Source organism: Bos javanicus, chromosome 29 (assembly GCF_032452875.1).
Source record: "Bos javanicus breed banteng chromosome 29, ARS-OSU_banteng_1.0, whole genome shotgun sequence".
Lineage (NCBI taxonomy): Eukaryota > Metazoa > Chordata > Mammalia > Artiodactyla > Bovidae > Bos > Bos javanicus.
This window is the reverse complement of record NC_083896.1, coordinates 24,891,039-25,035,217: the sequence shown is the minus strand read 5'-3', so window position 1 is coordinate 25,035,217 and position 144,179 is coordinate 24,891,039. Positions and strand designations below refer to the sequence as shown.

The window sequence follows — 144,179 nt, the reverse complement described above, 5'->3', positions numbered from 1 at the left end:
ATGGACAGAGGAGCCTGGAGGGCTACAGTCCATGGGATCACAAAGATTTGGACATGACTGAGATCAGCCCTGGGATTTCTTTGGAAGGAATGGTGCTAAAGCTGAAACTCCAATACTTTGGCCACCTCATGTGAAGACTTGACTCACTGGAAAAGACTCTGATGCTGGGAGGGATTGGGCAGAAGGAGAAGGGGACGACAGAGGATGAGATGGCTGGATGGCATCACTGACTCGATGGACGTGAGTCTGAGTGAACTCCGGGAGTTGGTGATGGACAGGGAGGCCTGGTGTGCTGCGATTCATGGGGTGGCAAAGAGTCGGACACGAATGAGCGACTGAACTGAACTGAACTGAACTGAGCGACTATCACTTTCACTTTTACTCACAATGGCCACCAGGGGGCAGCAAAGCCCAAGCAATGCCAATTCTCCATTGGAATGGAGCTGCCTTTGCAAAAAAATTTTTTTTAAAGAATCTATTTTTTTTAATTATTCATTTATTTATTTGGCTGCATTAGGCCTTAGCTACAGCACATAGGATCTTTGTTGTGTCGGGTGGATCTTTTGCCGTGGCTCACAGACTCTCTAGTTGTGGCATCTGGGCTTAGAAGTTGCAGAGCATTGGCTCAGTTGCACTGCAGCAAAATTTTCTCTCCCTCCTTCCTCCTGCCCTCTCCCTCTCTCATTAAAAAAAAAAAAAAAAGAAACCACTGGATATTATCCTCAGAAAATTGAGTAGTATTTTCCCTGTATCCTATGCTTGGAGGATGAAGCTGCATTCCCTATAAAGAGAACAAGAAAAGAAATTATTGTGTGTTAGACACCTTATTAAGCCAAGTAATTTGCCTTCATGTGGCCTAACAATTGTGTGACTTGGTATCATCATCCCCACTCTATAGAATGTTTTAAGGGACTTGTGCAAAGTCTCACTAATAAGGATCTGAACTCACAGGCAGCCAGATTCCAGAGCTTAGCGTCCCTCCTACACCACAAGGCACCCTCCCCCTGCAGCTGCTGGGACGCTCACATCCATAATCTCATTGGTGTCCACCCCAGTCCCGCATATTAGGCCGAGAAGGCCCTGTTGCACTCAGAGGAGGAAACTGCAGCTCAGAGAGGGGAGGGAAATTGTCCCAGAACAAATCCTGAGCTAATGGTGCCACGGGAACAAGAACCCAGGTGTCCTGGCCTCCTTTCCTGAGCAATTGGGGAACAAATCAGGCACACGAGCTCTGGAGTTGGATAGAATAGGTTTAAATCCCAGCTGCCCTGTTTGTAAACCGTAACCCTGAGGAAGCTGTTACTCCCTGAGCCTCAGTTTGCACATCTGTAAAATAAACATGAAATACCCACCTGTAGATGCTGTGTCCTATCCCAGCATCCATCTTCCTCCCCTTCCTAACTACACCCTGATACTGCGAAAGCATCTACCCCTCCCCCCACAAGGTCATGTGACTCAAGGAGCCTGACTCCCATCCCATGGTGGGGGTCATGGTCTAACGTAAAGACCCTGGTCCATTTCCTAAGGCATGGGTCAGAAATAGACCTAGGATGCAGTTTGTGGGAAAGTCTTTGGGGGAAGGGGTCACTTATGAGAGAGTTTCTTATTTCTTAAGAGAGATCCTCAGGGGAGAAACGCTTCCTCTTCCTCTGACTATTGTCATGTCTGAAAGGTGACCCCCCAACCTGGTGTAGTCATCTTATGCCCCGCCCCGAGGATGAAGCAGTGTAGAGGGGAGCAGAGCTGAGACAGAACCAGGTCCTGTGGTCCAGCCACTGACTCATCCATGGCAGGAGTCCCCCATCTCTCTGGACGCCCAGTTAAATGAGATAATCCATGGAGTCCGAGGAATCCAGGTTTCTGTAAGTAGACACTGGGAGGAGGCCTGACAGAGGCTTGAGGGAGGTCCACCCGCTGTGACGAGTCCTGTAAACCGCCGAGTGCAGCGCCTGGTGGCTGCCAGCACTAAACCGATGGGAGCTGCTTCTCCGCTGGGGGTTGCTTGCCCACCGTGGGACAACACCACCAAATACTCTGTGCGGTGTGGAGTGCTGGCCAAGACCCTGTGCCCCGCATTGGCCTCCCTGGGTCTAAACTCCAGTTCTGGCACTTACATCAGAGGTGTGTGACCTTGGGCCAGTCATTTAATACTTCAGTGCCTCAGTTTCCCCACCTGTGACATGGAAATGACAGTAATGGTACCTGCTTCTTAGGGTTACTGCAAAGGTGAATGAGCTGAGATCTGTGAGGCTCCCAGAAGTGTGTGACACTGTCGTAAGTGCTCAAATGTTAGCTGCTATCGTCATCGCTGTTCTGAAAAGGTTACCAAGATCTTGGCAGGCTGGAATTTATTTTGACCTCCTGCCTAGTGATGATGAATGTAGTTTATGATAGCTCAGTTGGTAAAGAATCCACTTGCAATGCAGAAGACCCTGGTTCGATTCCTGGGTCAGGAAGATCGGCTGGAGAAGGGATAGGCTACCCACTCCAGTATTTTTGGGCTTCCCTTGTGGCTCAGCTGGTAAAGAATCTGGCAGCAAAGCGGGAGACCTGGGTTCAATCCCTGGGTTGGGTTGGGAAGATCCTCCGGAGAAGGGATAGGGTACCCAGTCCAATATTCTTGCCTAGAGAATTCCATGGACTGTATAGTCCTGCTGCTGCTGCTGCTAAGTTGCTTCAGTTGTGTCCGACTCTGTGTGACCCCATAGACGGCAGCCCACCAGGCTCCCCCATCCCTGGGATTCTCCAGGCAAGAACACTGGAGTGGGTTGCCATTTCCTTCTCCAATGCGTGAAAGTGAAAAGTGAAAGGGAAGTCGCTCAGTCGTGTCCGACTCTTAGTGACCCCATGGACTGCAGCCCACCAGGCTCCTCCATCCATGGGATTTTCCAGGCAAGAGTGCTGGAATGGGATGCCATTGCCTTCTCTGAGTCAGACGTGACTGAGTGACTTTCACCTTCACCTGTGATGGCAGTGCTTCTAGTCACCAGAAGAGGGACCCCTTCCGAGGTCCAAGAAAGATTTTTTTTATTTAAACTTTTTATTTTGTATTGGAGTACAGCTGATTAGTTCTCCCCTGGTAGCTCAGTCGGTAAAGAGTCTGCCTGCAATGCAGGAGACCAGCGTTCGATCCCCGGGTCAGGAAGATCCCTGGAGAAGGAAATGGCTACCCACTCCAGTACTCTTGCCTGGAAAATCCTATGGACAGAGGAGCCTGGCGGGCTACAGTCCATGGGGTCACAAGAATCGGACACAACTGAGCAACTAAACCACCACCGTAGACGATTAACAACGCTGTGATAGTTCAGGTGAACAGCGAAGGGATTCAGCCACACATGTGTACGAGTGAGCTCTTAGCAATGAATTGTCGCAGGAGATGCGTACTGGCAAAGCGAAAGACTTTATTGGGAAGGGGTGCCAGGGTGGAGACCTAGGGTGAAGGAACCAAGGAGACCTGCTCTGCCATGTAGCTCGCTGTCGTATGATTCACGGTGATGGGGTTAGCTTTCTGGGTTGTCTCTGGCCATTCATCTTGCCTGTGCCATATTTGGTGCCATTCATCTTGCCTATGCCATATTTGGTCTGACTCAGGTCCTTTTTGGTGGCATATGCATCTCTCAGTCGCCATGGATTCCAGCATGAGGGTTTCTAGGAGGTTGGTAGGACATATTACGGGCTGGAGTCTCCTCCCTCCTTTTGGCCCCTCCTAAATTCTCCACCTAGTGTGTTCTTTATCTGGACCTCCTGTTATGAGACAACTCACGTGAGGTGTTATTATCATGCATGGCCAGGATGGGCAATTTCAGCTACTGGTTCCCTAACTCTAGGAGACCTGGGTTCCAGTTCAGACACTGCCACAAACTTGCTGTGTGACCTTTATAGAAACATTTCCATCTTTGGGCTCAGTATGGTCAGATATGTAAGAGAGGGACCACACCCTTGAGAGCTCTTCAACTGCTGACCTCTTCCATTGCTCCCCTGGCATGTCTTTGCTCTGTGTCCAGATGTGAGTGGGCCCTAGACCCCCTCAGGTACCAGGATGGTGAAGGAACTTGGCAGGTGTCTGTGGGTTAGGATCCTTCCTCCTGCTCCTGTTAGGAGCTGACTGCGGAAGTCCTGGGGCCACAGGGAAGTGCAGTCTGTTTTAACGCAGCTGTCATCTTGAAATTCTTCCTGAATTTTGAACAAAGGCCCCTGGCCTTCCATGCCGCCCTGGGCCTCGCTGATGATGGAGTGGCCTGCTTTAGGTTCATGTGCCTGAGCCCTGAGTCCACTCGCTGAGCTGGGTGTGGGGTTAACCAGCCATGCCGACTGAGAGTGGGGAAAACTGGCTTGGCAGAGGCAAATAGACATGCTCTAACCAAGAGGAGGGGCTGATGCCTCATGGGCAGTTAGACAGGTGCCCACATCAGTATGCAAGTGGGAAAGGTGCAAGGAGGGGTGGAAACTCTGTGCCAGTCTAGTGCCTCCTTACCTTGAAGCTCCACAGTGGGTGCATTTTTGTGGAGAGCATCACACAACCGTGTTAGTGATACTCAACCCTTTCCCATGCCAGGCACTGTGCTATTTCCCATTTCATCCTCGCCGCGACCCCATGACATGAGTTTATTAACCCAGTGCTAATGATAAGTATTATCAAGTTAATACTAAAGTTAACTAACATAAGTTAATAGTAAATATTAGTCACTTAATGTTAAGAGGCATTGTCTCTTCATCCCAACAGGACAACCAGCTAAGGAGTGCCACCCACAAGCCCGTGATGGGCACAGTGGGGTGAGAGGCTTCCTGTGTGTTCCCGGCATCCTCTGCTCCCACCCTGCATGGTCCCCATCACTCCACTGCAATGGCCGGTTACCTGAGTCTCCTCTGCAGATGGTGAGCTGAAGGTGTACTGGACAACCATGGGGTTCTGGGACCGGGCACAGAACTTGGCTCCTGTCAGTAAAGGCGATAGGGACAGAGAATAAAGAAAGATAGAAGGAAATGCAGATGTTTAAAGGACTCCGCGTCAGGCAGAAAAATGAGAAGGAAATGGGGAGGAAATTGAGAGAGAAGGAAGCCAGGTGCAAGGAAGTTCAGAAGGTAAACTCCATAGGTGTGCTCAGGAGATAAAGTTACATCAGCAAAAGGATAGAAAAACGGCTTACAAATGGTGACCAGCAGAAGCAAGCAGTCTTAACAGTGCATCAGACTGATAATAGAACTTCGTATAATTTAGTGGAATATAATCTTGTATTGACTTGTAGGCGTGCTGATGGTTGTGATATTGATATTTGCATTCCAATACTGTTTTGTGAGCAATGCATGTAGGTTAAAGCAAATATATTGTGTGCGATAACAATCATTCTCACATATTGTGAGAGAAGAGAGATTAAAAACATGCAGTAGGGAACCCTGTGCTGCTGTAGATTATCAATATGATTTCTCTGTCTCTCTCTCCCTCCCCTGAAAGGGCAGAGAAGCAATGATATTACAGTACAAAGCAACACATTAAGCCACCAGGTCTTGATATCTAAATACCATTTCCCATTTAAAAAAATAATCCTGAGCTTCTTGGAGCAGTGGCTGATTCCAGGTATGGGGCAGAAAAATTACAAGGTGAGCCTGGAAGTTGGTTGTCCCAGAAAGCACGGAGGCGCTCAAGAGCTACTGGAGACATATCTGAGGGTCACAGAGGCCAGCTTAAAGGGACTCCCAGTGGCTGAGTCTGAGCATCAAAAAAACCCAATGATACTGATGCATCATAACATAATTTAATAAGACAAACATCCCTGGATCCATGGAGATAGCCAAAGGTTAAAAGTGCTGCCACTCAGAGGTGTAGTGTTCAGCCTCAGGCCTCCTTCTGTTGCCAAGAAGGCATAAAGAGACCACCAGGAAGAATCTGGGGAAACAAAGGTTAGGAACAGTTCTACATACATAATATTGTGAAGTAAAGACTCCAATACTTTGGTGACCTGATACAAAGAGCCAACTCATTGGAAAAGACCCTGACGCTGGGAAAGATTGAAGGCAGGAGGAGAAGGGGGCAGCAGAGGATGAGATGGTTGGATGGCATCACCAACTCAATGGACAAGAATTGGAGCAAACTCCAGGAGACAGTAAAGGATAGGGAAGCCTGGTGTGCTGCAGTCCATGGGGTGGCAAAGAGTTGGACACAACTTAGCGACTGAATAATAACAACAGCAGCAAAGAGACTTCATGGTGAAAGTGAAGTGAAGAGAAAATCCCTGACTCTTTGCCACCCCATAGACGATATAGTCCACGGACTTCTCCAGGCCAGAATGCTGGAGTGGGTAGCCTTTCCCTTCTCCAGGGGATCTTCCCAACCCAGGGATTGAACCCAGGTCTCCCACATTTCAAGCAGATTCTTTACCAGCTGAGCCACAAGGAAAGCCCGCTTCAGGGCGAGAGAGGAGGCATTTGCTCACCTGTGTTTTAAATGGGAATTGCACTAAAGTTCCAGATTTCCTGCTTCCCCCAGGCAATCTGACCCTCATTCCCGCATGGAAACAATCAGCTGGAAAGAGCAGCAGACTTTGGGATGGGCTCTGCGTCCTGCGGCTCACCAGTGCTGGGCCCCTTCTCTTTGTGTCGCCTGCCTGGTCCCCGAAGTCATCAGTAGTTATGACCGGTACTTAAAACTGCGCCTCTGAGAGTTAGAGTCTGCGTTAGGAGTCAGAGTCCAACCACCCTCCCCACATCATGCAGCTACCTCCTCTTTAGCCCCCATTCTGGGGAGAAGGAAATTATCACATGAAACAGGGGGAGAAGTAGATTGAACTGGAGTGAGACCACTCCCTAGGCATAAAGAGTAGGATTTTCCAAAACAATTCAGTGGAAGGCTTCCTGATTAATATATGAAGAGGGAGGCTTTTTTGGGGTGGGGAGGGGCGGGGAGGCTCTTTTGAAGGGAGGCCAAATATAATGATGGGACGGAATTGAGGGATAGGGTTAGGAAGCAGGTGAAGGGTTTAAGTTCTTAAATGCTGCAGAAGACATTGGTGGTTGTGCACCCAATAATTATCCTACTCTTCTTCTGACTCACAGAACCCCAACTTCATTCAGGCAACAATGTACCCCACCACAGAAAGTGAACCATGATTCAGTTCAGTTCAGTTCAGTCGCTCAGTCGTGTCCGACTCTTTGTGACCCCATGGACTGCAGCATGGCAGGCTTCCCTGTCCATCACCAACTCCCAGAGCTTACTCAAACTCATGTCCACTGAGTCGCTGATGCCATCCAGCCATCTCATCCTCTGTCATCCTCTTCTCCTCCTGTCCTCAATTTTTCCCAGCATCAGGGTCTTTTCAAATGAGTCAGTTCTTCACGTCACAAGGCCAAAGTATTGGAGTTTCAGCTTCAGCATCAGCCCTTCCAATGAATATTCAGGACTGATTTCCTTTAGGATGGACTGGTTGGATCTCCTTGCAGTCCAAGGGACTCTCAAGAGTCTTCTCCAGCACCACAGTTCAAAAGCCAAAACGGCAGCTCCTTTGTTAGTGATGGGTTTGGGCATGGACCTGGATCCAGTTCTGTCCAATAAGACAGAATATGTGGATGCTGTCATGTGAAGAGGTGATAATTGGAAATACAACAGGCATCTTGCCACCATTGGGGAAAAAAACCCAAAAACTCAAAAGCCAACGTGCTAAGGAAGGTTGAATAAAAGGATGAAAAGAGCATGATATTGATGATGTGTTGATGGACAAACCATCTCTAGGCTGCCCTTTATCCTGTTCCCATGGACTAGGGGAAACATTATGTTTGGTGTACAGCTACTGTTGTCTCTTTAATGGTTCCAGGCTTCAAAAAGCATGGTGGGGGTAGAGAATCTACAGACAAGGCAATGAGGAAAGCGTGGCCTGGTCCATGGAGAAGTGGCAGCATCCTGTTGAGGAGAGGGACACAAGAATCCTAAGTGATGATGAGCAACAGAGATAAGAGGTCACCCTTAGGATTGCTGGAAGGAGTTGAGTCATTATAGCTCCAGGAAACACTGCCAAGCAGACAACTTGAAAAGAATTTAAGAGGAAAACCTCTTCTTTCTCAGTGGGAGATGACCTTGAAATGAGAGAGGGAAGCTGATGATTCAAGGTGGTAAGAAAGTATAAAGTTATTAGCATGCAATGCTCTACCTATGGAGCATGATAAGCCATGCCAGAGAACCTATGTTTCAGGCATGATCACCTGATGAAGAAATATGCTGCTGCTGCTAAGTCATTTCAGTCATGTCCGACTCTGTGTGACCCCATAGACAGCAGCAAGAACACTGGAGTGGGTTTCCATTTCTCCAATGCATGAAAGTGAAAAGTGATATTGAAGTCCCTCAGTCGTGTCCGACCCTTAGCGACCCCATGGACTGCAGCCCACCAGGCTCCTCCGTCCATGGGATTTTCCAGGCAAGAGCACTGGAGTGGGTTGCCATTGCCTTCTCCAATGCATGAAAGTGAAAAGTGAAAGGGAAGTCGCTCAGTCATGTCCGACCCTTAGCGACCCCATGGACTGCAGCCCACCAGGCTCCTCCATCCACGTGATTTTCCAGGCAAGGACACTGGAGTGGGTTCCCATTTCTCCAATGCATGAAAGTGAAAAGTGATATTGAAGTCGCTCAGTCGTGTCCGACCCTCAGCGACCCCATGGACTGCAGCCCACCAGGCTCCTCCGTCCATGGGATTTTCCAGGCAAGAGTACTGGAGTGGGGTGCCATTGCCTTCTCCAGGAGGAAACATGATGTTTGATCAAAGGCTGTTTTGGTCAAAAGCTCACATCCTAGATGAGCTACTTGATGACTTGTTTGTGTTGTCACTACCAGAGGTGGTATAAACTAGTAAAGGTTGAGAGTATGGCTTCTGGAACAAGACTCTTTAGGTTTGAAACTTTGCTCTGTCACTTGCTGGTTGTACGACCTCCGAGCCTCAGTTTTATCCAAGCAAGAATACCAGAATGGGTTGCCATTTCCTCCTCTAGGAGATCTTCCTGACCCAGGGATCGAACCCACATCTCTTACATCTCCTGCATTGGTAGGCAGATTCTTTACTGCTAGTACCACCTGGGAAGCCCATCAGTAAGTGTAAAATTAAGTTTATTATAGAATCTACCTTATAATGTTGTTATTAGGAATAACTTAGGCAATAAATAGGTTATTTGTAGACTAGTACCTAGTAAGCAGATTTTAAATGTTATTACTCTGTCTACCTGTAACCTTGACCTTAAATAAGAGAAGTCCACCTTCATATCCCAGTTTCTGCCGCTAGACTGGAATCCAAAGCAGTGTGCCCATCTTTGCTTTATCAAAACTCACTCCCTCTTTGTCCCCACTCCCCCTCTGTGGGAAATCACATTTTCCCTAATACCCCCTCGCTCCTTGGCCCCATTCAGCATGTATCCCTGAGTTCACCCCAAGGTTCATTCACCCAGAGAAGGCTTCACCACCTAGATTACTCCTGGTCCTTGTCTTTTACCTGAACTCCAGAAGCGCCTGTTGTCAGAGCCCTGTCCTGCCTGCCTGCTTGCCAACTTGCTCAGTGGCTGCCATGTCACATCACAAAGACTGTGAGCCCCGGCATGGGGTGCCAGGCATGGGAACATGTTCCGTGTCCTCCTCTGCATCCTCCCCCACCACACACACACCTGATCTGTGCCCATCAGAGCCTGCTAGATGTGTGACTAACATCATTCAATCATGTACCTCCCTCTCATCTTCACTCCCACCCCAACTCTAGTCCTAATCACCAAACTCTTTTTCCCTTTTTTTGGGGGGTGGGGGTGGGGGTTGTGCAATGCAGCTTGCTGCAGTGGAAGCACAGAGTCCTAACCACTGACCTGCATGGGAATTCCCTCCTTCTCTCCTTATGTATCTTTTGTCAACCCAGAAACATACTCCAGAATCTGCAGACTTAAAAAACAAAGGAAAAGGCAAACCGAGAACCTCCCTTAACAACACATCCCTTTTCCAACAGCTGTTCCATTGCTCTACTTTTTTCTATAGCCAACCTGATCGAAAAACTTGACTATTCTTGTCTCCTGGGACTTTCAGACTTTTTGATCATGACCCATAGTAAGAAACACAATTTACAAAGCAACCCCTGTCCTTTACACACACAGAGTGTGTAAGCACATACACTCACACAATCACCCACACTCACACACATGTACTAGGACACATACAGTCACACAAACACACATATGAAATAGAAACAAACATTTCATAAAATATTATTCATGGAAAATACACTGAGACTTTCCATTCCATTCAATGCTATGTTATGCCATTTCAATTAAAAAAAAAAAACAACTAACTGCTATAGACTGACTGTGTCCCACCACCCTACCTGCTGCCACCAAATCCATATATGAGACTTGGTCCCCATGGTGATGATATGTGGAGGTGGAGCCTTGGAAAGGTGATGAGGTCATGAGAGTGGAGCCCTCATGAATGGGATTAGTGCCTTTATAGCAGAGGCTTGAGAGAGCTCCTTCACTACTTCCTCCAGGTGCAGAAGGCATCCTCTCCATTTGAGAAGATGACTGTATACCTGGAGGTGATCCTCACAAGACACTAACGCTGCCAGCACCTTCATCTCAGACGTCCAGCCTCCAGAACTGTGAGAAATAACTGCTGTTGTTTATAAGCCACCCAGTCAATGGCATTTTTGTTGTAACAGCCTAAACAGACTAGTGAAAGTGAAGTCGCTCAGTCGTGTCCGCCTCTTTGCGACCCGTGGATAGCAGCCCACCAAACTCCTCCGTCCATGGGATTCTCCAGGCAAGAATACTGGAGTGGGTTGCCATTTCCTTCTCCAGACTAAGACACTGCCTAAACTGTTGCTCCACTTCCTTTCTCCTATTAACACTGTGACATTGAGAAACGTTTAAATATATTTAAGGTCAAAGGACAGTACAATCAACTTTGTGGTTACAACTGAGAATTTACAAATATTAACACTGCTATGTGTCCTTCGGACTTAAAAACATGTCCCCTACACTGCCTCCACCCAGCTCCCCTTTCTCTTGCTCCCTCTTCGGAAGCAGAAATTGAGCTTGTATTCTGGCTGTGTTCTTAAACTTCTACTAAATCTATGTGCATCTACAAAAAGATATATTTTTCTAAGTATTTGAAATTTTTGTACGTCACATTTAAGTTTTGGGTTTTCAATTCACGTCACTTTTTGCATAAGATGTGAGCTCAGGATGGAAAGTGTATAGGATTTTGGACACAGTTGTCCCAACATCCTTCATCAAAGTACATACTCTCTCTCCATTGAATGAAATGCCTTCTGTATCAAACAGCAAGGTTTTGTGTATTGGCTCTGTTTCAGGGGCATTTCTTCTTTAATTCACTTCCATCTAGCTTACATCACCATCTCTTGACTAAAAGCAGTCTTCTCAGGGTCCCTGATTTATGTCTAGTGAAATTGTTTCTATTTTCATCTTAACTGCCCTTTCAGAAGTTTCAGGAGAATTGGCATCCTCATACTTCTTTGATTCTAGGACAACCTACTTCTCCTGGTTTTCCTCCTGCCAAGAGGGCTGCCCCCTTTCCATCTCCTTTGCGGGTGCCTTCTGCTCTACCCAGTCCCAGCACTCCTCCTTCTGCAACCCCTCTTTGGTTCAAAAACAAAAGAACACAAATATGTTTCCAAAGTAGAGAAATGAAGCCAGGCATAACCAAAAGAGGAACATAACACATCCCTTTTTATTACCCATCACCTAATTCCCTACAGGCTTTCCTTGTGGCTCAGCTGGTAAAGAATTGGCCTGCAATGCAGGAGACCTGGGTTTGATCCCTGGGTTGAGAAGATCCCCTAGAGACGGGAAAAGTTACCCACTCCAGTATTTTGGCCTGGAGAATTCCATGTCCATGGGGTTGCAAAGACACAGATACAACTGAGCCACTTTCACTTTCACTTTCTGCTTCCCCTCAGAGGTACGTGGACTATTTATTGGTGGGGGGGAGTGCAGAGCATGTGAGTTGCCCACACGCCCTCCCCCCATCCACTCTCCCCTTCATCTTCTGTAATCTAACTGCTCAGAAGTTAGATTAGGAAACATAAAGCATTGACCAGCTTCAACTGGTTTTGCTTCCTTAAAAATAGGTTGTTGATTAATCAGACCTGGAGTCACTTCGGAGCTAGCACTGCGCATGTGCAAGATGGGACCGCCCCCCCCACCCCCCGCCCCCCCCCCCCCCCTACCCCGCCCAGGTCTCCAGGATGATTCCAGAATCAAGAATCTTCTCTCTAGGGAACTCAAAGAATAGAAATGTTGCCACCCGAGTTCTTGAGGAAGCAAGAAGTCCTTCCAATATAAAAAAAAAAAAGTCCTGCTTCGAAGCAGTACAAGTAGCTCTGTTACCATAGGTGGACTGATTCCAGACTAGCCAGTCAGCTTCCAAGTTCAAAATTCACCTAACCCTGGATAGGGCAGACAGCTTTGATCCCGGCCTCCTGTCTCCTTGTCAGTCGACCCCCTAATCAAGCATTTTCTTTTCTCAAAAGCCAGTGCCATGGTATTGGCAATGGCAACCCACTCCAGTACTCTTGCCTGGAAAATCCCATGGACGAAGGAGCCTGGTGGGCTGCAGTCCATGGGGTCGCTAAGAGTCGGACACGACTGAGCGACTTCACTCTCTCATGGTATTGGCTTCTATGCGTGTTAGGCAGCAAGCCCTTGCTAGGTAACATTTCCCTCCCACACAGCTGTCTGCAGCTGTGTGACTGAGTTCTGGCTTGAGATGGAGAAGTGGAATTGGTGTGTGCAACTGCAGAGATACTCCCTCAAAGAAAAAGACCGACTCTTCTCCTGTTTGCTCCTTTCTGCAGTTTGGTTGCCAGAACAGCCGCTTTGTTGTTCATGTCCGCTTTGGTGTTGTGACATGTTGTTCGTGTCACTCAGTCATGTCCTACTCTTTGCGACCCCATGGACTGCAGCACACCAGGCTTCCCTGTCCTTCACCATCTCCTGGAGCTTGCTCAAACTCATGTCCATTGAGTTGGTGATGCCATCCAGCCATCTCCTCCTCTGTTGTTCCCCTTCTCTGCTGCTGCTGCTAAGTCACGTCAGTCGTGTCCGACTCCGTGCGACTCCATAGACGGCAGCCTACCAGGCTCCTGTCCCTGGGATTCTCCAGGCAAGAACACTGGAGTGGGTTGCCATTTCCTTCTCCAATGCATGAAAGTGAAAAGTAAAAGTGAAGTCGCTCAGTCGTGTCCAACTCTTCCCAAGCCCATAAACTGCTCCCCTTCTCTGCCTGCCTTCAATCTTTCCTGGCATCAGGGCCTTTTCTAATGAGCTGACTTTTTGCATCAGGTGGTCAAAGTATTGGAGCTTCAGCTTCAGCATCAGTCCTTTCAATGAATATTCAGGACTGATTTCCTTTAGGATGGACTGGTTTGGTCTCCTTGCAGTCCAAGGAACTCTCAAGAGTCTTCTCCAGCACCACAGTTCAAAAGCATCAGTTCTTTGCCTGGGACCCTCCAATATGGGGGAGTGCTTTCCCACAGGAAGTAACCGTGTGATGCCAGCTGGCAGTCCTTCAATTCAACTCAATGCTGATGCTCTTCACATGCAGATATGTCAGCTGCCAGGAGCAAGTCTCAGCCCCACAAGACTTCAGGTGCCAATTGCAAGTGCAGGTCTTCAGCTGTGTTTCTGACCAAGCAGCTGTAAATCAGAGGTCCCCATCTCGCCCACCTTGATTTCCATTGATTGCTAGCGTGGATCACAGAACTTAGGAAACCAGTTTGCTTATTAGAGTGTGTGTGTGCTCATTTGTGTCTGACTCTGCAACCTCACGGACTGTAGCCCTTCAGGCTCCTCTGTCCATGGAATTTTCCAGGCAAGAATACTGAAACAGATTGCCATTTCCTACTCCAGGAGATCTTCCCTACTCAGGGATCAAACCTAAGTCTTATGCATAGGTAGGCCGATTCTTTACCACTGCACCACTTGGGAAGCCCCACTTACTAGGTTATTGACTTACTACAAAAGAATACAACTCAGGAACAGCCAAATGGAAGAGATACACGGACTAAGGTATGTAAAAAGGAGTGTGGATCTTCTAGGCTTTTTGCCAGCCTAGGAACTTTCCGAACCCCTTCCTTTTGGGCTTTTATGCAGGCTTTGTTATGTAAGTTGATTGATTAAATCATTGGCTATTGGTGATTGAACTCAATCTCCAGCCCTTCTCCCCTCCCCAAAGGTGGGAGTGGGACTTAAAGCTCCTACCTTTTAATCGCCGTGGTTGGTTCCTGTGGTCCCATTCTTAGGTATTTTCCAGAAGTCACCTTATTAACATAAACTCGGATGTGGTTGAAAGGTGTTTGTTATAGATATCAAGACACTCTCTTACCACTTAGGAGATTGTGAGGGTTTTAGGAACTCTGTGTCAGAAAGGGGGACAAAGACCAAATATATATTTCTTATTATAAGTCATTATATCAGAGACCCTAAGACAGAGAAGGCCTGAGATGCTGTTCCAACCCCAAAGAACTTGTATACAGGAGAGGAATATGCATACTGTTGATGAGTAGTTTCAAGGGATTAGATCTGGTCAGCAGAGTCCCTGCAAAACTATGGATGGAGGTTCATAACATTGTACAGGAGGCAGTGAAACCTTTGTTATTTGGGATTTTTCTCACATCCAAAATTGACCTAGCTCAAGCTAGATACCCTTTTGGAGTCTTTATTAACACGTGTATCTTTCTTTCCCATAAGTGAATTCATGTATGAGTCTGTGGCTGATTTTTTTCACTAAACAATACAGTTCACTCCTTGGTCCTCATCACCTTCCATACTTCATTCATTCCTACAGCTTGTGGATCCTTTTGACCCTCACCCTCTCTTCACCCTCACTGTCACCCCCCTAGTCCAAGTCACCACTGTTGTTGTTCAGTCGCTAAGTCTTGCCCAGCTCCTTGTGACCCCACCGACTGCAGCACGCCAGGCTGCCCTGTCCTTCACTATCTCTCAGAGCTTGCTCAAACTCATGTCTATTGAGTCGGTGATGCCATCCAACCATCTCATCTTCTGTCATCCCTTCTCCTGCCTTCAATCTTTCCCAGCCTCAGGGTCTTTTCCAATGAGTTGGCTTTTCACATCAGGTGGCCAAAGTATTGGTGTATTGGAACTTCAGCTTCAGTATCAGTCCTTCCAATGAATATTCAGGGTTGATTTCCTTTAGGATTGACTGGTTTGATCTCTTTGCAGTCCAAGGGCCTCTCAAGAGTCTTCTCCAGCACCACGGTTTCTTTCCTTTTTTTAATGAGTAGGCAGAGCTAAATTTTTTTGTTGTTTCGCTGTTGTCATTATTTTGGTCCCTGAGGCTTGCTAGATCTTAGTTCCCTGACCAGGGATTGAACCCACAACCTCGGCTGTGAAAGCTTCAAGTTTTCACCACAAGACCTCCAGGGAATTCCCCTACCATAATTTCTAAGTTTTGCCAACTGATCATTCTGCTTCCACTCTTGCCTAGAGGTAGAACCAGTTTATTCTTCGATCCATTTTTCACCTAGTGTTCAGTATGATTTTTTAAAAAAAACTGAGCCAAGCCATGTCAGTCTGTGTTAAAAACCCTTCAATACTTTCCTGCCTTATGTAGCATGAAATTGAAGCCCTTTAACAGGCCTACAAAGCTGAGGGGCATCCTCTGACTCCACTTCTTTTTCACCGCTGCATGTCTCTTGATTCCTTTCTCCATCGTCAAGCCCTTTGCTGTCTCTGTCATATGTCATCTGGAGCATCCTTCCCACAGTATGTGCCCCACTGCTGCTGCTAAGTCGCTTCAGTCATGTCCAACTCTGTGCAACCCCATAGACGGCAGCCCACCAGGCTCCCCCGTCCCTGGGATTCTCCAGGCAAGAACACTGGAGTGGGTTGCCATTTCCTTCTCCAGTGCATGAAAGTGAAAAGTGAAAGTGAAGTCACTCAGTCTTGGCCGACTCTTAGCGATCCCATGGACCACAGCCTACCAGGCTCCTCTGTCCATGGGATTTTCCAGGCAAGAGTACTGGAGTGGGGTGCCATTGCCTTCTCCGATGTGCCCAACTAGTACCTGCTAAAATGTCACCTCCTTAAAGAGGCTTTCCCTTAGCTTGCTTTGTGCTCTATTTCTCTTATAACCCTCATCACAATTTGTAATTATATATACATCTGTTCACTGACTTGGTCAGTCTCTCCCTCTCCTGCTGGCTCCAGAACCAAGGACCCTGCTTGTTTCAAGTATCAGTCCATCCTCAGGAGCAACCAGAGATCCAGACACACAGAAGGAACTCAGTAAATACCTGTCAAATGAAAGAACCCCGGTTTAGAGTTAAGAAACTTTGGTTCAAGTACCATCTTAACTGCTTACAGGCTGTGCCACCTTGGGGAAATCAGTCAACTTTCTGAGCCTATGGGGAACATGCGGAAAATGAAGCCTGCCCTGATTATCTCATAGGATTGAAGTGAAAATCAAACGAGATGAGGTAAGGTCAACTTTTTAAACTATGAACAAATGTGAAGGGTTAATTTGCTGTGGAGGTGGAGAAAACATGATGTGAGAACTTAGAATGAGAACCTACTTTCTCAAATACCTGAATGTAAAGTAGGCCTCTGTAAACTGGTCTGTCCAAGGCCTTGTTAATAATAACTGTTGATTCCTGGTCATTTCCTCCCATTATACAGCTGTAAATGGAGGGTTTTCTTGGCATACAAACTTTAGCGCTACGTACACCATCAGTTCCAGTAAATGAGTCCTTTTGAATTAAGAATGAGGAGTTTAGTGGCAGCTGCTAGCTGAAATGAAAGTTTTTTGCTAAGAACAATAAAACCTTCCCTTCCTTGCCCCTTGATCTGCTTGGCTTAGTTTGCTGGTGATGGCTGGGGTGTGGTATTTACAGAAAAGTTAAGAAAAGTGCAGGAGGTGGCCTGCTCCTTTGCTCTGGATGCCTACGTGGTGTAAATAATCCTCTTTTAATCACAGTCTAAACATGTTCCTAAAACAAGATGTTGGTGCCAAAAAGAATTCCAGGAGGCATTACTCTGATGGTGGGGCTTGGAAGGGGGAGTAGGGATGAGTGGGTTAAATAATAGAATCATCAGCCCCACTGGGTTTGGGCAGGGGGGTGGGGTACACACTTTTGTTGTGTGGATTACCAAAGAAAGAATTGAAACTTCGCTTTTCCTTTTAATAATCACCTTACTCTAATAGTACTTCTGCTGTTTAAACTGTAAAGAATGTGGTCCTGTTTTCTCCTTCACAACACATCTATACAAACACATTGGATTTTTTTAAAAGAAATACTTTATTGGCGGATAGTTTTAGATATCTACAAAGCTGCAAGAATAGTACAGAGTTCCTGTATCATTACTTATCTTCCCTAATGTCAACATCTCACTATGGTACATTTGTCACAGTTAAAGAGCGATATTGGTATATTATTATTATTATCAATTAAAATAAAGCTCTATTCAGATTGCCTTAGTTTTACCTACTGTCCTTTTTCTGTCCTGGGATCATATTTGATTGGGATTGTTTTGCTTTTTTGTTTGTTGTTTAAATGTTTTTTAAAATTTTTCTATGAAAGTATAGTTAATTTACAATATTGTATTTGTTTCTGTGTTTAGCAAAGTGATTTAGTTGTATTTATACATGTATATATTCTTTTTCAAATTGTTTTCCCATTTAGGTTATTAGGGAATATTGAGTTTCCTGTAGGTCCTTGTTGATTATATATTTTAAATATAGTAGTGTGTGTATATATAAATTGGAGAAGGCAATGGCACCCCACTCCAGTAGTAGTATGGGCTTCCCTGGTAGGTCAGATGGTAAAGAATCTGCCTGCAATGCGGGAGACCTGGGTTCGATCCCTGGATTGGGAAGATTCCCTGAAGGAGGGCATGGCAACCCACTCCAGTATTCTTGCCTGGAGAATCCCCATGGACAGAGAAGCCTGGTGGGCTGCGGCCCATGGGGTCACAGAGAGCAGAGAGTCGGACACAACTGAATGACTAAGTACAAGTGTATGTCAAGTCCAAACTCCCAGTTTATCCCTGCTCCCCATCTTTCCCCTGGCTGGGATTTTTTTGCATCAACATCAAAGTCATTAAAAAAAAACCAAACACAAATGTAAAAACAGGGAAACCATTTTTTTTTTGTTTTTTTTTTTTTTGAGAGCATAAGTTTGCAGGCTTACAGGTCTTTGCCAGGAAAACCATTTCTTTTTTGTGTTTTCAGCCACACCATACAGCATGAAAGGATCTTAGTTCCCCAACCAGGGATTGAACCTGTGCCCCCTGCATTGGGAGTGTGGAGTCTTAACCACTGGACAGCCAGATAGGTTCCATAAAAAAATTTTTTTTAATTTATTTGTTTTTAATTGGAAGATAATAGAAAAACCTTTTTATAGTTATTTAACAACATCTTTCCAAATTCAGACTGTGGGTCTCCAGCTAAAGACACTTTTTAAAAGAAAGCATGAATATCTACCCGAAGGACCCTATGTAGAGGCTGCGATTGGTAGTGGAGTGAGGAGAAGGAGCGGAGGCTTGCATTCTGTGGCGCCACTGCCCTTAGTGGAAAGAGATTGTGCTGGAGTCTCTGCCATCTCAGTAATTAGGTGAAAGTTATGCACCCTCATTTTCTTGTTCTTTGCATGCAGGTATTGATGCTTCCATGGGGGTTTGTAGTAAATGTTAGTTGCAAAGTAAATGAAAGTGTTAGCAATATGCTCTGCATACTAGGACTCAGTAGCCATTACAGTTATTCTTTTATATTTAAAGAAAGGGAGCAAGGCATTTTGGAAATGTTTTACTCAGGGACTGCTTGTTTCAGTTCATTGCCGCTGAATAAAAACACCTTAATGTCACTGACCACAAACACACTCAGCCACATTCTTCCCTCTATATGGTTTCCTCTTCCTATGCCATAAAAATCATACCATCCTTCAAGACCTGGGGCAGATTTCTCCACAAAACATTCTCAGATGCTCTCAATGCTGGGAAAAGGGGATAACCAAGATCTATGAGTCTGTTCCCTCATCTGTAAAATGGGATTTAAAGTAGTCATGGTGGATTAAAGGAAATAATGTACATAAAATGCTAATCACCACATCTAGCACAGAGTATGATCCTCTGAAATAACCAACATAACAGCAACAACAATAATAGCTTTTATTTAAGACAGGCAGTGAGAATGGAAGGAACAGTAGAAAATCTCTTAAGGACTTACATACCAGGACAGACCTTGGAGGTTGATCCCTTGTATGGAATGGATGAGAGGAAGAGATGGGGAATGGCACTTGTCTCTAATTATTGAGCAAGAGAAATGAAGGCTTTCTTGGAGTTATGGACAAGACTTTGGTGAAGTTTTTTAATTGTTTTGTTTTTGCTTTGTTTGAATGGAGTGTTGCAACTAGAAAATATGCCAGTAGTCCTGCGCATGGTGGAATTTAACAGGTTCTTAGGATACCTGAGGGCAGGTATCCAAAGACTGCTGACTGACTGGGTCTGGAGCTGAGGGGAGAGATGTCTGAGTGCCATGTTGGGGTGTGATAGCTTATGGTGAAAGATGTTGGATTCGTGATCTCCAAAGAAGAAGATTTAGCTTTGGGACCAGGGACCAGGCTTGACCACACAAGAGCTTTTGTGTAGCAGAGTTTTATTAAAGTGAAAAAGGGACAAAGAAAGCTTCTGACATAGACATCAGAGGGGGGACGGACAGTGCCCCCCCCTGTCTAGTCTTAGCAAGGGAGCTCTATACTTTTTAACTGGTTTTACAATAAGTCAAAAGAATGTCTCAAGGTTGTAAAGATCTTGCTAGACCCACTCCCACAATTTACATTTTAAGATGACAGGATTAGTCAGAAGTTTCGTGTTAAGGAGAAACATGTCCTTGAGCAAGATACATTTTTATATTGACTAAGACAAAGCAATGTAGAAAAAAATGTTTGTCCTTTTCTCCTCCTTGAGAACTCCAGATCCCTATCTCCTGGGGAACCCTGGACTTCTTATCAACCTCCCTGGGAATTGACTCTCTCAGGTGCCCCATCAAACCAGAGAGAGGGGGAGATCACTGGCGTAACTCGTAAAGGAAGTGGCATCAGGGACTAAAGATAAAAATCTTGGGAAATATCTACATTAAGAGAAATACAGAGGGTGACGAGCCCAAGGATGAGGCTTCTCCAGCTTGAGGGGCTGAGAGACATCCGGCAGTAGCTAGAGGGGAACAGAAGAGGAACGAGATTTTTCAGGGCACATTGCAGGGAAGGTCACGTATCTATGCTGATAGGGAGGTGCTAATGAGAAAGATGGGCTGGAGATGGATCGAGGATATCTGGAGGGAAGGGAAGAATTGACAGAGGAGTGAGCAAACTGAGGACCTGGGGAAGGCACCAGCTGGGGTTGCGTCTGAGTTTTTAAGTGGGAGTGGTTTGAGCTTAGCCAAATATTAGGTCGGCCAAAAATTTCACTCGGGTTTTTCTGTACGATCTTACGGAAAAGCCCGAACAAGCTTTTTGACCCCACCCAGTAGTTCCCTTCCATCTCTCCTCTAGTAAAACACTTTGTATGTTTAAAGGATGGACTCTCAAAGTGTGATGTGGGACCCTTGGGCGCCCCCGAGATCCTCCCATAGCACACAGTGGGATTTTCTGTACAATAGAGGCTGCATGTGCCGTGGTGTCTCCTCACGGCTAATGGGAGTCTTGTGTTTCTTAGAATTTTCTAAGGCGGTGACTTTAGATTTATGTAGATGTTTAGTGATTAACTTAGTTTTTTTCTCAGTACTTCTGTTGTGCTTTTACAGCTGTCTTCAGTTATACCTGCTATGACATCTGTAACCTTATTATCATCCAGTAAATTACTGTTTTGAAATTCCCATATTTTCCTTGCATCTATGCAGAACCATAAGAAGTACAGGTGGTTGTCTTGTTTAGCAATAATATTTTTAAATTTTTGGAAAATGTTCCACTCTGTGAGATTTTGCCAAAAACTACTATTATTTTATAATTTTATATTTTATTTTAAAATGAAAGAAAATGTGCAATATATTTTTCTTATATTTAAGGGTGAATTGTTGACTTTTGAAATGGAGACTAAAAGAGTCACTTTCTCAGTCCATTGCTGCACTGTCTACTTCTGAAGATGCTAAAACCGATAAAAATAACATATCAGAGTTCAAGGAAGGCAGGAATATACTACTCCCATTCCCCACAAAAACAAAAATGAAAATTGGATGAAACAGTAGAAAAAGAAAGAAAATATGGTAAAAGTTAATTTTGTAATATTTGGCCTTTCTTGTTTTATACAACAGACCATTTGGGAGTAGATGGTTCCAATTAAATTGTACATCATTCTGAGATCAATCATTCAGACTGTAAAGAAAGGAACTGAATTGCCTTTTTAAAACAAAAACAAAAGACACTGTTTGAAAATTAAGAACAGTTTGTTACAGATTTTCAGACTAGAAACAGAAAGGCCACTGGAGTAACTCACTGAGTAACTTAGCGTCTTGCATTAGCTAAGGAACTACCCTCTACTGCTGAGAGACTAATTAAAACCCTGTAAAGCCGACAATGCTGAACACCTGCTGGATGAACAGTCAGTAAAAGAAATCATGGTGGTGCCCGTTTCCAATGATAGAGTAACTCATCAAAGACAGAGTTAATAAATCATCTGCAAAACTGTACCTTTTGCTTTGAAAATGGACAGATCTGCACAGCTGCCCAGACATCCTATTCTGTGTTACTTAGTATTCAAAACAGATAATCATCAAAGAATACCTGGAAATGCTCGACAACAGACATAAAGCTTGCTGAAATATTTAAAGTGTTGAATACCTTTTTGAATCTTAGGTTTTATTCAACCACCACCTTGACGTTTTTAGTGACAGCTCAAAGCTGGTTGTTGGTACAAGTGCTGGCACCTTGGCACAAATCAAGGCAGGGGTGCTACACTACGCCAGTGGGCATTGCTTTCTCTGCTGACTGTTGCCCAAAGACAGCCAGTTTCCATTAAGAATGTGCTTGGTGGGGCAGGAAAAATAATGAATGTTATCAAATTCCAATGCTTGTAATCCTTTTAGTGCCTTGTATGATGACAGGGGAAGTGTGCATGAAGTATTTCTGCTACATCCCGAAATGTGATGGTTACTTAAGGAACAGCACTTGTGCGGTTGAACTAGCCACGGTCTTCATGAGACTTCATTTTTAAAAAATATTTATTTATATTTATTTGGCTGTATTGGGTCTTAGTTGTGACCTGTGGGATCTAGCTGTCTGACCAGGGGTGGAACTCAGGCCCCCTGCTTTGAGAGCATGGAGTCCTAGCCACTGCACCACCAGGGAAGTCCCCAAGACTCCATTTTTTTAAAGATTTATTGTATTTTTGGCTGTGCCGGGTGTTCATTGCTGTGCACAGGGACTACTCTCTAGCTGCAGTGCCCAGGCCTCTCATTGCGATGGCTTCTCTTGTTGCAGAGCACAGGCTCTAGGGCTCAGGCTCAGTAGTTGTGGCACGAGGGCTTTAGTTGCTCCATGGCGTGTGGGATCTTCGTGGCCAGGGATCAAACCCATGTCCCCTATAGGCACATTTGTATCCACCGACCGCTAGGGAAATCCCGAAAGGAATTTGGGTTTCAAATTGCTACTAACCTTTACAAAATACCGCTTGTCCAGTTTTGCTGTTATTGTATCGAAGAGCCACAATCACATAAGGTTAATCAAATACTTCTTTTCCAATTGTGTATTTCTATGAAGCCAAGTTTTGTTCCTATTGTAATAGATTGTATAAATAGACAATTCGGCTGTCTCCTATTAAGCCAATCATTAAAGAGCTTTGCAGAAATTTAAAGTGTCAGTCTTCTGACTTTTTTGTTTTGTATATATCAATATTTACCTTTTGTAAAATATGGTGTTTATATGACTATTTAACAAAATTGTTTTAAAATGAAGTAATAAGCATTTATTACTTCCATTTGTTACTCTAAGATCCCCTGGAGGAAGGCCCGGCAACACACTCCAGTATTCTTACCTGGAGAATCCCGTGGGCAGGGGAGCCTGGTGGGCTACACAGTCCATAGGGTCACAGAGTTGGTCCCAACTGAAGTGACTTAGCACAGCAAGCACATAAGCATTTAAATTTTTTCTCAGTGTTAATTTCTTACACCAAAAGTATTAATAGATAAAACAGAAACAAAAAAATCTGTTAGATGTTCAATGATTTTTAACAGTGTAAAGGGTACTGTAAGGCACTGCAGTTTGAGGATCACTGGTTTAGGTTCAGGGATCAGGGCTAGTGATAAGAGAGATTCAGGTGGATAAGAAAAGTTTTTAAATAGCCGTTAATTTTTTTCTTATAACTGCAGAATATTAAAAAGCCTAAAACTCTATTAAGTGTACCTGTTGGTTGGAGTTTGGTTAAATGGGTTTTTACCAGTTTAGTCAAGGAAGCAGGATGGTGTATTAAGGTTAGAGGCACCTGAATTTGGATTCTGGCTGAGGTAAGCAGGGGGAAATTACCAAAACTCCTGGCCTCAGTTTATCCATCTGTAATGTGGGATAATAATTTCTAAGTTAGACGGGTTACTGTAAGGATAAAACTTCTTGTAAATCTTTGCTAAAGTGTGATCTGTGGACTAACAAGGGTGAGTGAAAGTTGCTCAGTCGTGTCTGACTCTTTGTGACCCCGTGGGTTATACAGTCCTTGGAATTCTTCAGGCCAGAATACTGGAGTGGGTAGCCATTCTCCTTCTTCAGCGGATCCTCCCAACTCATGGATCGAAGCCAAGTCTCCCATATTGCAGGCAGATTCTTTACTGGTTGAGCCACCAGGGAAGCCCAAGAATACTGGAGTGGGTAGCCTATCCCTTCTCCAGTGGATCTTCCCAACCTAGGAATCGAACTGGGCTTTTCTTCACAGCAGGCAGATTCTTTACCAACTGAGCTGTCAGGTAAGCCCTTAACAGGGGTTAGCAATGCTAAATACTCTGAATCATGATCTATATTTTATTTTATTATTATTATTTTTTTAATTTGATTTTATTTTTAAACTTTACAATATTGTATTAGTTTTGCCAAATATCGAAATGAATCCGCCACAGGTATACCCGTGTTCCCCATCCTGAACCCTCCTCCCTCCTCCCTCCCCAACCCTCCCTCTGGGTCGTCCCAGTGCACCAGCCCCAAGCATCCAGTACCGTGCATCAAACCTGGACTGGCAACTCATTTCATACATGATATTATATATGTTTCAATGCTATTCTCCCAAATCTCCCCACCCTCTCCCTCTCCCACAGAGTCCATAAGACTGATCTATACATCGGTGTCTCTTTTGCTGTCTCGTACACAGGGTTATTGTTACCATCTTTCTAAATTCCATATATATGCGTTAGTATACTGTATTGGTGTTTTTCTTTCTGGCTTACTTCACTCTGTATAATAGGCTCCAGTTTCATCCATCTCATTAGAACTGATTCAAATGTATTCTTTTTAATGGCTGAGTAATACTCCATTGTGTATATGTACCACAGCTTTCTTATCCATTCATCTGCTGATGGGCATCTAGGTTGCTTCCATGTCCTGGCTATTATAAACAGTGCTGCGATGAACATTGGGGTACACGTGTCTCTTTCCCTTCTGGTTTCCTCAGTGTGTATGCCCAGCAGTGGGATTGCTGGATCATAAGGCAGTTCTATTTCCAGTTTTTTAAGGAATCTCCACACTGTTCTCCATAGTGAAATCCCCAGGTGATCTTATGCTCCTTAAAGTTTGAGAAGCACTAATGTGTAAGGCCCCTAGCAGAATGCATGCCTGTCGCAGGTGCTCAAAACAAAACAAAAATTTTCCTGTTAGTATTTACTATTCTTCGGTTTATAACTATTTTAGTCTTTTGGACTAAAGTAATTGGTTTGGTTTTTAAAAACACATCTGACCAGTTAATTTAGTGTTTTTCTTTTACTTTATTATTGGTCTAAGTAACCCTTCAACTCATTTGAAAGATTTAGAGCTTTCAGACATATGGTTTAGACTCTAGAGGGTCTCCATCCCTCCTTTTAATTTATTTATGTACTCAACACATATCAAACACCTAATATGTGTTAGGGACTATGCGTAACACTAGGTACTCACCCTTGTGAAGTTCTGCTAAAGGAGTTACTTAGAGTCAAAATGTGCCATTTTCATTGAAATATGTATGGGGAGGGAGGAGGGAGGAGGATTCAGGATGGGGAACACATGTATACCTGTGGCAGATTCATTTTGATATATGGTGAAACCAATATAATATTGTAAAGTTAAATAAAATTAAATTTAAAAAAATGTGCCATTTGTAATCCTCAGGAACTAAAACTTTGTGCATGTAGAGGAATAACATACATTAAAAAAAAAAAATTTCAGAGTATTTTTTTTTCCTTTTCTGGATTTTCTTAACTTTTATTTTATTTTAAAATTTCATTTGCATTTATTTTTTGCGACATTATTCCCAGACTGTAAGTTTTTTTTCTTCCATTTCTTCTGGAATATCTTTTTCTTCTGTGCAGCCTCCTCTTCTGGTTTAGGAACAGTCTGTTCTTTTTCAGTTAGGATCGTTTCAGTGTGGCAGGGAGAGCTCAGGTACAGGTTAATCCCACCGTGAGCCCCTATTTTGAGGGCTTTGTTCACCTGGACGTGCTCAGTGAGCAGAGAATCTACATCTAAGCCCTTCAGTTCAGCTTTACTCTCTGCATTTTTGAGCATGTGCAGTAAAAATCCAGCACTCTTTCTGGGCCACAGACCCTGTGTCCAGCCCCACTGTTTGGCCTGTGCACACCTACCTACTCCAACCCACTGACAATGGAATGGCACATGTCACTTCTGTAGAGTGTCATCCTTCAGATACTTGGTGACTTTTCAGATACCCTTAAGGGCCTGGGCGGTTTCATGAGTGTTCTTAAAGTGAACACAAGGATTTGAACCTCTGCTTTGCTTGATTTTGTCGGGTTTTCTGGGTCAAGTGAATAGCACATCATTTTTAGAGGTCATCTCAGGCTGCTTACCCCGAAAGTTAACTTTTATTAACATAGAAAAAAACTTTATTTACATCACAGAATACTTTTTGGTTTGAATTTTACATGGCCTTATGATAATATTGCTTACCTCAGGGACTTCCCTGGTAGCCTAGTGGTTAAGACTCTGGGCTTTTACTGTCCTGGCATCAGTTCAGTCTCTGGAGAGGAAACTGAGATCCTGCAAGCCACATCACACACACGCACACACATGCACACATATGCACACACATGCACACACACACACATATTTCTTACCTCAAGTTTTTTCACTTGCCTGCCATAATTTTGACCATTACTGGAATTTTAAATCTTCGAACATGTGAGTTATTTTTCCAATACTGAAATATTACTGAAATTCTGTACCTATTGAACAACTCCCTATTTCCCTATGACCCCAGCTCTTCAACTGTAATTTTACTTTTTGTTTTTATGAATGTGGCTCTATTAGATACCTCATATAAGTATGATGATATGGTATTGGCCTTTTTACTCCTAGCTTATTTCACTTGGCATAATGTTCTTAAAATTTATTCATGTTGACATGAGAACATGTGACAGGATTCCTTTCCTTTTTAAAGTGGAATAATATTCCATTGTGTGTGTATACCACTTTTTCTCTATTTATCCATTGATAGATATTTGGGTTGCAAAAGCTGTTGTGAATAATGGGAGTGATGTGAACACGAATACCTCTTGACTATTAAAGATCATGCTGGTATGCACACGGGTGTGCCGCTAGACTACTTTGATGTGGACATGACTCCATCCCCATGCTGGCAAATAGTTCTTCACTGTAAGTAATAACTGCAGGCTTGAACTGGCAGAGAGGGAAAGGTGGGGCATTTCTGGTCAAGATTCCATCTCTAGATATCCCTCTGGGCAACAGCAGAGAAAAGGAGAAAATAGCCTGAATTATTCAGAGCAGAAAGGGTTTCCGGTCTGAAAAATTGCATGCCTACCATATGCAGGACACCATGCTAACATTTTCATATGTGTTGAGGGGGAAATGTGGGATATTTCTTGAAGTAAGATAATTATGATAGTTAAGATCAGTTTTGCTCCAAATTCCCATGGCACTGAAGTGATCCCCAGTGTCATGCATGGGCCCAGCAGGGGAGGATATCCTAACCTTAGCATGGAGGGGGCTTGTTTTTTTTTTTTTTTCTGAAAAGAGTTGAGAATAAAATATATTCAAATTTCAAATATAATACAAACTACTGAAATTTAAGCTTGACAACTTCTTTCCAGGCTGTCGGAGTATCAGTTCAGTTCAGTTCAGTCACTCAGTCGTGTCCGACTCTTTGTGACCCCATGGACTACAGCACGCCAGGCCTCCCTGTCCATCACCAACTCCCAGAGTTTACCCAAACTCATGTCCATTGAGTCGGTGATGCCATCCAACCACCTCATCCTCTGTCGTCTCTTTCTCCTCCCACCCTCAATCTTTCTCAGCATCGGGGTCTTTTCAAATGAGTCAGTTCTTCACATGAGGTGGCCAAAGTATTGGAGTTTCAGCTGTGACACTTCACTTTTGTCAGAGTATATGTTAGCATAATAACCAACTGTGTGTCTGTGTGACCCATATGGCAGAGATCAGTCTCTCCAAGGGCACAGAGCCTTTGCCAGAGTTCTAACTGATGCTATTCACTGGTTGCTGGTTAAATAAATCATTGTTGCTGACAGTCCATCTTGAAAGAACTTAGTTTCAGTGGGGAGCCCCAGAACCTGTATCAGGTTCCCTAGTACTGCCTGTAGATGATATTGCTAATAAAATCAGTTCCTACACAAAAATCAAAACCAGCTTCGAGCTTTCCTGGGGACTAGGAAAATATGCCTTCAAGGAGGGAAAGAAAAACCATTGCAAACTTGAACCATTTAAAGTGACTTTCATTGATTTATTTTAGTCTATCGGTTCAGTCCCCAGAGTAGGGGAGAAGGATGACTCCAGACTCAATTTGTTGGTGTCACTTCACTGGAGCTATTTTACTTGTAACCATAGTGAATTTGGCTATTTTATGGTAGGGCTTCCCTGGTGAGTCAGATGGTAAAGCATCTGCCTGCAATGCAGGAGACTCAGGTTCGATCCCTGGGTCAGGAAGATCCCCTGGAGAAGGAAATGGCTACCTACTCCAGTATTCTTGCCTGGAAAATCCCATGGATAGAGGAGCCTGGTGGGCTATAGTCCATGGGGTGGCAAAGAGTTGGTAACTGACCAACTAACACAACAACAATGGTTCAGGGAAGCAGAAAAGGCACTGGCCTGAGAGTCAAAAATGGCTTCTAGTCCTAGCTTGACCTCTAACTAATTGGGTGCTTTAGACATGTGCCTGTCCCTCTGGAATATGAGCACACCTTCTGTAAATTCCAGCGGCCCTTGGACCAGAATAGCTCCATTCCTCAGACTGGAATAGCTTTAACAATCTGTGAGTTAGGGATATTGCTTGATCATTGTGTCCATTCTACTTTTTATTTGGCATTTTTCATTTAATACATATATACATATATAAAAATTTGTACACAGTAGAAATACAAAATAAGTAATTTCTTCATAAGTTATGCAATTAAACAGCTACCTTTTTAAAGTTTAAAAAGCATTGTAAAAAAGAAAGAGGAAATCTAGTCAGTTCTTTATATCATTCATAATAACCTTGGTATAAAATATCCATACACGTGTACAAAATAGTGTACAGTTCATAAAAGCTGTGCAAAGACAGCAAAGTTCCATGAAAAAAAAAATCAAAGAGGCTTGTGGGTCTCTATCTGTTCACCTCAGGCCCAATGCTCAGTGGAACATCCCTAGTCATGATAAAAGGGCATAAGGGAGAATGCTTGGTTCATATACCATAGATGCTGAAATAGTAAAGAAAATACTTTAAAACACACGGACAGAAATACAGCTTGACTCTTCCTCCCATTTAGAGATCTCACTTCTTTGCCCAGAGAGCACTGGGAATAGGACACACGGAAAAGATTTAGTGTTTATGCAGTACCTTAGACCAGAAGGCACAGGTTTGTGGGGGGTTTTTTGTTTGTTTGTTTTTTAGTTCTTGAGCTTTCTAAGGCCATTGCTATAGAAGACTGGGTCACCAGAGTTTGGAGTTGGCTAGGATGTGGTTGCTACCTAAGATGGGGATGTAGAGGGGTCTGGGAAGTCAGGGGTCTTGAAGTTATAGGCTTGATATTGTGAGATATCCTGTCTCGGTTTCCTACTTCATACAGGCTTTCTTACAAGGTTGTTGCTGCTGCAGCCAGTAGCGCCTGGCACACAGCTTAAGCCAGGCTGTAGGAGTGAACACCCCTACTGTGTTTAAGATAGCTTGCAATAAAACACGATAGACAGGACCCCTTGTGGAAGAGTTAAGGCTGGGACCAAGACCTAAATTTAACTTGTGCGGAGAGGGCTGTTGAGGGAGGGGTGTAGGGGAAAGAAATGTCGTTTGGGGCAACGGAAGGGGCCAGGGTGCCCTCGGACAAGGTGACTTCTGCAGCAGCGAGCGGCAGCGGGCCGAGTGAACACGCACCGAATCCCACCTCTTCAGTTTCAAAGCACTCGTAATCAGTACCCCGGGGGGCGCGGGGGCTTCTAAGACACCGTGATCTCCTCCTCGCCCTCCTCGTCGTCCTCGGAGTCGGAGAAGTCCGAAGCTTTGTCGGGGCTGCCTGAGCGCGCGGGCGAGGTGGGCAGCGGCGCTTCCAGCCTCGGGTCCCGCAGGTGCCGAGGGTCGGCGGGGGCCGCGTGATAGACCAGGCGGGGGCGGGGGCTGCCCGGGCCCTCGTCCTCCTCGTCGTCATCGTCCCCGGGACCCTTCTGGCCCACGTCGCTGAGGTCCGGGTGCGGGTTGAGTTTGGTGGGAAGGGTCTGCTCGCGGCAGCCCCCGCTAGACAGGAGCTCGCGTTCCTTGGAGTTCCGCCACTTCATGCGTCGGTTCTGAAACCAGATTTTCACCTGGGGCCAAAGGGGTGAGAGCAGGGGAGAGGGGAGGTTAGCGCGGAGCCCCCGCCACCGTCTTTGCCAGCTCCCCACCCCTTAAAGTGAGTTGGGACGCCACGTGGCACTTTCCATTCAGCCCCCAATCTCATCCCCGCCACCCACTTCACGCATCTCTCGCCGGGTCTTAGGGTACCTGGCCGAGGTGGGCGGGGGTGGGGTCGCTGCTGAGCCTGGGAGAGACGGGGCAGGGAGAGTGGCTATCTATCGCGAGGAGCCTCCGCGAAGCCGGCTCTCGCCCCTTTCATCCTCTCTAGTCCTGACTGCATCTGTACACTGGGACCTAAACGGTTTCCTAGAACCCTCCCATTTAGACCATGCCTGGCGCGGGGTGGGGGGTGGGGGGCCCTACGGGGAGACCGCCCTCACCTGTGAGTCTTTCAAGCCCAACTTGGCCGCCAGCTTCTTGCGGTCCGGCTTGCTGATGTACTTCTGCTTCTGGAACATCTTCTCCAGCGCCTTGCGCTGCACGTCGGAGAACACGGCTCGACGCAGCATGCCCCTGCGAGGCTTGCCGCGGGCGGCCAGTGGCCAGGAGAAGGTCCCCGGGATGGGCACGACGCTGGAGGACGCTGCGGAGGCCAGGAGTGCTAGGTGAGTGAGTGGGCGGTGTCCTGCCCCGTCCGCCCCTCCTTTGCGGCTTCCTTTGGTTTTCCTTTCTGATCCTTCGTCTCTTTAAAGCTCTCCTTTTTCTCCCCCTGGAGAATAGGCTACGAACCTACAAACCTGCGAGAGTGAAAGGCGCTTTCCGCCCAAATAACTTTCCCTTTCAACCGTGCAAACCCGGATTAGGTAAAACCACGGAAACACAGAAAACAACCCCCACAATAGCCTGTTTCGTTTTTCCATTCAACGGTCTCAGGGAAACCAAACCTGCGTGCATCAGCTAATATAGCAGGAGAAAAAAAAATAAGTTACAAAAGTAAAAATAAAATAGCCAGCCGAGGCCCCTTGGGTTTCCCCCCTAAGCTTTTAGCACATTGGTGGCTTTTGCATTCTTTGGATGAAAATGAGGTGCTTTACTGATTTGTTAGGAGAAAATCCGCTTTGGATTTTTTTATTTTTGGAAAAATCCAATCAGTATTCATCTTTTTTATATTAATCTTTCCTCCCCTCATCCGCAAAACGTAAAGAATTCGGCCCGAATACATGAAAAGTGGCAGCTAATTAGCACATTGACCGCTTCCCAATGGGTATTGGCATGATAAAAGGAGGGGGTAAGGGGGTGGGGGAGAGTTTCGCTTTAAGGGAGGAAAAAAAAAAAAAAAAACCCCAAAAGAAACAGAGACTCTAATGAAGCGTGAATGGTAATTGTGTAGTAATGAACTAACAGAAAAAGACTGAGGACAAGCAGCGAAAGCCATATATTACTGGGACAAAAGAGATTTACACTTTCAAACTAAACACAACTGCAGGCCAAGACCATTGGGAGAATACTGATGGCAGAGGCTTCTCTTCCCCGAATCATTTTCATTAAATGGACATGAAAAGCTATTTATAAAGCTTGGGTTGTTTTTGTTAGAGCATTGAGCTGGGGGAGAAAGGGAGCAAATTCCATTAGCAGCAACAGCATGAATGGTGGGAGGGGGGACGGTTGGTGAATTCTCTCTCCCCCTTTCAAAAATCAATTGCGTGTTTCTTTCGCTGATATTGGGAAGTGCTGTCGAGGTTTTACTCACCGCCCCCCACCCCCGACCATACCCAGTCTCCCTTCCCTTTATAAGAGTTCCCGTCTCCTCAGTCTTGACCAGTTGTAGAGTTTTGAGTCATCACTGGGATTGCAGGATGAAAACTTCGTGGAACCTGCTTAAGGTGTTTCTCCTTTAAACTGGGACCCAATTATGGACCTCCCTCCGACTTCCAATTTTACGAGTTCTACGGTCTTTAAAACGGTTTGGCGGTGGGGGGAGGGTATGATTTGGGAAGTCGGGCTGGAAATAGAGGGTTGGGGGTGTGGGAGGATCTAGTCCCCCTCCCCCGGGCGACCCCAGGCATCCCACACAAGAGGGCACCCCATGTGGTCTTGTGAAAAGCCCGAAGCCCTGAATGAGTTTTAAAGAGAAATTAGCCCCGGCTGGTAGGTGTCTCTCCTCGGCTCGGAGGGGCGAGGGCTGGTCTGTGTGTGGCTGCCCGGAGGAGCTGACCAATTGGTCATGGTGCTGAAACCTTTGTGGGGAATCGTGGCCAAGTGCACTGACTCTGTGGGAAAACGGCGGCGTGAAGGGATGCCAACAGTTCCGCGCCGGGAAGGGAACCGCCTCAAATTGGGACCATGACAATTCCTGCTAATTTGTAGAGCAGGGAATTGGTGCAAAGTGTCAAGCAGTCACTGCTTGTGCTAAATAGGGCATCAAATTGGCGCGACGGATTCGTGAATGTTGTACGTCTCGCAACCTCTGAACCAGAGCGTAACCCCGTGGGGTGGACGGAGAAATATGGCTTCGGGGCAGGGAGCGATGGGGTGGGGCTGGGGTGACTCCAGCCTCCTGAAAGGAAGGGGGACGAGACTTACCTGGGAAATAAGAAGATCTGATGAAAGGCTGGAAAGAGCCTTCAAAGTAGGGAAAGGCAAAGGTCTTGGGAGGGACACTCTGGAGCAAGGTGGGAGACGTTTCTGGGAGTGAGGGAAGGAGGAACAGAAGGAGGAAGACAGGGAATTTGATTAGGTCACCTGATTATTGTACAGGACAGTGAACACATGACATGATTACATCTTAGGCTGGTTTCAAAGGCTTCTTCCTCAATGAAAGAGTAAAATAAATGTTTCCCTAACACTGTCTCATCTGTAGAACTCTCCCCATAGTCCTCACAGTCACTTACCCACCTCCCCCCAATATCATCCTAGGCGCAAACAAGATGGGTAGAATTGGAGCGGGGGAGAAAAGAATTGCAGACCCACAATACTTGTTAAGCTAGTAAATATGTTGTCTTGGGTTTAAGAAACGGGCTTCCAGAAGCTGGAGGGCAGAAACGCAGAGGCCCAGGGGCGTGCGCTCGATTTCCCTGCACCAGGTACTGTGCGCACTCAAACTGCAGGTGTTCACATTCATTCTGAGGGTGGGGCGAACCTGGCGGCTTTCCTTTCTGGGAATCGTCTGGACCTACGTGTCACATTGCTTGACCTGGGTCCTCGGGGATCTTGTGTTAAGTGTGTGCGCTGCTGTGTGCGTGGGTACCCGCTGCATAAGGGAAACTGAGGCCAGAACAGAACAGCCCTCAGCGTTTTGCTTTCACTTACCGGTTCTGGGCGCCGAGGAAAGGATGGCGTTCACTCCAAACTTCAGAAACGTGGGCTCGCTGGCAGGGGAGACGGCGGTCTGCGGTGAGCCACCCCGCCGGCTGCCCGGGCCCGGGGAGCCCAGGTCCGAGGCTCCGGTGTCTGTGAGAGCCGCAGGGGCCCCCGGCCTAGGGGGCGACATACTGGGGGTGGGCACGCTGCCTCGGGGCAGGTAGGCGGGGGGTCGGCTGATGCGGATCAGATCCTCCACCAGGAAGCTCGAGTGACCGGAAAATGCCGACTGCAGGGACTGGGGCAGCGTTAAGGTGGGCGTGGGGCGCAAGAGGCTGGGGTACCCGGCGGGGGGCGCGAGGAGGCCAGGGAACATCATTTTAGGCGCAGGGCGGGCCGAAAAACTTCTTCAAATGGCCAGGAGGTAAATGCCTGACTTCCCACCCCTCCCACCCCCGTGATGCCCTCTCTCTTGGGCTTAGCAAACGTCTTTAAGGAACGATCCTACTTGGGCGTCTGCGAGTCCTCCGTAGTCCTCCCGTCGAGGTGATGGTTTTATAGTGGCCTGCCCGTTAAAGCGCTTTGAAAAGTGACAGCTCTGACAATGAAGTTCAACAAAGTTCTCCACTCGAGCTTCATTCGCCGGAGGCTCTGGGCGATCTGATTGGCGCAGGGGTGCAATTTATGATTGGATTAGTCTTCATAAGCATGGCCCGCACAATGGGCCGGCAACAAAGGCTGGCGCGCATCAATTCTGCGTATCGACCGCCTCTTTGCAATACAGTGCGCCCCCGAAGCTCTCGCCAGGAGTTTTTGTTCTGGAGCAACACCCGGGCTAATTAAATGCCTATTTAGAAGTTTCAGATGACATCTTGCCTTATAGAAAAGGAATTATTTAGAGAACACACTAAATTTATTTGCAGCTCCCCTGCTGAGCCTGTAAAATAAATCAATAAATATTCATAGAAACTCATCTCCAGGCAATCAGTAAAATAATCCTCCCCCCTTGTGCAGAGGGCAATGAAAAATTTCAAGTCAATGAACATAAAAATATACTCCTTCTCCGGTCTCTGCCCTCCCTATACATTACCCCAGCTGAGGCATAAAGCAGCTGTGAGGGGTGGGTTAAATAAACGTGGAGTAGAGGAGTGCTGTTCTAAAATACTAGGGAAACTTGAAATCGATGCTTTGGAGCTATTGAAGGGCATCCCTCGGGGGTCGGAAGAGGGAGTTCTTGGTTTAGTTCATGTTGGGAAACTAATTGAGAGAGTTGGTGATACCTGAACAGTAATATGATTCTCCTGCAAACCCCTGCAACTTAGAAAACAATTTTCAGTATCCTGTCTTTAGAAGTGGCACAGAGGAATGAACCACAGCTAACCCAGAGGAGGATCAGAGGGGAGCCTCGAAAAGGGGCAAGGTGGCAGGGTTCCATTTCCCAGGGCTTACCTCTGCTGGAAGCTGCCTTGTGCAAGGAGACCTGAAGGCTCTGGGTGCTCCGCTGGCTCTTTCCCAACCTCTAGGAGCCCTTGGCAGTTTCGCTTGAAACTCACAGCATGGACTTTTAAAACCACAGCAGCAGAAGTTTGGAATTTGTCCTGAGAGGGTCCTACCCATTGCCAGCACTTCCCAGGGCATAGTTTTGCTGCTTCTTAACAATGGCAATGTACAAATGAGTGAAAACAGAGCGAAGGGTGAGGTCCCCAAAAATGTTGGTCCACACCAGGAAAGACGATTCTTACTTCATTTGGTACCTCAAATCAGAATCTTCCTGTAGACCGCACTTGGCTTTCCTCTGGGTTGGGGCTGGGGTGGTGCTGAGTCTCAATTCCGTTCCTCGGCTAGATAACAGATGTGTTAAATGTCCCATTCATTTCTTTAGTGTGGCTGAACCTCCCCAAAGAGAAGTGTGCAGCCCCGCCAGGCCGCCCTGATCCTATTAACCATGAACTAACTGTCACCTTCAGCTGGTTTTCCTTTTTGCTTTTTAACACAAAGCTTTCTCAAAAATCTTATTAACCAGCTTTATTTCTCTCGATGGTTTTGTTCAGGGCGTTTTGTGTTAATGATCTCCATGTCGCTGCTTTAACCATTCAATAAAAGTGCATCTGTGATTTATATCACATTAAACCAGAAATAGAGCCCGCTAAAGCTCTCCCTTGATTCAAATTAAAAAGTTATTTAGAGTTGGGCTTGGAGCCGAATTAATGCTCCAAGAGGACACAAGTATGGAGTTTCTGAGCCCAAGGCTGTTTATAGACGCATTCTGGGGAGCAGGAGGTGGAAAACCACTCAGGAAACAGCATCTTTTAAATAAATGGCTACTTAAATAGGGAAAATGCATTGCTGAAGTTAACTGGAATCCCCTGGAATTGAAAGAGAGACATATTTGAAAAACTTCAAATGTTCCTCTTTTAGAAATTTTGCCATAAATAGGGGAGAAAAGGGTTTAAAGTATTTGAACATCTGTGCTCTCACATTGTCACAAAGTTTTCATTCCATATCATCCCTCCTACCAACTGCTTTCTGGAAGCAGAAAGAACAGCTCTGGTTTGTGCGTTCCCTCCCACCTCTCTTCTTTTTCTCCTCTTCTTCATTCTAGTCCTTTCCTCCTCTTCTCCTGTGTTCCTTCCCTTCTTCCTTCCATACCCCCGTGTTGGGTTTCTCATCAAGTAAGAGGGCTCAGAGCTAGAGCTTTTCTGACTGCAGCCTACTGGAGACAGTCTACTTTTGCAGGATTTTGTTCTGAGGGAAGAAAGGACTCAAAGCCCGTCTAGGGCCTTCCTAACCTCCCCCCTTCTCTAAACTTCTTCTCCATCTGGGGTATTAATATTTCCCTGGTGTAGTTTTTACAATTAGTATCGTGCCGGTAGAGCCGCTCCTTGATCCCCACCCTTACACACACACACACACACACACACACACTGACCATTCTGCCTCCCACTAGACTGACTACTACTAACGTTTCTTCTTTTAAAAAGGGGGGCCTGACACTTTTTGGAAGGTGGGTCAACCCCTTGCTGCGATCCACGTGTTCTCGGCCTCCATCTCCATAGCTTCCTAAAGCATCCCTAAGGCGCCAAAGAGGAAAAGTGAGGGCGGGGTGAGGGCTGGCGCCCGTGAAAAGGCAAAGTAAATCCCAAGGAAGCAAGAAATCAGACGAAAGGATCTTACTTGAAGTGATCTCCTTGAACGCGTCTTTTCAAACTCCGCCATAGCCTAGGGGGCTGCGCGGTGCGGCGTGGCGCTGCGTCTAAGACCTGTGACTAATGCCGTTTGACCTGGGCCCACGGGGTTTTGTGCGTCCTGCCATTCATTGTAATGTCGTTATCTTCGAGTTTATTTCAGAGAAGTCATTTGCATCCTCTCTCCCAGAACGGGGTTTTCTGTCTGTTTCTCTTTCTGGGGAAAAGAGAGAATCGGAGGCTCGGATTGGGGTGAAGGCCCTCGTCTGTGCCGCGGGCGCACCGCTCGCCTGGGGAGGCCTCGGCAGAGGGAGCCGGGGCTCCCGGGGCCTCCTGGCCAAAGCTGTCCGAGCCTCCCTGGGCAGGCAGAAAGGACTCCTGGAACCCGTCTGGGGTTTCCACCCCACCCCTACTCCCGGGGGCCATGGAGAGAGGGCGGTCCCTACCCCACGCTCGGAGCTCTCTGGCCGCTGCGCGCCCTCTCCAAAGTGGGTCTCACCGCGAGCGCCAGCCCGGGTAGGCACAGGCCACCAGTGGGGAGGTGAAGGGTCTGCAAAGTAAAGAGTGACTTCAGATTCCTTGCCCTCCTAAAAGACAACGAACGTGGCTTCGGGAAGACTGGGACCCCAAGTTCACACTTTTTGCCAGAGTTCAAAGCCGTGGAGCTCCCAACGGGAGCTACCAACCAAGAGCGCTTTGCAAGTTGGCGGGCTGGCGGGCTGCGGCGGCATCGGAATCAGCACCCGCCTCCTGGCTTCTAGAGCCCCGGGGCAAAAGGAGGAGCTGACGGGCGAGGCAAAGGAGGAGAGCAGCGAGGCTCGGGCTGAAAGAGCTTTCCTGCCGCCCCAGCTCTTTAGGCGAGTCGCTCTATTAAGACACCTCTAAGGGGTTCACCTTCAGAATAGGCCACAAGGAGCTACCGGCTGCCCCAGCCCTTTCTAGCGTCTCCCCCCACCCTTCATTCCTTTCACACACACTCTCCCCCGTTTTCCTTGAAAATCCTTCTATTGTGCCAATCAAGCAGATGGTTTGCAGGAAATATAGCTTGGCCTCGCTGACCGAAACTAATTTTAACTAGCTTTCCAAGCCCGAAAGGTTTGTTTTGCTCTTACAAAATAGCCCCCAAAACAGCTGGCAAGGGTGAATTAAACCCATTAAAGACACATTTATAAGAAATTATATTCACTTAGATTGCCTGAACCCCCTTGTGCAGCCTAAGAGGGGAGATGAGCGCATTTAAATGAAAATGTTGCTGAATGCTCCCCTCCTTAACGTAGCCTGAAAGTCTCAAAAACATTTTACTAAATAGATTAACTTGACTATTGTCTTGCATCACATTTATCAGCTTCATTAAGTGAATAGCTGAACAAATATATTACGCATGCATGAAAAGCTCTTTTTCCAAGAGCCTCATTGTATCCTCAGCCCTGACAGGTGGTTAACTGTGTGTTGTGTTTTTTTGTGGGTTTTTTTTGTGTGTGTGTGTGTTTTCTTTTTTTTTTTTCCAAACCCAAAGAAAGGGGATCTCTTTAGAACAGAGCTGTGCTCAGGCCCGGCTTGGCGGGAGTTTAACTCTCTACTTGGGCCCTGCAGCCAAGCCATAGTAGCACCATGAAATGTTGACAGAGGCGATCTGTGCCCATTCAAGATAATGAAAATGAAATTTTGGTGAGCTGAGCCTTGAGTGCTTTTTCTCTCCATTACTCCAACCTCCTTGTCTCGGAAATTAATTTTATAATGCTTCTTTTCAAAGCTGATGTCTCCTCCCCCCACCCCCATTAAAAGTAAATTGCTTTTGCCTTTCCTTGATTAACTGGCTCTCAGAAGACAGCGGGGTTAAATATCCTTTTAACTTACATTTGGATCCGTTTCACTTTACTGTGTGTCTTGGGGGAAAGTCCTTGTCTCCTGGGCCTAGGTGTCCCTGTGTGGGAAACCAGTGATTGCCTTAGAAAGCTTTCTAAGGTCCCTTTCATGTCTGATCTTCTAAGGTTTAAAAACTCTGCTCTTTGTCACCCCACTGCAGGCCTCAGCTCTGCAGGGAGGACCCGGGAGACTGCATAGACTGCATTTCCGGGCACCAGGGGCAAGGCCTGAGGGGAGGGAAGAATCGTGGAGGGAGCTAGAGGCTGTAGGGCAGATCGACTTGGCTTCTGCTCCTCAGGTCTCTGATCTGGAGATCCTCTAAGAGCCCTTAGGCTAATGGGCCCTTGCACCCCACCCACGATCTCACCCTAGTGGCTCCCAGTGCACACTTCTCTTCTACCCTGATTCTGCAAAGAGGTGTGCCCCAACGCCAGGGGTAAACCAGGAGGTGACCCTCCCTGGCTTGGCTCCTGGGTCCTGGGCGGTGCATATTTCAGCCTAATTACTCCTTGCGCCCCCCTCTCCATGAACCATTTCCTCACAGCCCCCACCCTAGCGTCCCCACCCCCCCACCTCTTTCTCCTTATCTCAAGCTGAACTATTGACTTCCTGTCCCAGAATCTTTCTGGATAAAGAGGCTGAAGTTGGCCTACAGGCACACCGGGTAGAAAATCATACAGGATCTTTCTCTCTGGACCTGAAAGGGCCACTTTTGTCAATGGTGGGACAGAGAAGAGAGAGAATATGAAATGTACTCTGTTCTTCCTTCCAGGCCCAAGGACTCATGGCTGGGGAGCAGGTGCCTCTTGGGGAGGCTGGGTTTGTGTTGGGGGTGGGGTGGGGTGGGATGGGTGGAGGTGGCCCCGAGGGAGTTGGAGGTTTAGTTGGTTGGGTGGCAGATCCCAGAAAAGTGAACGGGATTGCCCTCCACTACACGCACTTGGAGAACAGAGGACTCTGAGAAGACGGGTCTTGTTTATGTGGAGTGGCTGTGAGAAATAGATGCTGCCTGGTTTGCACCAATCTTTCAAGCTCTCTCTCCCTCTGGGGAGCTTGTTGCCTTAATATTAAACCTTAGTCCAACGTTTAAGAACAAGGGACAAAGATTTTTGCCAATGGATTGAGACTCTCTTTCCTAAACCAGAATCTTGCTTCACTTTCTCCTTTCTTTTTTCTCTCTTCATGTTAAAAAATCAGAAGCTGTGTTCTCAAGTATAGAAGGAAGCGGAGTCATTGTAGATCTAGGGCCAGCTGGTTAGAGAAGGTGGGGGCAGGGGGAGGAGAGGGAACATCCTTGGCTAAACGTTTTGAACTCTTCAACTCATCTTTGAAATTTAGAGACTGCCCCTTGGGGGAAAGAGGTCTTTTTTTTTTTTTTTTTAAATCTATATGTCCATGGGAGGATTAGAGGTAAGACTTCCAGTTCTTTATAATGTGAAAGTTAATTTTAAAAATTATTTTTCTTCTGACAAATAGGGAGTCTTGCTTTGGTCAGAGGAGGGAACTGTCAGATAGAGAAGCTGTTGGAACCATGAGTCAATACTTAAGAGGGAAGTATTCTGTAGTTTGTGGGACTCTTACGTTGCTGGAGGTTTACTTGCCTGAGGCTGAGGTGGTTTACAGGTTATTGCAGGAAAGGGAGAAGGAAAAGTACCCCCAAGACTTTTGCTTGCTCTGCAGTTCTGCTCAATCAGTTTAGGGAAGTTGGAGGGAGGCATGAGAGAATGTGACATTCCTCTTACATGGGGAAGGGATGGAGGAAAATAGTCTTACTTTAGGTATTACCTATATTGCACAAGGGCCTAACTGGCAGCTGCCACCTGCCGGAGGAAAATCAGAACATTCTCTAGCCTGCTCACCCTCCTCCATGACCAACTTTCCCCTCCAACTGCAGAGAGAAGATAGTCATCAGACAGAAATGCCTTCCATTTCCTTCCCCCTGGTTTACTCTCCATTCTATTCACATCTCCTGCCTCCTTAGAATTAGTTATTTAATAAATAAATATTAGTTATTTAATAAATAAATATTGATTATTTAATCCCTGTTTGCCCTTCCAAATCTACCTCCTACTCCTTCTCCCTCTGCTTTTGCCCTAAGAGACTAGCAAAATGAATCTAGGTATCTTGCTGGTTGGTTTCATTTGTTATTGTTCAGTCACTCAGTCATGTCCAACTCTTTGCAACCCATGGACTGCAGCACACCAGGCTTCCCTGTCCATCACCAACTCCCAGAGCTTGGTCAAACTCATGTCTATTGAGTCAGTGATGCCATCCAACCATCTCATCCTTTGTTGTCCTCTTCTCCTCCTGCCTTCAATCTTTCCCAGTATCAGGGTCTTTTCTAATGAGTCGACTCTTCATATCAGGTGGCCTAAGTATTGGAGTATTGGAGCTTTAGCTTCAGCATCAGTCCTTCAAATGAATATTCAGGACTGATTTCCTTTAGGATTGATTTGTTTGATCTTGCTGTCCAAGGGACTCTCAAGAGTCTTCTCCAACACCACAGCTCAAAAGCATCAATTCTTCCGCACTCGGTCTTCTTTATGGGCCAATTCTCACTTCCATACATGACTACTGGAAAAACCATAGGTTTGACTAGATGGACCTTTGTTGGCAAAGTAATGTCTCTGCTTCTTAATACACTGTCTAGATTTGTCATTGCTTTTCTTTCAAGGAACAAGCGTCTTTTTTATTTCATAACTGCAGTCACCATCTGCAGTGATTTTGGAGTCCAAGAAAATAAAGTCTGTCACTGTTTCCATTGTTTCCCCATCTGTTTGCCATGATGTGATGGGACCAGATGCCATGATCTTCATGTTTTGAATGTTGAGTTTTAAGTCAGCTTTTCCACTTTCCTCTTTAACCTTCATCAAGAGGCTTTTATTCCTCTTCACTTTCTGCCATAAGTGTGGTATCATCTGTGTATCTGAGGTTATTGGTATTGCTCCTGGCAATCTTGATTCCAGCTTGTGCTGGCATTTCACATGATGTACTCTGCATTCAAGTTAAATAAGTAAAGTGACAATATACAGCCTTGACATACTCCTTTCTCAATTTTGAACCAGTCCATTGTTCCATGTCCAGTTCTAAATGCTGCTTCTTGACCTGCATACAGGTTTCTCAGGAGGCAGGTAAGGTGGTCTGGTATTCCCATCTCTTTCAGAATTTTCCACAGTTTGTTGTGATTCACACAATCAAAGGTTTTAGTGTACTCAATAAAGCAGAAGTAGATGTTTTTCTGGAATTCCCTTGCTTTTTCTATGATCCAATGGTTGGCAATTTTATCTCTGGTTCTTCTGCCTTTTCTAAATCCAGCTTGAATATCTTGAAATTCTCAGTTCACATACTGTTGAAGCCTAGCTTGGAGAATTTTGAGCATTACTTTGCTAGCATGTGAAACGAACGCATTGTGCAGTGGTTTGAACATTCTTTGGCATTGCCCTTCTTTGGGATTGGAATGAAAACTGATCTTTTCCAGTCCTGTGGCCACTACTGAGTTTTCCATATTTGCTGGCATACTGAGTGCAGCACTTTCACAGCATCATCTTTTAGGATTTGAAATAGCTCAGCTGGAATTCCATCACCTCCACTAGCTTTGTTCATGGTCATGCTTCCTAAGACTCAAGATGTCTGGCTCTAGGTGAGTGATCACACTATTGTGGTTATCTGGGTCATTAAGATCTTTTTTGTATAGTTTGTGTATTCTTGCCACCTCTTCTTAATATCTTCTGCATCTGTTAGGTTTCAAGGGATTAGCTCTGATAGAGTGCTTGAAGAACTATGGTCGGAGGTTCGTGACATTGTACAGGAGGTGGTGATCGAAACCATCCCCAAGAAAAAGAACTGCAAAAAGGCAAAATGGCTGTCTGAGGAGGCCTTACAAATAGCTGAAAAAAGAAGAGAAGCAAAAGGCAAAGGAGAAAAGGAAAGATATACCTGTTTGAATGCAGAGTTCCAAAGTATAGCAAGAAGAGATAAGAAAGCCTTCCTAATTGAACAATGCAAAGAGATAGAGGAAAACAATAGAATGGGAAAGATTAGAGATTTCTTCGAGAAAATTAGAGATCCAAGGGAACATTTCATGCAAAGATGGACACAATAAAGGACAGAAACAGAACGGTTTCAGTTAGTGGGAGCCAATGGCACCAACTCAAGGATAGCAGAGAAAGGTTGGGATATTTCTTCCTCCCACTCCCTTCTTGGTTTTTGTTGCATTTTTGTGAGTAACTGTAACTGCAGCTCCCAAGTTCACCAAGCCCTGGCAATATTGTCTTGTCGACCTCCTGACCTTTCAGACATAAGGATATAATGGGATATAATGGCTTCACACTGTTGCTAGGCTTTGGGTGCAGTAGTACCTCTTGCTTATTCCCTTAACCCTGTCTGCACTTCTGTAAGTGGCTCCTTCATTGGAAATGCTTGCTGCCGAACTCCTGACTGAACCTTGTTCTTCATTGTCCTTTCTGTCTATAGTTTCAATCTCCCCTTCACCACAGGTTCTTTCAAACTGTGCTTTTTCAAAAGGACCCTCCCTTGGCCTTATATCCATTTTTAATTATATCTCCTTACAGACTTCCTCTAACTTTTGTGAGGCCTGAGACAAAACTATAGATGGAAGCCTGTGGCCCACCCTACTTCATTTCCCACTCTGACTCCATCCTACATCAGGAAGGTCCTGCACCCCAGAGTCTGCACCCCTGGTCCGCATATCCACACCCCCTGCACCTCTCTCCAAAGACATGTGGTTCATGTCTCAGGTTCAGGGAGAGGCACCCTAGTGACATCGTCCACCCATGGGAAGATAGACCTAGGAAAAGACTTGTGTCGGCTTTGAAAAGAGATTTGGTTCCATTTGGACAATGAATTCCAGACCCTAGAAGGGAGCATATAGGCTGTGGGTGAGCTTGTCCCCTTGGTCATGTGGACATGGGTGGAGCTGGAAGGAAGCCAGACTGGGGCCATCTCTAAAGTTCAGGGCTCAGTTTGAGCTCCCTGTTTGTTCAGGTTGAAGCATGGTACTTCTTTTACAACCAGACTTTCTGAGAGTAATGCCTAATCTTGCTTCCTTCCATTCTTGCCACCCCTATGACCTTTCTTCACCTGCCGCCACTCCATTCCACTGAGGTGGATTTGTCGGTGTCCCTGATGCCCTCCCTGCTGGCAGTCAATGATCTTTTCTTATTCAGTGTGGCCTCAGTATTTGTCACTGAGGACCTCTCCCTTCTGGCTTCATGATCTTCTTTTTTCCTCCTCAGACTGTTCCTTCTTGCTCTGTTCATGAACTCTCATTTTCTCCTCTAAGCCCTTAGATGGTAGCATTACTCTGGGTTCTGCCTTCGGCTCTTCCCCAGACAGTTACTGAAATTTTACTCATTACTTATTTTGTCCCTACTGAGCACTTGCCTAAGTATGTCCCACTCTCACAAACCACAGTGCCTTTGGGCTTGAGGATCCTTCTAGACTCTCATCACCTGGCTGACTTCCATTCATTGGGAAAGATTTGGCTTGAGCTTCACCTCCTCTGTGATCCTCCTCTGATGTACTCTGAGGTCCATGCCCCTTGGATATTTTCTTGTAGTACCTAACACCTTTATTACTGCATTTATTACCCTCTATTTAGAGTTGCCAGAAAAAAAGTATTGGAGGTACAGTTACATTTGAATCTCAAGCAAATATTATTTTAGTGCAAGTATGTCCCAAATATTGTGTGGGATACACTTATACTAAAAATTGTTTATCAGAAATTCAAATTTAACTGGATATTCTGAATTTTTATTTGCTGGCAACTATACCTGTTGGAGTAATTTGTGGGTTTGTTTCTCCTGTAGACCATGAACTCCTTGAGGGTAGGCACCATGTTCTTTGACTCTGTGTCCTAATGCCTGGCACGTGGCAGGCATTCAGAGAATATGTGCAGAGTGATAAAATCTTCAAGTTCCGTGAGCACTCACCTGCCTCATTTCAAAGGGCCTTTTCCTGCTTAAAATTCAGTGTGGTTAGTTCACTGATCTCTCTTCTAACCTCTTCTGCTGCTGCTGCTGCTGCTGCTAAGTCGCTTCAGTTGTGTCCGACTCTGTGCGACCCCATAGACGGCAGCTCACCAGGCTCCGCCGTCCCTGGGATTCTCCAGGCAAGAACACTGGAGTGGGTTGCCATTTCCTTCTCCAATGCATGAAAGTGAAAAGTGAAAGTGAAGTCGCTCAGTCGTGTCTGACTCTTCGTGACCCCATGGACTGCAGCCTACCAGGCTCCTCTGTCCATGGGATTTTCCAGGCAAGAGTACTGGAGTGGGGTTCCAGTGCCTTCTCCGTCTAACCTCTTCTAAAGTCTAATTATTAGCTCTTCATTTTGTGTTGTTGGGTTCTCTAGATGGTAACCAAATGGGATAGCTCCCAGGTTTTCTCAAAGACTGTGTGATTTTCATCTATAACTCCTAGGGCAGTTCTCTTTGCTTATTTGAATGATTAGCTGATGACTTCTACTGGCATTGTTAGTCATTATTAGATATTACTAGCTAATATGCTTAATTGACTACGTTTACAGAGAGTCAACTTCCACAGCACAGGAACCAAGCTCAGATGAACACAAATACACTAACTCTTGATCTCACAGCATTAAATTAAGTAAATGTTTAATTTTTGCAGTGTAAGTAATGAATGCTCTGGCACATCCCCACCCAGACCTTAGGGAAGTATAAATATTTATGTTATATAAATATGTATATATATATTAATATATACACAAATATGTATGTATTAATATAAATATATATGTTAATGAACTCATCACTAAGAGAAATTCTGTTGTTCAGAAAGCAAAAAATTGCTTTAAAAACTGGTGCCTGTCAGCTAATCTTTATGTCTTAGGTATAAAATCTGCTGACATAAGACAGAAAGTCAACACAGGTATGGGCATCAGAATTGGTTAATTATGGTGGAAAGGGAGTTAAAAGAAAGCAGGAAGTTCAGAGAAGATGCAGAGATGTCCAACTTATCAGAAAAGAAAGTCAGAGTGTAGAACTAGAGTACCCTGTCCAATTCAGTAGCCACCAGCCATGTGGGACTATTTAAATTCAAATTAGCTAAATACATAAAGAATTTAAATAAAAATAAAAATTAAATTAAAATTTGAACACAAATTTAAACAATTTTATTAGAGTATAACTGATTGACAGTGTTGTGTTAGTTTCAGATGTACAGCAAAGTGAATCAGATTACATATGCATGCAGGCGTGCATGCTCAGTCATTCAGCAGTGTCCGACTCTTTGCAACCCTATGGCCTGAAGCTCACCAGGCTCTTCTGTCCTTGGGCTTCTCCAGGCAAGAATACTGGAGTGGGTTGCTGTGCCCTCTTCCAAGGGATCTTCCCGACTCAGGGATCGAAACCGCATCTCCTGCATTGCAGGCAGATTCTTAACTGCTGAGCCACCGGGGAAGCCCATACATGTGTATCTGTCCACTCATTTTTAGGTTCTTTTCCCATAGAGGCCACTCTAGAGTATTGAGTAGAGTTCTCTGTGCTATACAGTAGGTCCTTATTAGTCATCTATTTTATATACCGTAGTGTGTATGCGTTAGTCCCAATCTTCCAATTTATCCCTCCCCACCTCTTACTCCTGGTGACCAGATGTTTGTTTTCTACATCTGTAGCTCTATGTCTATTTTGTATATAAGTTCATCTGTACCCTTTTTGTTTTAGAGTTCACATATAAATGATATCATATATTTGTTTTTCTCTGTCTGACTTACTTCACTCAGTATGATCATCTCTAGGTCCATCGTGTGTTACTGAAAATGGCATTATTTCATTCCTTTTTATGACTTAATATTCCAGGGCATATATTATGACATCTTCTTTATCAGTTTCTCTGTTGATGGACATTTAGATTGCTTCCATGTCCTGGCTATTGTAAGTAAGTGCTGCAGTAAACCTTGGGATGCATGTATATTTTCAAATTATGATTTTCTCCAGATATATGCCCCAAAAGTGTGGCTGCTGGATCATATGGTAGCCCTAGTTTTAGTTTAAGGAACCTCCATACTATTCTCCATAGTGGCTGCACCAATTTACATCCCATCAACAGTGTAGAAGGGTTCCCTTTTCTCCACACTCTCTCCAGCATTTTTTGTTTATAGAGTTTTTGATGGTGGCCTTTCTGACCAGGATGAGGTGATACCTCATTGTAGTTTTGACTTGCATTTCTCAAATAATTAGTGATGTTGAAGATCTTTTCATTTGCCTCTCTTGGCCATCTGGATGTCTTCTTTGGAGAAATGTCTATTAGATTTTCCTCCCACTTTTTGATTGTGCTATTTTTTAAAAAATATTGAGTGACATGAGCTATTTATATATTTTGCTTCATTTGCAAATATTTTCTCCCATTTGGAGGTTTACCTTTTTGTTTTCTTTATAGTTTCCTTTGTTGTGCAAAAGCTTTTAAGTTTAGTTAGGTCCCATTTGCTTTTTTTTTTTTTTTTTCATTAGTCTAGGAGATTGGTTGAAGAAGGTCTTGCTACAGTTTATGTCAAAGAATGTTCTGCCTGTTTTCCTCTAAGAGTTTTATAGTATCTCGTCTTACACTTAGGTGTTTAATCCATTTCAAGTTTATTTTTGTGTATTATGTTAGAGAGTATTCTTATTTCATTCATTTACATGTAGCTATTCCGTTTTCTCAGCAACAGTTATTGAAGAGACTGTCATTTCTCCATTGTATATTCTTGCCTCCTTCGGCATAGGTCAGGTGACCATAGATGCATGAGTTTCTCTCTGGACTTTCTATCTATCCTGTTCCACTGACCTGTATTTCCTTTTTTGTGCCAGTACCATAGTGTTTTGATTACTTTAGTTTGTAATGTAGTCTGAAGTCAGGGAGCCTAATTCCTCCAGCTCTATTTTTCTTTCTCAAGATTGCATTGGCTATTCATGGTCCTTTGAGTTTTCATACGAATTGTAAATTTTTTGTTCTAATTCTATGAAAAATGCCATTGGCAATTGGGGATTGCACTGAATCTGTAGATTGCTTGGGGTAATATAGTCATTTTCATAATACTGATTATTCCAATCCAAGGACATGGTGTATCCATCTGTTTGTGCCACCTTTTATTTCTTTCATCAGTATCTTATAGTTTTCTGAGTACAGGTCTTTGGCTCCTTAGGTAGGTTTATTACTATGAATTTTATTCTTTTTGATGAGGTGATAAATGAGATTATTCCCTTAATTTTTCTTTCTGATCTTTTATTGTTAGTGTATAGGCATGCAAGAGATTTCTGTGTATTAATTTTGTATCCTGCAACTTTACCAAATTCACTGATAAGCTCCAGTAGGTTTCTAGTAGCATCTTTAGGATTTTCTATGTATAGTATCATGTCATCTGCAAGCAGTGACAGTTTTACTTCTTCTTTTCCAATTTGAATTCCTTTTCTTTCTTTTTCTTCTCTGATTGCCATGACTAGGACTTCCAGAACCATTATATGTTGAATAATAATGGAGAGAGTGGATATCCTTGTCTTGTTCCTGATCTTGGAGGAAATGCTTTCAATTTTTCACACTTGAGAATGATGTTTTTGCTGTGGGTTTGTCATGTATGGCCTTTATTATGTTGAGGTACGTTCCCTCTATGCCCACTTTCTGGAGAGTTTTTATCATAAATGGATATTGAATTTTGTCAAAAGCTTTTTCTGTATCTATTGAGATTATCATATGCTTTTTATTCATCAATTTGTTAATATGGTGTAACACATTGATTGATTTATGTGTAATGAAGAATCCTTGCCCCTCTGGGATAATTCCCACTTGATCGTGGTGTATGATCCTTTTAATGTGTTGTTGGGTTTGGTTTGCTAGCATTTTTGTTGAGGATTTTTGTGTCTATGTTCATCAGAGATATTGGCCTGAAATTTTCTTTTTTTGTGATATCTTTATCTGGTTTTGCTATCAGGGTAATCGTGGCCTCATAAAATGAGCTTGGGACTGTTTCTTCCTCTGCAATTTTCTGAAACAGTTTTAGAAGGGTATGTGATAACTGTTCCCTAAATGTTTGATAGTAATCATCCGAGAAGCCATCTGGTCCTGGACTTTGGTTTCTTGAAAGATTTTTAATCACGGTTTCCATTTCCATGCTTGTGATTGGTCTGTTCATATTTTCTATTTCTTTCTGATTCAGTCTTTGAAGGTTGTACCTTTCTAGGAATTTGTTAATTTCTTTAGCTTGTCCATTTTATTGGCATATAGTAGTAGTAGTATACTACTACTACATTGGCATGCAGTAGTCTCTTATGATTCTTTGTATTTATGTTTGATAATAATAATGATGATATGAGCACCTATTTAGCATCTACAGAATCTCAGGTATTGCTTGAAGTGCTTATGTATCAACTCATCTTCACAGTCATCTCAAGAAACAGAAGCAGTAGTTCCAACACTTACTTTATTCATAGAAGTAGATATTAGATTTCAAAAAAGTGAACTTTGTGAGGGTAAGGGACCCAGAGTGAGGGGAGCTCTAGTTCCTCTCTGCTCTGACAAAAGGAGATAGATATAGATGAACTTTAGTTCTCCACTGGCTCCATTTTGGAGAGTGTAAATATAAAGTACTTAGCACATATCACCTCTGTTGGGATGATTTTGGCTGCTTTAGCAAAAAGACTCATCCAAAAATAGAGTCAACTACAAGGAAAAATTATTATTTCATTAAAGAATTCCAGAAGTATAACAGATCCAGAGTCTGTTAATTTGTTTTCTCATATATGTCATCAAAATCCAGGTTCTTTTTCTCTGCTCTGCCATCTTCAGTGTGTTGACTGATCTCTTTTGCTGGCTGCTTCACAGTGTCGAATGGCTGCCCAGTTCCAGACATCAACGTGAAGATGACAACACCCTGCAGAAGGAGAGTCCACTTATTGTCTTCCCTCTCCTTTTATCAGCAGGAAAAAAAAAGTCTTTTCCAGAAGCCCACCTTGGAGGATGTCTACTGTGGTCTCATTGGCCAGAATAGTGCCAGGTGCTCAAATCTAAGCCAGTCAATAGCAAGAAAAATGGAATTACCATTTTTTTTTTAATCAAATGGATCAAGGGTCATCTTCCTAGATTCCTGGAAATACATGGGTGTTAGATTTCTGAACAAAGAAAATACTAATTGGCAAAGGAAAAGGGGTGTGGCTTTATATAGGCAACAGTGTCTATTGCTTTGTGTCAAATAAAGCAAAGTGTTTAAAATGTGCCTTACCAAAAGCTAGACCCATGATGAGTACTCCTAGCTGCCAGTTACTAGTCTTTCTCCTGTTTTAAAAATTTTTTGCTGACCACCACTGATACTGCCAGTGGGCACCAATATCCATTCTTCTCATTGTGAGCACACAGACCACATTTCCTAGCTTTCCTGACAGTTGGATGGAGCCATGGACTCTGGTCTAGCAGTGGGATGCTGGCAGAAGTGATGGGATCACTTCCAGTCTTGGCATACGAAGTTTCTCATGTACAATCGTTTTCACTTTTCCTTCCACTGGGACATGACGGCCATATGTTGGAGTGGCAGGGATACAGTATGGAATGAACCTAGACCCCTGAGTCATGGCTTGGAGGAGTGCCACCCATCTTATATTGGACAGTGCCAAAAGTAAGAAATAAGCTTTTCTTATAAGATTTTGGGTTTATCAGAGAATTTATCCTATTGTGACTACTGTATCCATCAAAATACCTTCCTTGTACCTTGCTTTTTGGGCATAGAGGCTGCAGATCTGGTGTGCAGATCCCAGGCTTCTAAGATGGTAATTCAAACATGTGTAAAATGCCATACATGTTAAAAATAAAATCCCTTTTATGGTAACTTTACTTAAGCACTTCCAGTGATAAGGAGCTTACTATTTCTAGCAAGAGGTAACCTCTGTTTGGTGAGGTAACATATTAATGAAAGGTGGCAAATACAGTACGTGTGCATATAGTACAACTGATTGATAGTTGCATTTAAACTACTACGTAGAGAAGGACTTTAAGATCATGTCTGGGGACTTCCCTGGTGGTCCAGTGGTTAAGACTCTGCACGTCCACTGCAGGGGCACACGTTTGGTCCCTGGTCAGAAAACTAAGATCCCACATGCTTCGGGGTGCAACCAAAAAATAATAATAATAATAAGATGAGATCCTCTCTGAGCAGCCTGGGAAAGTTGTCTGCTCTTAATTAACATTGCCTTCCAGGACCTGGTGGCAGAAGTTGTAGACCCATGTTCCATATGGCATCTGTGGTTTGAGAACTATGAGAGCTACCAGGAGAAAGCTCACAGAAAAAAAGTTTGTCATTAAATAACAGGAATCAGGGGATTGGATATTGGGGTGCATTTCTAGGAAAGATAAGACAGTTGCAACAAAAATTATGCCTTCCATTTAGTGACTACTGTGCTAATGCTTTATGTACGTATTATTTCCTTATCTTCTCATAACAAGTCCATTTTACAGACAAAGACATTGAGGCTCAGAAGTATAAAGTAGCTTGTAGGATATCATGCGTTTAATTTACTGGCAGAGGCAGATTTGGACCAGGGTGGTCTGATCCAAAGTATGTCTGTCTGTGCTGTCTATGGCTGTTTAGAGCCAGATTTCTGAACCTCAGTTTTTGTTGCGGGGGCTGTGTGGTACATTGTAAGATGGTTAGCAGAATTGCTACCCTCTAGTGGCTCAGACGCTGGGAATGATTGAAGGCAGGAGAAGAAGGGGATGACAGAGGATGAGATGGTTGGATGGCATTACCGACTCAATGGACATGAGTTTGAGCAAGCTCTGGGAATTGACAGACAGGGAAGCCTGGCGTGCTGCAGTTCATGGGGTCACAAAGAGACAAGACTGAGTGACTAAACTGAACTGAGTGGCTCAGATGGTAAAGAATCTGCCTGCAATGCAGGAGATGCAAGTTCAGTCCCTGGGTTGGGAAGATGCCCTGGAGAAAGGAATGGTAACCTAACCCAGTATTCTTGCCTGGAGAATCCCATGGACAGAGGAGCCTGGTGGGCTACAGTCCATGGGGTCGCAAAGAGTCGGACGACTGAGTGACTCATACTTTCACTTTCCACCCATTAGATACCTGTAGTGTATTCTTCCTTCCCAGACAGAGAAAAATGTCTCCAGACACTGTTAAATTGCCCCCCTGGCTAAAGATCACTAGGTTAGAGGAAGGCATATCCTATGTTCTGGGCAGTCAGGTGATCTGGGAAGGGCCTGAGGAATCATATGGGAACTTCGGGGGCAAGGGGTCTCTTAAGGTAGCCTGGAAACCTTCATCACATGCAGAAGGCAACAGCAATGGGGAGACTGAGTTCCTGAAGCTCATGCATGAAGTTTCCTAGATATTTCCTGTTAAGAGGCAGGACTGAATAGAGCTGAGCTTTCAGGAGAAGGTTCTAGTGGCCCCAAATGGTAGTTATAGGAAGGATGTCAGGTGAGGATTTTAATCACACTGGTCACTCTGAATCCCACTTAGAACCTACTTCTGCCCCTCTCTCAAAAAACCAAGTGCTACATCTCCTAGTCAGTAGATATGGAAGGATTGTTTGTTGAATGAATGGTGAACAGTTAGACCAAGGGAAGGGAAGAAAGCAGTTGCACTTATTTTTGAGTCAAAATATGGTATGAGGCAACATTTCTGAAATAGCTGCTAGATCTATTTGGCAGACCCTAAGCAGTACATTTTAGACATTTGGAAAAGACACCAATGTTCAGATGAAAGAGAAAGACAATGTCTCTTCTAGTGAAAATCAATGACCAAAATCTAACACATTCCCTCAATGCCTCTTTAACTTTTAAATGGAAATGTATTTTAAGGATTTCCCTGCTAGGACTTTGTGCTCCCAATGCAGGGGCCAGGGTTCGATCCCTGGTCGGAGAACTAGATCCCACCTACTACAACTAAGACCTGGAGCATCCAAATAAATACATAAATATTAAAAAAAAAAAAAAACTGGAAAAAAAGAAATGGAAGTCTATTTTATGTGAAAACAGAGATGTTCTCCTTTGGTATAAACAGAAAGAAAGTTGCTTTGGAAAAAAGTATAAATGGTATTTGGCAAAACCAATAATTTTCCTTGTAGGTAAGTGTTCTGAGGGAATGTTCATTTGCTTCAATTCTTACTGCTTATTTCTCAAAGTGAGTAGCTTCTTGATACATGTGTTTAGTTAGAATATGTCTTAAAGGATTTCTCAAAATCAGAGCCTGTAGAGGGATCGTGGTTACAGAAGTTAGCCCTAACTTCCTCAATTCAGGAAGATAAGAATTACTGTGGGGTCACTGTCCTCTAGCTTTGAAAGTTTGAAAGGAATTAGAGAGTATTGAAGCCAATTAACTGCAAAGCTGATCAACATACCAACAGTGCAAATTTATGATCATGTATAACTTCTGCCCCTCTCTCAAAAAACCAAGTGCGACAATCGCTTGGTGTTGCTTTCTAAAAAATAAAGCTGGCTTGTTTTCATCCTCTCTCATTTCCATTTTCAGCATAGAACAATTCACAAATCCATATTTTTTTTTTACTGTCACCATTCAAGATATTTTGCTCTGGGTTAAGTGCTCTAAATGGTAGAAAGCATGAAGGGAGGGGAGGCGTTTTGGTCCTTGTTATTCACATTTCGCCTGTTAATCTAATTTCCAAGGTATGGGCTCCAGAAACTTAGCTGCCCACATAGAAAAGCTTTCCCCCCACCTGGTGGATTGTTTAGCCAAGCTTTTTAAACGGGCAGAGTTTGGGGTTGGGGGGCAGGGAGAGAAATGAATGTTTTTTTGGGTTTTTTTTGCAAGTTTCCATGCAGAGCAATGGGAAGAATTTAGTGGTTGTCAACATGAGTTTAGTACGAAGGTATGGTATAAAGTGTTAGGTTCATTTTGACTGAGCTTCAGGTCACGCAAGCCTAGGGAAACCTGTGCTGCTATTTGCTTCTTGTGTGTTTTAAAAAGAGTTCAGAAGAAGCCAGGGAGGGAGATGAAGCGGAGGTGGGGGGGCGGGTAGCGTCCCAAGGGAAGGACGTCCTTTAAAGGGTGGCTACTTCAGGGGTGTTGCTCGCAGGGGCTCTCAGCGACTGATTGTGTGAAAGGGCAGCTTTGAATGAACAGCCCCAGCCAGGCCTGATTTTGAACTGTTTTTCAGTCCTTGATTCCTACAAACAAAATAGAATACCTTGTCGAATAGAGCCCATTGAACGAGGATGATGGGTTAAGAGCGGGGGTACGAGGTGGTAGCGTGGATGCTTGTTTATCCAGGAGGAGTTGTCCGTTGTTCCTGGGGCCGGTGAAAGGAAAGACGCCAGAATCTGATGGCTGGGGTAGCATTGATGTGAGGTAACGGGGTAATCGGATTGAAAGGGAGCCATAGTGTTCGTGTCAGTTCACATCTCGTCAAAGGAATAATATGAGGTGCTACCTAGCTGAGGCTTTGGCCATGGTTTGGTGGGGGGGTTCAGTTAGCAAGCATCCAGGCCTCATTGGATTCAAACATAAATTAATTCTCACAGGAACATTGCCTGATTAATCTATTTGCATAATAGTAGAAAAACTACAGAGTGGTTACTCTTTTTTTTTTTTTTTTCCTTCTGTGGGGATTTGGACAAGAAAAGCTTTAAATTCATTTGAAAGAAGGGTGTGTGAGAAGTCAGCAGAGAAAGCCCCCTCTGGGCTCCCAGGGCTGCTTTCTGGATGGAACGGGTTGGTAGTCGAAGCAGGGCCTGTTCACTCAAGACGTTTAACTGTTCCCGGCCAAACGCCACCTACTTTCAAGTCCCTCTCCTGGCACTTGCTGTAGGGGACTTAGCTCTTGGCTCAGGTGATAGGATGAGGCTCAGAGGAGGAACAGGCCATCTTCCCCAAGTGGACAGTCCGCCTTGGTTCACATTCTGGTCCAAGAAGATCATTGTTTCAGAAAATACATAGATAGGTTCTGTTCATGGGTGTTTGGGAAGATAATCTCAGGTCTCTTTGCCATTCCACAGAGAAACAGAGTAATTTCATTGCCAAAACTCAAGCCATTTGCAGCCTATTTTGACTAAGTCCATCTATTCAGGAAGTACCTGCTTTGCACGGCCTGGTTTGTTGTGTATTGTGGGTGTGTCAGTGGGATCAGTGTTATCTTTTTAAGAAACTGCATTATAAAAACCGAATGGACCAAAGGGGACTAAGGATTCAAGAGTTTCAGATTTTCACTGTCAAAAGTTATTTTTCCTGCAGACATTTCAATAATGGAAATTTTAAATGTTGCTATGAACATTACTTAGCAAAGCCAGCTTTGATTACTTCCGTCCTCTGCTCAAGAATAAAGAGCCTTCTTCTTGTAGACCCATAGACACTATCTTCAGTGCTTCTTACCCATTCTTTCCACCTTTAGTCCCTCATCTTCCATTGTTGTGCTGAATAAAGCCCCAAGCCATTCAAATGAAGCTGCCCTGTTGGCTCAAAATACTTCTATTTCTACAAGTTCCAGATGGAGATACTTTTAAAACAATAGCAGGGAAAATCCTAGTTTCTAATTGACTTCATGGTTAATTCCAAATTTTATAATGAAAGCGTCTTGCTATAAAAGAAATGCCTGTGGTAGGTGCTCAGTGAAGGTTACTTTCACTGTCCCTTCCCTTGACTGTGTCCAGAACAACAATGAGAAAATTCCCTTGTTACTTAGGAACATCCAGGAACAAGAGCTTAATACAGCAGAGAGGGGAAAGGATGTTCTGGACAAGTCAGCTGTGTTGTGGCTGCCAACCAGCCTAGGATCCCCTTCTTTGTGATCTGTACTCCCTCATCTCCTATTAAGAAGGGTGAGCCTCCAAAAGTTCTTTTTTTTTTTTTTAAGCCTTTTTTTCCCAGAACAGTTTTAGTTTTACAACAAAACTGAGGAGAAAGTATATATATATGAATAACCTCTCCCATTATCAAAAACACTTACCAAAATGGTACACTTTTGCCAACAATGACTCTACATTGATACATGATAATCATCCAAGTCCATAGTTTACCTTAGTGTTCACTCCCTGATATTGTGCATTCTGTGGGTTTGGACTAATGTATAATAACACATATTCATAATTGCAATGCTATACAGAGTATTTTCACTGCCCTAAAAGTCCCCTGTGCTCTGCCTAGTTATCTTTTTCCCCTACCCAGCCCAGGTAACCAGTGATCTTATTATTGTCTCCCATAGTTTTGCTTTTCCCAGAATGTCATCTAATTGGCATGCCCTCCTCCAGACGATCTTCCCAACTCAGGGATTGAACCCGCATCTCTTGTGTCTCCTGCGTTGGCAGATGGGTTCTTTACCACTAGTGCCACTTGGGATGTGCCACCTCTGCCCCCGTCTCTGACATCATACCAAAAAGGAAAATCTTCCGTGGCTGTAGTTTCCAAAGAAAACTTATTGTTCATTATTCACATAGATTAATTTGGGTCTGCAGAGCCAGCCCTTCAGGGACTAATTGATTGCTTATTTCCTCCCAGGCACACAGTTTTCTCTGATGTGGATCCCGCCTCCACGAGACCAAGGTTGTGGCTCCAGCTGTTCTTTTAATTCACCATGACCTTGGGTAGTCACTTCACCTTTGCCCCCTGATTTTATCAAGTGGAGAAATTGATATCACATCTAACTTTCTCAAAGGAATATTGTTACAGAGAAATTAGTGGATTTTTAAAGGACTTAAAATATATAACATGTAAATGTTAGTTGTCATTGGTATTTATGTTGTCATTGGTGGTGATATTATTATCTCTACCCCCACAACCACTGCTAAAATAGTTAATGCTAATACTACTGCCTATTCTAATTTTATGCTTCTTTTTCTTTTTACAACAAGAACGGAAAAGCAGAGAACCATCAGATCATGCCCACATCCCTGGCAACAAGTTATTTTTTCCCTTTTACTTATTTATTTATTTAAGGGTGCACTGGGTCTCATTGCTTTGCACAGGTTTTTTCTCTAGTTACCACGAGCCAGGGCTACTCTTGCAGGCTTCTAATTGAGGTGGGAGGGCTTCTCATTGCGGTGGCTTCTCTTGTTGCTGAGCACAGACTCTCGGCATGCAGGCTTTAGTAGTTGTAACTCTTGGGCTCAGTGGTTGTGGCAGAGGGGCTCAGTTGCTCCTCGACAGGTGAAATCTTCCCAGATTCTTATCCAATGCACCATCAGGGAAGTCCCTATTTTTTTTTCCCTTTAAGAGAAAGATTCCTCTGCAAGTCCCTCTCAGTTGGCTCTCCAAAGCTTGTCATAGTGTATACAAGTCACTGCATGGGTTGGCCATGGATAAGCACTATGTATTAAATAACTCAGGTATGATAACCTGTGACCAGGAGCTGATTTTTCCCTCCAGGGGACATTTGGCAATGTCTGGAGATGTTCTTAGTTGTCACACATTTGGGGAGTAGGAGGTGCCAGGAGAATGCTGCTGGCATCTGGTGGAAGAAGCCAAGAATGCTACTATTCAACGTGCAGGACGGCCCCCCTCAAAGCACTTTCTGGCCCAAAATGTCAATAGTGTCAAAGGTGAGAAACTCTGAACTGACCGAAGGACTTTCATTTTTCTTCTAAATTTATTATAAGCAGGTTTGCTTTTTAATTTTTTACTATTTTTGGTTGAGAAATAATTTATATATGGTGATATGTGGAGACCTTATGTTTAGTTAAAGTTTGATCTCTTCTGGCAAATGCAAATATCCTTGCACATCAGATTCCTATCAATATGTTCACCATATCCATAATCCTTAAAAAGTTCTCTTGTACCGATTCCCAGTTGGTTCCCTCCCCACCCCCAAAAACAACCATGGTCTGATTTTTTTTTTTTCACTGTAGATTATTATACCCATTGTTTTGGAATGATAAGGATGTCCTGTTTGGAACATGGCATTTGGTTGGGCTAGTTAGAGCAGAGGTGATTAGACCCCAGGGACCAGGGAGCTGGACCACAAGAGTGGGACTTGAGAGGTATGAAGGACAAATCACATGCAAAGAACAGACAAGCAAGTAGCTGGCATCAGAGAGATCCTGCAGCCAACAGCTGGCAGAGAAAGTCAGGTAAGTAGCAGAGAAGTAAAGAAGAACCAGGACAGGGAGCAGGGCCCTGGTCATGGGATTCGGGGAAGGGGCTGGGTGAGGGCTGTTGGCTGACTCAGGCAGAGCCGGGCTGCTTGAATAGAAACGCATGTTGAGAACCTGGTGTGGCGGTGTATTTGATTCCTAGGGCTGCCCTAGCCAGTTACTGCCACCTTGGTGGCTTAAAACAATAGAACTTTATTCCCTGGGCTTAAAAATCCAAACTCAGTGTTGGAGCACTAAGCTTCCTCTAGAAACTCTAAGGGGACAGTCTATTCTTTACCTCTTTCAGCTTACAGTGGCCGTCAGCTTTCCTCGCTTCCTTGACTTGTGGCCACATCCCTCCAGTCTCTGCCCTGGACTTTATATTGCCTCCTCTTCTTCTGACTGTTCTCCTCTGTGTGTGTCTCTCTTTTTGGCTGTGCTGGGTCTTTGTTGCTGCATGCAGGCTTCCTCTAGTTGCAGGGAGCCGGGGTTACTCTCTAGCTGCTATGGGAGGGCTTCTCATCACGGTGGCTTCTCTTGCGGAGCACAGGCACGAGACTGTGTTGGCTTTAGTAGTTGTGGCGTGTGGACGCCACAGCTCTGACTCAGAGTCTAGAGCGCAGGCTCAGCAGTTGTGGCGCCTGGACTCAACAGCTTTGACTCTCAGAGTCTAGAGCGCAGGCTCAGTAGTTACGGCGTGTGGACGCCACAGCTTTGACTCTGAGTCTAGAGCGCAGGCTCAGTAGTTGTGGCGCCTGGACTCAACAGCTTTGATTCTCAGAGTCTAGAGCGCAGGCTCAGTGGTTATGGCGTGTGGACGCCACAGCTTTGACTCTGAGTCTAGAGCGCAGGCTCAGTTGTGGTGGTGCATGGGCTTAGTTGCTTTGCAGCATGTGGGATCATTCTGGACCAGGGATTGAACCAGTGTCCCCTACATTACAAGGCATATTCTTAACGACTGGGCCACCAGGGAAACCCTGAGTGTCTCTTGTAAGTATACTTGTCCTTGGATTTGGGTCTACCTGGATAATCTAGGATGTCTCATCTCAAGGTTCTTAATTACTCTGTAAAGACCATTTTACCAAAAATTAATAAAACATTCATCAGTTCGAAGGACTTGATGTGCACTTTTTTTTTCTTTTCTCTCTTGGAGAGGAAGAATTTTTCAGTTTACCACCAAGAGCAAAGTTGAGAAGAGAAGTTTCTAGAACTGGTCTATGAAGTCAGAGGGAGCCTACTGCAGGGCTGGCTGAAGGTGAAGCTGATAGTCCACAGATCTCAGTTCCTTTATCTTTCTCCAGTCTAAGGTTGGAATTAGTTCCAGGGAATGAAGGACAATAACATTTGTTGCACATAGAGTACTGCCAGGCATAGTGGTAAGTGCTTCATTATTAGATTCCTTTAATTCTAAAAAAGACCCTCAGCGGTAGCTGTGCCATTTTCCCCTCTTCAACTGTGTATTTTGGAAAGAATCACTCTTAGAGAAAAATTGAAAGAAAAACACAGTAAGCACTAATATATCCTTCATCTGGGTTCACTAACTGTTGCCATATTGCTTTGTCCTCAAAGTATTCACTTATACATCTGGGGAAAGGAACCTGAACCATTTGAAAATAAGTCGTAAGTCTCATGGTATTTCACCCCTAAATAAGTCAGCATCATTTATGTGTGATTTGACACATAAGGAATAGTTACTTTTATTTGATAAATGAAAAAATGGAGTCTCAGCAATGTTAGGTAAAATTTTCAAAGTCTCAGAATTGAAGTACAAAGCCAGTGTTTGAGTACAAGGCTGTCTGACTCTCAAAGTTCATGGCTCTTTCTGCACATTTTAATTCATTTGTCTATTTATTCAGTGATTTTGTTGGGACCAGCAACTATAATATGCTGAGGATACATTGGTGGGTAAGGCATGCAAGTTGGAAAGATATATGTTGGTAAACAGATAAATAACTAAGATAATTTCAGGGTCTGTGATGAACAAGAACTGGTAGGGGAGTAGCGGTGTATAGATTAGGAGATTAAAAGAAAAACAGCTTGTGGCCCCTGCCTTAAAAGAGATTGTAAGGGAGCAGGATCCTTAGAAATGAGAAGTGAGATTCTTAGCAGTGAGGAAACTTCCATTCTTTCTCAAGAAGCTTCAGCAGGAGATGTTTTGCCAAAAGAGAGGATGGACTAAGAAAGAAGAAGACATGGGATCCTGGAAATAAGAGATCCAACCCAGAAGAAAAGCAAAGGGAAATCTTGGGCAGCAAGACTAGAGGGTGCAGAGAGAAGCAGGAGGATGGAAGGGTGCAAGAGAAGACACAGAACTGAAGATCAGCTGATGCGTTTGAGCACATGGTAAAGAGAGGAATATTTAGGGGTGTTTTAAAATTCTGAGAGAGGGTCTTGGAATAACTTAATGATAACTACCCAGAGAGCTATGTAAAGGAAAAGAAACTATTAGCTTCAGGAAAAAGAAAAACAAAAGGCAATGTAACCATAGGCTAATACTAGCTTAACATTGCACAATATTTGCACACATGTAGTAAAGGATACACGTAATGGTGATTGTACCAAAAATAGTGATATAATTATTGTGGTAGAGTGGTAGGAGGATTGAGCGTGAGGGCTCAACCTTCACTGTCCATTATGGAAAATCAATGCTGCTACTGCTGCTAAGTCACTTCAGTCGCATCCGACTCTGTGTGACCCCATAGATGGCAGCCCATCAGGCTCCCCTGTCCCTGGGATTCTCCAGGCAAGAACACTGGAGTGGGTTGCCATTTCCTTCTCCAGTGCATGAAAGTGGAAAGTGAAAGTGAAGTCGCTCAGTCATGTCTGACTCTTACGGACCCTGTGGACTGCAGCCTACTAGGCTCCTCTGTCCATGGGATTTTCCAGGCAAGAGTACTAGAGTGGGGTGCCATTGCCTTCTCCGATGGAAAGTCAATAGCTGATGTTTAAAATGTACAAGTCAGCAAATGGAACTAGAAGCAAACTGTTCAGAAATATGGAGGATATATTCATGTTGGTGTATGGAAGAAACTAACACAAGGTTGTAGAGCAACTATCCTTCAATTAAAAAAAAAGAAATATGGCAGTAAATACCAGAAGAAATTTTTTTAAATATAGGAAAATAGTTATATCTCAAAAGTAGGAAGAAGAGGCTAAGGATTATTATTGTAAGATTTGCGGTATTATTTAATAATTAAATGATGTGCATGTACTACTTTGATACAAAGTTTCATAAAAATGAACAGAAGTTGGTTGAAGGGAAGGAAGAGAGGGAGGAAGAGAGAGAGAAAGCAAGGGTAGTCAGAGGAAGGGCAAGAGGCTGACAGTGTTGAATTCCCTATCCTCTGCCCATCTGGAAGAAAAGCTCGTGGCTGGTTAGAACAAACGAAGATTCAGGAAAAACAGCCTTGGGGAAGATAAGGGCAAGAAAGGGACTCTGATCATTCATAAACTGGATAATCAGACCTTAAATTATTTAAATTCGATGTTCTAGAAAGAGGGCTGTGTATCCAACAGAAAACAAGGGATCAATACTCTTTAATGTTGAAGCCAGATTCTCTAGATTTGATCAAGTATCCAAAATACTTCTTATCACATGAGCTCTTAAGATCAAATGGTTCTGAAGACATATTCTTCTTGAAAATGTACAGGCATTTTCCTCATTCCTAACTTTCATAACAACTTTGATGAGTAATAAGTATCAGATCAGATCAGTCGCGCAGTCGTGTCCGACTCTTTTCGACCCCATGAATCGCAACACACCAGGCCTCCCTGTCTATCACCAACTCCCGGAGTTCACTGAGACTCACGTCCATCAAGTCAGTGATGCCATCCAGTCATCTCATCCTCTGTATAACTAAGTAAAATTGAACTCCCAGCTTGTGTACTTTACCTTTTTAAAGACTGAATAACTCATCCAAGATTTTTTCCAAATGCTTCTTATTTTCAAGAACTTCCGGAGTCCAGGGATAAAAAGAAATAAGACCTCAACTTTGCCCTTGATCTATTGTACAGGGATATTTAAAATATTTTAAATTAGGCCACAGGGCATAACATTTATATCTTTCCATATTCTATCAGATTTGCCAGGGCAATCCATTTTGTATTTTTAAAGCATTAACACTCTGAAATAATATTAACATTGGCCTATATTTTTGTTCTATTAATAATATTGCTTGCATTTTCTAGACCTTTCTGTAAAAGCGTTTTTTTTTTTCAGTATTTTCTGAGTTGTTATGGTTACAAATCCTCCTAAATTTCATTTAGGATAGAGGTATTGACATACCATTTTTAAACTTTCAGCTCTTATTTGTCCATCTCAAGTGTCTTGAACTGCTGAGCTTCATCATAGCTGTGCTATGTAAAGGGTTATTTTAAATTCCTTTTACTTTTTAACCGGCTACCGAGTTTATGTAAAATGGTGGAACCATTTCACAGAGTCACTCCTGTGAATATTTGCCTTGCACATGGTAGATAATAAATAGTTGATTGAACAAATTTAGGATTGATGAACTGTTCTTATTTGGGGTCATAGTAGGTGAGAGTTAGTTTGAACATATGTAGAATTTAAACACAATCTGAAGGGAAGTAGAATATCTTAGTGCCCTCCCTTCAATCCAACACCAATTCTTTTAGCTGCTATTTGAAACACTTGTGAATTATTTGCCCAATGGTAGGTTTGGGAAGCCCTTCCCCTACAATCCAGTCTCCTGTTTTCTTTGCTATTATCTTCAACTACTGAATCAGATCCAGAAAACCCCAAACTGACTTTCTTTGAAGTTAAAGACTTTTGGCTCCACCCAAGCCTAGGATGTCAAGTGAGAGTAACAAACATTACAAGGAAGAAAAGAAGGGCATACAGAAGGTAAACATTCATTACTATTTAGAATATATCGTTTCAGATTAATGAATATATAATAGAACTGAAATAACACACCCCAAGTAGTCTAAAAATTTTTCTATTCCCATAGAAGTCTCTGAAAATCTAGAAATTTTAGTACTTGGATTATAATCATTTAATAGAGTTGGACTGAATTATATGAAAATATTTGGCCTTACTTATCTACCATAGTTTGATTATGTTACATAATGAGATAGAAATTTATGACATCTAAAAGTCCCCCCCCCCCCATTTTAAATAGCTAGTCATTCATTTATAACCAGATGAAGGTTTATTTGAATGTATTCAAGGAATGGACTTACTGGGGGGCTCAGTGATAAAGAATCTGCCTGCCAGGGCAGAAGATGTGGGTTCAATCTCTGCATCAGGAATATCCCCTGGAGGAGGAAATGGCACCCCACTCCAGTATTCTTGCCTGGGCAGTCCCATGGACAGAGGAACCTGGTGGGCTGCAGTCCATGGGGTCTTAAAGAGTCGGACACTACTGAGCAACTGAGCACGCACAAGATCAAAGGAATGGCTCTTGATCGCAGGTTATTTCCAAAACAGCAGGGGCGGGAGAGTACAGATGTTTAGATCCTTTGCACAGGACCAACGATGGAGGGCTCTCCAGGGTCATCTTGCCTCACTCTTGCCCTCATTGAATCCCTTCACCCCACCCCACCTTTTCCACAATATTCTTACCCTATCTGGGCTGCCAACTATGTGATTTATGATTCACAGTTAGAAGACTGGTCAACAGTATGTTGACTGATTGGTTAGACAGCTGCTACACAGGTTAGTTTGAAAATATTAAGAAAATTTTTACACTGGCAACAGTGGGACCATAATTATACTATTCTCAGGATATTTTCGGTTCTAAATAGCAGCTTCACTGTTGCATCAGATGTTTTTATGAACTTACCTTTTTTTTAAAAAAAAAAAGACCAGGGATTGAACCTGAGGCCCCTGCATTGTGGGCGTGGAGTCTGGACCACCAGGCAAGTCCCCTTTTAAAAGAACCTTTACTGGCTCCCTATGACAACTAAGTACAACCTACTTTGGTACTTAAAATGGTAGGAAATTCAGACTTATGTCCAGAAAAGAGAGGTGACTATGGTGTGAAATGTATTGCTTCTCAGACAAAAGTACCATCTCTGTGTGCTCTTAGAGTCAGAGTTCATTTCACGATAAAAGAATCACTGAAGTGGAAACCAGGGCTTCCCTGGTGCCTTAGCGGTAAAGAATCTGCCTGAAATGCAGGAGATGTGGGTTTGATACCTGGGTTGGGAAGATCCCCTGGAGGATGAAATGGCAACCCACTCGAGCATTTTTGCCTAGAGAATTCCATGGACAGAGGAGCCTGGCAGGCTACAGTCCATGGGGTCCCAAGAGTGGGACACGACTTAGTGACCAAACCATCACCACCAAAGTGAAAACCAGTGAGGATATTTTCCCCAAAGAGTATCTCTCTTCCTGGCTGCCTTCTTATTTCCACCCTACTCTTATCTCAGTGGCTATTTTAATGATTTCTGAGTTAGGAAGAATTTTATAAAGTTTTATCTCAGATGAGAAATTTGAAGGGATATTATAGTTCTGATGAGTGAATTCCCGGTGGAGCTCCCCAGTAATAGCTATTCAGGATGAAAACAGTGATGGTCTTGCGGCTAGCAGAATGAGTGAGGTACTGTGAAACTCTGAGCCTTTTGCGGAGTGGCTCTGGGAGGTGGGTGTGCTTTACTGGGCTTTGGTGAATAATTCTAACTTTGTCATTTGAGTTTTTAAAAAAATTATTATTATGAATAAACATGTCGGAAGAGATTTATGTAGGGGATCATAGTTTAATCGTTCTATTAGTTGACACAGCAAGAAAATGACCCAATAGTTATGAATGACAATGTAAATCAAGAATACTTTTTACATAGTGCCCATCTCCAGAAAAACATTTTTCTCCTAATGTTGAAGGACCCATAATATGTCTTTTGCCAAAGAGAGAAAAATGTTTTCCTTCCAAGCTGGCATGGCACGCATGCTCAGTTGTGTCCGACTCTGTGAGACCCTACAGACTCTAGCCCACCAGGCTCCTCTGTCCATGGGATTTCCCAGGCAAGAATACCGGGGAAGCTGCTGGTAGCCTAAATAGCTGCCAACAGGGAAAGCAGGCTGTTTTCTTTTAAAAGCCTAATAGAACTCTCTTGGAAACGGTTCTAGGCTCTGGATGAGAGGGCCAGAGAGCTGCTGAGAAGCACATTCTGTAAAAAACATTTTTCTATCTTCAAACATTGTTTTCTGACTGTACATTCCCACGCTGAGATTCTCTCTCCTAGGGTCCTGCCGTCCTAACCACCTCACCTTACTGGTTCCTCTATAAAACTAGCAAGCAAAACTGTTTCTGCAAAGGGTGCATAACTGAGCTGATTAATTTAGATTCATTTTTGAATGAATTGATTTTTAATAAATTGGCTAGGAAGTAATTCGGTTGAATGTCCCTCATTTCACAGAAGGGCAAATTGAGGCTTTGAAAAGGTCTTGTTTTCTCGTTTTCATACACTAAAATGCCATCTAGATTCCAGGAAGCCTCTTTGTTTTTAGGTCTGTGGGAGGTATCTGCCTTTGGCGGGGTTTGATAGGAGGGTGTTTGTATTATTCACAGTCAGGCTGGGAGTAATTAGGTGAGTAATAAGCACTCACTCAGTGTCTGCAGTGGAGAAGGTGATGGCACCCCACTCCAGTACTCTTGCCTGGAAAATTCCATGGATGAAGGAGCCTGGTGGGCTGCAGTCCATGGGGTCTCGAAGAGTTGGACATGACTGAGCGACTTTACTTTCACTTTTCACTTTCCTGCATTGGAGAAGGAAATGGCAACCCACTCCAGTGTTCTTGCCTGGAGAATCCCAGGGACGGGGGAGCCTGGTGGGCTGCCGTCTCTGGGGTCGCACAGAGTTGGACACGACTGAAGTGACTTAGCAGCAGCAGCAGGAGTAGTGTCTGCAGAGTCTCCACAATTCAGTGCCATGCAGAGATTAATCAGAGGGAGAGCACGCAGCCCTCCAAAAGCCTCAGACCTGAGTGGAGATATGTATGGCTTACCCTCACCTGAGTAAGGATCTGGGGGAGATAGCAGTAAGGTAGCGCTCTGCCCAGTACAATCCAGGCAACTGTCCTGGATTGAAATAACCCTCAGGGGGTGCTTAGAAGCCCTAAATTAAGTCCTGACTCTGCAGCTTCTGGCTTACGATTGGGCAAGGCTCTGCAAGCTATTTGCTAGTTTTTTTTGGCTTGTCAGTCCCTCTAGCTGCATCTCAAAGCAAGCTCCTCACTCTCTATGCTCCAGCTGTGCCCCTCTCCCTCCACCCACAGGGCCTTTGCATAGGCTTCGCCCTCTGCTGGGAACACTCTCCTGTACACCCCTACCCCTATCTCATTCCTACTCTTTCCTCAAGTATCATTTAAAATGTCACTTCCCTAGGGAAGCTTCCCCGACATCCACAGGGAATCTTCCTACTACAGTGTTGGTCACAATAGTAATCAATTTCTTTCAAGATTATCTGGCTTTTATTTTTTGTCTCCACTAGATAAGGCAGAGATCAGGGCTGGTTAGTTTACTATTGCTCCCCTTTGAGCATATTGTCTGACAGAAGGTAGATGTTTAATACACATTTATGGAGTGAATGAATAGAAGCTATCACTTAATGCCCTGAACCTCAGTTTACTCTATAATAGGAATCATAAATTCTATCTCTTATGCTTGTTATATAGGTGAAATAAGATCTTGGGCTTGAAAACATCTTGAATGGTGCCTGGATGTAATAGACATCAATAGATATAGAACAAAGACTTTTAAAATACTAGTACTTAGCTGTGTGAACTGCACTTAAGTGGAAAACCTTGAGTGTTTGTTGTTGTTGTTGTTCTTGCTAAGTCATGTCCAGCTCTTTGCAACCCATGGACTGCAGCACACCAGGCTCCCCTGTCCTTCACTGTCTTCCAGAGTTTGCTCAGCCAACTCAATTCACTTATTCAGCAACACCATTCATATGATGCTTTATACTTCGTGAAGCTCTTTTTTCCACATCAAGTGGCAGATTATATTTTCCAAAGATGGCCCTACCAATATGTCTATCCCATCCCACATCATCGTCTCACAAGGTTGCAGTCATTCCTGTGGAGAGGTGAGAGGTCTGTGTTCCCTCTTTTTGAATCCCAGTGGGACTATGATGGCTGTGACTGAGGGAAAATGACAGATGTGTGTGTGTGTGACTTCTGGCTCGGTGTCCTGTCTAATCAGACACTTACACTTTACACTGCCACCATGCTGTGAGGAAGCCCTGAGGTCATCAAAAGTCAGCACTGACCTTCAGATGTGTGAGTGCATGAACCCTCTGAGATTCCAGCCCCAGCCACTGAGCCGCCTGATATAGCAGCTGATATAGCAAATGGAGCAGAGACTAGCAGATTTGTGAGCTAGGTGAATGTGATGGATTGAAGCCACTCTGCTTTGGAGTAATGGTTAGGCAGCCATAGATGACCAGAGCACGTGTCATCACAGACTGTGCTGCGCTATTCAGTGAGCAGGGTGGGTATCATCGCTTATTCCCATTTTCAAGATGAGGGAGCAGAAGCTCGCAGGGGTTCCGTGACTTCCTCAGGATCACACAGCTGGTAACTGGTAAAGCTGTAGTATATGCATTTCTAGGATTCGTCTTCCTAGTACTCTCAATGTCCTGACTGTCCTTACATTGGCCTCAGAAGTAGAGGGTGGTACCAACTTTCTGGGAAATCCCACCTCCTTTTTAAGTTGGCTTGGGAGGCTTGGGGCTCCCTTCTCTTGGGGCTTAGGCTCCTTCAAATATTCAAGTGTCCTAGTCACACACTTCAGCGAGAGGAAGGAGAAAATTGCAGCAGATTATAGCCTTGTTGTTCAGTTGCTCAGTTGTATCTGACTCTTTGCGACCCCATGGACTACAGCACACCAGGCTTCCCTGTCCTTCACTAACTCTCAGAGTTTGCTCAAACTCATGTCCAATGAATTGGTGATGCCATCCACCATTGAGTTGGTGATGCCATCCAACCATCTCATCCTCTGTCATCCCCATCTCCTCCTGCCTTCAGTCTTTCCCAGGATCAGGGTCTTTCCCAATGAGTCAGCTCTTTGCATCAGGTGGCCAATATGTTGGGGCTTCAGCATCAGTCCTTTCAGTGAATATTACAGTCTTAGATATAGCCTCAGATAGTACTTAATTTTGCAAGGTGCTAGGCATCCCTCATGCCATAAAACTTCTCCATTGAGGCTGGGCAAATGTTACTTACACATGTACACTGGAGAGACAGAGAAAGGTTCAGAGAGATAAAGAAACCAATTGGAGGTGTATCCACGCCTCTTGACTTCCAGGTATGAGTAGAATTCTTCGAAAGGTTTACTGCCTCCCTCCCTCCCTCCCTCCCACACACCCATACATGAACTCTGGCTCACTATCCTGCATCACTATGAACTCGGTGGAAAGTCAACTCCACCGTGACATCAGCTTTGATTAGTTCGACCAGAAAAGAAGCATCACAGTGATTAAGCAGAACACATGGCACCTAGCAAATGATCGGTGAGGCAGGCATGTTTCAAAGGCTCCTGGTGATGACAGGTTGAAATCTAAACTCCTTTGTAGTGGGCACACAGCTCCTTCTGACTCAGTCTTTTCCCCACTCAGCCTTGTCTTCTGCTGCAGGCTCCTTGCCCATCACACTCCAGCAGCAACAAGAGTGCTGTCACCCACCCCTCTGGCCTTCCCTATCCCAGATTGTCTTCTGCTGACAACTTCTCCTTCTTCAAATCGCAAGTGCTGTTTTCTCTCAGAAGCCTTCCCTGAAGCTTCCAAGCCAACTCAGAGTCAAGTCTTACAATGAAGCAATTTTATTTTCCTTTCTAACTGGACGCACTAAAATCAAAGAGACTTCCACCTCCAAATATTTTCATTTCCCAGTCCTAAATGCTGTGCCTATCGCAGAGAAGGTACTTAGAAAAGACTTACTTGATGAATAAATGATCTTATTTAATCCTTATGACCACTGCATAAAGTCAGTGCCTTTACAATCCCATTTCACAGATAGTGAAACTGAGTTTAGGAAGATGAAGGGACTTAGGGTATCATGGCTAAGTAGTGGAGCTAGGTATCAAATCCAGGAATGTCTACTACCTATTCTTTCTGTCATGCCACAGCTTGGCTGCCTCACCATTCGGGGATGGTTGGATAAACAATTCGAGAAACAACAAGAAAGTCCTCTATAGACTAAGGTCACCCAGAGCTTTCTGAACTGCTCCCAGGAAGTCCCTCACCTGCTCTGAGAATCAGCACAGCTCAGAACACACCTTTCAGATTAGCTGGTGTGAGTAAGGGTCAATGTCCTTTGTCCCTCACATGATTATTTTTTTAAAGTAGAAATATTTTCCTGATCATATAAGCTATTATTTCCACATCCTAAACTCTCTAGAATAGCTTGAGACTTGAGCTGCTCCTGATTCTCATCAAGGTTTTTATGTTCCTGTGGACCCCTTGTCTCCCCCTCAGATTAACTTGTATTTGAAGTTTTGATTCATTTCATTATGCATTAATGAGGAGTTCTGAACTCTCTGTTGCTCTGAAACAGGCCCTACTGGTCCTGTTGGCTGTATGGTTGCGGAGGAAATGATCTTCTGCCACATAGCTATAGAAAGTCGAGCGGCAGAAGTAAATTAACCCACCATTTCCACAAAGGGATATGCTGAGAATTGCCAACAATATTTATGTGGGCATTGTGCTCCCAGATACACTTGGATGGCAGTGAATTGTCAGTTACTATGACAAAATGACTGAAGAAATCAATCTGCCAAGTATGAATAGCTCTCAATGGACTTCAAGGTTCTCAGGTTAAGGGACCCGCAAAGCTGACAGTGGTTGGGTCTCGTATCGATATGACCTCCATTGGGGAGCATGTAAATTAGCAGAGATGGAGGCAAAGACGTCTGATCCCCCGGCCCCCTCTCCCAAGAAGGGCATTTTCCAATATTCACATGGAAATGAAAGACCATTTTAGAAGGCCTGGAAATCCAGCCACGTTAATCTGTTCAAATCAGACGTTTCTCCAGAAGAACCTTGAAGGTCTTTCTAAAACACATACCTGCCCAATTCCAAAGAGAAGCTGTGAGTTTCACCTTCTCATATGACCTTTTCTTCCTCCTTATTTATCCTCTCTTATTTATCCCAGCCTCTAGCTAAGTCATATTGGATTGTACAAAAAGTAGCACATTGTGGATAAACAAGTATGCATCTCTCTGTCTCTGTCCATATGTGTGTGTATACATACATACACACCCCAAATAAGTTATTTTTCAGATTCTTCTCCATTGGATTCGCCATCCCTGGGGTCCTCTCCATTTCAACAAGAGTGATTTTTAAACAAAAGCTTTTTGTGGGTGAGTACTGAGTAAATTCCCATTCTAATAAAAAGAAAGATAAAGCTATTCATTTGGAGCATCCAAATGGTTTGTAAGGATTTGACTTCTGGAGTGAGATTTGAGAGGAAGACAATATTGAAAGCCATAGGCTGTTTGATTTCATTTCTGTTGTCATTGCTGTGATTTGAGGGTGACTCATGTAAATCCTTTATACATAAAAAACCCATAAACTCAAGTTTTGAGGAAATTTGATGTTCTTTGTTCTAAAGGCAAAGAATTATTAAAGAAATTATGACCAGAAAAAATAAAAGAATTCATTTTTCTATACCAACAATCTAAAATATCAGACTTGGTTCTATTTCTTACCAACTAGTCTTCTTTGTGAGCTCTTTGAATTGTGTTTTATGCATTTATTTCTATTTTTTATAATTTTATTTATTTATGTATTTTAGGCTGTACTGAACCTTCGTTGCTACACAGGCTTTTCTCTGGTTGTGGCGAGTGGTTACTGCTCTGTGGTTGCAGTACGCAGGCTTCTCATTGCGGTGGCTTCTCTTGTTGCGGAGCAAGGACACACGGGCTTCAGTAGTTGAAGCACGTGGGCTCAGTTGTTGCAGTTCCCGGGTTCCAAAGTACAGGCTCAATAATTGCAGCACACGGGATTAGCTGCTCTGAGGTGTGTAGGATCTTCCTGGACCAGGGATTGAACCCATGTTTCCTGCATTGGCAGGCAGATTCTTTACCACTGAGCCATCAGGGAAGCCCCATACATTTAAAATAGACTAATAAAAAATGCTAACATAAGAGTATCTTCATGTAAACATGATAACATGAGAACTGGTAGAAGCTATAGGAGTGAGAAAGCCTGATTGGGGACTTAGGATAACCATGTAGCAGTTGGTAAATCTGGGCTGAACCCCAGGTCCATCACATGCTAAATGAGGATAATCACAACTATGTCATGATTAACGACACTGAGAATTCAGAGATGTCAAGTTGGTTCTTTGTAGTTGGTAAAAGGCACAGAGTCTTCTCTGGAAAGGTATTATGGAGGATGAAAGGAGAAACTCTAAAGGACTGCAAACAGTGTATAATTCAGTACTGAATATTGTATTAGGATTTTGGAAGCAGGAGACTTGAGTGAGGGTTGAAGGAATCAGGAAGGGCATAATGAAAGATGCAGAAATTGGTCTGGGACCTTGAAAAACAGGTCCAAATTTAGTATTATGTAGTTACTCAATATTTTTAATATGTAAAGAGCTCTTTAAAATCAACAAGTCAAGCATACCAATAGGAAAAAGTGAAAGAGCATTAAAGATACTCCATAAACAACAAAAATATCAAGAAGCATGTTAAAATATTCAAGTTAATAATGAAGGAATTTCAAATAATAGCATGCTTTCCCCTTTCCATTTAGTTGGTAGAATTTTTTTTTTGAAAATATTCTTTCCCAGCAGTGAAAATATCATTTTGCATCTTGGGGGGGGGTGGTAAATAAATACAACCATTTTGGAAGACACAATGGCAATAAAAAAGAACATGAAAAGTGTTGTTTAATCTTGATGAAATCATCAGAGATGTTCACAAAAATACAAAATATTTGTACAATGGGGAGCTACCTCTAGTAGCAAATAGTAGAATTATTAGATGCCTAACATAGGGAATTGGTTTAATAAAGTTTGACATATAAAATTAAGAAGAATGTTTTCAGACTTATTGAAGGCATGGGAAAATGTATCCAATATAATAAACAATCAAAAAGCCAGCATGAAAATTATATATAAGATATGTATTCTATTAAAAATGTGCCTATACATGTATATTATACATGTAGACATAAATGTATATTAACAAAAAAAAGGAGAAAGTAGTGATGGTTTCTGAGTGGCAAGACTATGGATAATTTTTATTTTCTATTTTACAATTTTTCTAAATTTCCTACATGAATAATAAATGCTATTTATTCCTTTGTATCTATTGTGGTTTTGCACTTAATCTAATAGAAAAGTACTGATGTTACTGTTTTGCTTTATTGAAAATTGTTCTATTTTCTTGGCTATTTTCTTGTTGTCATCCCATTGGGTCAATGATCTATTTTTGCTACTCTAGAATCTTCCCCAGATGCCATATTTCCCACTGAATTTAGAGGCACACATCATCTTGTCAGATCACCTTTATGCAGCGTTCTTTCCTCCTTTTGGCCAGATCACCTACTTTGCAAGACTGTAGCAGAGGCATCAGAGAATGACACTTAATGAAGAGCATGACCTCTAATCTGATTGCTGGGTTCTGTGAAACCTTAGGCGAGGCATTTAACCTGTATCAAGTATCTCTTGCAAGACTTCCCTGGTGGCTCAGATAGTAAAGTGTCTGCCTATAATGTAGGAAACCCGGGTTTGATCCCTGGGTCGGGAAGATCCTCTGGAGAAGGAAATGGCAACCCGCTCCAGTACTCTTGCCTGGAAAATCCCGTGGACGGAGGAGCCTGGTATGGTAGTCTACAATCCATGGGGTCACAAAAAGCCGGACACAACTGAGCGACTCAACTTTCACTTTTTCTTTCAAGTATCTTTTGGGAGTGGTGGATAGTAAAAGATGCTTAGTGAATATTTATTAACTTGGTGAAATGAATGACGCAAGAACAGAAAATAGGAAAAAGAGAAGCCTTAATACCTACTATCCTATATTTACTGCTTTCCATGACAATTTAAAATGTGCCTTCCTGCTCTTGAGTAGAGAACCAAGCTACTTTAGAAAGAATAAGCTTGAAGCAGAATTCAGACCATCAGGTAGTTACTGTCTTCCTTGTGCAGGAAACTTAAAATTTCTAAACTCATTTTACTCATCTGTAAAAGTGGGGACTGGTAAGAGTTCTCGTGATGATTACCTGTGTAATAATACTGTTCGGTGAATATTTTCCTATACGTCCACCCTCAAACCCTCTGTCTCTGTCCCCAGGACAAATGAAATGTATCTTTCCAGGCACTTCATCCCTATAGCTCCGGCAGCATCTTCTGTGGAACTTGGTTAACCCAATTGTAATGACAAACTGCCTTCTCATCAGCAAAATTACAATGACTGATGCTACATCCAAATAGTTCCCTTTGATTCATTCTTTTTCAGACTTCTTTTTCTGCTGTTACACTTAAAATTTCTCTCTAGCTTTCCATTTGAACTTAATTGGCAGAATCAGCTTCTAGTAAACATTTGTCTTTCTTGTCTGTGAAAATGTCTTCCTTCTACAGTTCTGGGAAAACTTAGCAGATTCATTCTTTTAAAGGAAGTGATTATTTGATAAGTGGTTGCAACTTTACTCTAAATGTGGTCATATTTAGTCTCTTTCTGGCTTGCTCATGTCTTCCTTAAAAAAAAAAAAAAGAGTAAAACTAAATAAGTCCTCTCTCACTGAATTTGACATAGATGATTACGAATGACTTTAGATATAAACCCAGTGCCCTATGAGGCAAATGATTTGAGCTCACCCTATGAGATCTATAATGTTTATAGTTTTAAAGAGTGGAAGAGATCTGTTTGGGGAAGTAATTATAAGAAAGCCAGATTGCAGAGGAAAAAAAGAAAATGAGAAAGAACTCAATGGCATTGAATTCTAAAACTCTGCCAAGCAAGAAACCAAGGCAGGAGATGTATAGTTCCGAAAAGGGTTCGCCTCCTTTTGAACCTTTATATTCTCTAATCCTTGAAACAGGTTTGCTCTCTTGTTCACATTCTCTAAAGATCCAAAACAGCTGGGTAAAATCTGGAATAATATAGCGTTACTGTTAACATGTTTAAATTGAGATCAAATCTTAATCTTTTTCTTTTCTGTTTATTTGCTTCAAAGGGTTTCAGGGGCAGTGATGTGAATTATTCTGCATGTGCTTGATAGATTTTAAGCTTTATGAGAGGCAAGTTGCCTGCTGACTTTGTGAGCATGAAAAGACCACTCTGACCGGGGTTTTCAGATTCGGTTAGTCTGAGAGCAGTGATTCATGTGGGTCGTTATTGCCACAAAGGCAAAAGACTTGTCGAATTGGACTAGGTGTGTAGCACAGCAGGTGGTTTAAACTAGGTTGTCCCTTAACCTTAAGACAAGCAGGGAAAATGTTTAGGCGAAAAATCTTATTGCAGTTGGTAGCAAAACTCCCTGATTTTCCAAATACTGAGTTCTGAAGGAGATTTTAGCATTAGAAGATTAAAAACTCAGATATCCTCAGAAGATTAAAAACTCCCATATCCTCATATCCAATGACTTTGTTCCTCTATCTTGGCTTAACTAAGATTCATTAGTAATTGCATTAACTTTTTTTCAATTTCTCCTTCCCTGAAACTTCTGAAGCAAGTAACAAAATTTTATCAAATGAAAACTTTTCCTCAAAGAGCCACATTAAATCAACTTATGTAAAAGATGCATTATTCATAATTCAGTTAAAATGTAGAGTATTTATATTGGATTATCTTATATTCCTTTCATAAAGATGTAAATTTGGAACACCTATATTTAGTAGAGGAGTTAAAAACAGTTTCATCTGCTCTGAATAACTTTTTTTTCATTGCTCAAACAGATATCTCTAAGTTTTTTTTATCTCCTGTCATTTCCCTAATGAGAAAAGATGTTAAGTGTCCTTACAAAATTTTCATTTCTATTTGTTTCTGGAGAATTCCTGTCATTTCCCTAATGAGAAAAGATGTTAAGTGTCCTTACAAACCTTTCATTTCTATTTGTTTCTGGAGGATTGTTAATCTAAGTATACCATGGATATGGCCATACTTCTGTATAAGGAAACTCTTTGTTTTTTTTTTTTAAGAGATCTGGTTTTAAGAAAAATCAGATATATTAATATAATAAATAGATTAATAAGATGGTGTTTATTCTCATTAGAAAAGTCTTTTTCATTTGACAGAATAATTTGCACTCGAGTTCCTTTAAATGTAGCAATATTTATGCATTTGAAGTATGATTTTACATAAAATGAAAATTTTCTGTAAGTGTATTTATTACTGCTAAAATCAGTACTTACATTTTATTGCATTAGTCTAATTATCTAGATAATTATGATTTTTAAAAAAGATGTACTTTCCCTTGAACTACTCACAAACTGTGAAATATTATTTATGGATCATTAGAACTGGAAAGGAATTCAGAAACACTCTAATTAGAACCTGTGTGTCCATTTGGGGCTCATTGTTGAGCTCGAAGCTAGAGCGGAGATGCAGAAAAGTTGATCAGCATTATCAATTTATTCCTGCTCTCATTTTGGAAGTGTGTTATGTGTGTGCGCTTGTGTTTGGTTTAAGAGGTTGGCCAGAATTTCACAGCTTAAAAATGATCAAAGGCACGTTTTCGACAAGCTTTTATTCAGCAAGTGGCAAATGTAAAGGAAGGGATTTTAAAGTCTTTATATATGCTTTTTATTTCTAAAATACATGTCATTCAGCACAGATAAATGTAATAATTTTAAATGCTATTTGGCCTTTTGTTCACCTCCACGCTACCGCCCTCTCACCGCTGTTTCTTTAAACGTCTGAATTTGAGACATCTTTTGAAAATCGCCCCCGCCCCACGCTGTCCCGAAGACAACACCCATTCCAAGTCGCACACGCCAAAAAGAACTGGCCAGAGAGGGAAAGGGGAGACCCCTTACAAACAGATTTTAAAAAGGAAAACTATCAAAGCAATTTTGCCTTGGGCAGTGACAACATACCTACCAGGCTATGACCCTCAATAAAAATCACGTTCAGAAGTGATGAAAAGGCTAGCGAAGCAAACTGTCAAACAGGAGGAGGCAGAACCCTTGAGGGAAGGGGCGCGTTCGTCACTTTACAGATGTAAGGAGGACCGACCGGCAGGGGCTGCTTTAGAACCGCTCCGAGCCGGCCCTGCACTCAGTTCGCGCTGAAAGCTGAGCGCTGGGCCTTTTGAACTCTGGCCGCTCGACAGAAAACACTCTTTTGAAAGAGGTGGCATTCACTGGGCTGTCAGAATCAAGCAACACCAAATTAAGGCGCTCGTAAAACCGCGCTGGGCTCAGAAACAGAGCCTCTTGCTTTTAATCCCGACATTTTGGATTAATATCAGGTGTTAATTTCAAACATTTAGAGCAGCCCTTTGGAGGAGACATCATAATTTTGGGACTTTTTTTCAATGCTAGAAGAACTGAGAGTTGGGTCACGAGCACCTCGGTAGCATTAATTACATGCGAAGGGAGTAATGGTGAAGGCAGGCAAAGATCGAAACACTCCTCTGCGTTTCTCCAGGTCCTTTTCGGGACGCGGCAGGTCTGCGCGCGGGAAGCGCCCTGGGCGCAAAGGCGTTCTGCAGAGTGCTGGCGCCGCGGCTCCGGGAGAGGACGGGGTCTGCGTCCTAGCAATCGGCCGGGGTATTGTGAACACCACCGATCGAGATTCTCCCCAAGGGTCGCCTAGAGAGGGTTGAACTTGGAGTTCCTTCTCTTTTTGAGTGCATTGTGAAAACAAAGAAGGGCCACATTGAGCCCCCTGGTCTGCGGGTGCGGGTGCGTTTCAGACCGGTGTCCTGGCTGGAAAGTCAGCCGCCCCATGTCGCACCCCCCACGCCAGACTCCGCACCGTTGGGAGCAGTGGGGTCCGCAGCGCATCACACTCGTTCCTGTAGGCCCAAGGGGCCCGAGGCCAGAGCCCGGCGTCTGCAGAGACGCGGGCACCCTCTGCCCCCCGCGCGCCCCACCGTGGGTTGCCGCTTTCGCGCCGGTGGCTTCGGGCCGGCCAGCCCTTCTTCTTTCAGCACAAAGAGTTCGAGGTGCGTTGCTTTCTTTGGCGTAAAGCCCTCGCCGGGTCAGAGTGAAATCTCCGCTTTTTTTCAGGAGCATGGCAACACAAAAGGTTTAAGGGGGGAAATTGTTAAAAGGAAGCCCTTTTCTCTTTAGGCTGAATGCAGTGGGGAGATTAAAACTTTCATTTGAGATTTTGCAGTATTCATGGTGGTGGGGCCATGAATGGGGCCGAGTCAAAGCCCCCAGCGCTGCTGTGTGTGCCCTTTTATCTCCCGCACATCTTCAGACACAGGTTGTTTTGCACTTGAAAGAGGGGCGAGAGGGGAATGTGGGATTTTGACAGCTGATATTGGCCTCTGAACTCTTGATGGGGATTTTCTAATTAACCCCAAGTACCCATCAGGTGGCCAACAAGGAATGATTTCTGTCAAAGAGGGCAAAAAGTTTCCCATTTTGATCCGATGGACGGGAGGGAGAGGTTTTAACATTCAAAGTAAGGAAATTTAGGAAGAGCCTCTAAACATAGAACTAGAAAAAGCCTGATGGAGCAGGTTGGGTTGGGGGAAGCAGCTGTGAGGACCCCAGAAAGAGAGGCCCTGTAAGGGCCGTCTTGACATGGCCACCATTAGAACACTTGGGAAAGGAAAATGTGGTTCCTGAGACTCAGAGAAGATGACTCTGAGAGCTTTGGAAGCTAAGTTAGCTAGGAAGTTTGGGTGGAGTGCTGTAACTTGTAGTTTGACTATTGTGTCCAGACTTGGGAATTACCCCCCCCCGCCTTTTTATGTTAGGTAGTTTTAATTCTAGTTCAAAGCCAAGACTCTTTGCTGAGACCCTAGCATGTGCTAAAATCAACGCCATATGGTTTTAGTAAATGCCTCCAGTTGAAGAGATGATGGAAATGGTATATCAGCCTTTGTCAATAAAGAGAGAACTGCTGATTCGTTGGCCCAAAAGCAAAACTCTTTAAGAACAAGTCCCCAAAAGAAGTAATTAGTTTGGAAGATGAACTTCCAAATTCGAAGTCCCTTGGGGGTTCAGTTTCTGTGTATTTGCGGGTGAGGGCCCTGCAGAGTATGTGTTTACAAAGGGCCCAGGCAAGTGATTCTTCTGATTGTGTTAAGCTCCAGAACAGTGTTTCCCAGGTGTCTCTGATAATATCAGGACTAAGAATGCTCAGTGTTCATCTTCGTACTGAAAAGTCCAGTGGATAGTTCTGAAAGTCTGTATTTTTAACAGACTTCTCAGAGTGGTTCCAAGGGTCCCAAACCTCCTGTTTTTTTCTCCTACAACCGCTGGCTGCTGCTTCCTGGTCTCCTTTGCAGGTTTCTTTCCATCTCCCTGACCTTTAAATGTTGAGAATGCTCCACTGCCCAGTCTTTGGTCCTCCTCTTTCTAAGCCCTCTTCCTTGGTGATCTCACCTAGTCTTGTGACTTTCTACTAGAATCCCAGGTTATAGATCCGGTTCAGATGTGCCCTAAACTCTAGATTCTCCATCTAATTGTTTGCCTGGTATCTCCACTTGACCTTGACCTTTGCCCTAGAATTCTTTCTTAGGAAACGGAAGGCTGTTCCAGCTACAGCATGTGACGGTGGGAAGGCAGTAGAGGTGAGGCTGGAGAGGAAGGTGAAACCATATTATTAGGGCTCTTTAGGCCATAGGAGCGGAGAAGGCAATGGCATCCCACTCCAGTACTCTTGCCTGGAGAATCCCGTGGACGGAGGAGCCTGGAAGGCTGCAGTCCATGGGGTTGTGAGGGTCAGCCACGACTGAGCGGCTTCACTTTCCCTTTTCACTTTCATGCATTGGAGAAGGAAATGGCAACCCACTCCAGTGTTCTTGCCTGGAGAATCCCAGTGACGGCGGAGCCTGTTTGGGCTGCCGTCTATGGGGTCACACAGAGTCGGACACGACTGAAGCGATTTAGCAGCAGCAGCAGGCCATAGGAAGGAGTCTAGATTTTACTTAAAGTGTCACTGGAAGGCTTTAAGGGTGTAAAGAGTTGGGGAGACATAGCACGATCTAATTGAGTTTTCAAAAGGACACACTGGCTGCCATGTGAGGAAGGAATTGAAGAAGGGCAAGGAACACAGGAAATGGAAACTCAGATAGGAATCTTTTGCAGTAGTCCAGGTAAGAGATGATGGTGGCTTAATCCAAGTAGAAGCACTGGAGAAGGAAAGAAGTGGACAGAGATGATTTTGAAGGTAGTCACAACTGAACTGAAGGAAGGATCTGATTGAGAACATGAAGAAGAAAGAACAATCAGGGTAGCACCCTAATTTAGGCTTAATAATTTCGATATTGTGCCATTTACTGAGAGAAGTAGAAGGCAGTGCTTCCTAAATTTTTTCATATTATAACAAGTATAAAAAGTGACAATATTTGTAATATATAAACTAAAGAGGATTTATATATGTCTGTGTGGCTCAGGCAGTCAAGAATCTGCCTGCAACGAAAGAGGCCTGGGTTTGATCTCTGGGTCAGGAATATACCATGGAGAAGGGAATGGCAACCCACTCCACTATTCTTACCTGGAGAATCCAATCAACAGAGAAGCCTGGCAGGCTACAGTCCATGAGGTTGCAAAAGAGTCAGACATGACAGCAACTATGAGGCTTGGTGAAATTTTTCATTATATTTTCTTTACATACTACTTTGACAAGAAAAAATAAAATACAAAGTATTAGGGATGATATATCAAATGCATTTAAGAAATACCTCTTAAATAAAATTTCTTTTTTTGAAAACAATTATTTATTTTCGACTGTGCTGGGTCTTTGTTGCTTTGCCTGGGCTTTCTCTCATTGCGGCAAACAGGGGCTCCTCTTTGTTGCGGTGCTAGGGCTTCTGTTGTGGTGGCTTCTCTTGTTGCAGAGCATAGGCTCTAGGTGCATGGGCTCAGGAGTTGTGGTACATGGGCTTAGTTGCTCCCCAGCATATGAAATCTTCCTGGACCAGGGATTGAACCCATGTCCCCTGTATTGGCAGGTGGATTCTTATCCACTGCGCCCCCAGGGAAGTCCCTTAAATAAAATTCCTTAAAGTTAATAAAGTTAATGAGTTGTTTTGGAACATTGCTTGGAAACAATAACAACATTGCTTTAATGAATATGGCTTTTCTTTTAAATATCAGATTTTAAAGTTGAAGTGTGTGTGTGTGTGTGTGTGTGTGTGCACGCTCAGTTGTTCACTTGTGTCTGACTCTTTGCAATCCCATGGATGGTAGCCCACCAGGCTCCTCTGTCTTTGGGATTTCTCAGGCAAGAATCCTGGAATGGGTTGCCATTCCTGGAGAAGGGCATCTTCTTCACCCAAGGATTGAGAAGATCCTACAGTGGTCAGGAATCACCTGCATTGGCAGGTGCTTTGTTTACCACTGAGCTACCAGGGAAGCCCAGCTACACACGATTCTGATCAAGACTGTTTAATGGTAAGCTATTCCAATTCTTGAAAATCACAACAATGAAAACCATTTTTCATAACACGAGACAAAAGTAGAAAGAAATACTCTTCCAATTGTTCAGCAGTTTCAAGAGTTGTAATTAAGTGTAATTAACTTTTAACATTGAAATCTCTTGTAACATTTCTAATGGATTTCAAATCCAATAAAATATTTTCAGTTATTAATTGGTTCATTCATTTATTGAGGCTTACTAAGTGCCAGTTACTGTTCTAGACACACGTCAGTCTTTCAAAAGAATGATTGAGCCCTAATTTGTAGAATCCACTTCTTTGCCAGGACTTCATTTGTCATAATATGTCACCTGATTTATGTGAAGGGAGAGGGTAGAAGCGACCACCTGGAGCCCACCCGTGTGGCCCCTAACCCCTGACTCTCTGTCCTGTGCTTCATGCTTCTTGAGCACCCGGGACTCCTCCAGTAGCCCTGTGGGTACTCTGCAGCTATCTGCCAAGGAGATGTTCCTGCCCAAATAACTGAAAGCCAGACATAACTCTTTTTGTTTGCTGATTTTGGGCTTCATGAGATTGCTGGGCATGGCATCTGGCCCTGCTGTTTTCAAAGGATGCTTGGATAGCTGCACAGGGCTAGAGGCAGCTCTCCTAGGGCCTCCAATGGCCCCAGAATCCAATTGGCCACTTTCACAACCTGACACCCCATGGCCTATGTGGGTGCTATGGCACTGTGGGTAAGGAGCTCTAAATCAACCAGTTCTAGTCAGTGAGCAGAACTGTTACAGACAGAATTGTGTCTCCTTCCCTGTTCCCCCATCATGCCCCTTCACATAAGAAGCCCCAGTCCCTAATGTGATTGTTTGGCCTTTATGGAGGTAATTAAGGTTAAATGAGATCATAAGGATGGGGCCCTAATCTGACCTGACTGGTAAGAAAAGACAGACAGACCTTGGGATGCACACATTGTGAGGAAAGGCCATGTGAGAACACGGAGAAGGCAGCCATCTACAAGCCAAGGAGAGAGGCCTCAGGAGAAATCAGACCCGCTGACATCTTGATCTTGGACTTCCAGTCTCTAGACTTGTGAGAAAATTAACTTCTGTTGTTGAAGCCACCTAATCTGTGGTATTTTATTATGGAAGCCCTAGCGAATTAATGCAAAAACTGAACCAAAAGCAGAGGTTTTTTCAAACCTGGCTCCCCAGTTGGGACAATCCAAGGAGTTTTCAGTTCAGTTCAGTCGCTTAGTCGTGTCCGACTCTTCGCGACCCCATGAATCGCAGCATGCCAGGCCTCCCTGTCCATCACCAACTCCTGGAGTTCACCCAGACCCACGTCCATCGAGTCAGTGATGCCATTCAGCCATCTCATCCTCTGTCGTCCCCTTCTCCTCCTGCCCCCAATCCCTCCCAGCATCAGAGTCTTTTCCAATGAGTCAACTCTTCGCATCAGGTGGCCAAAGTACTGGAGTTTAAAATACTAATGCTTGGGTTGGCACTTCCCAGGTGGCGCTAGTGGTAAAGAACCCACCTGCCAATGCAGGAAACATAAGAGGGGAAGGTTCAATCCCTGGGTCAGGAAGATCTCCTGAAGGAGGGCATGACAACCCACTTCAGTATTCTTGCCTGGAGAATCCCATGGACAGAGGAGCTTGGCGGGCTACAGTCCACAGGGTCGCAAGGAGTCGGAAGCGACAGAGCAACTTAGCACGCATGCGCTTACGCACATATTACGTCCCCTCCCCCACCCACACTTCTCACCTCAGAAATTCGGATTTGATTGGTGTGGTGTGTAGGCTGGGGTTTCAGGACTTTTTCGAAGCTCCATATGTAAGCCTAAATGTCAGCCAAGGTGAGAACCACTGGGGTAATGGGTAGAAGTTTCAAGGAAGCAGACTTGATTTGATTAGCAAAAACCAAAAACAACAACAACAAAATTTACTTTGGGTCTGCAGGAGACTCTTGAGAGTCCCTTGGACTGCAAGGAGATCTAACCAGTCCATCCTAAAGGAGATCAGTCCTGGGTGTTCATTGGAAGGACTGATGTTGAAGCTGAAACTCTAATACTTTGGCCACCTCATGCGAAGAGCTGACTCATTTGAAAAGACTGATGCTGGGAAAGATTGGGGCCAGGAGGGGAAGGGGACGACAGAGGACGAGATGGTTGGATGGCATCACCAACTCAATGGACATGAGTTTGGGTAAGCTCTGGGAGTTGGTGATGGACAGGGAAGCCTGGCATTCTGAGGTCCATGGGGTCGCAGAGTCAGACAGGACTGAGTGACTGAACTGAACTGAAATGGTGAGACCCCTGCCCACCCCACCCCCCAGCTCCCCATCACATCACTGAAAGTATTTAAGCTGAGGTTGGAAGGTACAAGGACTTCCTGGCAGGAGCTGAACCAGATCACCATATTGCCATTCTCCTGGGAAATGGATCATCCACCCTGTCACCCCCCAGCATCCAGCCTCACCCTTGCCTGACCCCACGCATGTGGCCAGTCTGCCTGAGCACCCTGGATCCCTTTCCCTGGGTAGTTTCTGCTCTGCAGCACTCAATCCCTGGTCTGTCTTATTTGAGGGTTTCTGTATGACCTTTCAGGTCCTCACCATCAAATGAAGAGGCTAAAGCTTCTTCTTGATGTATGCTAAGCTTCTTTCCAAATCTCAGATTTCTTAATTTTAATCAAGTCAGAATATAGCTTCCTGATTGTAACAGGAGATGGGAATTAAGTGAGCAACTTCAAGGCATATCAGGTTCCTTGCTAAGAGAAAGGCAGATTTAGTCGATGAGCTATGCTTATTGCTATACAAATTGAATTAGTAGGAAATGAAAGGGTCACCTGCTGGAGATGTCTCTTTGGCCTTGGTGGAAAAATGCTTTTTTAGACTGACTGCCTGGGAAAGCTTAAGTTTGTTGTGGGCACACCTGTCAGCCTCATTAGTGGTTTTTTTTTCTTTTTTTTCTTTCTACTAGATGCTTATTATCCTATAAATCAGCACAGAAGAGAGGGTTATATCAAGCATTCAAGTGACCTCTGTACATCCCCTAACTCTTAGAAATTGTGGGCTTGTCTGGAAGGGGAGTGATCAGAGGCCTTTCTGCTCTTAGGTCTTAGAACCTTGAGTGGGATTTGCCTTCCTGGAGGCTTTATTTTTCCTTGTTGTATGTCTCGGGCCTCAGCCTGCTCCTGTGACTTTGGGTCCTACCCCAAATCTCCCCTCTGGGATTCTTCTTAGCGCAGCTAGGGAGCAGCATACACCTGCTCTGTGGCCCTTTTTATGCCATCTCTGAAACTAGCTGTGACACTTTGGCATTGAACCATTTGATGACTGAAATATGGGAGGAATTAACAAAAGTGGATGTAACAGTGACTTTAAGCCTCACAGAGTTTAAGACTCAAAGCCTCTGACCTACTTTTCTTGCTTATTCCTGGTGGAAACTAAAAGCCTGTCATGAGAATGCACATCATGTGTGTGAACGTGTGTCTATGTGTATATATATAAATATATATATATGAAGATATTTATTTTAAAGAATTGGCTCACATGATTGTAGAGACTGACAAATGTGAAAGCTGTGCATTTGCACCATGTGGATGTATATAGATTTGGGGGGTTTCTTTTCAGTTAAGTTGGGATTCATCCTGGGTTTTTAAATATCTTTCCATGACAGTACATACAGATCTAAAAAGTGCTCTTAAGCAATTTCCGCTTCAAACTAATTCAGATAAACCACTGGTTTCTGTTTTCCTTATTAAGTATGCAGTTATATTCTTAGGCCCCACGAACAATCTTGGCTTACAAGTCAATCTGCAGCCACGTGGATGTGTCTACTATCATGGGTTGAGTTGTATGCTTACCAAGAGAGAGTTGCTTGTTCGCAAGCCTTTTTATGCCAGTTGTTCTTCTACTGTAGTTATATGATTTAACTAAATATGAGATAAATCAATGACATTTCAGTGCAAAATGAAAGAGCTGTTGTTCCTTCAGAAACTAAGTTTGATGTCTTGGGATTAAGTTTAAAGATGATCACTAAAACAAATTGCTAGCCAGGTAAAGAAAACTAAGACTATTAGGGAAAACAATAAAAACAGAAGGTTTTGTACTTGTTCCTCAAGTGTCTCTAAGTTCTCCATAGGCTAAAATAAAAATGAAGCTGGAAATCATATGTGATTATTAAGGGTGTGTTTTCTGTAAGAAAGGTGATGCAGAACACCAGTTATAAGATTTGTCCTCAAAGAAAAGCATAGGTCCAAATTTAGGAGATTGGCAGATTGATGTTTGTATACATGTTTTAGATTAAAATAACACATTTTAGATAAGTCTGTGTGTATTATTTTGTGTAATCCTCTGCTTTAACTGCTCCTTCAAGTAGCTGGCCAATTTTCAACCCTGCCTGTGGGAGCTTCCACTATATGAAATGATAGGGGAAGGTACCATGGCATATCATCCCATCTCATGCTGTAATACACTATTCATGTTTCTACATTTACCCCCTCAAACTAGATAGTAAGAACAAAAGTGTATCAGGACAGCACACGACTTTTTAAGGTCATTTAGTGACCTTGTTTCTCCCTGTCTCCCCTCCCCACCATAACTACAGTGTCCTAGGTACTGCGGCAAGTACGTATACCAGTTCAGTTCAGTTCAGTCACTCAGTCGTGTCCGATTCTTTGCGACCCCATGAACCGCAGCACACCAGGCCTCCCTGTCTATCACCAACTCCTGGAGTCCACCCAAACCCATGTCCATTGAGTTGGTGATGCCATCCAACCATCTCATCCTCTTCCCCTTCCCCTTCCCCTTCCCCTCCTGCCCCCAATCTTTCCTAGCATCAGGGTCTTTTCAAATGAGTCAGCTCTTCGCATGAGGTGGCCAAAGTATTAGAGTTTCAGCTTCAACATCAGTCCTTCCAATGAACACCCAGGACTGATCTCCTTTAGGATGGACTGGTTAGATCTCCTTGCAGTCCAAGGGACTTGCAAGAGTCTTCTCCAACACCACAGTTCAAAAGCATCAATTCCTCTGCACTCAGCTTTCTTTATAGTCCAACTCTCACATCCATACATGACCACTGGAAAAACCATAGCCTTGACTAGACAGACCTTTGTTGGCAAAGTAATGTCTGTGCTTTTTAATACGCTATCTAGGTTGGTCATAACTTTCCTTCCAAGGAGTAAGCGTCTTTTAATTTCATGGCTGCAATCACCATCTGCAGTGATTTTGGAGCCCAAAAAATAAAGTCTGACACTGTTTCCACTGTTTCCCCGTCTATTTGCCATGAAGTGATGGGACCGGATGCCATGATCTTAGTTTTCTGAATGTTGAGCTTTAAGTCAACTTTTTCACTCTCCTTTTTCATTTTCATCTAGAAGCTCTTTAGTTCTTCTCCACTTTCTGCCTAAGGTTGGTGTCATCTGCATATCTGAGGTTATTGATATTTTTCCCGGCAATCTTTTTTCCAGCTTGTGCTTCCTCCAGCCCAGCGTTTCTCATGATGTACTCTGCATATAAGTTAAGTAAGCAGGGTGACATTATATAGCCTTGACATCCTCCTTTTCCTATTTGGAACCAGCCTGTTGTTCCATGTCCAGTTCTAACTGTTGCTTCCTGACCTGCATACAGGTTTCTCAAGAGGCAGGTCAGGTGGTATGGTATTCCCATCTCTTTCAGAATTTTCCACAGTTTATTGTGATCCACACAGTCAAAGGCTTTGACATAGTCAATAAAGCAGAAATAGATGTTTTTCTGGAACTCTCTTGCTTTTTTGATGAGCCAGCAGATGTTGCCAATTAGATCTCTGGTTCCTCTGCCTTTTCTAAAACCAGCTTGAACATCAGAAAGTTCACGGTTCACATATTGCTGAAGCCTGGCTTGGAGAATTTTGAGCATTACTTTACTAGCGTGTGAGATGAATGCAGTTGTGTTAAGCATTCTTTGGCATTGCCTTTCTTTGGGATTGGAATGAAAACTTACCTTTTCCAGTCCTATGGCCACTGCTGAGTTTTCTAAATTTGCTGGCATATTGAGTGCAGCACTTTCACAGCATCATCTTTCAGGATTTGAAAGAGCTCCACTGGAATTCCATCACCTCCACTAGCTTTGTTTGTAGTGATGCTTCCTAAGGCCCACTTGACTTCACATTCCAGAATGTCTGGCTCTAGGTCAGTGATCACACCATCGTGATTATCTGGGTAACGAAGATCTTTTTTGTATAGTTCTTCTGTGTATTCTTGCCACCTCTTCTTAATATCTTCTGCTTCTGTTAGGTCCCTACCATTTCTGTCCTTTATTGAGCCCATCTTTGCATGAAATGTTCCCTTGGTATTTCTGATTTTCTTGAAGAGGTCTCTAGTGTTTCCCATTCTATTGTTTTACTCTATTTCTTTGCATTGATCGCTGAGGAAGGCTTTCTTATCTCTCCTTGCTGTTCTTTGGAACGCTGCATTCAAATGGGTATATCTTTCTTTTTCTCCTTTGCTTTTCACTTCCCTTCTTTTCACAGCTCTTTGTAAGGCCTCCTCAGATAGCCATTTTGCTTTTTTGCATTTCTTTTTATTGGGGATGGTCTTCATTTCTGTCTCCTGTACAATGTTACGAACCTCTGTCCATAGTTCATCAGGCACTCTGTCTATCAGATCTAGTCCCTTAAATTTATTTCTCACTCCCACTATATAGTCATAAGGGATTTGATTTAGGTCATACCTGAATGGTCTAGTGGTTTTCCCCACTTTCTTCGATTTCAGTCTGAATTTGGCAGTAAGAAGTTCATGATCTGAGCCACATTCAGTTCCTAGTCTTGTTTTTGCTGACTGTATAGAGCTTCTCCATCTTTTTCTGCAAAGAATATAATCAATCTGATTTCAGTGTCGATCATCTGATGATGTCCATGTGTAGAGTCTTCTCTTGTGTTGTTGGAAGTGCATGTTTGCTATGACCAGTCCGTTCTCTTGGAAGAACTCTATTAGCCTTTGCCCTGCTTCATTCCGTACTCCAAGGCCAAATTTGCCTGTTACTCCAGGTGTTTCTTGACTTCCTACTTTTGCATTCCAGTCCCCTATAATGAAAAGGACATCTTTCTTGGGTATTAGTTCTAGAAGGTCTTGTAGGTCTTCATAGAACTGTTCAACTTCAGCTCCTTCAGCATTACTGGTCGGGGCATAGACTTGGATTACCGTGATATTGAATGGTTTGCCTTGGAAATGAACAGAGATCATTCTGTCGTTTTTGAGAGCATTAATAAGGGGTTATTGTTTAAGCTACAAAGTTTAAGTTGACTAGTTAACCAGCAATAACTGATAGTCACGTACCCTTGAACCTTTGGAGATGGTACTTAAGATGGAAGCTGAATGCTCTACAATTGTGTGTGTGTGTGTATGTGTGTGTGTGTGTGTTAGTCACTCAGTCGTATCCGACTGCGACCCCATGGACTTTAACCCTCCAGGCTCCTCTGGCCCTGGGATTCTCCAGACAAGAATACTGAACCTAGGTCTCCCACATTGCAGGCAGATTCTTTACCGTCTGAGCACCAGGGAAGCCAGAACGAGCAATTTTTTTTTCAATTACTCGAGACTTCGATATAGCGTATGTTAGAAATGCATGACTCTGAATATTGAGTTGTGGCTGTTAATAGCTCTTAAAGAAGTGATGACTTTTAATGTATTCTGATGAAAAGCATTCCTGGGAAAGGGCTAGGTTCATTTTACTTAGATTAACTCTGATTTACGTCACATGAACATCTCAAATCTTAATGTTCCAGCAAGATAATCACATTCTTTTGCTCATTAAGTAGAAGGATATGATTTCAATTTGGCTTCTTCTTGGAGAGCAGAAAATTGCTGAAATGATACTAATGAAATGCTCACTGACTTACATGCCCTTAAAAATATCTCAATTATTTGTGTCAATCTCTTTTTGTTTCCTTTGGCCTTTTCCCATATGCATCTACTTGGCATGTCATACAAAGGGATGTCTTCCCCCAGAGGGGGAAGAGAATGTTCACCTGTTTTTAAAAGCTGCCATCAGGATCCTGACACAGGTGAAGAGTTTTTCTCTCATCACTACATTATTTCCCTGAACAGATTGTAATTTCATCAATTTTCCATGCTTATGGTCATGAATGCTTGGCATTACCACATCTTAACATTAACAGAAAAGGAATTTCATGGTTCTAGTTTTCATTTGAAGACAAAGAAGGCATGAAGACCTCATTAGAAATATGGTGTGTCTCCTATTGGCTCACTCATGCTTTCCTTTGCTTTCTCTTTCCTTCGTGTTGATGCCAAAGGCAGACACTGCTCCCCTCCCTCTGTGCTCCCCCACCCATTCCCTCAAACTCCAACAGTAACAAGGAGGTCAGAATCTTTTCAGAAGCCAGTTGTTGTGATACCTACACTTGGTGATACTTAAAAAGTCTAGATTCTTCTCCTCTTTCAGAATCAAAGAAGTAACCATTTATGAAGAAACTTAGGTAGCATTTATAGTAACAGATTTATTTCCCTTTGCATTTCCTAAACTACTAATATAGCTTTGAAATGAGATACGTGCATTTTTTGTCTTTCAAAATTTGAAATTGTAAATTATGATAAAACCTAAATGAGGAAAGAACTCTGTCATGTGAGGAAGTCTGTTACTCCTTGAAGTTTTTTCTGATTCTCCTGGTTACTAGGTATATGACATTGGGCAGATTATGCAGCTTTTCTGTGCCTAAGTTTTCTCACATATAGAATGATAATAAAATCATTCCTTGGTTTCCATGGGAGATTGGTTCCAGGACACACAAGTATACCAAAATCCATGGATGCTCAAGTCCCTTATATCAAATGCATGCAATCCATGCACATCCTCCCTATATTACTTATACTATCTAACATAATGTAAATAGTATGTAAAATAGTTGCTGATGCATGCAAGTTTTGCTTTTTGGAACTTTCTGGAAGTTTCTTTTTTGTCCTGAATATTTTCAACCTGTGGTTGGTTGGATCTGTAGATATGGAACCCACAAATTTGGAGGGCCAACTGTAGCAAAACCTACTTCACAAGATTGCACCTTGAGGCTTACATTTGTTCAGTTCAGTCACTCAGTCGTGTCTGACTCTTTGCGACCCCATGGACTGCAGCTCACCAGGCTTCCCTGTCCATGGCCAAATCCTGGAGCTTGCTCAACAAACTCATGTCCGTCGAGTCAGTGATGCCATCCAACCATCTCATCCTCTGTCTTCCCCTTATACTCCCGCCTTCAATCTTTCCCAGCATCAGGGTCTTTTCCAATGAGTCAGTTCTTTGCATCAGGTGGCCAAAGCATTGGAGCTTCAGTTTCAGCATCAGTCCTTCCAATGTTAAGTTTACTAATATCTGTGAAATGCGTAGGTCAGTACTTGGCACATGAAGCATTCATTGTTTTTAAATTATTTATACACACTTCTGTTTTAGAATTGTACTCTTCACAAAAACTTTCTCATAATCTCTTACAGGAATTTGATGTTTAACAGATTACAAAGGGGTTTTTATATGGTTCTCAAAGCCCTGGGGGTGTGAACAGAGCAGGGATTATCATGCCCATTTTACAGATGAGGAAAATTTAAACAGAATAATCACATGATCCAGCAATTTCACTTATAGATATATACCCAAAAGAATTGAAAGCAAGAACTCAGCAGATATTTGTACAGAAAGGTATATAACAGCGCTAAGTCACAGTAGTCAAAAGATAGAAGCAACCCAGATGCTCGTGGTGCGTGACTGGGTAAACAGTGGGGTATTAAAATGAAAACAAAAGCCTGCTCCTTCTTTCCTCTGATACTCTACAGAATAGCCCTTGACTTGCTTTTTTTCTGTAACCATTCTCTCTGGGTATATATAAGCAAATATATATATTTGGGTGGGGGAGGGGAGGAGAGACTACTTTTTTGAAAAGTTCATGGGATTAATGGTACTATTCAATAACTCATTTTTCACTTGATATCCTATCTTTAAATTCAGAAGTAGATGTTTACCTTATTCTTTTTAATAGCTGCATAATGTCCTATAACTTTCCCCTTTTCCTCCCCTTTCCCTTTTATTAAAAAAACCTTATTGAGTTATATTTTAGATATAAGAAAATACACCTATTTAAAATGTGCAGTTCATTGAATTTTGACAAATGTATGTATCCTCCCTGCTAGTCAAGACATAGAACATTTTTATCACCTCCAAAATTTCCCTCACAGATATTCTCTCAAGAATATGTATATTCTTTTGTGAAATGACTGTCAGATTTTTTGCCCATTTGAGAAATGGATTGCTGTCTTCTCCCTGAGTTTAAGTGTTCTTTGCATTTATTCTGGACACAAGTATTTTTCCAGGTATGTGTATTGTGAATACTTTTTCCTAGAAGTATGAGACTTGACCTTTCTTTTTCTTGACACTCTTTCTTGAAAAATCAAAGCTGTTAAGTCTGTTAAAATTCAATTCGTATTTTTCTGTTATTGCTAGCGCTTTTCTTTCATGTTTAAGAAATCTTTCGGCAGATTTCCAGAAGTGTTAGCACATGTTAACACTGGCATGTGCTTCCATGCCCTGCTGGGTTGCCAGTCAGTGGGGATCAGCTGGCACTGTGAGCTCCTTCGCGGGGCAGCCTAACCATCTCCACTGACTGCTTGGGCAGGGAGAACCTGAGGGCCTGTGCCTACTTCCTGGCCCACCTCCACAAGGATCATATGAAGGAATTAAGAGGCCCTTCCTTGAAAAGAAGGTTGAAGTACAGATGAGGAAACTGAGAAATCCGAGAGGTTAAATAAGTTGTCCAAGATCATGAAGCCAGTAAGTGGCAGGACTCGGATTCCCCCCAGCTTGAAGGTTTACTTATACTGTTCCCTGTTACTAAAGGGTTGTTGTCAATTAGCCCAAAGTACAGATTTGGAGGAGAAACAAATTATATTAACTGAAACTGAAACTCCTACCCAGATTTCTTTCATCGATGAAGCATCAAGTGAGAAGGGAGAGATTGTTGTGACTCTCTGACCATCTGGTCCTTGCCCAGGGTCAATTATGTTTATATCTCAGGGTAGTAACAGAACTGTCATACCAGGGGTATGTCAGACTGGCAAAAAGAGAAGCTGCCAGAATGGAGCTTCTGCACTCTGTGGGCAGAGTACAAAACATCCAGAGTGTGTACTTAGATACTGCTTTCTGCAGTCCAAAATATTATCAAATTCCCAGTCGAGAAGGAGTGTCAGTAAGTGGAATGTCAGAGCTGGTTTGAAGCTGGGTGCTTGGTCTGTACCATATGGTATGGCTGAACTGCAAAGCAGCTGATGAGTAGGGGTATTCACCAACCTTAGTGACGAGTCAGAGTCTAGGTTCACGAGGATAATCTAGACATGTTTAGAAACATGCCTGACATCCTTCATAGCATCACCGACTTGATGGACATGAATTTGAGCAAACTCCAGGAGATAGTGAAGGACAGGGAAGCCTGGCATGCTGCAGACCATGGGGTCGCAAAGAATTGGACATGACTTAGCGACTGAACAAAACCAATAGTTCTTCATCATGTCATAGAAGACTACAGCACTCAGATCCATGAATGTCAGCATTCAAAGGCAGAGGAATATTTTCAGTGGAATAAGTTACCCTGCGGACTTACTTCCAAAAATAGAATTTCACTCCATACCACCAGCATTAAGCCATTCAGTATGTGGTTTGGAGAAAGAGCCAGAAAAACCAATGTCACTGTGAGGACTGGAGAGAGTTCTTACAGAGGTCCCCCCCTCCTTTTTTTTTTTTTTTAAATTCACTCCTCCTACAATGAGATTAAACATACTTTGAGCCACATTTGTCCTATGAATGTAACCAAACTCAGGTTTCACTGCTCCCCACTCAAAAGTCAGTACCCAAGGGGCAGTTGTGGGTAGAAAGGAAAATTGTTTTTAATCAGAATGCCGGAAATCTGGGGAAAAGGCAAACTCTTGCTCCCCCCAAAACTACCTTCTGAACCAGATTCTGCTCAGTCATGAATGTTTTTAAAGGGAAAAGGGGAATAATCTTGGTTAATCATTGAGATTGGTATTCAAACTCAGCCATCTTCCACTGTGAGCAAGTTTGTTGACTCCTTGAGATCTTTCTTTAGATGTTATCTTGTTCACACAGTTGGTTCATGAGATTACTGAAAGAGGAAGCTAGGGGAGAGACCTAGTCATCTGTTAATTACTTATGCTTCATTTCTACTACTTTTGATCTGAGGAAAGAGCCAACAGGTTAGGCAAGGTATTGTGTGAGCCAAGAAAAGTGTGCCAGGGCTGGAGATGAGCAAAGCATGGGGGTACCTGGTTGAAAGTTAGTGACAATGTAGCTTCACTAAAGTGACCAGAAAGGGGGTTTCCTGCTGAGGGCAGTTTCCCGCAAAGAGCTGCTTATATCCAAATATGTGAATGACATATCCAAATGTCATTCTAGTAGGCACAGTTATAGATGAAGTTAAAGAAATCTTAAAGCCTTCATGCCAGTCTTCCCAAGGTATGGAGCCAAAGTATAAACCACTTGGAAAATTGAAGAGAGCTGGAACAATTCACATGGGCTTTCCAGGTGACTCAGTGGTAAAGAATCTGCTTGCCGAGTCCGGAGATTCAGGAGATGTGGGTTCAATCCCTGGATCATGAAGATTTCCTGAAGAAGGAAATGGCAACCACTCCAGTATTCTTACCTGGAAAATTCCATGCTCCGAGGAGCCTGGCAGGCTACAGTCCATGGGGTTGCGAAGAGTCAGGCATGACTGAGTGACTAAGCACACAGAACAATTCACGTAGGCTTAGGAGGGTGACAATGATCTCTTTGATGATCCTCTCCCAATACGTTAAAGGCACAGGTTCCAAACCATCAAACTCTTCACCCTGAGGTATTTCCCATGATGAGTGCGATAGCATAAAACCAGCCTGACAAACTCAGAAAGCACAGGAAAAGCAGAAAGAATGCCAACCTCCCTTTGGGCAAATGTTATAGATTGTGAAGACTCCATGAGTGAAAGTGAAGAATTAGAAATCCCAGTTTCATCTCAAGGATTTTCCTTTAGATTGCTTTGAATTTTATAGATCAATTTGTGGAAAACAGACATTTTAATAATATCGAATCTTCCAATCTGTGAACATTTTAGTCTTCTTTAATTTCTACCAGTTCCATTTTTTTTGTTTGTTTTTACTATACTGTTCCTAACTTATTTTGTTAGATTTATCCCTAGGTATTTCATATTTTTGATGCCTTTATACATGATGTATTTAATAATACAAAATCATTTTTTTCTTTGCTTTCACCATTTAAAAAATGCCATTCTGTTATAGTTTGGCTTGAGAAATCATTGATAATCCTTATCTTCATTCTTCTAAAGGTGTTGTATTTTTTGCTCTCTGACTGCTTTTTAAGATAGTCTCTTTATGATTGGTTTTCAACAATTAGGATATGCCTCGATGTGTGCTTTTATAGGTACTCTGCCAGGTCACAGCCTCTAGGGAACTCACATGTCTCCTCGCACTGTGCAAACTTCCGCAGTTGTTCAGCTGACAGCTCTGGAGGGCTTGTTCTTTGCCTGGACTGTGGAGTCCCACCCGTGTGTGTGTGGCTTAATATTAATATTCACAGGCTCACAGTACTCTACGCAGATTTAGAGAGTTCTTCCACTGTGTAGCTCTCTTTTCAGTACTTTTCCTCACAAATTCTGATTGTCTCAGCCTCTCTGAAATTTGACTTTTCTCCTCTGTTCCATGAAACTACCATACTCTGGATTCGCCTTGTCTGCTCTGAGATTTGGAAAATGCCAGCGGAAAGAAATCTGGGGTAATCATCGTGCTTAACCCGCAGCCCTGAGCTAACTCTTATCCAGTGTGTGAACATAATTGTTCCATTTATTTGTTCAGTTTTCATGGTAGTTTATAAGAGGGTTAGTCCAATATTTTCCTTCCATTTAAAATATCAAAGAAGAGGGAAATTTTCCTTCCCCCCATGATTTGTTGGTAGGATGGCTATATAATTTGTTATATATATAATTTATTGTCTAAATCTGAAATCTTCTGAGAGTTAAAGAGTATTCTTAGTAATTACATGGACCCTAGAGGGTCCTTAGGTACCATAGGTTACTAAGATTCTGAATATAGATGCAGTGGGCCCTTCACACCCTTGGGTTCCATATTTGTGGATTCAACCAATTGCTGCTCGAAATACTCCAAAAAGAAAAAAAAAAAATCCGGAGAAGCTCTAAAAAGCAAAGCTTGAATTTGCCATATAGCAGCAACTATTTACATAAATATTTACATTTTATTCACAACATTAACACAGCATTTACATTGTATTAGGTATTATATGTAATCTAGGGATGATTTAAAGTATTCAGGAAGATGTGCATAGATTATATGCAAATACTACACCATTTTATATAAGGGACTTGAGGATCCTCAAATTTTGTTATCTGTGAGGGGTCCTGAAACCAATCCCTCATGGATACCGAGGGATGACTATATAGCAAACATTCTCTTAAATACCTGCTCTCAAAATGAGCTCAGTTAGCTGCCGGGTGCATAATGGAAATTTAGGGACAGCATACCTATTATAGGAACAGATGAGCACCACATTTCTTTGGTTTAACTCTCCAGAGAATTTTGAAAGCCTCTAATAATTTTATTATTTGTGGGAGGAGCTTATTTTTCCTACTATATTTCAAAAAATATGAGTCTTAAAAGGGGTGCAAGTTATAGACTTAAGGGCCAATCAGGTGTTATAGCAACCTTTTCACGTGTGAAATTCGGGATTGTTACAGACAACAGCTGCAGATGATACAAAGACCAACAAAAATCTTTTAATGGTGGAGTTGGTGGTGACATAATGTAAGAATGCTGCATATAACTTCTAGAATGTTGCCAGTTATTTGAAATAAGGCCTTTAACAAGTTACTATACCTGTTGCAATTTCAAAGGCTTCATCTGTAAGTACCCACCTATTGATTTCCTGTTACATACATATTTCTTACCAAATGCCTAGGGCTGATGACTCCAGATAGAGGTGACTGACCAAGCATAATAGCAACGACCCTGTATTGAGTGTTTGCTACATGCCAGGCTTGTGCTAAGGTGTCACTTGAATTATTTCATTCAACACTTAAAACAACCCAGTAAGGTGGGAATATTTTGAGTTTAGCAATGAGGATACTGAGGCTCAGAGGAGGATGAGGGGGATAAAGTCACACGGGTCACATAACTATTAAGAGCAGAATCCAGGAGGTGTCCATTTGTGCAAATACCAGGGGCTTATCCTTTCCATGGCCTCCTTCCCAAGGACATTGCCTTTGTGGCATGAATATTAATGAGGTGAATGAGGAGAGAGGTGAATGAGGAAGAGGTGAATGAGGAAGAGGCCAAGGGGTGCCTTTCTTACGGAAGAGAAGCGCTGGTTTAGAATGCTGTACTGCCAAGAGCACAATTGCTTGACCTCTCTGAACATCAATTTCTTTCTTTCTTTCTTTTTAACATTTATTTGGCTGTGCTGGGTCTTGGTTGTGGCATGTGGGATCTAGTTCCCTGACCAGGGATTGAACCCAGGCCCCCTGCATTGGGAGCACGAAGTCTTAGCCACTGGATCACCAGGGAAGTCCCTGGACATCAGTTTCTTAATATGCCAAATGAGAGCACTGGATTAGATGAGCCCTTATAAAATTATTTTCTATGTTTCAATAGTCTCATCTTTCCATGAAGTTGAGTCTTAAAAACTCAACTTCAAAATTTCTGAATTCTAAAAACTTCTCAACGCTTATCTTACATGCCACCAGGGGGCGCTATGCAGGAAAGATGAGCCAGGTTATCGTTCGCCACCAAAAACCCTGCTAGGATTTTTCTAACTCTCCCAGGAAAACCTAAGGCTTTCCTCAGACTTAGAAGCATGGCTTCTACAGAACAGATGCTTGATAAATATTTGCTGATGATAAGGAGGAACAGACCGGGTGAAGACATAAAGGAGAAATCCAGAGAGGTGGGTTCTGGGTGCTCACCCTGCTACCAAGAAGCTCTGAGATAGTCATACAGTCTGACAGGGCTTTGGTAACTTTTTCTGTAAAAGGAGAATAATGGGGTTATTGGAGGAAATGAAACCATATATTTAAAAGCACCTTGAGGAGGACTTCTCTGGTAGTCCAGTGGCTGAAATTCCATGCTCCCGATGCAGGAGGCCCAGGTTCAATCCCTGGTCAGGGAACTAGATCCCACACATCGCAACGAAGACTTGGCACAGCCAAATAAATGATAAATAAATATATATATTTTTAAGTTAATAAAAGCACCTTGAAAAGTATTAAGTGTTGTATAAATATGTTGTCGTTGTTTATTCACTAATTTGTATCTGATTCTTGTGACCCCCATGGACTGTAGACTGCCAGGCTCCTCTGTCCATGGGATTCTCCAGGCAAGAGTCCTGGAGTGGGTTGCTGTTTCCTCCCCCAGATCTTCCCGACCCATGGACTGAACCCGTGTCTCCTGCTATTGAGCCACCAGGGAAGCCCATATAAATATGACAAGTAAAGAAATGTCCCTATGAAAACAAACCCCCAAAACATTCTACTCACCTGTACATTATCCTCCTTAGTAAATGTTGCCCCCAAGCCCTGACACCATGCACTTTTTGCCAAGGGCTTCCTCGTGTGTTCACTTGCTTCTCTTTCCTGATGTTGACGCAGAGACGATTTTTAGCCTAGTTAGCACATTTCTGGACACAGGGGCTACTCATGGGGCAGCTGGTTGTATGTCCTGGTTGGGCCTGAGATGTATCCAAATTCTTGCTGTGATAGGGAATTATATACACCCTTGGTGTGTTTTTTTAATCCATTCAGTCTCTGGCATTTAACACACACCCAGAGATCTCTCTGGAAAAACTGGGGAAGTTGGTTTGAGTCACACCCACTGGGTCTTCCATGAGTTCTTGATAAATTACATGTTCCTCCATGGCACCTCTTACTTCATTTCCAATTTAGCAAGAAGTGCGTCTTAAAATTTAGAAATACGTAACTTATAAATATGCTTTCAGTGCTTTCTAGCCCCAAAACACAAATCTCTGTGCTTTCGCTGTCCTGAAATATATTCTGCTGAGATGATGTTTTCCTCTTCCTCTTCTAGACTGCCCCACATAGATTAATCTTCTTCAACACCTTTAGAGTCAGACCATTCCTGGAATCCCCAAACTCCAGTGTTTTCCCACTTCCCATTAGAAAGCGGTCAATTTCCTCCAGAGCCCATGATGTCTACCCATCTCCGTTTGCAGCCCACACTGCTTCTGTGTCTGTCAGCTGCACTCCAGTCCACCTGCAGTTGCCTCTGACTTATGCGCATACTCCAGACTCTCCTGCCTCTGCTCCTGTCTTTCCATTCCTACCTGCATATGGCCAAGTCCTGCCCATTCTTCCAGGCAGAGTTTAAATACCAGCTCTTTTGTGGAGTGATTTCTTCTTCTCAACTCTCAGTTGGTACTATCTGCTCTAGGGAGCTATGGCTTTCTTCTCCCTGTGTATACCCACAGTATCAGCACATGATAGATTCCCTATAAATATTCGCTAGGCAACACAGATGAATGGAATTAATCTAAAGAGCCTTTAGGGAGTATCCCATTAGACTATGGATCAATCCAAAAATTAAAGGTTGTCTTTTCTTTAAAAGTAGTTATTTATAATCATTTCTACTGTCTTAGTTCCCCAGCTGACCCCTTGCTGAGTTCTCTGCCTGTTTTTGCTTTTTTTCCACATTAAATTTACAGTTTATATCAAGCTCGATTGTTGTTCTTTTTTTTCCTGTTCCCACTGTTCTCATATCTCTTTACAATGTATGCAATTACATGAGCTGCCTTAGAGAGTGAGATTAGGTTTTAAATCTTGTGATTAACCTTTCACATTAGGAGATTGCCAGCTCCAAATTTCTCCTGCACTTCTCTTGTTTTGCTTTGGACTAATTTCTCTATTTCATCTCTTTTGTTTTGTGTTACTTGGTAACTCGATTCTTAGCTGCATCCGACCAGCTTAGGAGAATTTCTTGCCTTGCTACATTTTATAGAATGACTCGTTTGCATAAAATCAAACAAATCTATACATGTTGAAAAACACTCTGCATAAATCTGTCTGGTAAGAGTTTCCAGGTGGTTGCCAGAATTGCAAAGTTCTTGTTATTCTGATATTTTGAACACAGGATTTTAGGAGATGTTTTGAAATTTTACTGAAAATGCAAATTCCATGTATTTGCACATGGAAGATTTTCCTAAATAGACAACTACTTAGCTTTAAATTGGAACATGAAATTGGAAATCTTTTCAAATTCATAAAATGCTGAGTTTTTGGTCTATATCTGTTGAATTCTTATTTTTATCCAATTTTTTAATTATAAAAAGAAAAAATCCTTAGCATTTAGAAGGCCACTTTTGCGTGTGCAGTAGAAAGTTTTTTGCCACTGACCCAGCAAAAATGATAAAGATGTGTATTTTTAAAAATACATACACATGATACATTCCTTCAGGAAATGAATAATATATGAGTAAACAAGATATTAGATTTTTTAAAGTCTTTTTCTTAAGATCCTTGCAAGAACTTCCAAGAATACTTGATTTCCTGGCAGTTTGAATACAACTAACATGAACAATCAGTATTTAGACCTATGAAAGAGGTTCATTTATAGTAATTGGTTATAGACAACAGCCTAGGATAAAGTTAATTCCAACCTTATCTGAAAACCCTAACAGTGTTAAAATGGATGTCTAACGTGTTATTAGTGATATTTCATCTGAGGACCTTATCAAGTTGCACACAGCAAAGCCCTTGTCATTGTTTTTTACTCTCCCAGTGTTAGGATATGTTTCATTAATGCACAGCAGTTTTGTTCTATGCTTTACATTTGGAAACAGATTTAAGTATTAAGTGCCTCTAATGTCTGCAGCCAGGGAATCCTCTCCGAATTTGTAACAGTGACCAGAACAGACCGCACTACACTCTCCAAATGGTGCAGTTTTGCATTTGAATGTCTGAATTATCCCGGTTTCTTAGAGACGACCACAACGCCAACATCTTAAATCCTCAAAATACTGTCCGCTTCATTGAATGCTCGTGATCTAAGCATATGTGTAATTATTCTGTAATTCTCCCCAAAATGTGATTCCTTGGAAATGCATACTAGGTTTCTCCTATTGTAAATGCAATGACTATTTCTTTGTGGCCACTTCTTTAAATACGGTAACAAGCAAGTCTGTGTGTCTGGGTGAACCGCCTTGATAATGATGATTTCTTCCCAAGCTCTCCTTGGGACACCCATTGGGGAAAATGTGCCCTGCATTTGTGTAAGAGCTGGGACCCTGATCACAAAAAGACCACTTAAGATGGTGTACATTACAACTAGAGGATTTCTTGCCAGAAACAGGCCTAATGTCACTCACAATAGCCTTAGAAATCGTCTCAGAGAGTACGTTGGCCTTTGCGCGTGTTACCAGAGCCAGCTGTGGTAATTCATGGCTGCGTACAGATTTTAGAGAAGAATAGACTCCCATGCTCCTTAAAAAAGCTTTGGATGTGGTCCACCATGGAAAATTAAAACATACACTTTAGAAACTGACAGCTGGAAAGAAAAGTGGTGGTGGAGGGGGGTGGGAAGAAGTAGACCAGATGGTTGGGGTGTATTTTAACTTTGGTTTTTCTTTTAAAGATTTGCAGATGTTTCGGGAGAACCCATCAGTGGGAACCACCTTGGGGTTAGAGCAATTGTTGCAAACTGAGCTCCTGTGTATGTGGAAGTCTTTTGCAAATGGTTAATGCCCCATTCTGATGTGGCTGGGCTGTTGTTATTACAGCCCCTCATTAATTCCAAGGCGAGTCAGTTAATTTGGCCTTTTGGTTTAGCAGAGTGCAGTGGTTTTGTGGCTGTTTACTGGTAAATACAAACGAGCGTGGTGTTGGGAGTTGGGGGGAGGGCGAGTGGGGGGAAGAAAGTCAACTTGCAGGGTCATAGCTACACTGTGGATAATTTGATAATCACTCCACAGCAGGTGTTTGTATTGAGTAATTCCTCCTCTTGGCATAATTTTGCAAATCACTTGGCTTTTACAGCCCATGCTGTTCCTGCAGCACCATTTCTAATGGTAGCGTTCCGAATGATCTCAGCATCGCGTGAGCAGGGACATTAGCTTCCTCCTGGTCCATGTCACTTACTTGTTTATTCTTGGCAATACAGTTTTTAGAAATTTAAAATCTGGGAGAAAATGGGGGGCTAGAGTAGGAAAGTCCGTCTTATTGATCATTTAAAAGAATTTTAAAGTTTGAATTAAGGGAAAGCTGTTTTGATCTTTTCAAAATTACGCAAGCCACAAATGAAGAAATGAAAAGTTGGCACCTTTGGCTCTGAAGAGGGGAAAACAGCAGCTGGAAGCAGGGGGAAGGAGTCAGGAAATGAAGGGCAGGGGTGGGCAACAGCCCTGATAGTAGAGGCCTGTCCTCTGCACTGAAGAGGCCCTCACGAGCGATGCCGAGGCTGTGCCTCCATTAGATTTAAAGAGACCAATTGTATGTTGTAAAGTAAATTTTAGAAGTTTAAAAGCAACGAAGGACTGCTTATCGCTATTCTCTGGAACTCTGCATTCAATTGGGTATATCTTTCCCTTTCTCCCTGGCTTTTCACTTCTCTTTTTTCCTCAGCTGTTTGTAAAGCCTCCTCAGACAACCACTTTGCCTTCTTGCATTTCTTTTTCTTTGGGATGGTTTTGGTCACTGCCTCCTGTACAGTGTTACAAACCTCTGAAGCTAAAGCTCCAGTACTTTGGCCACCTGATGCAAAGAGCCGACTCGTTGGAAAAGACCCTGATGTTGGGAAAGATTGAAGGCAAAAGGAGAAGAGGGTGGCAGAGAATGAGATGGTTAGAGCACTTCACTGACGCGATGGACATGAATTTGAGCAAACTCCAGGAGATGGTGAAGGACAGGGAAGCCTGGCCTGCTGCAGTCCATTGCAGAGTGTGACACAACTTACAGACTGAACAACAGCAACAAAAGAAATGAAAGAAAGAAATTATGAACTCAGGACCCACTGTGTTGCTTAGAGATTTGGATCGCTTCCCAAGGAAAGAATGATGTGTATAAGATCAGCAAAGGATTTCTGAGTTCTTCATGTCTGTTTATATTTATTTTTAAAGTACTGTGATGTATCATTTATCTGGATATTATTTATTTGTCAATCTGAAGAGAATGCAAATTTAAAACGGCTTCTGAGCAGTCAAAATATGTGTTCCTAAATCTGCTCACTAACTTTATGACTGAGAAACCCCTCAATACTCACTCAGAGCCTAATTACTTGTATGTTACAAATACTTCTAACACATGTGGATATCCGCTTCTCCAGCTCATAAAAGATTAGCAGGAGCATAGCAGATGGGGAACAAATGAGGAGAAGATCTCAGACATACTGGGAGCAGTAAGAAATAATAGCTGACAGCTTGATTGTGAAGGGGGAGACAGAAAATCCATATAAAGCAAACATAACGTGATGAAAGCTTAGCAGTCTGGAACCATTAGGGGTTTATAATTTACCAATCCCAGAAGGACTCACTCTGTTGTAGGATAGAATAAAAACTGATGCTTGTAATTATGATTTCGAGTCATCAAGAAAAAAACTGTGTTGTTAAATGTGCCTGTCTTTTAAAAAGGAATATTTAGAATAATTTCCACTGGCACTGGCTAACATTAAAATGCAGGCCTTTGTGCTTGAAAAGCTGACCTTTGGTAGTTTGGAAATTTCTATTTATGTGGAGATTATTTCTCTCTCCATAATGCCAAATAATTAGTACATAAAAATTCCTTGTGCTCTGAGTTTTGGCATAGCCAAATGTTCTTACTCAAACTGAATTTTGTAACTATAATTCTTTCTCTAGTGACACACTGGTACAGTGAGGGGAGAAGAAACACTAAAATGAGCCAGAAAGGTTTTTTGGTCCCTGCTCTACCTCTGAGATGCCAGGTGTTACGGGGAAAGTCAATTAATTCTCTGGTGCTCAGTTTCTTACCCATTCAATGGGGTTCTCTGATTCCATACAATTTGACTAAGATTTTTTTGAGATAGTAGCTCGATAAATGATAGGTGATTCTCCTTGTGCTTGATTCAGAGACGGAGTACACAGGTTGCCTTCCATCCTGTGGGGATTAGGGAGACTCACCTCAAACTTTATCCTCACCAGCATCCTGTTAAGATATTTTAAAATGATTCTAAAAGAGCTTGGAGCCAAAAATGTTAATTACTTTTATTTCTGAGTGGTGAGAACACAGAAGATTTTTCTTTTCTTATGCTTTTCTCATACTTCCAACATTTCTAAAACAAACAGGTATTATGAAGAACAAAGTATAGAAGCTATTTTTAAAAATATAGACACAAAAGAAAAATTTGAGGCCTTTTAAACACTTAAAGAAATTCAGTCTTAAAGACAGAGCTCATTCAAAATGTTGTTGTTCAGTCGCTAAGTGTCTGACTTTTTGTGACCGCCAGGCCTCCCTGTTTCTATCTCCCGGAGTCTGCCCAAGTTCGAGTCCATTGAATTGGTGATGCTATCTAACCATCTCATCCTCTTTCTCCCTCTTCTCCTTTTACTTTCACTCTTTCCCAGAATTGGGATCTTTTCCAATGAGTTGGCTCTCCATATTGGCTGGGCAAAGTATTAGAGCTTCAGCTTCAGCTTCAGTCCTTCCAATGAATACTCGGGACTGATTTCCTTTAGGATTGACTGGTTTGATTTCCTTGTAATCCAAGGGTCTCTCAAGAATCTTCTCCAGCACCACAATTTGAAAGCATCAGTTCTTCAGCACTCAGCCTTCTTTATGATCCAACTCTCACCACCATACATGACTGCTGGAAAAACCATAGCTTTGACAAGACGGGCCTTTGTCAACACAGTGATGCCTCTGTTTTTTAATACACTGTCTAGAATTGTCATAACTTTCCTTTCAAGGGGCAAGCGTCTTTTTTAATTTCATGGAAACTTGGCAACTGTTTTCTCTGCCACATTCAAGACTCTCAAAATCAGTGGCAATTTTTCAGACTTGAGGAGTAGCAGTGGCATCCAGCAAACCAGGGAAATGACATTAAAAGAAAAGTCCCCAAATAAACAACCACTTGTAACCCTGGACTCCCAGCTGCCTCTGTCTTCTAGATTATCATGGCAAAATATCCTCCTTGCTAGGAATAATCTTCATTGTGACTTGTCAAACACTAATAAGAAAGGAGCATTTTTCTAGACTCCGAATCTCTGGGTAATTTCCCCAGGATCATCTCCTTGGGTGATTGTTAGAAAATCTGCAGCCTACCCGAAACCTGTCTAAAAACAGTGGAGAAATAGGAAAGGATCCAGGAGGCTGATGAAGCTCTGTGGATATTTAATGTCCCAGGAAACTGGGCTGCTTGAATGCTAGCAACTTGGAAACCAGTCAACTGCAGTTGAGGAAAAGGGGCCTGGCTGGGACAGCCCCAACTTGGCAACAGCTTGTGGGGAGTAAATCCTCTCACTCAAGGTTTTGCTTAATCTGAATACATTCAGTTTCAAAATCTGCCCTTGATCTAAGCCCCTTAAGCTTCTGGGGGAGAACTAAGGGCCTTCAGGGTCAATGCCAATAACAAAAGATGAGAAAAATGCCCCTTTCCTCATATCTCATTGCTGCATTCTATAAATTGTTAACTTACTGCAGAAAATGTTTCCTTTCAATGAAGTTGTCTTTGAGGATCCCTCCTCCCTTCATTTTAAGATGACATTGAATGCTTCCTTTTTTTAAGACGTTCAACATGGTTAATAGAAGGAACACCAGACAAAAGGTTAGAAAGTCTGAGTTATAACCCTGAAGGTGCCCCACCAGCAGTGGGACTGTGGCAGATCAGCTGCTCTGAACCTCAGTGTCATCAGTACAGTGAGGTATTCGGGCCAGACATATTTTTCTTCTAACTGTGGTCTTTGTTCAGAGAAGGCAATGGCAACCCACTCCAGTACTCTTGCCTGGAAAATCCCATGGACGGAGGAGCCTGGTAGGCTGCAGACCATGGGGTCGCTAGTAGTCGGACACGACTGAGTGGCTTCACTTTCACTTTTCACTCTCATGCATTGGAGAAGGAAATGCAACCCACTCCAGTGTTCTCGCCTGGAGAAACCTAGGGACGGAGGAGCCTGGCGGGCTGCCGTCTATGGGGTCGCACAGAGTCAGACACGACTGAAGTGACTTAGCAGCAGCAGTAGTGGTCTTTGTAGCATTTGTCTTTAAAGGTACTTTCTCAGGGATGTGTGTTAGTCACTCAGTCGTGTCTTACTCTTTATGACCTCATGGCCCTGCCAGGCTCTTCTGTCCATGGAATTCTCCAGGCAAGAATACTGGAGTGGGATGGAGTTGTTGTTCGTCGCTTAGCCGTGCCCAACTCTTTAGATCCCATGGACTGCAGCACACCAGGCTTCCCTGTCCTTCACCACCTCCCAGAGTTTGTTCAGACTCATGTCCATTGAGTCGGTGATGCCTCCAACCATCTCATCCTTTGTCATCCCCTTCTCCTCCTGCCTTCAATCTTTCCCAGCATCAGGGTCTTTTCCAGTGAATTGATTCTTTGCATCAGGTGGCTGAAGTACTGAAGTTTCAGCTTCAGCATCAGTCCTTCCATGAATATTCAGGACTGATTTCCTTCAGGACTGACTGACTGGTTTGATCTCCTTGCAGTCTGAGGGACTCTCAGGTGTCTTCTCCAACACCACAGTTCAAAAGCATCAATTCTTCCACACTCAGCCTTCTTTATGGTCCAATTCGCAGCCATGAAATTAAAAGACGCTTACTCCTTGGAAGGAAAGTTATGACCAACCTAGATAGCATATTCAAAAGCAGAGACATTACTTTGCCAACAAAGGTCCATCTAGTCAAGGCTGTGGTTTTTCCAGTGGTCATGTATGGATGTGAGAGTTGGACTGTGAAGAAGGCTGAGCACCAAAGAATTGATGCTTTTGAACTGTGGTGTTGGAGAAGACTCTTGAGTCTCTTGGACTGCAAGGAGATACAACTGGTCCATTCTGATGATCAGCCCTGGGATTTCTTTGGAAGGAATGATGCTAAAGCTGAAACTCCAGTACTTTGGCGACCTCATGTGAAGAGTTGACTCATTGGAAAAGACTCTGATGCTGGGAGGAATTGGGGGCAAGAGGAGAAGGGGACGACAGAGGATGAGATGGCTGGATGGCATCACTGACTCGATGGACGTGAGTCTGAGTGAACTCCGGGAGTTGGTAATGGACAGGGAGGCCCGGCGTGCTGCGACTCATGGGGTCTCAAAGAATCAGACACGACTGAGCGACTGATCTGATCTGATACATGACTACTGGGAAAAACCATAGCTTTGACTATATGGACCTTTGTTGGCAAAGTGATGTCTCTGCTTTTTAGTATGCTGTCTTGGTTGGTCATAGCTTTTCTTCCAAGGAGCAAGCTTCTTTTAACTTCATGGCTGTTGTCACCATCTGCAGTGATTTTGGAGCCCAGAAAATAAAGTCTGTCATTGTTTCAACTGTTTCCCCATCTATTTGCCATGAAGTGGTAGGACTGGATGCTATGATCTTCATGTTTTGAATGTTGAGTTTTAAGCCAGCTTTTTCACTCTCCTCTTTTACCTTCATCAAGAGGCTCTTTAGTGGGTAGCATTCCCTTCTCCAGGGAATCTTCCCAACCCGAGGATCGAACCCAGGTATCCTGCATTGCAGGCAGATCCTTTACAGTCTGAGCCACAAGGGAAGCCCATTCCCAGGGGTAGGGTGATTATAATGAAATAAGTTTGGTGAACACTGAAGACCAAGTTGCTCCTTGGAGATTCACAGTCTTATTAGCATATTAAAGGCTCTGAGAAGTCCTGTAGTAGAGAAATTTTTTCAAATGTTTTCAAACCAGTATTTCCCAAATTTCTTTACTAAACCAGGAAGCCCTTTTGTCTGGTAATTCCCACTGTGAAGCCAGAGTCCCTTTCTGACAATGACAGAAAAGGTTCTGTGTCTGGTCTCCATTTTAGCAGTTACATGAGTATTTATGTAGAGGATGTGATCAAAGTCAAGGCATGATATATTTTACATTGTTGGAGGCTCAAGATTGGGAGATATAATTTATTCATTGGTTTGGGGAAGTAGGATCTGAAGCTACCCAGTAGTTACCTTAGTTTCTATGGCTGTTGTAACAAATTGTCACACATTTGGTGGCTGAAAACAGCAGAAATGTATTTTCTCATGGCTATGTTGCAGGAAGGGGGACCCCTTCCAGGGCCCCAAACTGGGCTCTTGTCTAACACTTGAAAATGAATTGTCCAAGGAGACACATGTGCTGACAAAGCAAGAGATTTTATTGGGAAAGGGCACCTGGGTGGAGAGCAGTAGGGCAAGGGAACCCAGGAGAACTGCTCTGCCACATGGCTTGAGTGTTGGGTTTTATGGTGATGGGATTAGTTTCTGGGTTGTCTTTAGCCAATCATTCTGACTCAGAGTGCTTCCCGGTGGTGCATGCCTTGTTCTGCCAAGATGGATGCCAGAGAGGATTCTGGGAGGTGGTCGGACATGTGGTGTCTCCTTTTGACCTTTCTTGAACTCTTCCGGTTGGTGGAGGCCTATTAGTTCTGTGTTCCTTACCAGGACCTCCTGTCGTAAAACAACTCATGCAAATAGTTAACTATGGTACCTGGCCAGGGTAGACGGTTTCAATCAGTGTGCTTCCCCTAACAGATATTTTATTGACATTGCGTAGTCTGTATACAAATGCAATTGCAAGTTCCTATGTGTAATATAAGACCCTCTGTCCCAGGCGTAAAAGCAGAATTAATGTAGTAGTGAAATGAGTATGAATTCCATTAGTCAAACTATGGGCCCAGACCTGTCACTTAATATCTACATCACCTTAGGAAAGTTATTTAATCTTCAAAACCTCAGTTTTCTCATCTGTAAAATGGAGATGATCATAGGACCCACCTCTGTAGAGCTGCTATGAGGATTAAATGAGATGAAGACTGTAAAGAACTTAGCACAATTCCTAGTGCTTAATTGTGTCTGACTCTTTGTGACCCTTTGGGCTCTTTGTGACCCACCAGGCTTTTCTGTCCAAGGGATTTTTCAGGGAAGAATACTGGAGTGGGTTGACGTTTTCTTTCTCCAGGAAATCTTCCTGACTCAGGGATTGACCCCTCATCTCCTGTGTCTCCTGCGTTGCAGGTGGATTCTTTATGCGCTAAACCGTAGGAGAAGCCCAGCACATTGCCTGGTTAATACTAAATGCTTAATACCTCCTGGCTGTTATGGCAATGCATCTAATCAGGGGTGGAGGTGTGTTCTGGGAGACCCCTAAAGCAGTAGGAGCGATGTGTAAACATCTGGAATCGTGGCATATGAGGATGACTATCCTTGGGGGGCACGAGATCTGTCTTCAGACATACGGGTGTAGGCCTTTAAGGCACAGCGATACCAGATAGCAGCCACCATGGGCTTGGAAGTAAAAGTCCCTTGTGATTTCTGGCTGTTGGAAGAACTCAAAGAAGGCCAGAAAGGAGTAAGAGATGGCACAGCTAGCTGGGATCTAGACAATAACAATGACAGGACACTTACAATGTGGACATGGATGATGATTGGGCCACCAAGAACAATTTATGAAAACCAGATATACACCCTTAAAATAGAATGTGGACCTAAATACCCAGAAGCACCTCCCTTTTGTACAATTTGTAACAAAAAGTCATCTGAATGGAGTTAATAATTCTAATGGAGTGGTGGACCCAAGAACCATGTCAGTGCTAGCAGAGTGGCCAGATTCATATAGCATCAGAGTTGTTCTGCAAGAGCTTTGGTGCCTAATGGTGTCTAAAGAAAATATGAAGCTCCCCCAGCTGCCTGAGACACTCCCTGGTAGTTCAGATGGTAAAGAATCTGCCTACAATGCAGGAGACCTCGGTTCAATCCCTGGGTTAGGAAGATTCCCCTGGAGAAGGAAATGGCAACCCACTCCAGTTTTCTTGCCTGGAGAATCCCATGGACAGAGGAGCCTGGCGGGCTACAGTCCATAGGGTCGCACAGAGTTGGGCATGACTGAAGCAACTTAGCATGCATACACCAGCCTGGGAAATGAATATTGGGTTCTCACCCCTGTCACCCTCTGTTGTCATCATCAGCTGATGTGTTTGTGTGTGTGTATGTTTTTCTTTGTTTTGTTTTTTTAGCTCAGGCTTTGATAAGGTGAAAAAAATAGTCATCAGGGGTGCTGAGACCTGCCAGCCCTCGGAGTCCTTGGTGGTTACACTTGGAGAAAGGCCCCAGAAAGCACATGCAAGCACACACAATCTCTCTGAATGAATTGTTTTCTTTTCCTGTAATTGCTTTGCTCTTAAAAATTGAAGAAGTTATAAACAGGGCTCTCATTTGGTCATCCTTGCAATTCATTTAGGTCTAATTTGAAAGCTGACAACCGGAACAAAAAGAACATTGAATTTGGTGCATACTTTGGTTTTGGTACTGCTGCTTCTCTTGGTTGTTAGCAGGGATTAAGAAAGAACTCAGTGTGCACAGCAAATCCTTGAAACTCCTGGCAAATGGCTGATTTTTCCACTTTTCTGTTCAGGACCACTAAATGCTTAGATGTGGATGCATACCGAAATAAAAGCATTTCATTGTGTTCCAAGATTATATATATATATATATATGAAAGGCAATGCCAAAGAATGCTCAAACTACTGCACTCATCTCACACACCAGTAAAGCTCAAAATTCTCCAAGCCAGGCTTCAGCAATACGTGAACCATGAGCTCCTAGATGTTCAAGCTGGTTTTAGAAAAGGCAGAGGAACCAGAGATCAAACTGCCAACATCCGCTGGATCATCGAAAAAGCAAGAGAGTTCCAGAAAAACATCTATTTCTGCTTTATTGACTATGCCAAAGCCTTTGACTGTGTGGATCACAATAAACTGTGGAAAATTCTGAAAGAGATGGGAATACCAGACCACCTGACCTGCCTCTTGAGAAACCTGTATGCAGGTCAGGAAGCAACAGTTAGAACTGGACATGGGACAACAGACTGGTTCCAAATAGGAAAAGGAGTATGTCAAGGCTGTATATTGTCACCCTGCTTATTTAACTTATATGCAGAGTACATCATGAGAAACGCTGGACTGGAAGAAACACAAGCTAGAATCAAGATTTCCGGGAGAAATATCAATAATCTCAGATATGCAGATGACACCACCCTTATGGCAGAAAGTGAAGAGGAACTAAAAAGCCTCTTGATGAAAGTGAAAGAGGAGAGTGAAAAAGTTGGCTTAAAGCTCAACATTCAGAAAACGAAAATCATGGCATCTGGTCCCATCACTTCATGGGAAATAGATGGGGAAACAGTGGAAACTGTGTCAGACTTTATTTTTCTGGGCTCCAAAATCACTGCAGGTGGTGACTGCAGCCATGAAATTAAAAGACGCTTACTCCTTGGAAGGAAAGTTATGACCAACCTAGATAGCATATTGAAAAGCAGAGACATTACTTTGCCAACAAAGTTCCATCTAGTCAAGGCTATGGTTTTTCCAGTGGTCATGTATGGATGTGAGAGTTGGACTGTGAAGAAAGCTGAGCACTGAAGAATTGATGCTTTTGAACTGTGGTGTTGAAGAAGACTCTTGAGAGTCCCTTGGACTGCAAGGAGATCCAACCAGTCCATCCTAAAGGAGACCAGTCCTGGGTGTTCACTGGAAGGACTGATGCTAAGGCTGAAACTCCAATACTTTGGCCACCTCATGTGAAGAGTTGACTCATTGGAAAAGACCCTGATGCTGGGAGAGATTGGGGGCAGGAGGAGAAGGGGACGACAGAGGATGAGATGGCTGGATAGCATCACCGACTTGAAGCACATGAGTTTGGGTGAACTCCAGGAGTTGGTGATGGACAGGGAGGCTTGGCATGCTGTGATTCATGGGGTCACAAAGAGTCGGACATGACTGAGCGACTGAACTGAACTGAACTGAACTGAATTCTCGTTGTTGTTTTTCAAGAGCTAGAAATCCAACTTAAACTCAATTTTTTAGAAAAGGAAATTAGTAACTTTACCCCTAACTTTGGTCTTCCTTTGTGGCTCGGCTGGTAAAGAATCCGCCTGCAGTGCGGGAGTCCTGGGTTCGATCCCTGGGTTGGGAATATCCCCTGGAGAAGGGAAAGGCTACCCACTCCAGTATTCTGGCCTGGAGAACTCCATGGACTGTATAGTCCATGGGGTCGCAAAGAGTCAGACATGACTGAGTGACTTTCACTCTCACTTTCACCCCTAACTTAAAAGTTTAGGGAAACACTAACTTTGAGCCTCATTACATACATAGATTTAGACACTGTCCTTAGGATTTGTCTTTTTCTCTCCACCACTCTGTCTATCGTGCCTTTCCTCTGTGTTGATTCTATTCTTAGGTAGACTGTGCTCTCATAGGGTAAAGATTGTTGCCAAGGACACCAAGCTTTCTCTTAACTCCTCAGCGATTCAACCAATTTCCAAAATATCCTGAAATTGATTTTCCAGGTTGTCAGGGTCCTGTAGCAGAGGCAGTTTTTCAGATGTGAGCAATCCAGGGTTGAACTCTGAACAACCAAGCCTGGGTCACATGTCTATTCCTGAACCAACCCCATAAGCAAGGATTTGAAATGCTCTGTGTGACCACCTTGGATCACACATTTGTTCCTGAGCTGCACCCCATCCCCCCAGCTTACTAGTGGGGAGATGGGGTTTCTAAGCACACTCAAGTAGCTTTCCCAGAAGGTGTGAGAATGAATGAAAGACAAATGAAAGCGATATATGTGTGTCCCCTATGGCTGCATTAGGGACCTGGTGGCAGATAGTGAATAGAATCTTTCCTCTACCTGGCTGACTGCTCATCTGTTGTTCTGGCTGGTTCACTGTGCCCTCGGTAGAGTCTAGGTGGAGAAAGGCTGAGATTCATTCAGATACCAGTGTTAACATTCTCTGGTTTGTCCAGATACCAGCATTAACATTTCTCTAATTCACTCAGATACCAGCATTAATCTTCTCTGATTCATTCAGATACCAGCGTTACCAACATACCAAGATACCAGACACCAACATTCTCTGGGGCTGTCCCCCTCCTGTGTCCAGTGGACCCAAAGCTCCTGAGTGTATAATGTATCACCCAACCGGGACCACTGTGAGAGTGAAAGGAAATAAGTATTCTAGGACAACAGGCAGAAGCCAGGGCTGTCCCAGGGACTCTGGGACGTGTAACTGTCCTGTATTCTGCCAGTGTTGACAGAACCCTTACTGTGCTGGCTCTGGGGCAAAGCAGCGAAAAGGGTGTTAATTTGGGATGTTTGTTCCAGCTTCTTTCTCTCCATGAACTGTAGCCTGCCAGTGTCCTCTGTCTGTGGGATTTCCCAGGCAAGAATACTGGAGTGGGTTGCCATTTCCTTCTCCAACAAATCCAAGAATGCAGGATATTCCCATTTATGAGTGTCTTCTTAGTGTCTTTCATCAAAGTTTTACAGTTTTCATTGCACAGATCTTTTACCTCCTTGGTTAAATTAATTTCTAAATATTTCATTTTTTGATTGCATTGTAAATGGGAATTTTAAATTTCTTTTTTGATTAGTTTGTTCTTAGTATATAGTATAGTATATAGAAACACAACTGATTTTTATATGTTGATTTTATATCCTATAACTTTACTGAATCCATTTATTAGTTCTAACAATATTTTACTGGAATCTTTAGGATTTTCTTTATATAAGATCACATCGTCTACAAACAGGGATAGTCTAACTCTTTCCTTTCCAATTTGGATGCCCTTTACTTCTTTTGCTTGCCTAATTGCTCTGGCTACATTTTCCAGTGTTTTCTTTTAAATGTGGTTGACATACAATACTAAATTTGTTTCAAGTGTACAGCATGGTGATTCAACATTTAAATACATGACAAAATTCTGGTACTATATTGATTGGAAATGAAAGAGTGGGTACCCTTGTCTTATTCCTGGTCTTAGAAGAAGAGCTTTCAACTTTTCACTATTAATTTTGATGTTAGCTGTGGGTTTGTGATATATGGCCTTTATCATGTTGAGATACATTCCTTCTGTACTTAAGTTGCTGAGAATTTTTATCATGAAAAAAAATGTTGAATTTTTCAAGTGCTTTTTCTGTGTCTGTTGAGATGATTATATGATTTTATCCTTTATTCTGCTAATGTGGTGTATCACATTTGTTGGTTTTCATACATTGACTCATTCTTGCGACCTAGGGATTCATAAACAAAAGAATGAAATTGGGTCCTCATCTTACATCACACACACAAATTAACTTGAAATGTATTAACATGAAACTATTCATCTTCTAGAAGAAAGCAAAGAAAAAGCTCCTTGACATCAGTCTTGCAATGATTCGGGGGAAATGACACCCATAGCATAGGCAATAAAAGCAAAAATGAACCAAAAGAATTACACCAAACTAAAAGGCTTCTATACCACAAAGGAAGCAATCAACAAAATGAAAAGGCTACCCACAGAATGGGAGAATATATTTGCAAACCATATATCTGATAAGGGGGTACCATAAAAAATATATAAGGAACTCATACAACTCAGCAGCAAAAAGCAAACAACTCAATTAAAAATAAAAAATGATGCTCTTGAAGGTGGAAGATGGGATAGCTTTGTGGACAATTTTATTTTTATTCTAGTATGAGGTTCAGCATCATAGACTTCAACTATATTATTTATTTTTTTTCTTAGAGAATTCTGGACTCTGGATAGAAAGTGTTCTTTTCCTCTTCACTTTGGTACCTACATTGTACTCCTGAGTTTAGGAGACTGAAAGAGTAGCTAGAAGAATCCAAGTGCCCTCATATGATTTTGGTGACCTTGTGCTATTTGAAATCTCTTCAGATAATTTCTTGGGTATATCACCTCTTAAGAATGGATTGCTGATGAGTTTAATTTCATGTTTTTTTTTCTGGACAAATATGGGGTTTGCCAGGCCAGGACTTAATTTGATAAGAGCATTCTAGTAAGTAAAAGTTTAAATACTTTCCATTTCCTGATGAGAAGGTATAGTCTGTGCAAACTCTAATCATATTAAAATATTTCTCAGTCAGTTCAGTAGCTCAGCCATGTCTGACTCTTTGCAACCCCATGGACTGCAGCATGCCAGGCTTCCCTGTCTATCACCAACTTCCAGAGCTTGCTCAAACTCATGTCCATCAAGTGGGTGATGCCATTCAACCATCTCATCCTCATCCCCTTCTGCTCCTGCCTTTAATCTTCTGCATCATCAGGGTCTTTTCTAAGGAGTCAGTTCTTCACATTTCTATCAACTGCTAATTATATCAGTGGTCTTTCTTACAGGACTTAATAAACAGTTTATGTGTTCCATTCTCAAGGAAACTTCCTCTCTTAACTTCTGTGGCAACTCATTTGTACTGTTCTAAGGACGCTTTTTCTTATTAATACCTTTCTTTGTATAAGGAACAGTATTTCTCCTTCTAGACTGTAAGCTCCGTAAAGCCTATGACTGTGTTTCCCACCTCCATGTCTCCACCACGCCCTGCAGAGGACAGGCGATCCTCAGTGTTTTGATGGATGAATGAATATATGATTTGGAATTTAGGAGAGGAGGAATTGATGACTTTTTTTAAAAATACATTTTTAAAAATTTGCAAAATACAGAAAGTGAAAGTGAAGTAGCTCAGTTGTGTCAGACTCTTTGCAACCCCGTGGACTGTAGCCTACCGGGCTCCTCCCTCCTTGGGATTCTCCAGGCAAGAATACTGGAGTGGGTTGCCATTTCCTTCTCCATGGGATCTTCCTGACCCAGGGATCGAACCCAGGTCTCCCACATTGCAGGGAGATGCTTTAACCTCTGAAGCAAAATACAGAGACAAATAGAAAACAGACATTATCTATACCCCTATTATTGACAGTCACTATAAATACTTCAATTTATCTTTTTTTCTTAACATATATTTAGACAATATATTTTGCCGTAAAATTGCAATATTACTTAAATACAGGTCTGCATCTTTTTTAAACTCCTTACTATGTAGTTTGAGCATTTCCTAAGTCATTAAATATTTTCCCAAAACACCATTTTGAATGGCTACATACTATTTCAATGATGACTAGATAATGATTTACTTGTGGACATTGGATTGATTGTCATATGGGCTATTATAGACATGCTTTGATGGACATCTTTATGCAAAAAGAGAATGCACAATTTGGTATGTTCTTAGAAATAAATTTATTATGCCTAAAGTTTAAGAGTTTTTGGTACACATTTTCAGTTCCCTTCCATTTTTCTCCATGTGTACGGGTGTGCTGTGTGCTAAGTTGCTTCAGTCATGTCCGATTCTGTGTGACCTTTTGAACTGTAGCCTGCCAGGCTCCTCGGTCCATGGGTACTCTCCAGGCAAGAATCCTGGAGTGAGTAGCTGTTCCCTTCTCCAGCCATTTTTCTTCAAAGGTGTCTCCAAATAGTCATTTAATAGATGATCCTTTATTCACAGGGGTGACACAGAGGAGGACCACCTACTGCAGATAGTAATAATGACATCTGCACAGCAGGGTGAGTTTAAAAAGTGCTTCTTTCTTATTTCTTTTGTACCTAGGAGTTATTGTCTACTCAAGCAGTTATTATTTCCATCTTACAAATGAAAAAAAAAAAAAACCCTAAAGCTTGAGAAGATTAAATAATTTGTTCAAGATCTCATAGCTCATCAGAAGTTTTATGTTTCTTTCAACTACACGTGTTCAAGACACAAAAAGGAGATGGGGTGTATATGGAAGGATAAATTCAACAGATGTAACATAAAGAATCTTTGATGGTTGGAAATAGAACCTCAAAGGAGAGAGTGGCACATTTTGTGAGTAGATTAGTGAAAAAAACCTTTTGGAGCTAGGGCTGTCAATTTAGATTCTAGGAACATTTCACAAAGGGTAGTCCCTTAAACTTAAACTCCTAAACCTCAGAAATACTCTCCAGAAATACCTTGATAACTTTTTATCTTTGTGATCCCCTAATTATGTCTGGCTGGAGATTGCATTCTAGGCTAGAAGTGATTTTATCAGGAGGAAAGGTTGTCTAGAACTTGTTTTAGGTCCCCAGGTGCTGTCAGAGCTAGAAGGGACTTTAGAAATCATTTTAATTCCCTCATATAAACTAAGTCACAGAGAGGAGAAGTAACTCACTCAGGGTCATACAGGATCACACAAGGTCTACACAGTGCAGATCTAACAGAGTAAGTACAGAGAAGGAAACAGGTTAAAATAAAGCAAAGCAATTTTTTTTTAAAGGTCTGTACCAAAGGAGGTCTTAATTCACTTAGCACAGTATGAGTATTCCTATTGTGTTACATCCAAAAGCAGTTTCAATTTACACATAATGCAAGGAAATGTCTGTGTAAATCCCTCAAATAAGCTTTCCTGTTTTTTTTTAATTACACTTCTTTTTTTTACTTTTAGTTAAGTGATTTACTTAATAGAATCTTATGAGAGTCCTACAGATAAGAAAACAGAGTCATGTATTACCAGGCATCTTAGTAAAGTGTAAGTAAATCAGATCAGTTGTTTCTGAACCTGGTTGATTTTCAAAATCACTTGGAGGACTTTTTGAATAAACAGATTGCCAGAGTCCCACTCCAGGGATTCTGATTTAGTAGGTCTGATGAATTAGACTGCTTCCTCCCAAACTTATTTTCAAAAAAAGAAAAGATTTTCAATTGTAAACTGCATCCTTGAAAATAAGATCATGAATTCGCAAGAAGTTTTAATACATAACACAGAATGCTTTTTTTGAAATGTCAAAGTCAAGTGACCATTCCTGTTTAAAAATTAATTTGGAGTGACAATAGATACTAAGTGTCTATCCAAAATGGCCCTATAATTAGAAAGGTCTGAAAAAGTTAAGTTAGGAAGGCAGTAATAGTCAATAAATGGATTTTCTGTTGTATAAATGTTTATACAGATGTTGTAAGTGAGACTTTTCAAAAAAACCCATAGGTTGCTGACAGCAGACAACTTTGCATATGTGTGTTAACAGGAGAATGTGCTGTGTTTCAAATGAATGGGGAAGCGGGTCTAAATGACTTTCAGATTAGCTGGAACAGATGGAAGGGTCACAGTTGAACAACTTGACACAGCAGCATAAAGGCAACGCTGGAGTGGAGTTCATTGCCTCTGACAGACGCTGTCAGTCAGCCCCAGTGCTCTCTCAAGTTAACCAACAGCCTAGGCCTTTAAAGATTTAAAAATGAATGATTTTCAAAAGTATTTTGAGAAAAGAACTGGAACTTATCTTTTTTTTTTTTTCAGGACAAAACTCTATCTGGGACCCACTAAGGATTTTAGAAACAAAGCATTAGATTATAGACACTTTGGAAATTAATATGCTGTAACTTGGAATTAGGGCCTTTCAGTAATAAATCATTTTGTAAAAATTTTGTTCACACGATGGCTTTTGAGAGTCTTATTGTCACACTAATTAAAACGCAGTGCAGAATACCAGAATGAAGGAAATGCAAGTGTTTTTTCCTTAACTATTCCGCATGTATTTTGATCCAGTGTTGTTATAACAATGAAGTGAAATGAAAGTCACTCAGTCGTGTTCAGTTCTTCAGGGCCCCATGGACTGTAAACCACCAGGCTCCTCTGTCCATGGGAATCTCCAGGCCAGCATTCTGGAGTGGGTAGCTGTTCCCTTCTCCAGGGGATCTTCCCAACCCAGGGATAGAACCCCGGTCTCCCACATTGCAGGTAAATTCTTTACCATCTGAGCCACCAGTAACAATATGTACAAGCAAATATTAAAATATACCACATTTATGTTATTTTTTCTAGGTCTAACTTTTTAACTTGATATGTGTTAAACTTTGCATGTAGCCCAAATGGTTAAAACACACACACACACACACACACACACACACACAGAAAGCTTCAAGAATAAGCTGGGACTTGGAGGTAGCCTTGCCCCCTCAGGCCACTTAGGGGACCGTTAAAGAGTCTGAAGACTCCCTCAGACCATCAGCACCAGGTGGACTCACTGTAGAAAGCTACTATTTTCTTTCCTGCCTAAACACTGCTGATTAATCCAAATTAATACATCAGTTCCTAGGTGCTTCTATGCATGTTGCTAGAAAGGTTGAAATTCTGGAAATTTCAGAAAGATTGCAAAAAAAAAAAAAGAAAAAGAAAAAGAATGCTTACCATTTGCAACAACATGGATGGATCTAGAGGATATTATGCCAAGTAAAATAAGTCAGATAAAGACAAATACCATACAGTTTCTCTTATATGTGGAATCTAAAAAACAAAGCAAATGTAGTGCAATAGAAACAGATGCATAGATACAGAAAACAAACAGGTGGTTGTCGGAGAGGAGGGCTTGAGGGGCTAAGTGAAATAGGTAAAGGAGATTAAGAGGTACAAACTTCTAGTTACAAAATAAGTCACAGGGATGAAATACACAGTGTGTGGAATATAATCAATAACATTATATTAACTTTGTATGATGACAGATAGTAAGTAGACTTATCATGGTGATCATTTTCCCTGTGTAGAAATACTGAATCTCTATGTTATGTGCCTGAAACCAGCACAGTGTTATCGGTCAGTTATATGTTAGTTGAAAAGAAAAGAGAGAGGGAGGGACTCTGATTTTCATCGTTGGCTGACTGTGGACTCTTAGTAGTCCCGTGAACTCAGAGTGCCCATGGAAAGCAGAGACAAGATGCTAATTATTAGAAGGGACTCTTGCACAATATATGTCATGACTAAGTGATTACCCTTGTAGCTTGATCTCCATTTGCGGAGGCTAGCATCCATTTGAAAAATAGTGACTTGAGAAGCAGATGAGTCACTGGAGCATCCTGCTGATGGTATTTCTATGACTCTAGTGGCATTTTAGGGGCTTCCCGGGTGGCGCTAGTGGTAAAGAACGTGCCCGCCAATGCAGGAGACCTAACAAGTGCAGGTTCGATCCCAGGGTCAGGAAGATCTCCTGGAAGAGGGCATGGCAACACACTCCAATATTCTTGCCTGGAGAATCCCATGGACAGAGGAGCCCAGCTGGCTACAGTCCATGGGGTCGCACAGAGTCGGACACGACTGAAGTGACTTAGCTCGTATGCACACACAGTGACACTTTATAGCCTAAAGACATTTTCATAGGCCCATGGGCTGTGGCCCAAAGCTTCAAAGGCTGGAATACGATTCCCTTTGCACTTATCCATGTCATAGCACTACCATTGCCTCCACAAACAATGATCCGTCTTTGAAAATCTCTTACGCATAGCCTAGAAGAGAGAGTCTTTAACTGCATGATTCCAGCCTAGTCACAGCCACTTTTCTGATGTAGACACTTGAATCAAGCTGAGATTGAGTCAGTCAGCAGTGTTGTTCATCGGAGTTGTAGGTGTGCAAAGTAGTCAATGTGTCTACCCAAAGCCTCATGCAGCTAGAATTTTGAAAGAATAAAAACTAAAAGTTTTGCAGAGGAAACTAATCTGTAAGAGGAAGAGTAGATTAGATATGGACAAAGGAGTCAAGGTGAGAGATCTGCATGGCTCCAGGTAGAGGAAAAGAACGGATAATTGTTCTGTTCTCACAAGACCTTGCTGTGCATTCTGCAGTTGGATTGTGGGAAATTCATCTTTATCCTCATGCTAAACTTACTTAAATTAATTTGATGAAGTTTCTGTTATGTACAAGCAAATATTATGACAAGAAAACTATGAAATTTCCATTATTCCTTTAAATTAAAAAAGTTTATTGGGCACCTGCCACCTACTATGTACCTGACATTGTGCCAACCTTTAGGACTACAGTAATGGAAAAGGCAGTGATAGACTCCTAAGCAGTTTACAATTTGTGTTAATGTGTCTTGTACTTTCCCAGCCATCTTCTCCAAGCCACTTGTGGGGCTTGTACTACAAATCTAGAGAAGTAAACCAAAGTCTTCCTCTGCTTCGATCTCTCTTCCTTTCTCCATTCATCTCTTTGCTAACCGGCCCTCTAAGTGCCAAAATGCACTCACTCTGGGTGACGCCAAGGAGGTTCTTTTTCCCATTGTGTTCTGCCTGCCCTTATTTATTTATTTTTTAGCCACACCACATGGCTTGCAGGATCTTAGTTCCCCGACCAGGCACCTCTGCAGTGAAAGCATGGAGTCCCAACTACTGGACAGCTGGGGAATTCCCTCTGCCTTCCTATCTTAAAACTTCCTTCTCCATGTCCAATTTTCATAGGTCCCTGCTAAAGAATGACTATGTATTAATGAATCATACATGTGGATGAGTCATTAATGAATTATTGTGGTATTTGTGTCATTTATCTGTTCTAGGGGGAACAACTATTAAATATCTTTTTTATTGTGGTAAAATACATATAATCTTAAAGTTGAATATTTTAACCATTATAAGGTATACAATAATGACATTTGGTACATACACATCACCCTTATCTAGTTCCAGAATATTTTTATCACGCCCCCCCTGCTCCACACACACCAAAAAACCTACCCACTAAGCCCCTTACTCTTCATTGACCCTCCCCCAGCCCCTGGCAACCATTAATCCACTTTCTGTCTCTATGGATTTGCCTCTTCTGGACTTTTCATATCTACAGAATCATAAAATATGTGGCCTTAACATTTTCAAGATTTGTCTATTCAGTAGTATAGATACTGGGCTTCCCTAGTGGCTCAGTTGGAAAAGAATCTGCCTGCAATGCAGGATATCTGGGTTCGATCCCCGGGTCAGGAAGATCCCCTGGAGAAGGAAATGGCAAACCCACTCCAGTATTCTTGCCTGGATAATTCCATGGACAGAGGAACCAGGTAGGCTACAGTTCATGGGGTCGCAAAGAGTCAGACACAACTGTGCAACTTTCCCTTTCATAGATACTATTTCATCCCTTTTTATGACTAAATAATATCCCTTGTATAGGTGTAACACATTTTGTTTGTCCATTCATCAGCTGAAGAATATTTGGGTTGTTTTCACCTTCTATTCTGGCTATTGTAATTAGGGTTGCTGTGAACATTCATGTACAAGTTGTTATTTAAGTGAATGTATTTCTAAAGAGAACTTGATGATATAGAAAAATTACAAAATATTCTTAAAGTGAGTAAAAGCCTATGAAACTACAATTAGAGTCAGATTCAATTTTATAGTTTAATATATAGAGACTAGATGAATAGAAAAATCTCTGAAAGATTCACTTGTTTCTAAGTCACAGATCTATGGATAAATTCTTTTATACTTTTTCAGTTTTCTATAATGAACACATATAATTTTATAACAAGGAAAATCAACTTATTTAGCAACTTACGTAAGCAACTTCTTTAAAAATGAGTGCTTAGGGGTGAGAAAATAGAGGTAGTGAGGGCTTCGGTTGTTTTGAGGACCATGTCTGGCACAGGAGATGCTCGGTGATGCAGTACTAGTGGAGGATGAAGAATTGAAGGATTTTTAAAAAGAGGTAACTTAAACATATCTTCAGTCTGCACAAAAGAATCTGGCAAATAGTGAAAGGGTAATAATATAGGGAAAGAGGAAGAACAAGGTCCTGATCTTAGAGAAATCAGAAAAGGACGTGATCAGGAATAGAGACTGGCCTAAGAATAGGAAAAGATCCATCTTCCTCTTCAATAAGAGGGTGTTTTGGTGAGAGAGCAGGCCACATAGAGATAAATTATAGGTATATAGAAAAAGTTTGAGGGGTTTCATACCTAATATACTTAATATTCTTGGTGAAACAGGTTAAGTCAGATGTTGGAAAGAGTAGAATAGATTGTGTTGCAACCTTGAGTAAAAATAATGAAAGCTTAGCATGTTTAATGGAGAAGGCGATGGCACCCCACTCCAGTACTCTTGCCTGGAAAATCCCATGGATGGAGGAACCTGGTAGGCTGCAGTCCATGGGGTCATGAAGAGTCTGACACAACTGAGCGACTTCACTTTCCCTTTTCACTTTCATGCATTGGAGAAGGAAATGGCAACCCACTCCAGTGTTCTTGCCTGGAGAATCCCAGGGACAGGGGAGCCTGGTGGGCTGCTGTCTATGGGGTGGCACAGAGTGGGACACGACTGAAGTGACTTAGCAGTAGCAGCAGCATGTTTAAGGGAAATAATCAGGGACACCCAGACTTCTGCAGCACTCAGTCTGCCCTTTATTACCTTCACTGTATTCTAAAATCCATTAGTTATACTTTCCTTGTTTAAGAAAACTATATATAGATTTTTTTCCCCTTTCATTGCCAAATTGATCCTGTTTTATAGATGCAATAGCTTCTAGAGCATATTGATAATACAATTTGGAGATGTTTCTATAGTTCTCTTTTGCTATTAGGGCTGTATATCATCTCATATCAACCCTTTCTTTGGAATTGCTTAATATTGCTATATATCCAGAAAATTCTTTCCCTTTGCTCATCCTTACACTTGGAAGCCTTTATTTGTCCAGTATTGAGATTTCTATGATTGATTATGTGTCACCTTTACATACCTCTTTAAACTCAGATGAAAGGGAACATACACACTTCAGATTTATATAGTATTGCTTTTGCACTCAGAGTTAGGTTGGACTGTATCAGAAATAACATTATTTGCAATGAGAGAGAGATTTGTGTTGTATGTAAAGATCTGAAAAGAATCATTCTAACGCTGGTAAGGCAGGTCTCTCCAAGTCCTGAGAGACTCAGGCTCCTTCTGTCTTGCCACAATCAGGGTGTTTCCTATGCTCATGGTTCCAGCCACCACACCCACATTCCAGGTAGCAAGATAGAGGAAAGGGGAAAGAAGAGACTAAGGGAAGTTTATGGACTCTACCACATGATGCTTTTACTTCCATTTCATTGGCTAGGACTTAGTCACATGACTGAATCCTACCTGCAAGGCAGGCTGGGAAATGTACATTTTATTCTAAGTGATCATCTGCCTCACTAAACAGTTCACTGTTTAGCAGAGAGAGGGGAATGGGCAACCCCTATGAGGGGCAACCCATAGTTTATGTCACTCAATGATAAGAGAAGTCACTTCATCTACTGGAGTAGAAGGAAGCAGTCACCAGCAGTGTCAAGGAAAGGATACTGACTTGTGTGTAAGATGTTTCTTTTTCGGGTATAGTTGTCTGAGTTAACCTCACTCAGTTTCATCTCTAACTTGCAGGACTGCTCTTTCAAGGATCTACCTTTGGCTGGGTGCTTTGTGCATTTTGACTGACCATCCATCCGTGTCAGGTGTGGTCTTTGCAAAAGAATTCCTATTTCATTTGTGTTAGAGCATTCTGCCTTTCTACAGGCTTTAGGAAACTTGAAATTTGATTTACTTTATTGATTTCCCCAAGGAAATGTTGCAAACTAGAGGTTGCTATCTGGATTCCATTGGGGTTTCTTCCATGGACAACTCATGGCATTCTGATGGGCCATCCAGAAACATGGTACTGCTTGTATTATAATCTGTAGTAATTAGAAATTATAAACCCATTCATCTAACTTTAAGGAAGGAGCAGTTTTTGTGAGGATGCACAGAAACTGAATCTGGTACCAGAAAACCACCAGTACCTCAGGTAGCTGCTCTCTTGGTCTCTCCTATGGGCCATGTGATTTTTCATAATGATGTTACAGCTTCATCCATGTCTGGTCCAGGTTCCTTGCTCTCTATCACCCAGCATCCTCCTAGACTCGGTGAGCCTGTGGTCCCAAGCAGACACCCCAGCCTCAGGTTTGCCTCAAAACTCTTCTGTTCAGCTGTAGCAGCTACTGTCTTGCTCTTGTTCATCACAGAAGAATCTGGATTGACCCAGCTCAATTTTGCTAAAAGGCTTTTTAGGTATGAGCAGGATGAGAAGAACACAGTGCCGAACATGGCTGTTAAGAGCAGTGGGGACTGTAGCTCTCGCTGGGCTTGTCTGCAGTTGCTTCTAACCTAGGTTGTCTCCAGGACTGTTCCATATCCATTGTCTTCTTAGCCAACAAGAATAAATGCCAGCCTCCTGAGCCATGCGTTCAAGGCTGCACCCTCTTAAATGTGCCCAATCTACTGAGCGTGCCTCCTACTCACCCTCTTTGCCAGTCTCCCTGAACTATTTACTGCAAAACCCCCCCATAGATAGTCCCACCTCCAGGCCTTTGCTCACACTGTGTCTGCCTTGCCTTCCCCACTCCTGTCAGCCTTCAGAGGCCAGCCAGAGTTGCTCCTCCTTTATAACAGTAACAGCTACTGCTTGTTGAACATCTGCCAAGAGCCAGGTATTCTCCCAGATACTTTACATATCCAACTTCATTTAATCCTCTCTACTTACCTTTCCTTGGAGAAGGAAATGGCAACCGACTCCAGTATTCCTGCCTGGAGAAGCCCGTGGACAGAAGAGCCTGGCAGGCTACAGTCCATGTGGTCGCAAAGAGTCGGACACGACTTAGTGACTAACACACACACACACACACACACACACACACACACACACACTTACCTTTCAGAGTAGGTATCATTATTCCCATTCTACAGCTAGACAAAAGAAGGATTGGAGGAGTTAAAGTACTTACACAAATTCATGCAGGGAGCAAATGTCAAAGTTGGAATTCTGGCCCCAGAGTCTGATTCAGAGTCTGTACTTTTTCTTAACCCATGCTAAGTCGTGAAGAATTTCCTGATAACTCGAATCCCCGATTTTCTTGACCTGTTTTGAATAGTACCTGATGTCTATTCTGAATGACTGATTTGACATTTAATAGATGATATGGTTGTCTTTTGGGGTGTGAATCTTCCTTCCTCAATTAAACTCTAAACCTATTGGTTCTCAATGGGCTGGCACTGCCCCTCAGAGGCATTTTGTAAATATTTATGTGTGGTGACTAGTGATCACGTTGATTGGTGAGGACTATTGTCATATACATGCAGAGGCAATGCAGAGGATAGTCTCAGACAATAATTACACCACAAGTCACAACATTTTGTGGTATTCCACTAGATATTCAAAGTTAAAAACTTTTTATAATTGTCTAAGGCTCAAACCTAACTCTGGTTTATTTTTATTTTTTATTTATTTTTAATTGAAGGATAATTGCTTTACAGTATTATGTTGGTTTCCACCAAACATCAACATGAATCAGCCAAACTCTGTTTTACCTATTTTTTGTTCTTGTTCAGTTGCCAAGTCATGTCCAACTCCACAACCCCATGGACTGCAGCACGCCAGGCCTCCCTGTCCCTCACCATCTCCTGGAGTTTGTCCAAGTTCATGGCCATTGCATCAATTATGCCATACAACCATCTCATCCAATGTCACCCCCTTATCCTCCTGCCTTCAATCTTTCCCAGCATCATGGTCTTTTCCAGTGAGTCGGCTCTTCGTATCAGGTGGCCAAAGGATTGGAGCCTGTAGACACCAAGTAATCATTGCACAGTTTAATATACAGAGAATTTCCCAGGAATGTAGCAACCACTGTTAAAAAACAAAGAAGGGCTATTTTATATATATGTATATATATATATATATATATATTTTTTTTTGCTTTACATAATTTTGCTGTTTTCTGTCAAACTTCAACATGAATCAGCCATAGGTATACATATACGTCCTCCCTTTTGAACCTCCCTCCCATCTCCCTCTCCATCCCATCCCTCTAGGGATAAATATGTAAAATATCTATTTTACATATGGTAATGTCCGTTTCCATGTTACTCTTTCCATACATCTCACCCTCTCTTCCCCTCTCCCCATATCCATTTTGTTTAGCCTGGCCTTTGACTAAGAGTTTTCAACCGCTTCAGAAAATTACATCCACTGATGGCAACACTGTTTGTGGTGCTTGATTCTCCAGCAAAATACAGGTCTGTTGATCCACTTTTATAGTGACCGCATTTACAATAATCCTACATGTAGATAAAAACTTTTGATCTCTCATAACTTTAGTGTAAGAGTCCTCAAGCATTTACATATTTAAATATATGCTACTATAAATTATTTTCCTTTTATTTCTCCTTTATATCTCTGACAGGGTATCACATTTTTTTTTTTTTTGAAATTATATATGTAGGTTGTTGTTGTTCAGTCGCTTAGTCATATCCGACTCTTTGTGACCATATGGACTGCAGCACACAGGCTTCCCTGTCCTTCACCAACTCCTGGAGCTTGCTCAAACTCATGTCCATTGAGTCAGTGATGCCATCTAACCATCTTGTCCTCTGTCATCCCCTTCTCCTCCTGCCTTCAATCTTTCCCAGAATCAGGGTGTGTTCTAATGAGCAGGCTCTTCGCATCTGGTGGCCAAAGTATTAAGAGTATCAGCTTCAGCATCCATCCTTCTAATGAACATTTAGAGTTAATTTCCTTCAGGATTGACTGGTTTGATCTCCTTGCAGTCCAAGGGACTCTTGAGAGTCTTCTCCAAAACCACAGCTCAATATGTAGTTTATATCATATATGATAATGTGTGTGTATGTTCAGTCACTCAGTCATGTCCAACTCTTTGCGACCCCGTGGACTGTTGCCCGCCAGTTTCCTCTGTCCATGGAATTTCCCAGGACAGATTCTTCCCAGGCAAGAATACTGGAGTGGTTTGCCATTTCCAACTCCAGGGGATCTTCCTGACCCAGGGATTGAACCCACGTCTCTTGCATTGGCAAGCAGATTCTTTACCAGTGAGTCAGGGAAGCCCTGGAAGGTATATGATAATACCTATAGATTGTTTTAGTATAGTAAAAGGGATGTTAACACTATGTATGGAGAGAGAAAAGGATGAAGAAGCAGGGCTGTGAGCCCTGGGAGGGCAAAGACTAAGTCTTATGCTGGTGTGACTCCTCAGGACTCCTGGTGGAACTCTGTGTACTTTGGAAAGAGGTGAGCATTTTGGGCATAAACTGAGAGCAGGAGGTGGCTCCAAACAAGTCCCTTTCTCTCAGAGTTCATTCACGTTTGAAAATTGAATGGCAATGCAATATCTCTTGTTCCTGAACATGCCTCTTGGGCCGACACTTTTGAGCTTTGACTGTTCCTCCACCTGGAAGCTCATTTCCTCTTTCAACCAATCTTTGCAAGAACAAATCCAGATTTATCTTTTAAGGCACAATTCAAGAGAATTTTCCTGATCCTATCCTTTCACCTGCCAATTCTTGAAAACTGAACTCGTCTCTCTTTTTTCTGTACTCCCACAATATTTTGCTTGCACCTCTTTTGTGGCACAGTGGGTTTTTTAAACCATGGCTTAGAGTTCTTTGTATGTAATCTCCTTATCCTACTGAGAGTGAGTTCTTGGCCATGGGGATCATTTATTGACTCATTTCCATATCCCCACACATGGAAGAGTGGCTTCCCGGATGGAACTAGTGGTAAAGAACCCGCCTGCCAGTGCAGGAGACATAAAAGACATGTATTCTATCCCTGAGTCAGAAAGATCCCCTGGAGAAGGGAATGGATACCCACTCCAGAATTCCTGCCTGGAAAATTCCATGGACAGAGGAGTCTAGTGGGCTACAGTCCATAGAGTCGTAAAGAGTCAGACACAACTGAGCAATTTAGTGCACACACACACACATATTGCAGAGGACCGGGCACAGAGTAGGTGTTCAGTAGACAGCTGAATGAGTAAGTGAATTACTCACAAGTAGTCCTGCTGAGACAAAAGATGTCTCAGAGTGATGGGTTCTCTGGGGTGGGTTGGAATTGGGGTGGAATTCCCTTTGAACAATTTCCCCCAGAACTTTACCTTAGACAGCTTTGTGCTGATCCTAAAGGGGGAGCAACCTGAATAGGACACAAATGCCTTTCTTCTTGTTAAGGGAAAGAATGCTCTCGTGTTCAGTGAGGGAGCCTCCTTCCTAGCCTCTAGCCCGCTTGATTCTAGAGGTTCCAATTAAGAATCTGCCTGCAGTGTAGGAGACCTGGGTTCAGTCCCTGGGTTGGGAAGATCCCCTGGAGAAGTAAATGGCAACCTGCTCCAGTATTCTTGCTTGGAGAATCCCACGGACAGAGAAGCCTGGTGGGCTACAGTCTAGGGGGCCGCAAGAGTCGGACACAACTGAGTGGCTAAACCAGCACCAGCACACACCAATCAGCGTGTGGATTAAAACCTTGTGGTTTCATAGAGGAAGTGTTGCTGGTGCCTGATATTTCAAAACAAAGACCTCAGAGATGGGTCACCTTGAAGTTTGCATTTTGTGCCAATGATGTTCCAGAGGAAATGCTGGGGGAATAAGAAGAGGAAAGGAGGTTGCCCCCGCTTTTGGCCTCATTTTCCTCTAAATGAGAAATCTCTAAAAGGATCTTTCTATCTTTCTGGTAGGGAGGCAGCAAGACATTTGTTTTGTTTATTTCACACAATGAAGTAAAAGGTGAACAAAGAATAAAGAGAACAGTAATCCAAAGTCTTATATAATATTTTCCCTAAGTGCTCTCATGCCTCAGTGATCTTAAAAGAGGCCTTTGAAGTCATGGGGATATTCACTCCCATTGTTTGAATGAGGAACTATAACGAAATGTGTCCACCTAGGGTGTTTTCAAGAGACAGATGAAAAGTGGGCTTCCCTGGTGGACCAGTGATTAGGAATCCACCTGCCAGCCAGTGCAGGGGACATGGGTTCAGTCCCTGGTCCAGGAAAATCCCACATGCCACAGAACAGCCAAGCCTAAGAGCTGCAACTACTAAGCCTGTGCTCCACAACTGCTGAAACCCATGAGCCTAGAGCTTGTGCCCCACAAGGAGAGAAGCCACCGCTAGGAGAAGCCCTCGCACCGCAACTGGAGAGTAGCCCCCATTTGCAGCAACTAGAGAAAGCCCAATAGCAGCAATGAAGACTCAGCACAGCCAAAAAGAAATAAAGCCCCAAAGTTTAGAACACACAAAGAGAGATGAATTAATAGTGATAAGGAGAAGGTCGTGTCTCCTTCACCGAGAAGCCAGCTTGGAAAGATCTGGATGGCGGGTGGTCAGTGTCAAAGGCCAGAAGACAGTCTTCAGAAGCCAAAGACTGGCCTCAAAGGGCCTCTGCCACTGCTAAGATGCTTCAGTCGTGTCCGACTCTGTGCGACCCCATAGACGTCTGCCCACCAGGCTCCCCCGTCCCTGGGATTCTCCAGGCAAGAACACTGGAGTGGATTGCCATTTCCTTCTCCAATGCGTGAAAGTGAAAAGTGAAAGTGAAGTCTTTCAGCCGTGTCCGACTCTTAGCGACCCCATGGACTGCAGCCTACCAGGCTCCTCCATCCATGGGATTTTCCAGGCAAGAGTACTGGAGTGGGGTGCCATTGCCTTCTAAGAGTCTGCAAATCAGAAGAATAACAAACGAAAAACAGAGAAATAGTATAGTAATAAAAACTAACACTTATTGAATTCTTTGGGCACCATGGAAAGCACTCTACATACATGATCTATTTGAACCTTTGATAGAAAGTAGCCTATGAGAGAGGTTGTTATTAGCCCTACTTTATAGATGAGACTGTGACAGGCAAGGGACTTGCCCAAGGCCCTACACATTAACAAATGGTGGAGCTTGGATTCACAGCCAGTGTGGTGTTCTTCTAGGACATTCTGAGGACAAATAGGCCCCCGGCATGTCCCATAGGCATGTCTTTCATGTTCAAAACCAAAAGAGAGAGGACTCAGATAACAGAAGCTTTTTTCGTTTATTAAAAAAACAAAAACAAAAAATGGGTCTCCTGCAACCTAACTAAATAAACCCATGCGAAGAGCAGGAAGAAGGCCAGAGCCTCTGGGAGCTGGCCTTCACCTGAAGAAGAAAGCACAGAGATTCCTCCTGGGGAACGATGCCCCCGTTTTCTTCTCTTGTTTAGGAAAGGGGCTTGGCTGTCAGACTTTGATTCAGAACAGGAGTGCATTCAGAAGCATCCTCTGGCGAGGCTGGGAAGCTGCTCACATCCCCGGAAAATTCAGTGGGAGAAAAAGGTTATGGAAGCGAGTAGGAGTTTATTCAACAGTGTCTGAGGCCTTTCAGAACCATGAGTGAGTGTCTATAAAGAAGCAGTCAAGCATAGGCTGGGAATTATCTCTGTTGGGTGCCTACCTGTGACAGGCCCTCAAGAGCTGCTAAGAGGCTCATTCAGTGCCCGGGGTGGGGAGGGGGAGACAGACAATTCGAAGGAGTCTATCACTCTGGTGGTGTTATCTTTAGCACTGAATAAAACCGGAGTTCCCCCTTTCTGCCTCCTCCTCAGCACTATTTTTAGGAGCCAGTGGTACTTTTCAGCTCTCTTTCACTATTTTTCAACAGGTTCACAAGGGCACGAAGTGCAGTATATAAAAAGAGGATAATGACGGGAGTGCAGGAAAAGGCCCAATGAGCAGAGCAGCCAAGCTTGCCGGGGACTAGAATAGATGAAAGTCCAGAGAAGAGTCAAGAAGAAATGGCATTGTCTGCACGGAGAGACTCCCTATTTTACATACAGTACTTCTGAGATGCTAAAGTAGGCTTTCTGAAGTTCAAAGTTTAGAGGAAAAAGAGTCAGCTTTGAACCGCTCTGAGTGAGAAGTCGGGATAACGCAAGGCGGTCTTCTCAGCCCAACTGTTGATGGTTGTCTCCTGTGCGCCTTTGCGACCTGGACGCTGATGCGTGAGCTTTGCTTTCCGGGGCTCGTTCCATGGGTATGTGACCTGTGCAGTCACACAGGACCCAAGGTGTGGAAGGGCCCGCACCTCGTTTAATGCTCTGTCTTGAAATCCTTGAGAATTTTTGAACAGGGGTCGCCACATTCTTATTTTGCCTTATGCAGCTGCTCTTGGATTAGAGAAACAGAGAGCTGTCACATTTACACAGTCCCAGACACCAGGCCTTTGCTGTGTCAGAATTATATGGGGAATTAAAATATAACATGTATTATATAAACCGTCGAGTTGTATAATCTATTTTTTTTTGTTTTTGCTTATGTTTTCATATCATGCATTGTTCCTGTTATAGGGAGAGAGTTGCTGCTGGGTTGGTGTTTTTTTTTTTTTTTTAACTGCATGATATTTAAAAATTCCCCAAGGAGGCAATTTTTTCCAAACCTGTGTCTGTGTCTTCTGGTGAATTCTATACTCTGTATTCCACGTGGGACTCCTCATTTGAGATTCCCCTATGTGACTCCCCAGCCGGAGGCTCAGGGGGAGATAAGATCCTTATTGAAATCTAGAGGGAGCTGGATTCATCTCGTGAAGGTTTTTTTCTTGGTCTGCTGGGTATGGGGAAGAACAAAAGAAAAGTCAGCCTTTCTGTGGCATAGAGCAAAGATCGTAATGCCTGTTATTTCTAAGCCCAGTCGCAGCCCCAAAGTTGGTGTCGTCCAGAAGTAAGATGACCTTCACTGAAACAGAGGAGAAATGAAAGTTAGCACTGTAGGGCAGCGCCTGCCTGGATGGGGTTTGGAAGTATCTCACATTAAAATCAGAGCAGGGCCAAGGGCACACCCCCGATGATGCCCCGCTCCAAATAAGCATTGTTTATTACTGGCCTGTTACCTAACTGACTCTGGATCTGAGGATTGAAGACAGAGGTCATGCCAAACTATGCTATGTAAACTTTCCGCCCTTTAAAAAATGTTCTAACTGCAAAGGGGAATTACTGCTAACAACAATAATAATGACAACAAACAGGAAATACACTGGGATAATGATCACAGATGTGGCTCCAAAGCTTGATGCCTGCACTCCTGTGGTCATGGGCAGTGTCCTAAGCTCACTGATCCTTGGTTGCTTTCTCTCAAAAGGATGGAGGAGACCAGGACCATCCTAATTCTCAAGGCTCTTGGGAGCCTCAGACTTGGCTAAAGTGTGTCTTAAATCACCCGAAAGTGGATGACGTTGTCATAAATGCATGCTTAGTTGTTCAGTCATGTCGGGCTCTTTGTGACCCCACAGACTGTAGCCCGCCAGGCTTCTCTCTCCATGGGATTCTCCAGGCAAGAATACTGAGTGGATTGCCAGTCTCTCCTCCAGGGGATCTTCCCAACCCAGGGATTGAACATTGTAAGCGGTACTTTCCCACCTGAACCACCAGGATTAAAGGCAATTCTCAGCATTCCAGACTCAATTATTTGGACACAGAGCCCCCTCCCATCTGCTCTCCCCCTCAAGCTTCTCAGTCTTAGCGTGCTCAGAGAACAATCTGGGCCCCACACCTGGAATATCCAGGATGCCGGCGGGAGTCAGAACCGCTGTCTCTAGCAAGGGTTCTGGAGACCCCACTCCCAAGCCCAGCCCCTCATGGTGTTTGTGGGGTGCTCACTCACCATGGGCCATTGGAGTGTTACCTCGCAGATGGAGCACCCAGTCTGTGGGAAAGAAGAGACCATGACTTATCGGAACATATGGTTTCTTAATTCAAGTTAAAATGTCTGAACCCTGTTGCATCTGGTGCCATTTTAGTTTGTTAAAAATGCCACACAAGGCTGTGACTAAAGGGGAAGAAATGGAGAAAAATACAGTTATTACACACTCAAGAGCCGGGTTTTGCGGCTCATTACCCAGTGGCCTCCGTGACTAATTAGGTTTTGTCACTGTTACTGGGTCATTATGCCTTAATTTTTTTGCATAGTTATTCAGCCGTCACTTGAGGAAAAATGAAGTAGAGAAATACCCTTCTCTGTCCCTCCTGCTCTGAATCACTCAGGCTAAAAAAAAAAAAAAAACCTCTCCCGGCAGAGAGTACCCGAAACTGATGAAATGATCATTTTGCCACAAAGGGACAAAGAAGTGTTAGTGGATTAAAGAGGCGCTTCTTTATCTGATGGCAAAGACCTCATTGAGGAGCGGAGGGCACAATTCAGTGGGGAAGATCATTAACTTTGAAGTCAGTCATCCAAAGATAATGTTTGTCCCTTTGCTTCCTTTGTTGCCCAACTGGCCTTAGCAACCTCTATTTTTTAACTCATCCTTGAAAAACTGGGGGAAAATGCATGATAAAACAGAGGCCTTAGGTCTTCCACAGGCTGCAGGCCTAGGTTAATTTTTGCTGGCAGCAGAGGAAATTGAAGACACCATGGTATTAGCACAGTGGGGCTTGTGTTGGGTCTGGGAGAGTAAAAGGACCCATGGTGAGAGGGGAGACATTGGTGTCAATCACAGGGTGCGACGCCACAATGGCTCGTAATTGGCGTGGGTCCACCTTCTACGGCTGTCCCGCTGAGCCCGCAGCCCCCGGCCCACGCTTGAGCCCCATCGCTAACAAGTAAACAATTTATCAGGGTTAGGTCTCCTGCGGGTTGCTCATCACACGCTCCATTCAGCCCCGGTACCCCCCCAACCCCCGTGCCAGCCCCGCCACACACACAAAAATTTACGTACACCGTGCAATTTGGGGCAGACGCACCATGTAACAACAAATTTACAACAGGCCTACCATGAAAATGGCTGTGTCAATATAGCTGCGAACTGGGGTAGCAGAGCAGCTGTGTCGGGCTAGGACTGGTGGCCCCCAGAGGATGTCAGGGGAGGGGGTCACAGGCATCGGATCCTATCAGAGCTCGTTATGACCCCTGCATTTTTGACATGATAATTCACACAGATGCTCACTAGAATCAGTCAATGTCTTCTAAAGAACCTAGCCATTTTCATGTCACTCTCTGGATTTGTTTGTTCGCTTTTTGAGTGGGTTGGGGCTCTTTAGGATCCAGAGTGCAGGCCTTGGGGGCTATGATGAGAATTTTGACAGAGTTGGCTGTTGAATAGAAAAGAGAACACTAGTCTGTTCAGAACCCCCAGCCCCGTCTCTTTCACCAACTGTGTGACCTTGCTTTAAGTTACCAGTTTCATACCTGATTGGTGTGTTTTGCAGATTGCATGAACTTCTGGGCAATTGTGTATCTAGTATCACAAATAACTGTATTAATAGATAAGAAACTTTTTCTGAGCATCTCCTACATACCAGGCTTTATCTCATTTCTAGGAGAGAAATGTCATCAATCTTTTATAGAGCAGGTAAGTGAAGCTTCAAAAAGGAAAGAATAGTGAGTACCAGAAATGGAAGTTAGAACCAGCTCTGTCTGCCTAAAGTTGATTCTGTCTCCTTGCAGTTTTGCTAGGAACCAGTAGTCTTAGGGAATTTGAGATACACTATCTCATTTTCAGATTGATAAAACAGAATTCTGTCTCCCGGAAAACTGTTCTTTGGAGGACTGGAATGAGAAGGGAAATTCCTTTGAGATGCGCAGAGCTTGTCAATACGAGGATTTTTGTTTGTTTATCAATTTCTAACAGTCTGTCATTGACTTTTACTGGTTTTTAAATCCAATCCAAGATATTATCAATTATTAAACACACACAGTTTCATGTGCCACCAAGAAAGAAAAATTCCTGCCATTTATAATTTTGCGCTGTTAATCATAGGACTTCTGCGTATTTGGGAGATATTAAAATGTAGGAAAGTGCATACTTCAGAGTCAAATATATGTATTCACACACATATATATGTATACAATGAATTGAAAGTCGCTCAGTTGTGTCCAACTCTTTGCGACCTCATGGACTATATAGTCCGTGGGATTCTCTAGGCCAGAATACTGGAGTGGGTAGCCTTTCCCTTCTCCAGGGGATCTTCCCAACCCAGGGATCGAACCCAGGTCTCCCGCATTGCAAGCAGATTCTTTACCAGCTGAGCCACCAGGGAAGCCCATATATGTATATACACACACACGCATACTTGGATTTCAGCATTATAGGGCTGGTAATTCCTTCCAAGTTCTTGGAATAAGCAGTGACTTGATTTGCTTTCTCACCTCTTTCTCAGATGCTAAGAGTCAAGGCCAATCAGGACTTATGCGATAGCCACTGCATAAATAATAAAAGAGGAAATAAAATAAAATTGCCCACATCTTAAGGTTCTGCTCCTGAAGGGAGGTAGAAATTGCACTTTGGAGAGGAATACTTTCTGTCCTGTCCATGTTTTACATTTTCACCTAGAGATGCAGCAGGTTGAGGCCAGAGGTCCCCCCTTGGTATTTACAGTGGAAGTCTGGCTGATCTGGTTCCTTGGGATCTTTGTGTGGAGTGACCTGAGCCACTGTGCAAGAAGGGAGAGGGACTGTCTTCCCAGCCAGGAGTCTCAGCACCATTGTTCTCTGTAGCAGCTGAGACAAAAGAGCAATTTTATGCTAATCAGTGTACATGAAATGAGCTTTTTTTTTTTTTTTACCAAATTTATTTGTTTCACTTGGAAACCCAATAAAGGAGCTGAGGAGGGTCACAACCATTTCCCTCAGTGAGGCGCACAGCCCTGGGGCAGCCTTGGTCAGGAATGTGTGCAAGGCAGTGGAGAATTTGACAGAACCTACGGCCTGGCCATCTCTGTAGTTCTTCAACCTGACACCCTGTGCATCTGGGGGTAGTGTTGCAGCGGGCTGTCTTTGTGGAAATGAAAATATACATGTACCCATTGGTGGAGAGAATTGTCTACATTAGAGGGAGAGGGGAATTGTCTGCAGTATCAAAAGGAAAGGAAGTAGAAAAGAACCTGCATGAACTAGACCTACACAAGAGAGCTGTGTGGGTGAGGCTTCCAAAATAAGGCAAGTCCTTTGAAAAAGCAAAAGAGACTTATGACACATCATCTACTGAGCACTCTCCATTCTTCACGATGTGTCTCCAACTTCCTTACATCTCCTACAAGTTTCCTGGGCTCCCATGCTCCTGCCAGCCTCTGAGCAGATGCTGAACCAGTTTCGACCTTGCCCCATTGCATCTATTGCAGTGATTGACTTTTCATTTGTCTGTCTTATCTACTGCATCTCCAGCTGTCAAAATCTTATGCATTTGCTTCAGGTTCTGAATCAACTGACCCTTCCTCTTCCATGCAGCCATCCCTGATTTCTTACATCAGGAAGGAGGTGGTCTTTCCTTCTGGTCAACCCCAGTGACACTATCCTTGAGTTCCCAGGGTGTCTTGAGTGATAGTCGTTTTGTGTCATTTTGTAAATATAGCTTAGGACTGCCCAAGACTTATAGCAGGTTGCTATAGCCTTCAAGGGACTGTGTCTGGGAGACACTATCTCCACCAGGTAAGGACACTAAGATGGACACAGAATAGACAATTAGAAATATAGTTTCTAGAGAAATTTTTGTAACTTTCTTAGGATAAAAGAGAATATCTTTAATATTAAAAAAGCAAAACAAAAGGAGATAGGTAAGGTGGTCTGGTATTCCCATCTCTTTAAGAATTTTCCACAGTTTGTTGTGATCCACACAGTCAAAGGCTTTAGTGTAGTCAATGAAGCAGAAGTAGATGTTTTTCTAGAATTCTCTTGCTTTTTCTATGATCCAACAGATGGTGGCAATTTGATCTCTGGTTCCTCTGCCTTTTCTAAATCTAACTTGAACATCTGGAAGTTCTCAGTTCACGTACTGTTAAAGCCTAGCTTGCAGAATTTTCAGCATTACTTTGCTATGTGTGAAATGAGTGCAATTATGCAGCAGTTTGAACATTCCTTGGCATTGCCTTTCTTTGGATTTGGAGTGAAAGCTGACCTTTTCCAGTCCTGTGGCCACTGCTGAGTTTGGCATATTGAGTGCAGCACTTTAACAGCATCATCTTTTAGGATTTGAAATAGCTCAGCTGGAATTCCATCAGCTTCACTAACTTTGTTCACAGTGATGCTTCCTAAGGTCTACTTGACTTCACACTCCAGGATGTCTGGCTCTAGGTGAGTGATCACACCATCATGATTATCTGGCTCATTAAGATCTCTTTTGTATAGTTCTTCTGTATATTCTTGCCACTTCTTCTTAACATCTAATGCTTCTGTTAGGTCCATATCATTTCTGTCCTTTATTGTGCCCATCTTTGCATGAAATGTTCTCTTGGTATTGCTAATTTTCTTGAAGAGATCTCTAGTCTTTCCCATTCTATTATTTTCCTCTATTTGTTTGCACTGATCACTTAGGAAGGCTTTCTTGTCTCTCCTTGTTATTCTTTGGAACTCTGCATTCAGTTGGGCATATCTTTCCTTTTCTCCTTTGCCTCACTTCTCTTCTTTTATCAACTATAAGTCCTCCTCAGACAACCATTTTTCCTTTTTTGCATTTCTTTTTTCTTGGGTATGGTTTTGATCACCGCCTCCTGTACAATGTTACGAAACTCCATCCATAGTTCTTCAGGCACTCCGTCTATCAGATCCAATCTCTTGAATATATTTGTGACTTCTACTATATCATCATAAGGGATTTGATTTAGGTCATACATGAATGGCCTAGTGATTTCCCCTACTTTTTTCAATTTAAGTCTGAATTTTGCAATAAGGAATTCACGATCTGAGCCACAGTCAGCTCCCGGTCTTGTTTATGCTGACTGTATAGAGCTTCTCCATCTTCAGCCACAAATAATACAATCAATCTGATTTCAGTGTTGACCATCTGATGATGTCCATGTGTAGAGTTGTCTGTTGTGTTGTTGGAAGAGGGTGTTTTCTATGACCAGTGTGTTCTCTTGGCAAAACTCTGTTAGCCTTCACCCTGCTTCATTTGTACTTCAAGGCCAAACTTGCCTGTTACTCCAGGTATCTCTTGATTTCCTACTTTTGCATTCTAGTCCCTTATGATGAAAAGGACATCTTTTTTTGGTGTGAGTTCTAGAAGGTCATATAGATCTTCATAGAACCGTTCCACTTCAGCTTCTTCAGCATTAGTGGTTGGGGCATAGACTTTGATTACTGTGATACTGAATGATTTGCCTTGGAAACGAACAGAGATCATTCTTTCATTTTTGTGGTTGCACATAAGTACTGCATTTTGGACTCTTTTGTTGACTATGAAGGTTACTTCATTTATTCTAAGGGATTCTTGCCCCTAGTGGTAGATATACTTATCATCTGAATTAAATTTGCCCATTCCTGTCCATTTTAGTTCACTGACTCCTAAGATGTCGATGTTCTCATGCCATCTCATACTTGATGATGTCCAATTTACCTTGATTCATGGACCTAATATTCCAGGTTCCTATGCAGTATTGTTCTCTACAGCATCAGACTTTACTGTCACCACCAGACACATCTGCAACTGAGCATCATTTCTGCTTTGGCCCAGCCACTTTATTCTTTCTGGAGCTATTAATGATTGCCCTCTGCTCTTCCCCATAGTATATTGGACACCCCTTTATGGATCATAGCCTTGTCATGGCAAAGGGACTTGTGAAGCTCAATGAAGCTATGAACCATGCCATGCAGGGCCACCCAAGACTGATAGGTCATTGTGAAGAATCCTAACAAAAAGTAGTCCACTGGAGGAGGGAATGGCAAACCACTCCAGTGTTCTTGCCATGAGAACCTCATGAACAGTATGAAAAGACAAAATGATATGACACTGTTAGATAAGCCCCCCACTCCCAGGTCAGAAGAGAATATTATAATGAACTCCAATAGTATAATAAAGAGTATGATGGATGAATATTATAATGAGTTAAGATGTTCCCCTACCTTCTTTATTTCTTGTAAACTGAAAGTTGTATTTTGGAGTGTGAGCCTGGGCCAGCAGGGCCAACACCTCGGAGCCCACCCAGACCTATCCAATCAGCAACTTCAGTTGAGGATCCCAGAAATATGTGTTTTCAAAAGCCTACTTGGGGATTTGAATGCCTACTAGAGCCCCTGAACTAGAGGTTTACTCAGATGCAAGCTTGATTTATCTTGCATGATGACTGTATAGGAGGTGCTGTGTATGCCTCTCATGAGGGACACAGTGTCTGCTTGTCTCTAATGTTCGCAACCATTAAGGATTATTGTCTACTTCAGGGTTTCTCATCCTTAGCACTGTTGGCATTTTGAGCCAAATAACCCTTTACTGTGGGGCACTGTCTTGGGCATTTTCAGATGTTTAGCAGCATCCTGATGTCTCTTCACTAGATGCTATACGCATCTCTTCCCCGGTTATGACAACCAAAACTGTCTTCAGACATTGCCAAATGTCTACTGAAGGTCAAAATGCTCCATTTGAAAACCACCAATCTAGACTCATTATTTCCTTAGAAGTTGGAAAATATTGATATTCTAAATACATCATTCAGTCTTTGGTTATTAGCTGGTGTCCTATCATAAAGCCAAACGTCCCCTCAGGAGCTGATGACCTACAGTGAGGTGTAGTTAGTCCTGTAAGAAAGGCAGGCTCAGTGCTTGATTCTTTCCCTTTCTGTATTAGTTTTTTTTTTTTGACATGTACACACTGCTGTATTTATTTACTTACCTTTGGCTGTGCTGCATCTTCATTGCCGCGTCCAGACTTTCTCTAGTTGCGGAGAGTGGGAACTGCTCCCTCCTGGTGCGTGTGCTTCTCAGCGCGGCGGGTTCTCTTGCTGCAGAGTCCAGGCTCTAGGGGCATGGGCTTCGGTAGTTGTGGCACACAGGCTTAGTTGCTCCACAGCATGTGGAGTCTTTCTGGAACAGGGATCGAACCTGTGCCCCCTGCATTGGCAGGTGAATTCTTATCCAGTGAGCCACCAGAGAAGTCTATATATATTAGTTTTTAAATGATGAATTGGTTCCTCAGGTCTTCCAAAAATCACAAATGAAGTTTTGTTTTGGAATCTTTTGATTATCACTTTTAATTATGAGCTTAATCTTATTTAATGTGTTCAACCCATTGATGTTGTTACTCTCATTGATATTCAGATTTTCCCAGCTTTGGCCAGTAGAAGACACTTCTGCTGCTGCTGCTGCTAAGTCGCTTCAGTCGTGTCCGACTCTGTGCAACCCCATAGACGGCAGCCCAACAGGCTCCTCCGTTCCTGGGATTCTCCAGGCAAAAACACTGGAGTGGGTTGCCATTTCCTCCAATGCATGAAAGTGAAAAGTTCAAGTTGGCCTAATTTAAGTGGCTGCAGGAAATGTAAGAATGTATTTGAAAGTCAACGCAAGTGGTGTTGGCAAGTCTTAAGCAGTAGTAATATCAGGAAGACTGGCTCCGGGTAACACACTGTGACAGAGTCTTTCATTCACTTAACTCACTCCTTCAGCCCATACATGGGTTTCCCTGTGGCTCAGCTGGTAAAGAATCTGCCTGCAATGCGGGAGACCTGGGTTTGATCGCTGGGTTGGGAAGATCCCCTGGAGGAGGGCATGGCAACCCACTCTAGTATTCTTGCCTGGAGAATCCTTATGGGGGCCTCCCTGATAGCTCAGTTGGTAAAGAGTCTACCTGTAATGCAGGAAACCCTGGTTCAATTCCTGGATCAGGAAGATCTGCTGGAGAAGGGAGAAGGGATAGGCTACCCACTCCAGTATTCTTGGGCTTCCCTTGTGGCTCAGCTGGTAAAGAATCCACCTGCAATGCGGGAGACCTGGATTTGACCCCTGGGTTGGAAAGATCCCCTGGAGAAGGGAAAGGCTACCCACTCCAATATTCTGGCCTGGAGAATTCCTTGAACTTATAGTCCATGGGGTGGCAAAAAGTCTGACACAACCGAGTGACTTTCACTTTCAGCTGATACATATTGAAGCCCATCTCCTTGCCAAGCCCCAGGAATATAATGCTGAAGAAGAGAAGATTTTCTTCTCTCAAGGGTAGAGTGAACATATAATTTCTTATGCAAACCAGGACACTTCTAAGAGGGAATCAGAGTGCTATTAATAATTACACAATAATGACACTGCGTCAATAGGCATTAACCATGACTGTCTTGGGCAAACTTATGGAAATTGTACTTTCCTGGCTAGAATCTGTATGTCAAGAGCAGGACCCAAACTCTGGGTTTGGAATGACTGTTGAGGAGGATCCTTACCCAGGCAGCCAAGTTGTGATCATATTACAAAGTCCCCAGGAAGAAGAAAAAGCCAAGTTGTCAAAACTTTGGCCACCCAAAGTCAATCCCAGACATGTGGGAAAGTTGATGCTTAAACTCCAAACTTCAGACTAAGGTTCCTTGAATATTTTTGATTCGGAATTTGAAGATCAGAACTTAATCTATAGACTGGGGCTACGGTATGGCTGAAGGTGGATACTAAATGATCACAGGGATGAGTCCAGGAATGCTTGATGGATTGTGTAGCTGTCTTCTAGCTCTCCTTGAAGACAAACTTCTCAGGGTCTTTGGATCCCCTTGCTCCTGCAGTGCCTCAGTGGATTCTTTTTATTTTAGATGCTCTTTTCCTCAATGGCATGTGCCTTTTTATTTTATTTTTGGCTGCACCACACAACATGTGGGATCTTAATTCCCCAGCCAGGGATCAAACCTGTGTCCCCTGCATTGGAAGCTCAGAGTCCCAACCACTGGACTGCTAGGGAAGTCCCCCAGTGGATTCTTATACCTTGTTCATACAAAGATGGAGAGAGACCCTAAACTATTTTTGCCCATCCCTTTATGTTGAATGCAAACCCATTTTCTAACATTTATTCTATTTAACAGGATACTAGTTTCACTAATAATATCCCTTTTTGACAACCCTGTATTCCAATTAGCAGCATGGGAGTTGTCAATCAGGAATGATCTGGCCTCCTCTGGGATGTATGTTTTCTGAAATAGCACTAGCCACCTGCTCCTGGGAAGTACACATTCTAGATGTGAGCTGGCCACTCCTGGAGTTATACACTTTAAGCTATCTGGCCCATCTTCTCTATCACAAGATTATATTGAGGTTTTTTAAAGCACTGCAGACATTATAACTATCATACTGCTGACCACTGCAGTGAGCTAGAAACAGAGAGGCCAGACTGTTTCGCTAGTAATGTTACATGCTCACCTCTCGTTTCACCCATCAGAAGCTGATTTTCTTCATCTAAAATGAGAATAACTACACTAGCCAAAGGTGGCACAATACAACATTGTGGTGAGTTCAAGTAAAATGTTAACTACCATCCTCTCGTTATTTCTCTGTCCACTGACCAGACCCATGTTCTTGAAATCACTTATTTAATTTGATTATTGAAACACTATAATCCCTTAAAGTGAGAGAATAGGTTTAGTCTCCAATTCAGACTCTGTATGATACCTGAATGTGGTGAAAAAAGAAATTAAGCAGAATATTTGTTTTACCAAGACAGGACTTAATACCCATGTATTTCAAAACATCCTGAAGTGTGCCTGACTTCTTCTTCTTCTTTGTTTTTTTTTTATTTCATGTGAATGTGGACTAGGCCTAGTCTGAGTTTAGGTTTGGAAATTAAGCCCTACTAATGAACATTTGCCTAATCCCCCCTGCAGATCCAGGGTTGCAGTTCTCAAAAAAAAAAAAAAAAAAGTGAAAAACAGCTCATTATTAGGGCTTTGATATGGGATTCCAGACATCTAGAATTTTCCCCCATATCAGAGTTTTTGACAATACAGAGACAGAGCACTGGGGAGATTAATTTCCTATTTCAATGCCACATTTTATCCTTTGTTGTGTGAAAGGGAAGATTTTTGACTCTTTTTTTGTTGTTGTTCCCCCAAAATGGAAACCTTTCCCTCTTTGCAGGAACATACACAACCAAGATTGCCTCTTCTTGTGTTAAATTTTTCAGTTTTATTTTGGATGGTTTCCCTTTTATAATTTTGAAAAGATGGAGCAAGATTCAGCTGAAATCAGTATTTCTTTTTGTATATAGTATGCTTCCTGTTCAGTGGCTCTATTTCCTCATCTGTCAAAAGAGACAAAATGATTCTCCACCTGATTGACAGTTGGAAGTTGTGATAATAAATTAAATATTTGAAGTCAGCCAGCTTTGGAAAAGGAAGCCTGAAGTATAAATTAAACCATTATCTATAGAGTATATGTGAAGTGTTCACTTATGATTTGCGCATTTGTACCTATTCAGTTAATTCAACAAACATGGGTTGAATGCCTTCTATCTGCCAGATACAAAAGTGGTTTGCCCTTAATGAACATCCAATATGCTGCTGTTCTCTTGCTTCCCCATTTTTTCAAGTCTCTTTTTTAATCCTCTCTAAATCTCATCAGTTTCCCTCAAAAGTGATGCAAACCCAAACCGTGATGGCTGGACCCATGTGGCTGCCCGGAGGGAAGGGGAGCTGGGGGAGAATGGATGCATGTGTGTGCATGGTTGAGTCACTCTGCTACGCACCTGAAACCATCACAACATTGTTAATTGGCTATATTCCAATATAAAATAAAAAGTTTAAAGCATGTAAAAAATGTAAAAACACAGACTGAAGTAGCAAAGCTTGGCTAATGTTGTAGATGTCATGACTTACTGTGAGGGGGGAAAAAGGTAGCAAACATCAGTGATTCTAGATTTATTCCCCTATGAGAAAAGTTCTTTCTCAATAACTCAAAAAGTAAAACATTTAAGTTATTCCAATGCTTCAAAATTTTATGAAACAGGAATGGTATGAATTCATACACATCTTTTTCAACTGAATGTCTGCTAGCGCTCCAGTGATGGCAATGGCTTAATTTTCCTCTTTTTTTCACAAAGGCAGTGAGTAGCAGATGTTAATAAATGTACAGTTCATGCCAAAATATCTGGGTGTCCTGCCTACATAATAGTAACAATGTGTATTTGGAAGGCATTATACATGATTTCATATTAGCAGTATATCTGATTTATTAATCCCATTTTTCATTTTTAATTCAGGCAGACAAAACAACACAATGCAACAACAAGAAAACATTAAGAAAGGGAGATTTTGTGATTCAAAAAATTGTAAATGTGCCCTGAAGCAATTCTGCTCTAAGAATGCTGCTGCAAATATGACATTCATGATATCTTCATTCATCATCTGGCTATGAGAATTGCTAAGTTACCTCTGGGCCTCTGTTCCCTATGTAATTGGGAATTACAATCTCTCTAAAATCTTTCTATTGTAAAAATTATATAGTTCTGTTTCTGTTCAGTCATTGAGTGCAAATGAAGAACAACTCTTGTGGAATTGTTGTTTCTAAAAGAAACATCTGAAGTGACTATTAATACTTACCGGAGTCTAATGTGTAGTTAGTTAATTTCTTCTTCTGGTGTCAATGATTGTGTGTATGAGAGAGCATGAGATTGGTGTCAATAATTCCTCATCACCTAGTATCTGCAAGACCTAGAAAAAGGAATTCTCTAAGGTTCTCAGTCTCCCCATCTAAAAGTAGTATTAATAAATGGAACATAGAGAATTTGTGTAAGAATCAGCTTGAGAAGATGTATGCTATTGTAATGTGTAAGGAGAAATCCAAGTATTAATTGCACTTTTCACCTTATTTCTAATGAATAACCATTCATTAAGCTCTCTGGTGCTAGTTGCCACATAATATCACCTCAGGTACATGGGGCAAATTGAAGTTATTATCACAGAATTAAAACTTGTGTTCTTTTTTCCTGCTCCTTCTTAACCTTGTCTCTGCCAAAGCCTCAACCGTCTGGTTTCCATAAGCTTCCCTGAAGCTGTTTCCTTGACTGAGAATTGTAGGACCTCTTGCAATCACATGCAAGGAACATCTGCTCAGAAAAGCCAGTCAATATTGTGGAAAAGTTCAAAGAATGCAGCCCATTGGTAGTGTCAGCTTTACAACCAGGAGGTAATGGCATTAAAGGGAATGGTCGTAATACTCAACAATAGTGACCTCATTAACCAGTGATTTATCATGATGAAAAGACCTGTTTAACCTTTGGTCTCCACAGGCTTTTCCTTTTAACAAAAAAGTCTATTATTTCAAGTTGTCAGGAGATAATTTGTGAGTTGTTAAAAGACAGATTCAATTACTCTTAAGACAATTATATGAAAACTGTACTCACGGCAAGGTGCCTGCACAAAAATTTTTGTTTTCCTCAGTCATTTTTCTGGGAACAGACAAAACGCACAGGAGTGGATGGCTTTTGCCACAAGAATCCACTGTGATTGTACCTTCTAATGGCCCCTGCTGTGGATGTCTGGTTACAAATTGGAACTTCTTTGAAACCAGTGTAAGGGAGACTTAAGGGAAATGGGCTCGTTAAGACCACATGTCAAGGTCCTCTGTCAATTCTGTGCATCATTTACAGAGGGACTGTTGCGTGGTCCACCCAGTTCAACCCCGTGGGAGGATACAGCGGTGAGTGAGGCTGGGCTCTGCCTTCTAAAAGCTCAGAGACTTGCGTGAAGATGCCCTCTCAGTTTTTATTTTTTAGAGTCCTTCTAATGCTTCATGAAATTATTGTGTTCCTGTAGGTCTCCTGCTCGTTGGTTCTGGCAATGGCTTTCGCCCTAAGGAAACTGATCGGAATAACATCAATGAGCTCTGAAAAGAGATAGGAAAAGGTGCATATTTGAGGTTTTGCAGGTTGCTTAGAATTATCAACTCTGTGAATTTTGTCCCTGTGGTCCAAACTGAGCAAAGAGAAAAACTGTTAACATCTGTGCCACTCCAGATCTGGGCCTTTTTAGAGCAGAAGCTGTCAGTTGTGACAAATTGAGCCCAATTGTAGGGGGCTTTTGTGAGGTAGACAAATGTCCATCAGGATCTCAAATGACCACCAAACTCAGTTCACTTCT

General features: G+C 42.9%; 2 protein-coding genes and 1 pseudogene across 2 annotated transcripts; 2 read left to right on the top strand and 1 right to left on the bottom strand.

The window, feature by feature from the left end:
* Window positions 1-29,028: 29,028 nt before the first annotated feature.
* DBX1 (developing brain homeobox 1) lies at window positions 29,029-33,676 on the bottom strand. The gene is made up of 4 exons (XM_061407691.1): window positions 33,250-33,676; window positions 32,524-32,625; window positions 30,381-30,583; window positions 29,029-29,969 (listed from the first exon to the last, which is right to left on the bottom strand). The coding sequence occupies exons 1-4, from the start codon at window positions 33,617-33,619 to the stop codon at window positions 29,607-29,609; spliced, it is 1,038 nt and encodes a 345-aa protein (XP_061263675.1). The 5' UTR covers window positions 33,620-33,676; the 3' UTR covers window positions 29,029-29,606.
* Window positions 33,677-36,509: 2,833 nt separating this feature from the next.
* On the top strand, window positions 36,510-92,855 carry LOC133240935 (uncharacterized; annotated as a pseudogene).
* Window positions 92,856-95,694: 2,839 nt separating this feature from the next.
* On the top strand, window positions 95,695-143,929 carry LOC133240934 (ubiquitin-conjugating enzyme E2 variant 1-like). The gene is made up of 4 exons (XM_061405917.1): window positions 95,695-95,784; window positions 107,255-107,439; window positions 107,567-107,715; window positions 143,856-143,929. Exons 1-4 carry the CDS (start codon window positions 95,695-95,697, stop codon window positions 143,927-143,929), a joined length of 498 nt encoding a protein of 165 aa, XP_061261901.1.
* The last annotated feature ends 250 nt before the right edge of the window (window positions 143,930-144,179 follow it).

Excerpts from the sequence above, each read along its gene's own strand:
- DBX1 (XM_061407691.1), bottom strand. The coding sequence starts at position 33,619 with ATGATGTTCCCTGGCCTCCTCGCGCCCCCCGCCGGGTACCCCAGCCTC. Across the intron at positions 32,626-33,249 it reads TTCCTCGGCGCCCAGAACCG|AAACGTCTCCCACCTTGCTC; the intron begins GTAAGTGAAAGC and ends CCTCACTCCCAG. Across the intron at positions 29,970-30,380 it reads TGGGCTTGAAAGACTCACAG|GTGAAAATCTGGTTTCAGAA; the intron begins GTGAGGGCGGTC and ends CTTTGGCCCCAG.
- LOC133240934 (XM_061405917.1), top strand. The coding sequence starts at position 95,695 with ATGGCTTCTACAGAACAGATGCTTGATAAATATTTGCTGATGATAAGG. Across the intron at positions 95,785-107,254 it reads TAAAGGAGAAATCCAGAGAG|GCACAGCGATACCAGATAGC; the intron begins GTGGGTTCTGGG and ends TAGGCCTTTAAG. Across the intron at positions 107,716-143,855 it reads ACTCCCTGGTAGTTCAGATG|GTCTCCTGCTCGTTGGTTCT; the intron begins GTAAAGAATCTG and ends GTGTTCCTGTAG.